At 36.1% G+C, this 137,157-nt stretch overlaps 10 protein-coding genes across 15 annotated transcripts; 5 read left to right on the top strand and 5 right to left on the bottom strand.

Annotated features, from left to right (window-relative positions):
• Positions 1 to 16,136: 16,136 nt before the first annotated feature.
• On the bottom strand, positions 16,137 to 19,814 carry LOC115706063 (auxin response factor 16). Of its 3 annotated transcripts, XM_061108480.1 has the most exons (5): positions 19,740 to 19,814; positions 19,161 to 19,268; positions 17,879 to 18,980; positions 16,579 to 17,450; positions 16,137 to 16,464 (listed from the first exon to the last, which is right to left on the bottom strand). In XM_061108480.1, the coding sequence occupies exons 3-5, from the start codon at positions 18,950 to 18,952 to the stop codon at positions 16,410 to 16,412; spliced, it is 2,001 nt and encodes a 666-aa protein (XP_060964463.1). In that variant the 5' UTR covers positions 18,953 to 18,980; positions 19,161 to 19,268; positions 19,740 to 19,814; the 3' UTR covers positions 16,137 to 16,409. The 3 variants fall into 3 exon arrangements, with proteins under 3 accessions (XP_060964463.1, XP_030489439.2, XP_060964462.1); XM_030633579.2 differs by lacking the exon at positions 19,740 to 19,814 and having other exon boundaries at positions 19,161 to 19,693; XM_061108479.1 differs by lacking the exon at positions 19,740 to 19,814 and having other exon boundaries at positions 16,137 to 17,450; positions 19,161 to 19,687.
• Positions 19,815 to 42,057: 22,243 nt separating this feature from the next.
• On the top strand, positions 42,058 to 48,640 carry LOC115706767 (uncharacterized). The gene is made up of 21 exons (XM_061108469.1): positions 42,058 to 42,252; positions 42,444 to 42,514; positions 42,623 to 42,700; positions 42,828 to 42,959; positions 43,485 to 43,535; positions 43,646 to 43,786; positions 43,882 to 44,004; positions 44,163 to 44,240; positions 44,410 to 44,502; positions 44,583 to 44,702; positions 44,823 to 44,906; positions 45,208 to 45,306; positions 45,410 to 45,607; positions 45,854 to 45,929; positions 46,180 to 46,283; positions 46,390 to 46,649; positions 46,733 to 46,819; positions 46,897 to 47,127; positions 47,542 to 47,620; positions 47,736 to 47,799; positions 48,057 to 48,640. The coding sequence occupies exons 1-21, from the start codon at positions 42,162 to 42,164 to the stop codon at positions 48,173 to 48,175; spliced, it is 2,379 nt and encodes a 792-aa protein (XP_060964452.1). The 5' UTR covers positions 42,058 to 42,161; the 3' UTR covers positions 48,176 to 48,640.
• A 4,076-nt stretch (positions 48,641 to 52,716) lies between these two features.
• On the top strand, positions 52,717 to 59,429 carry LOC115706769 (uncharacterized). 2 transcript variants are annotated; one of them, XM_030634506.2, is made up of 18 exons: positions 52,720 to 52,931; positions 53,675 to 53,899; positions 54,110 to 54,176; positions 54,387 to 54,570; positions 54,735 to 54,787; positions 55,312 to 55,400; positions 55,532 to 55,765; positions 56,776 to 56,840; positions 57,176 to 57,236; positions 57,335 to 57,452; positions 57,523 to 57,604; positions 57,706 to 57,778; positions 57,857 to 57,918; positions 58,219 to 58,314; positions 58,421 to 58,575; positions 58,656 to 58,752; positions 58,969 to 59,046; positions 59,135 to 59,429. In XM_030634506.2, exons 1-18 carry the CDS (start codon positions 52,925 to 52,927, stop codon positions 59,240 to 59,242), a joined length of 1,854 nt encoding a protein of 617 aa, XP_030490366.2. In that variant the 5' UTR covers positions 52,720 to 52,924; the 3' UTR covers positions 59,243 to 59,429. The 2 variants fall into 2 exon arrangements, with proteins under 2 accessions (XP_060964461.1, XP_030490366.2); XM_061108478.1 differs by lacking the exon at positions 53,675 to 53,899 and having other exon boundaries at positions 52,717 to 52,931.
• Positions 59,430 to 60,338: 909 nt separating this feature from the next.
• LOC115706753 (GCN5-related N-acetyltransferase 4, chloroplastic) lies at positions 60,339 to 62,497 on the bottom strand. 2 transcript variants are annotated; one of them, XM_061108476.1, is made up of 3 exons: positions 62,131 to 62,497; positions 61,123 to 61,537; positions 60,339 to 60,842 (listed from the first exon to the last, which is right to left on the bottom strand). In XM_061108476.1, the coding sequence occupies exons 1-3, from the start codon at positions 62,312 to 62,314 to the stop codon at positions 60,554 to 60,556; spliced, it is 888 nt and encodes a 295-aa protein (XP_060964459.1). In that variant the 5' UTR covers positions 62,315 to 62,497; the 3' UTR covers positions 60,339 to 60,553. The 2 variants fall into 2 exon arrangements, with proteins under 2 accessions (XP_060964459.1, XP_060964460.1); XM_061108477.1 differs by having other exon boundaries at positions 61,123 to 61,519.
• Positions 62,498 to 86,288: 23,791 nt separating this feature from the next.
• LOC115706728 (uncharacterized) lies at positions 86,289 to 92,919 on the bottom strand. The gene is made up of 13 exons (XM_030634452.2): positions 92,464 to 92,919; positions 91,891 to 92,129; positions 91,433 to 91,589; positions 90,837 to 90,914; positions 90,680 to 90,754; positions 90,405 to 90,524; positions 89,729 to 89,893; positions 89,093 to 89,615; positions 88,794 to 88,950; positions 88,585 to 88,694; positions 87,816 to 87,928; positions 86,999 to 87,344; positions 86,289 to 86,752 (listed from the first exon to the last, which is right to left on the bottom strand). Exons 1-13 carry the CDS (start codon positions 92,782 to 92,784, stop codon positions 86,427 to 86,429), a joined length of 2,730 nt encoding a protein of 909 aa, XP_030490312.2. The 5' UTR covers positions 92,785 to 92,919; the 3' UTR covers positions 86,289 to 86,426.
• A 3,873-nt stretch (positions 92,920 to 96,792) lies between these two features.
• Positions 96,793 to 100,866, bottom strand: LOC115704451 (uncharacterized). The gene has a single exon (XM_030631658.2). The coding sequence runs from the start codon at positions 100,864 to 100,866 to the stop codon at positions 96,793 to 96,795; it is 4,074 nt and encodes a 1,357-aa protein (XP_030487518.2).
• On the bottom strand, positions 100,863 to 102,212 carry LOC115702118 (uncharacterized). The gene has a single exon (XM_030629576.2). It carries the CDS (start codon positions 102,210 to 102,212, stop codon positions 100,863 to 100,865), a length of 1,350 nt encoding a protein of 449 aa, XP_030485436.2.
• Positions 102,213 to 103,091: 879 nt separating this feature from the next.
• On the top strand, positions 103,092 to 107,196 carry LOC115706748 (mRNA-decapping enzyme subunit 2). Its single transcript, XM_030634483.2, has 8 exons — positions 103,092 to 103,483; positions 103,829 to 103,980; positions 104,540 to 104,667; positions 105,287 to 105,382; positions 105,497 to 105,649; positions 106,140 to 106,243; positions 106,336 to 106,403; positions 106,665 to 107,196. The coding sequence occupies exons 1-8, from the start codon at positions 103,152 to 103,154 to the stop codon at positions 106,847 to 106,849; spliced, it is 1,218 nt and encodes a 405-aa protein (XP_030490343.2). The 5' UTR covers positions 103,092 to 103,151; the 3' UTR covers positions 106,850 to 107,196.
• A 4,769-nt stretch (positions 107,197 to 111,965) lies between these two features.
• On the top strand, positions 111,966 to 123,835 carry LOC115706763 (DNA polymerase II subunit B4). Of its 2 annotated transcripts, XR_009685720.1 has the most exons (4): positions 111,968 to 112,219; positions 112,336 to 112,454; positions 123,425 to 123,648; positions 123,727 to 123,835. XR_009685720.1 is itself a non-coding variant. In XM_030634498.2 (3 exons), exons 1-3 carry the CDS (start codon positions 112,050 to 112,052, stop codon positions 123,580 to 123,582), a joined length of 447 nt encoding a protein of 148 aa, XP_030490358.1. In that variant the 5' UTR covers positions 111,966 to 112,049; the 3' UTR covers positions 123,583 to 123,777. The 2 variants fall into 2 exon arrangements, 1 of the variants encoding a protein (XP_030490358.1); XM_030634498.2 differs by having other exon boundaries at positions 111,966 to 112,219; positions 123,425 to 123,777.
• Positions 123,836 to 126,805: 2,970 nt separating this feature from the next.
• LOC115706743 (small ribosomal subunit protein mS47) lies at positions 126,806 to 131,422 on the top strand. Its single transcript, XM_030634475.2, has 14 exons — positions 126,806 to 127,088; positions 127,264 to 127,344; positions 127,432 to 127,500; positions 127,603 to 127,666; positions 128,479 to 128,558; positions 128,851 to 128,934; positions 129,666 to 129,750; positions 129,835 to 129,920; positions 130,002 to 130,123; positions 130,265 to 130,325; positions 130,511 to 130,609; positions 130,698 to 130,799; positions 130,897 to 130,938; positions 131,034 to 131,422. The coding sequence occupies exons 1-14, from the start codon at positions 126,960 to 126,962 to the stop codon at positions 131,151 to 131,153; spliced, it is 1,224 nt and encodes a 407-aa protein (XP_030490335.1). The 5' UTR covers positions 126,806 to 126,959; the 3' UTR covers positions 131,154 to 131,422.
• Positions 131,423 to 137,157: the final 5,735 nt, after the last annotated feature.

Here is a 137,157-nt window from a genome sequence, read left to right as displayed (position 1 = left end):
ATGCTCAATAGGTTTAGGCAATGATGAAACTTGTCTTTGCAAACACGCTTAGTGAACATGTCTGCAGGGTTGTCATGGGCACATATTTTTCTCACTTAAACCTGTTTTGAGAATACTACATCTCGAATGAAATGTAGTTTTATATCACTATGTTTTGACTTTTCATGAAACATAGGATTTTTCCTGAGATACAAAACACTTTGATTATCACAATAGACAATTATGTCTTCTGAATTAAATCCTGACTCACTGGTCAAACCCTTTATATAGCCATAGTGTTTCCTTGATGGCTTTAGTTGTAGCCATATACTCAGCCTCTGTAGAGGAAAAGGCCACAACTTTTTATAGGTTGGATTTCCAACTGACACACCATCCTAAATTGAAAAAACATACCCTGTACATCTCCTTCTTGTGTCAATGTTGGTAGCAAAAATTAATGAACAAAGCCTGTAACTTCTTCTTTGTATTGACTTCTATTGTTGAATATCAGACCAGTGTTTAAAGTTTCCTTGATATACCTCATGATCCACTTCAGGGCTTCTCAATGTTCAGATCCTGGATCTGAGATACATTTACTAACCACACTCATGGCATGAACTAGATCAGGTCTAGTGCATAGCATTTAGTACATGAAGCTTCCCACACAACTTGCATAAGGTATTTTACTCATCTTGTACCTCTCTGCACTAGTGGTTGGGGACTGGGATGCAATGAGCTTGAAATGTTGTGCAAGAGGGGTGGAGACTTCCTTACATTTGTTCATGCCAAATTCGCACAACAACTCCTATAAGCAACTTTTTTGAGACAATGTTATTGTGTTTGGTCCAGGCCTTTTGATGTTAATGCCAAAAATTCTCTTAGTAGCCCCTAGGTCTTTCATTTCAAACTCATTATTGAGTTTTGCCTTCATCTCATCTATTTTTTATCTTTCCTTTCCAATGATAAAAATATCATCTACATACAACAACAAGTAGATATGATTGTTGAAATAAATACATGAATCATACTTACTTTTGTTGAAGCCAATTTTCATCATATGAGAGTCAAATCTCAAGGTCTATTACCTTGGAGCTTGCTTGAGGCCATACAATGACTTCTTGAGTAGGCACACCTCATATGGATTTTCACTTTCAAACCCTAAAGTAGTTCCATGTACACCTTCTCTTCTATTTTCCCGTGTAAGAAGATAGTTCTTACATTTATTCCAATTTCCAAATCAAACTTTGCAACCTTGGCCATCGTTGCCCTGATTAAAGTTTGCTTGACCACTGGTGAAAATATTTCATTGAAATCTACATTTCTTTCAGTGTGAATCCCTTGAAAACTAGTCTTTCCTTGTACCTAGCTTTCTCAATTCCAAGAATTCATTCCTTTTCTCTGAATATACACTTGCAGGCTATTAGTTTCAGTCCATCTAGTCTCTTGACGATGATCCATGTCTTATTCTCCAATAGGGACAACTTTCATTCTTATATTGCTTACAGCCATGTTGCAGCATCTTTCCCATTGATTGCCTCTTGATAGCTCAAGGGTTCTGAGCTATCAACCTCTTTAGCAGCAGTCAGTGCATAGGCAATGAAATCATTATAACCAAATCTACTAAGTGGCCTTCTTTCTCTCCTTTGTCCGTCTCTTGCTAGTTGGTAACTACTCAGGTCATCTCGATTACCTTCATCTTTAACCAATTCTTCATGCTCTTCTAGAATTTTAGGGTTCCCAAGTCCACGACAATTCTAACTTAAAGAACTTATAATAATTGGCGGGTTTGAGCACCAAAGCCCACCTGCTTCTTGTTTTCTAAATCTCTCTCATTATCATGGTTCGTTAAGTCCATCCTCACCATTGGCCCATCACTTATCACTGAGCCTAATTTTCTTTTATTATTTTCCAAGAATATAGTGCCTCCTTTTGTCACACTATTACTGATTCTAAGGTTTTTCATTGGACAACATCTAATATTCTTAGGTCTATTCAGATTTGATCTAATTATATATTGCATGTTAAATTTTACCATCCAATTTGATCTAATTAATTTCAGTTTTATTCAATGGATGTATTTCATGTGTTGACCTCACTTTTACTCAACGATAGTGAATCAATTAATAAGCGATTAAGAGTGTAATTAAAATAGAGCAAAAACAACAAAGTAATAAAGAACACCAGATTTTAAAGAGGTTCGGCCCCGTGAGTGTGGTAATAGCCTACTCCCGTAGATTGTATTAACTTGAGAGAAAGAATGAAGTGTTTTTCTCTCTAAAAGCTCTTACAATGAATCTCTGAGTAATTCTCTTAGATCTCTCTTTCTGAAGCAATTCTTTCGATCCCTTTCATAGTGAGGCTAAGTCACTATTTATAGGGCCTTAATGCATGAGGGAATGTTTCCCTTTTGCTTACAATATATAAAATAGATAAATACATTTATTGCATAATTATGATTCACGAAATAGGAAACTGGAACAGGTTGCTATATCTCTCTGATTCAATCTCACGATTGTAGGGATTGCCTTCGTGTCTGGACTTCAGAGGATCATTCTGAAATAATTATCTCCTGATAAGTAGTTTGGCAAGCCAAAATTATACCTGCCCGGATAATTTGTCTTTTATCCTGCTCGGGTAATCAAAGGTTCTACATGCTGACATACAATATGGAGTCTATTCAGAACATTCAATTCCGCCCAGATACAAGAAATGCAGGAGACGTGTCACTTGAGTATTAGTTCACCGCAGTTGGCTTCTTAACTTTAGGAATAAGAACCACATTTGTCTTATTAAATGGCCTAATGGACTGGCCCTCATTCAATATTGCAAGACAAATAGTTGTTACCTGAGGACCCATAGTATCCCAATAATGCTGGAAAAATATATATTGCATGAAACCCATCCGAACCCGGAGCCCGAGTAGCTCCAATAGCCTTAACAGTGACGTGGATATTATCTTCAGTAAAGGACGAGAGCAAAAGCTCATTATCAGCTGCGGAAATTCTATGTTCAATGCTCATAATCCCCGCCTGAATCTGACTGAAAGAAGGCCTATTGGATTGAGAAATATTGGTAAAATAATTCTCAATTTCCCTCACAATATTTTCCTCAACCACCACCTTCCTACCATCAACAGTAACAAGCTTTGAAATTTTATTTTTTCTTTCTACCCGAAGCCTTGTTATGAAAATACCTTGTATTACGGTCGCCCAAAGCCAGCCAATCGGCTCGAGAACGCTGCCTCCAATAACATTCTTCTCTAGACAGCAGGTCGGCCAACTTTATTTCAAGTCGCTTAACTTTATCCATTTGCACCATAGGCGCATCCACACTCAATAAATTATCAAGCTCCTTTTGCAACTCACGTACATATTTGGGAATTGATCCAAACTTATTCTTACTCCACCTACCTAATTCCTTGACACACAATTGAAGTTGAAGGCTTTTCACCATACCATCCTGGCACTCCAATGGTGCATCACAAGAGAACCACACCTTGGAAATAATGTCACTACACTTCTCATCCCACAACCAATGTTGTTGAAACCGAAACTCTTTTTTTTTTTTTACTATCTTCTAATCTCCGATCCACCACTTCAAGCAACCACCACCGGACGATGATCAAAACCTGTAAAATCACCGTTAATCATTTTCACAGTAAGAAATAACTCCTTCCATGCAAGATTACTAACAAAGTGGTCCAGTCTCTCTTGGATATGGGCAACACCACGCCGTTTATTAAACCACGTGAACTTATGTCCTTCAAAACCAAGATCGACGAGCGAGCATACATCCAGAGCTTGTTGAAACGCATTTATAGCCAAAATACTATGATCAGTTCCCCCCTTCTTTTCACTCATCTGAAGAATTTCATTAAAATCACCACCACAAATCCAAGGCAAAGTAAACATATCTTCATGACTAATTCTATTACAAGTTAAAGTTTTTTTTAAGCCATCAGTTCAAATTTGCGCAATACAAAATGGAGGTTGTCTGAATGTTGATGTAATTAGATAGTTCTTACATTTTAAAAATTTGCAAGTAAAGGGACACATATAGAGTTTAAATAAATATATGTATATGTATATAGTTCGAGGCATATGGGGGGCAAAACATAGGGTCTTAGTTGGCACAATCTGTACCTAATGTAATGTCCACAAAAATCAAATCTCATCACGTGTTGTATCATCAATTGATTATCTTCATCCCTACTTCTTCCAAATTTATAACACTACTTCAGAGTATCTTAATTGAACCTAACATGGTTCTTTCCAAGTCCCTCCAACACACAAAATAGTCCAATCCAGTATACTAAATACTTAATTACCCATCTTAATTTTGACCCAATATTTAAATACTCTAACATGTTTACCAAGAATTTAAGGATTAATTAGTGTTTTCTTACTATAGTATTATAGGTTTGTTGTTAGAAACATTTTTTTAGTCATTATTCCATCTCAGTGTCTTTCGGAATACAAGATTAGATAAAAACAATGGTTTTATTTGAAAACATGCTTTGACATGTATATATTATACAGAAAAAGAAGAAAAAAAGAGAGAGAATATATTATAATAAACAAATGGATTGGGAGCTTGAGTCATTATTAGTTATGGTTAACAAAAGCTAATCAAGAGAGCTTCACATGCCACCTGACAAAAAATAAAATAAAATAAAATAGAGAAATGCTAAAGGTCACCAATGATGCTGTCATCAATATCGTTATTGGTCCAACTAAGTATCGGGTCTCATATAGTTTAGTATAATAGCTCTTAGATAGTATCGCTAGCTAATCGCAACAGAACATGTCGAGAAGGTATTAAGCACCACTAGGGTCTAATGACAATGCTGATAAGTACTTAGCTTGCTCAATTTTTTATTTATATTTCATTATAATGTGGCATTGTATATTTTTGGGCTAAGCATTTTGTAAAAAGAAGGGTACCCAAATTGGCATAGTTGAACCTGACCCAACTCTAATTGAAGAATTTATTAAAAAGTTGGTGGTGTTAGAATTTTACGTTCATTATTTCATGAAACAGTCCTAATTGTGGCTACGATTGTGCCAAAAAACTTTGGCCACACGTCTCAATCTGTGACCAAACGTAACCAAGTGAAAGAAAAATGGCAACTTTATTATAAAAGAAAACAATTAATGAAAATAAATATGTGAATTAAATGGGCACATAATACCAAATAATCATTCATTCTAGTTGATTTACTTTCATTTTCTTACGTCTCACTTGGACTTCGAATCATATGATATAATACCATCTCAAAGACATGTTTTTAAGTTATGTTTGATTATGATCATTTCCTTGAAAGTGACTTTAAAATCAAAGTTTAATCAAATATAATTAATTTCTACTTTTTTTTTTGTTTAAAAAGAAAAATAAAAATGGAAAGAAAAGGCAATATGATTGGGAATGATGTCTATTCCACCACTGCTTGAAAAGCCTGCTCAACCTAAATTCATAATATGCTTGAATTTAGCAAACATTTTGTGTATCTGTTGGGATTACAATCTAATTTAGCAAGTTTTTATGGCATTTTTTGCCCTTTAGTTTAGCAAAATGAGTTAAACAAATTATGATAGACCCAAGAAAAAAGAAATTAAGGACAAAAAATAATACATATTATGCATGTTTATGCTTTATAATTATACATTTTCAACGACAATTAAATTGGAATGGGTAAGAACTAAGAAGAGTTAAAAATTAGGGGATTTTTCAATTCTATACATAAATTTTGATTTTGTTTACAAAAATACTTTCAAAAATTTTATTCACACAAATACCGATTGTTACGTCAAAATATATACCAAATTTCAATATAATTCCTACTGAAAATAAAAAAAACTAAGAAAATTCTGTTTCTCAAATTTTTTTCGTTTTTCTAAGTTTTAAAACAAATAATTACATTAACTTTATTTTAAAATAATTTTATCTCATACATATTTAGTTACTTAATTGATTACTTAATTTTGAAAATCATGATTTATTTTTTAGATTTTTAAGCTATATTATGTTATTTTTAGGAAATTACACTCTATACCCTTTTTATATTGTCCTCTTTTATTTTTACTCTCTTTTTTAAAGTCTATTATTTTTACCTCTTTTTTTAAACATTATACTAATTTTGCCCCTGTCACTTCAAGATACTCTCCATGTGACTCTCTTATGTCAGGGTATTTTGGGTACAATACATATAAAAAGAGGTATGTTTCAAATAAATATAAAATTAGAGGTAAAGTTGATTAATTGATTAATAAAAGAGGCATTTTTCAACTTACCCATGTTATTTTATTATTTAAAATATTTTGATTTTATTTTTATATTAGCAACTTTTTCGTTAATTGAAAACATATTTTGAAAACTGATAAGTTACAAGAAAGTATAAAATGTTACTATATAGTTTATTATTAAAATTAGTGTAGTTATTATTTGAGAAAATTATATTGTATACCTACTTTATTTTATTTGTTTTAGTTTTTACCTCCATTTTTATATATTTTAAGATACACTTACTTTTATAGCTCATATCCACATTACACTCTTTAGATTAATGTAAATTATATACTAGACTTAAGTAGAGAGTAAGAGTATATTGGACAACCCACTCATAAAAGTAACTATATTTTAATAAAATATAATATGAGAATATTTTTGATTAATGGATATAAAAAAGAGATATTTTTCAATATATTCCTAATTTTTTTGGTAATGTTACTCAAATAATGTTTACAATATTTGTTTTAGTAATTATGATATTATTTAAGATACTATTTAGTTTCATTGTAGAAACTTTTCAAGAGTGTTTTATAAAATAAGATTGTAGAATATAATACAGTAACTTTTAAATATTAAATAAAAAAAATAAAATATTAGTAAATTTTATTTTAGTTTAAAATTTGATATTTAAACTAAAAAAGTTACTTTTAGGTCATCTTGCAACAATGAAAAAATATATGCTTCTCATATATTAAAATAATTAATTTTGATAAAAAAATTTAAAAAAATTATAAGGAAATTAGTGTACATCATAGAATTAGTTATATTACTAAAATTTTATTTTAGGTAACATCATGTTTTTTTGTTTAAAATATTTTTGTGTTATATCTCTTTGTATGGAAACATTTTCATTATCTTCAAAATGCTTATTAATAAATTGGTATATATATAAGTTTTCATGTAACTAATTCAATATGTTTAAGATACTATTTTATTTTATTACTTTATAATGTTTAAAAAATATATCGATATTGTTCGTTAACTATATAGAAAGGTTGTTATCTTTTTTTTAAGTTATTTTTAATTCTGATTCATATTTGCCAAAAAATATATATTTATCATACATTAAAATAATAATTTTACAAAATATTTTGCTATGATGTAATTTTTAAATCCAAAGGATTATTGATATGACTGAAAAAAAATTACGCTTATTAAAAATTATAAAAAAAAATGATAAATACCATTTTGGACCCTGTGTTTTGCAAAAGTTACAGATTGGACCCTGTGTTTTGTTAAATGACAAAATGGACCCTGTATTTTCTAAAATAGTAAAAATAGGACCCTGAGCTTAATTTTTTAACAACTTGTTTTTTAATACAACCAACTTGAAGACAATGTTTAATACGAACAGATACAAAAAATGTAAACAGTTTTGTCATATCACTTTTAGATCGAATTATAATTAAATTTTATTTTGACAAAAAATCAATTCAGGGTCCTATTTGTACTATTTTAGAAAATACAGGGTCCATTTTGTCATTTAACAAAACACAGGGTCCAATTGGTAACTTTTGTAAAACAGAGGGTCTAAAATAGTATTTACCCTAAAAAAAATAACAGTATGTTAATCTTTTACCTTCATTTAATTTATTTTTTTATTCTTTTTTTAATGTGAAGCAGAGAACAAATTAAAAAGAGGGCGAGCATGAGAATTTTGACACACCTAACAATCGGTACAAATACTGAGTCTTTTTTTTCTTTTCTTTTTTTTGAAACTTTCATTGATAAAAGACAAGTTAGGATTTGAGTTACAAGATTTAAACAATATTTGGAACTTAACCATTTCAAGCATATTCATGATTATCTTACCCTAAAGTCTTTTTTGCTAGATTATACTATCTTGGTGCATGATAAACAAATTGAAGTAATTGTTATGGATCAATCAGGTACACATACTTAATTATTATATATTATTATTGTGTTTTATGTTATATACAAATTGATCTTGGGTATATTATTAATTTTTCTAACATGATAAACAAAGGCTTTAGGGGAAAAAGATAACAAATTAATACTATTTGTATCATTTATAAGTAACACATCCTATTTTATGCAAGTGTTTTGATTCTAATTTGAACAAGCTGTAAGGAATCTGTGCCTACTTTAGTGTTTCAAATCTCAACTGCAGCACACTAAGCATTATATGTTCAGCACATAGTTTCCTTTAAAAAGGATTTTTAAATATTTAACATTACATAAATATAATATTTATTTTTCATTATTGTATTATTTTTCTTACTGTCTCTATATGGTATGTGTATATATAGATTGTAATATTTACTGTTAAGTAACTAGTTAACTACTTAATCATTTACCTTTCACATTTTTATAACGTTTTTTTTTTCAAGGGAACATGTTATCATCTAAGGGGAGTTATCCATCTAATAAGTAATCATTTACCATCAAGGGAACTTGCTACCACATTAGGAGTAACCAGTTACTTATATTATATACCATCTATTCTGGATAACTTGTTAGAATCTGAGGAATAATTTACTAGTTACCTGTTACATAACCCTAGTTAAGTGTAGGTTGTTATTATCTTAGGGATGGATGACCATTTACCAATTGTTTGAGTTTAATGCTCAATGTCTATTTTTGTAATATGGGTAACTCGTTACCTATAAATTTAATGGTGGTCACACCATATCATTTTTTTTTTTTTTTAAATTATTGCATGGTAGGAAATTACTTTTATTTGTGAAAACATGGGTAACTAGTCCTATATTTATATTATTATGCCCAACGTGCTACCTCTTAGGGTAACTCGAGTAACTAGTTACTCCTCACAATGTAACTCGTTATCCTCCCAGTGTAGATGGTTACTCGCATTACAACATGTTTTAGGTTAGATTTAGAAAAAATCACATCTAAAAATGTGAATGGTAACTAGTTACCAACTCCAAACCTAAAATGAAAAAAAAAAACAATGTAAATTACATAATGTGGAAATCAATTTACCACCGAGAAGCATTTGTGTAATTTTTCAATCAATATGTATGTGTCTTAAAGAGGTGTACATTTATGCATCATGAATGATATTGATGTTGAGATAATGAAAAATTTCGCCCAACATAACTTTAATGTCATTTTTTTAAAATGACTTTAATGTCATTTTGAGTTAAAAAAAAACATTAGGTTGGACTAATTTGAGAGAAAAAAAAAATAGAAACTAGAGTTTATTTATTAATTAAGACTCTTTAGGGTTTAGTTAATAAATATATTTAAATTATATCTTTATTTGATAATTATTTTTTATAATTATTAAAGTTAAAAATTGGTATTTAAATAGTTTAGATTGGATAAATGGTAAATTTGAAAAAAGATAAATTGTCTCATCTAATTGAAATAAGTTGGAAAAAATCAAATCATGGGCCTAAGCTATAGGTTTCAGCCATGATGTGGATTTATAGTTCATTTATCTTTTATTTTAGTTGTTAACTCATAATTTGGTTAACAATAAATGAGACATTTTTGTAACTTATAAGAAAAACTTTAATAATTATTATTAAGTGTTAATAAATAATAATAAATAGGTTGACACAAGATATTTAGGTGGTTTTGTAGTTAAATCTAAATAATCTACAAGTTATCATTATTTTTGGGGTTTTTTCGTGTTACAGAGTACAGAATTAAAGAAATGTAACTAATACAATCTCAATTTCTTGCAGGGTGATCCTAGATAATTTTGGTCGTGCTTTCTATCATCGGTTTTGTCCCTATATATAGAAATTTTTAAGAATAACAATTATTTTCTTTGCTCTTATTTAAATAACCGCTCATGAAACGTGGACAATCCACATGTTTCATATTTACATCATATGGGATAAATAAATTAACTGTTGGTAACCACTTTTGTCCTTATCTAAAATGGTTGTTTCATCAGGTTGTTCTTCTATTCATCACTTTATGGTTGTTCGCAAATCACATTGTTGAATATGTGTTTATATTCCTCAAATCCTTTCTCCACATTGGATGATTTATTCATTTATTACTCATGATCCAGAATGAGATTTTGGTATTTTTTGTATACAAGCTTGTTGGTTTTATGGTACTAAGGTACGCAGCGGAAGAGTTGTATCTAATTATTATTATACCATATGTCCAAGATCAAGATATGTATATATATATATATTAAACCGAAAGTAAATAGATGAAAAGAATATTTACCTTTTGACCATGTTCTCAGCCATCCACATTATTAGATTCTTAAAATAGAAGTTGTAAGAATCATATTCTTTAAGAACCTTTAACAAGTGAATCGAAGAAACTAATAACATGAATAAGAGTTCATGATTACTCGTGATTTAGATCGATCTACTATTGATCATCATTGTGATATGAATTAAGTCTTCATGGTAAACAGTAAGTGATAAAGATATCTTTATTCATATCGGTCCTTGTTGTATATAATCTCTATTATAATAAATGCAACACCTTCAATAAGATTTCATACTACATCAGTAATCTGAATTGAGATTACTTACACCGAACAACAGGTATCTGTGAATCGTACTAGCAACTGTTGATTAAAGATTCAATAACTTTATATGTTGCTGACTATTTTATTTATGGCTACGAGATCTTAATTCTCCGTACAATACAAGTCACAACCTTATGTATGAGTAAGAAATTTTTTGATATTTATATATAAATTATTCAATATTAAATATTAATCATTTGACATTCAAGCACATACAAAAATGTTCAACTCTTATCTATAATCAAAAATATCTTTACAGATTTTTTAGGACATAAACCCTAACAAATCTTTCAAATAAGATTCTTAAGATTGTATCTTTTGTGCTCCTTAGATTAGGAATCTCTATATTGTCTCACTTAACTCACATATCGTTTGGTCTTGATCATTCTGTACTTGGTATTTCTCGAGACGGACATTTCCCGTTAATGATTTAATTTTGCTGGTTTAGCAGGTTTCACTTTTTACTCGTCCTTAATTAATTAAAGAAATATTTAAACACGTTTGTAACCAATATTCTTCCAGACGAGTTAACCAACATTTTACATTCTTCGAACTGCGAGCGAGCTATTATCCATCCCAATTTATACGTGTCGTGACTATAATTCTGCTTAAAATATATGCATAACAATTGTTCCATATAAAGTGATTTTTTGAAGAAGAATAACTTTTTAATAAGAAAGGATCGAAGTGTATTTCCCCTAATTCACAGTGATTACATTTTATTTTGGTAGTTTTGTTTCTTTTGAGAAATATAATTTCAGTATTTAAAAACTATATTTTCTCCTTCTAGTGTTTTATGTTCGTCTGTTTGATTATTACCAAGATCAAAGGGTGTCAAAGAAGCACCTAAAAGGCCAAGTCTTCTTCTTCCTTCCACATTTTTTCCATTTCAGTTCTCAAAGCTCAAAGAGTAACTCAAACATTTCTAACCTCATTCTTTTAGAACTTGCATGCCCTCTCTTTCTTTCACATATTTCTTTCGAATTTTAGAAAGTATTTTTTTCCAAACCTTGCAATTGTTATATTCTAGATCCTTGGTAGCGGAAGTGTCAATTATATAAGTCTTAAAATAATGTGTATCATGTAATTAACGATACATAACTATTCATCACATCAATAAATTATAAAAAAAATACATATTGGGCTTGTTTGGTACGCCGTATAAGGGTCGTATTGTATTAAATAATAAATAGCATTATGTTTAGATAAAGCAATGTATTGTATTAATTATTACGACTAAATTTTTTAATACAATGTATGTTGTATTATTTAATAAATAATAAATGGTCCGTATTAGCTTGTATTATAATAGTTATAAAGGATTTGGGGTCAACAACAATCTTTGACCCAAACCCGGACCCGGACCTGGACCCAAAACCCGAACCCGGACCTGGACTCGAAATCCAGACCCAGGACCCGGACCCATAGTTGGTGTTGGGATCGAGTGTATTAAAAATATATTATAACTTTACACAATCAATTAATACAAGTCAATATCAAACAGTGTATTATATTAAATAATACTAATACAATACAATACAATACAACACAATCCAATACATTACAATACGGCGTACCAAACGAGCTCATTATGCTTAAAATAATAAGGGCAGAAGAGAGTCCCCCTAATGGGTTCTTATTTATAGGATCAGTTTAGCACAAATTTTGAAAAAAATAATTGTATCTATGTTGTAAGAAAAATCAGTTGCAGCTAAACTATGGAAAAAATACGAGTCGAGTATTTAGTAAATTATAAATTTTAAAGTGTTGTAAATTGTTAAGATTCTATAATAATAATAATGGTGTTATTATCTAGTTCATATAATCATAAATATATAAAAGTTTATATTATACAAAAATTTTATTTTTATATTTTTATTTATTATTTTTTTTTTCAAAATATAAATTTATATGGATTTGATAAAAGTAATTTATAATACTTTTAAATTATATTTTTATTAAATGTTAAAAAAATAAAAACTTAAGTATAAGTATCATATGTTCATATAAAAATAAAAAATAAAAAATATATAATAAATAAATATAAAATATTTTTTTAAAACAAAATAAATGTTTAAAAATTCATTATTTTATTATAATTATGTATTGGAAAAATTGTGGTAAAAGTCTCCAAAAAGTTCACTTTGATGCAGAGAAGTCCCCAACCTCGAAAAATAACGATAATAGTCCCCAAGCTCGACATTCTTGTAGTCCGTTGGTCTTCTTTTTAACAAATCTGTTAATTTTTCCCTAAAATGTCACGTGTTGATATTAAAGTGCAACATAAGTCTCAAAAAAAAAAATATTTTGATACAAATAAGTCCCCAAAAAGCTTACTTTGATGCACATAAGTCCTAATCTCAAAAATTTATGGTTATATTTCCTTACTCGATATTCTCGTTAGTTCGTAGATACTCAATTTAACAGCTCTGATTGTAGTTCTTAAAATTTACACGTATCAAAAGTTTATTAGTTCACAATATAAAAATTATTTAAATAATAAAAATATTATTAAAAAATTGAATTATTTTGTTTTCATTTTCTTTTATTAAAGACTAAAAACATTATATATATAAAAAAAAAACTTCTACGATTTGCCACCCACCATTCTCAGTAGTGGAGGCTTACTGCCGATAAGTGTCATCCCTTCATCTCCACTATATTTCTCATCCCAACCCACAATCCCATGCAAAAAATCCAAAAAAGCAATTAAGCAAAAAAAAAAACCTAAATACTTGTACCTTGCTCCGACCCTCTCCCGAATCTATTCCGCCAGCCCCCGTCTTCGGTGGGTGGTGGGTTTTGGTGGTCTTTTTTTTTATCTTAACTTCTCTGGTTCAAACTTTACTTAGATTTGTTTTAGAGCAATCCCTCTTACTAATATAAATTGGAGAGTTTTAGTAGAGCAGACCAAAGTTGTGGATGTTGGGCTTGGAGTGAATTAGAAGAAGAAGAAGAAGATAAAAAAAATAGAAAAGATAAAAAAAGTTAATTTATTTTTATTTTTTATATTTTTTTAATTAATTTTAATTAAAATTATAATTTGGACCAATAAAAAATTAACACATGATATTTTTTGGAACAACAAATGGAGTAGTTAAATATGGACTAACGAGAATCTTGAGCTTTGGCTATTGTCACAATTTTTTGAGTTTGAGGACTTATTTACATAAAAAAAAAAATATTTTAGGAACTTATGCCACAATTTGATCTCAACACGGATATTTTAGGAAGAAATTAACGGATATGTTAAATAGAGGACCAATGGACTTATAAGAATCTCAAGCTTAAGAATTATTACCGTTATTTTTTGAAATTGAAAACTTATCTACATCAAATAAATTTTTTGAAAACTTTTACCGCAATTTTTTCTTATTTATGTCAAATATTTTTTACTGTTTGTATTATTAATAAATAAGTAAATATATTTTAGTACAAATAAATTTATTATAATCTTTTAGTTCCTTAAATTTTTTAATAAGCTATTTTTAACTATTTACAAAACACCCTTTAATTTTTCCAAATGTTGTGCTAAACAGAGTAATGCAGGGGTAGAAAAAGAATGTCTTATTGGTACACTTGACAAACTTATTTTTTTTTCTTTCTATTTCTCCTTATATTATTATTATTATTACTTGAACACCTTAAAAAGGGTGTCCTTTTCTTCAGTAAACAAATCCCCCTACAACCTCTTCGTTGGGAATCAAATTTCCCCTACTTCATATTATTGGAAAAAATGTTTTAGGAAAATTAATCTCTAGCTTTTTTTAAAAAAAAAATAAAATAAAAAAAAAAAAAAAAAACAAACCAACTTGCACATGATGTTTCTTGGCCTAGCTAGCTCCGGTCTAAGAAAGATTAACAACTAGTAACAAGTTTAAATTAAGGTGAGATTTTGTTGTTTTGACAAACTTGCTTCAATTGACTTTTAAGTTCTCAAGTTCCCACACAACTAAATAATAACAAAATAGCTAGTAATAAAAAAATAACACTCATGCAGTTCGTGCGTATGTCAATAGAAAAATAAAAGAAAAAAACTAAAAGAGATGATGAAAAAATAGGTTGCTGGAGTTGACTAAAGATGGGTTAGTGGACAAGGGCAAAATCTTGGATCTTGGTCACTCGAAATCAACATTAACAATAACATAATAACACATTGTTGATTTAGCAACATAACACAGCACAAGCCCCATTGGTATTCCAATCCCACTTCTCTCAATTTCAACGCCCAATAAACCTTCTCACATGCCAAAACTATTATTCTCTTTATATGACCAATTCTTTCTTGAGTTAATTCATGAGACTAACACCATTTACTTTCATCTTTTTTTGGTTGAGGTGTCAATAACACATGATTTTTGTAACAATAATCAAAGTTTATGATTAGAGTCAAAATGGGAAATTTTAGTGTGTTCATACTCTTTTATTTTTAGCAATGAATTTTTTGTGAAAATAAAAATTAAAAACTAAAATTGGGGTCAATGAGGTGATCCCAATTCCACGCACAAAGAATGTGTTACATGTCTGTTTCTTTGCTGTCCTATTAAATGTAGTTGTCTATTGGTTCAGACTGTGATATTTCATGAATATGAAAACCACATCTTCATTCTTATTTTATGTTATTTTATATTTAGTTTGCTTATAATAATAGTTAACTTTTCAAAGTAGCATAGGGTTAGGATCCCCTTCCTTACCTCACGAATCTTTGTCTGCTATACCCATTTCTATAATCTCTTAGTTTGAAAAAAAATAAATATAAAATAACCAAATATCTTTTTGAGTTGACTAACAAACTCATTAACCATATATTAATTTACACATCCCAAAGCTAAGTTAGTGTTATAATACTTCATTTTTGTTCATGTACCAGTATTTGCGGCAATTTCATAGGCCATCAAGACTGGTTGAAAATTCGGAACCAGAAAATAGTTTAAAAGATAAATTATTATATACATAAACAGATCCTAGAGCGACCAAAAGGTTTGGAATTTAATATGTATTATCCAGATATATTGGGTTCACTTTTAAAACAAGACAAGAGTTTGTGATTAGTTGAGTTGAGTTGAGTAGACCAGAGAAAAAGTCAAGTAACAAATACAAGGGTCTTGATATTGGTGCTATGACCTCATACACTCTATTAACTTCTTCAATATGTATATACTGGTAGGTTATTACATGCCCAAATGAATGCACAATTTCAGTGACTTTAAAAATATAACACTGATTAAGATACCCAAAGATATTTATGTTATATGGTTTAAACTATTTATTCATTTATGTGTGATAAGACTTGATTTGCCATCATAGTTTTATTGACAATATAATAATGTTACTATAAAAAGCGTGTGAATAAAGCAAAGTGAAAAGAATGAGAAACATGAAGTTAAATTACAAGGCTAGTTTGGTTCTTTTTGTGTTAACAGAACATAAAGTATTTACATAACACAAAACATTAGAGACAGGAAGTTGTTTAAAGAAAAAACATATGAACTTTGTTTTCTGGGAAATTAAATCATCAATATCCAAAATGAAACAAGTCAATCTTATCCCACAAATTTTTGTTGTGGAATAAAAAAAAAACATGAAATTATAAAGACTTTTTAAGTCATTTCAGCTGTACAATTCAAAGGAGAGTTTCTCATATGTTCCTAAAGTTTCACTGCCTGGGATCCGTGAGGATGGTTAGCCTTCTTACTGACTTCAAAAACTCACTGCCACAAAAGAAACAACACAAATGCAAAATTATTAGAACCATCACAATGAGGACTCAATAATGTAAATCTGAAAGAAGATCATATACTAATAAGTTATGAATAAGATAATACCTGAAGGGTTCCTCTCCGGTTTGTTTAACAGAACCTGTTGCGTCCAGGTATAGAAGATTTTTAAAAAGCCCTGAAACCTGTTCTATACCAAACATGTCACCTAGCTTTCTGTACAGTTCTTGATATGAACCAAGAAGAGAGAGATCAAGGGTTCTTCCCACATCATCCGATTCAATGAACACCTTGCAGTGACCAGTCTCCTGACCATGAAGTTGATCACTTCTCCCATCATGATGAAACTTGTACCAGGGTGACCTTCCATCAGATGAGTTCACTGTTGAACCAGAGCCATTATCAGAATGATTTGCTGTCTTGTCTAAATTCCCCTCAGATGAACTGTTTTCACCAGAGGAACTCTTTGAGAGTTGTTCTTCAGTCAGTATAACCTGTCCAAACAATAACAACTGAGGTGTCTTTGTTTCCTCATTTGCCTTCAAACTTTGATTGGGATGCCCCATTTTTAGCCAGCAAGAAATATTCTCACTGTTCTCGGTGTTTTTCATGAAACCACCACTTGGATTTTTAAGAGGATCAGAGATATCCAACTTCCGAAGACCAAGTGGAAGCATTCCCGGCTGCAGTTCATTTCGGTGGAGGTCCACTGGATATGGCCCAAATTGAGCATGCCTGGCTCCCTGTATGCCTGCAGGAATGTTGTCTTGAATACAATGGAAGGGGCTGTTGAGGAAGTTGGTGGGAAGTAATGGCATAGGATGGCTAACTAGAGCAAAATCTGGGTTCTGTGGAAGCCGCATCTTCTTTCTTGGTGGTGAGAATGGAGAGACATGCATGGGCATGCTTGAGACCAGTTCGACCAACCACGGATTAACACATTTCACATTCTGTAGTAAATCTGGTTCGTCCCATGTCACCTAAAAAAGATGTATTGAAATGATCTTTCAGTAACTCAAACCAGGAAAATCACCCAATTGAAACCTGTCTACTAGAAGTAATACTACTGCTAGAATATGTCCAAAATGCCAAAACTACAGACCTACTTAATGCCTAATGATTGCTTGAAATGATAAGCTACTAAGATGATATAAAAGCAGATACAAAATTCAACTGTCCTTTGCTAATAACTGTCATTTGTTTTAAATAGAGTTGAAAAAAGTCATCTTCATATTAGTTTCAAAAGTTCACTGATCTAAATTAGGGACAACATCTTTCTAAGACTGAACTTTACACGTGTATCCAAAGGACAACATCCATTGTACCACACAACACTACCAAGCAAAAACATCAAGAAAAGAGGCACAACATAGTCCAGTCCTAACAGAAATGAAATAAAATTACTAACCTGTAAAAGACGCCAAGGAGAATCAGGCCAACGGATTGGATCCTCAATCTGGGCATTAGAAATAGTACCCATGAACCAGCTTATTCGAGAAGAATCCTCAGTCTCAAAGGGCATCTTGAACCGCATCCCTGAGCACCACCTGATTTGCATTGCAGCCGTTACAGCCGGGGCTCTAACACAAAACTCCGGGGTGCTTGCCCGCGGATAGTACACTACTTCAAATGGTTGTCCTCTAGCTGCAAGAGTTGCAGCTTCAACAACAGATTCAACTTTCACTTTTCCCCTTGCATCTCTCATACCTGGTTTTGGCACCACTCTACTATTCTCATATTGAGAACCATAGTTTCCAGCTAAAGGATTCCAAGCATAAGGGTACTCATGTCCACAACCAATCCCCTTCTTAGCCCTCCTTATTCCAACACAGAGATCACCATTATCAGCCCTCAAAAACACAATTGAATCACCAGCAACAAGCTTCTTTTGGTTCACAAAATTACTCCAACCGGTAGTCAAAAGGTGCCGGCGAGGGGTACCTCTATAGATATGTCTAAACCTCCAAGTCTCACCATGAACATCCTTAGCCAGAATGTTCTGAACAGGAGGCACAGCTGAAAAATCCAAAGGTGGAAAGATAGTCTCAGCACAGTAACGAGGGACAGAAAAACCACCCCCATTGTTAGCATCAGATTGTGTTAAAGTCTTGGCAAAAGATTTGGGTTTCTCAGAATTCTCAATTCCATTGTTTCCTAGATACCCTTCATCCTCAACATCAAAATTACTGTTGTCCCTTAAAGGAGTCAACCCCATTTTTGCATAAACCTCATCCGTTTCAGGATCCGCCATGAATTTAATGGCAGATACCCTACAAAGAACGTGTGAAGGAATTCTAGAATTCCCAAAATCCACATTCCCTTGGGCATGTTCAACGTGGCCTTGAGGAAAGTAAATGACCTTAGAGTTAATGGAAGGCATTTGAACCAGAGGACCAGCACATGCGTGCCATAACTGGGGATCCAAACACTTTTCAAAATCCCTCCTCATTGGTTCTCTTCCAGAATCCATTACTCTAATCATCTTTAGCTAAATACAAAAGGCCTCGACACTGTTATCATACCAAAAATCTATGTCAGAAATCATAACAGAAAATAAAGACAAAACCCATATTTAATTCGCAATAAAAGGGCAATCAATAATAACTACTAAAATATTCCAAACTAATATTCAGAAAACCAACCAAAACCCACTAAACAAAATTCGAAAAACAAAATATATGAATGTTTACCTCTAAACTCAAAAAATCGAATACTGAATAACTAGAGTACCCAGAAAGCTTCAACACATACACCAACAAAAGGGTCTTCTCTTCTCTTCTCTTCTCTTCTCTTCTAGTCTAAACAAACAGAAGCATTTTCAGGAAACATGACCGTAAATTCAGAGAAAAGGACACCAAAATTCTACCAGGACAGGAATTTATCAAAATTCCCTGAAAATTAAAATCAAAGCCTGGAGAATCTTTCTGGTAAAGAAACGGGTGTGTGAAGAAGAAGAGTAGGTTCAAAGTGTGAAATGAGAAGTTTGCCTATATATATATATGTGAGAACAAATACATACGTATATATTGATGATATATATAAAAATATTAATTTTTGTATGTATAATCACAGTACCCGACACACTCACACACCCTAAAAACGATATAAATCAGTGAAGCTTCGTTGCCGACCAGACTGTCTGTGTGTGATAGTGAGCAAGAAAGAAAGGGTTCTTTATATTATATGCATTAACAAAATAAACAAATTATAATTACATTTTTAATAATTAATTATAAATTAATTTAAATTTAATTTAAGCACAGACTTGCCTGATTTTTTTTCTTCCTTCCTTGTTTTCGGATCGAGATATTGCATAGACTTGTAACTAAAATTCAAGTGAATTATTTCACTTTCTTGTTTTTTTTTTTCTTTTTTTCTTAACTGCTAATAATTATAATATTATTATTAATTTCTGGTTGTTTTCTTGGTCTCTACTCTCCATTTTAAGGCGCGTGTACTTCGCTCATACTAGACAGACATAACACAACAAGAATATGGCATTTGTCAAAATACTATTGGTGTCAGATTTGGTTCTAATCATCCGGCTGTCCACGTGTCAGATTAAACATAAATATATTTAGAGGAATACTACTCTCAACCTGCTGTTACAATTTCTATGCTCAAAAACATATGTCGGAATATTTTTTTTCAAATTTTTTTTTTCACGGGCATTCGATATATTTATAACATCATTCCTGTAAATTTTTTAAAATTTTTAAATAGTTTATAGTGTCAAAATCAAGAACTTTATTTTCGGTATTGCAAACTATTTAGAATTTTTAAAAAATGTAACTATAAGGAATACTGCTATAAAAAAAAATATTTCGATGTGCGATTTTAAACGTAAAAATTGACTAAAAAATTATAATATAAGATGTTGTGATATGCACTCCTTATATATTTATATTTTGACAAATACAACAAACTATACTATTTACTTAAGTAAATTACTGAATAATCGTTTTTTTTTTTTTTGGAATGGACTGAATAATAGTTGGTTTTACCATTATTGAACTTATTCTATCTCTTTCTAATAGATTTTGAAACATGTTAATGTAAATATGGATATTGCTTTTCTAATGAAAGATTTGTTCTATATTGACTCCAAACCATAACTGTTGTTATTTATTAAGATTTAAAAAATATTGTATAGTGCCTTAGATGCTAGTTTAATGCTATAAAAGTGTGCACACTCTTCTTATAGACCAATTACTTGTTCATTGATAAAATAATACTAATCATCATCATCATTATGTTATTTAATTAAGAAAACTTGATGCTACCTATGCTTGTGTCAATTCCTCATAAATAATTATGTTAATTTATATTGAATGATCCTTATCTATTTATATTCTATTATTATGATATATGTTTAACTAATATTTATGTACATGAATGAGTAGTAGGTTCTGAATCAGCCTTTTTTTTTTTTTTTTGAAAGATGAATCAGCCTTTTTAGTTGCTACATTTTTCTCATAGTAAAATTCCTAATTAAGTAAAACATTAATGTAAGAGAAGGCTATTATTATTCCTTACAAACCAAGCAGTACTGAGTATTTGTTATTATTAAGGATAGAAAAAATATTACATCTATAGAGACCAATACACCTAATTAAGGTACATATTACACAAACGCAATATACACTTTCCATAGTCAACGCTCTAAGCCAACATATAACCCAAAAAAGGACCATTAAAGATAATTAGCGCGTGTGATACACGCGGCTCTTAGGCTGTAACAAAACAAAAAAAAAAACAGAAGCATCTAATTAGTAATTAAGAGGTAATAGCAGTAGTGAAAACATTAGTAGGTGTTATATTGAGAAATGTTAAAGGGTACCATTAGTGTTTAGTATTTTTTTATGTGTCAATATTGTTATTGGTCCAATTAAGTATGATGTCTCATATAATTTAATATAATAGTTTGGGAAATTATCATATATATTATTTTTTTAACTTTTTTTCAAATTTACCGTTTGGGTTTCTAAAGTGGTTGCAACGCTAGTTGCAATAGGAGTTTCTATACGATTTTTTGTTGCAATTTAGATTGCAGCACTAGTTGCAATAGATGTTTCTATGTAGAATTTCATAAAAATGCATAAAAAAATTGTTTTAAAGTGTAAAAATGAAAAAGTACCTATTTTTAGGAAGTATCGCTAGTCAATCACAACGCGATATGTCGAGAAAGTACTAGTCACCACTGGTGTGTGTCTTATAGCAATGTTCTTATTATATTTCATTGACTAATCCTTTGTTTTATATTTTTAAAAAATATTTAGTAATCCTATGTTAAAATAGTAAATTGGAAAAAGAGAGATAATCCCGAAATTGATGAGATTTGAGCGTATGAATCGGCAAAATATATATAGTTAGTTAAAAGGGCAAAAAATATTGTCAGCGAAGTTGGAGGACCGCTTTGCTGAAAAAGAGGAAAATGCTTAACTTAACTGATTACTTAACCATGGTTAGTGAGGTTGATATGTCCGAGGGCATTAACCCAATTATTGAGTTAACTAACCACATTTTTAGACCTAACATTAAACCGTAGTCAAACCCCATTACATGTTTGTTTGTGTGCGTTCCTTGTATTAAGTGAGGACACAATGGTAAAATCATCTTTTTAATTGCTGTCTTGGGTGAGTTTAATGTTGTTGTTGGACCAAGACTATTCAACAACACTAACTTCAAGAGTACTATAATTATTATTGTTAATTACCATTACCTTTCTCATTAATTAGGTAATTAATTTGATGTGTATGTGTTTACTGTGCAGCCACTTTCTTACTTTCTTTCATATCATTAATTACCATAATTATCTTTTTTATTATTTTCCAACAAATATTAGTATAATTAATTATCTTACTTTCTCATTCATTTTACACTTTTTTAAGAGGGTTTGCAATACGAATTGTGTGATTTTTGACCATTTTTTGGACCGCATCCTAAAAATATACAGTAAGGTGAGCTATGAGCGGTTTGAACTAATTTGTCAACTAATTTAATAATCAAACTTTAATTAAAATTGCATCATATAATTCATAAACAAATATTATAATTAAAGATGTTCAAATAAAATAATAACAGAACAAACTGTTAGATTTATTACTTGTTTGGGTATAAATTTCGCTTATTTTTGGTTGGTGTACCATTCTATCCATATATAGGGATATCTCCTACTTATCCAATAAATATATAAAATATGTTGTATTGAGCTGAACCCTAATGTGATATTTTTCATATATCATAAATACAGCTTTTCTCTCTCTCTGTGTAAAACCTATTATGGTATTAAATTTTTCAACACATCCTTAATCATGCTGCTGCCATTGTAGCTGGTTCTCTTGCCGGATTCAATGGCACACACGTGCAGCAGCCACCCTCCTCACGCACGACCACTGGGGCCACCTACTGTTAGCTCTCACGTCGCCTCTGGATCAAGATCCACATCCTTCGTCCACTGCTCATCCAGATCCGGTTGAATTGCCTCCATCTCGTCCTTCGATCCATCAAGATCCACCATCTTTCACAGTTGGTGACTTCTCCGTTGATGATCTTCATGTTGGGATTTTATGCCCTAAATAAAATCCATTTCAATATAATCTGATTTGTTATTGTTGACCGAGATTTTCGGCAACTACTAAAATATGATTATAATATTGAGCTGTAAGAAAGTGAGAGAAGGATTTTTACGTGGTTGGGGCGTTAATGAGCCTTAGTCCACGAGTCTTTGTTATTAATGGATGTATTTAATACAGATTCTACACTTGAGAGAATGTCACCCTTATAAATACAGAGAATGTTCTTGGTGAGTATTTACTCTTCTTGCTCATATGCAGCCCAAGATTCTCGATCCCATTTAATGAGCTTTGAGGGGGTATTTATAGTGTTTTGGCGGGGTAATCCCTAGAATTGTTCTTACAAACGTATCTGTAAGTATCCATAAAGTTGGGTATTCCCAATGAATATACCATGAGTAATGCATGGTCAAATCCCTAGGTGCTGTAGGGTTTTTATGAGGAATGTCCTTTTTGCCTTGTGATTGATGTGACTCTTCGCAGAGTAGCCGTCGCTAGACTTAAATGATCATTACTGTGGCGCTGCTGTTTGGAGGTTGTGCCGTCAGACTTTATTGCGTGTTGCAGTCCCAACACGCTTCCTCCCATGCAGCATTAAATGCGACTTGATTGCTCAGGAGAAGCCTGACACCTCACGGAGAGGCTTTATGTTATGCGAGCTTCCGGGAGCACCTTGCACTCCGGGTGGCTCCTCCGGGACCTATGCCCAGGGTGCTTCCTTGTGGCACGCAAAGACTTAGCAAATATTTACAAGTTATCTGATCCACGTGTCCCTGTTCGATTGGTCCACGTATATTGGGTGAAATCAGGGGCAACATTTACCCCCCAAGCCTTGTTTACTTGGAAAATAAACCAAGGCTTGCTCAGGTGCCTCCGGTTGACTCCTCGGTTCCCTGGCTCAAGCTCAGAGCGCGTGGGGGCGTATTTAATGATGGCATTTAATGCAGCGATTCGCTTTTTGCAGAGGTGTCTCCGGCCGACTCCTCAGTTTCCCGGCACGAGCTTGGGGCGCGTGAGGGTGCGTCTAATGATGGCATTAAATGCAGCGATTCGCTTTTTGCAGAGGTCGATTCGTTTCATGCCCATTGATTGATGCGGCGCATTAATGGTGTCAGGCGGATACTCAAACGTTTCCACCGCCTTTATTGCAACTCCATCTGGCCCGTTGATCTTTGGGTATTTGAATCGTGCGTTTCCCCCACCGTTCGATTGGTAGGTGGTAACGCCTGTTCCTCACGTACTTTTGCCTATAAAAGCCACCACCTTTCCTTCATTTCGGTTACTTTCCATTCCTTGCCATTTTTGCTCGAATTTCTCAGAGAGAAAATTCTTCAAAAACAGCACGAAACTTTTGAGCACTTTGCCATTTTTCCCAGTTCTTCCTTGCTTGCTGTTATCAGTCCTTCTCGTCTTTACTCGACTAAAATCAGGACCCTCAGTTCAACACTTCACTGTAAGTTTTTTGCATCCTTTGGTAATGACATGCTTTTACTTGCTTTGTTTGTTTTTTCTGGGTTCGCATTTTGAGATTTCTGGGTATGCAAGTGTTTGGATTCTTCATGTATTCTGTTTCGTGTTTACTGCTTTAGTTGTAGGATCGCCATTACCATGCCTCTGTTATTATTATGCATTTTCGTTGAAGAAAGCCATACGTTCTTCGTTCAACGGTTGCTTAGGGCATAGAATAGGGTCTTTTTCTTTCTGTTCCCCTTACTGTGTAAAACCACCTTCTGCGATTTTACTGCACCCGACACTTGTTTAGGGAATCTTTCTAGGGTTTCCCATATGACACGTGTCCGGACGGGGCCTCTTTCCAGCAGTTAGGGGACCCCCATTCCCTTTTTCTTGACTTAGGGTTTGGTATGGGACCTAACTGCTGGAATTTTCTCTTTTTTTTTTTGTTTTTCACATAATAGAAAATGTCTGCCTCTGGTTCGAAGTCCTCGAAGAAGAGCGGGAAACGCATGGCCACTTTGGAGGAGGTTTCCCTGGGACCCGTTGCCCAGGAGGGGTATAAGTCCCGAGCAACTGGGTGGGAAGCGGCTGAGCTTCATTCCACCTTAACCGGTCCCCATCAACTGGAGAATATTGTGGACGTTGCTGGGATCAAACCTTCCACTTCGGGGACCTATCACCGGCCACCTCGCGACTCGGAGACGCCTAACCATAATTACGGCGGCTTCGGAGCCTGGAGCCAGACGCACCTGATGGCCGGTGCCATGCTCCCACTTCAGGACTACTTTGTTAATTTTCTTGTTTTTGTCGGCCTTGCGCCATACCAACTCATTCCTCAAGCTTATCGCCTGCTCTCAGGCTTGTTTATTTTTTATGTCGCCCGCGGATGGGGATCTCCTCGCCCGGCGGAAATTTTGTATTTTTATGAACTTGTATCTGTCCCCAAGAAAGGGGACAAACTTAAGGACGGTTTCTATGGGTTCCAGATCCATCCCGCTAACGAAGGGGTGGTTCCGTATAATAGGCAGACTCACGTCAAGGAGTATCGCCATCGCTTTTTCTTTTCCTCCGGTTCGTGCGGTGGATCACCCTGAGCTCCTTACTGAGTGGGTGAGGATCCCACCCTATCAGCGGACGGCCCCTACACAGACCTTCCTCCGGAGGGCCCAAGCCTTTGCCTCCTACGACCGAGCCGATCTCGACGTCGGGGGTTTGGTCACCACGGAAAACTGCAGGAAGGCCAAACTTATCCTTCCGCATCAATCCGTGGAGGACTCTAACCTCTCACGGGTCATCTGTCCCAATGTAAGGGCGCCGATCGCGGAGAAGACTTTCCGGGACAAGATTATCGCCACGGCAGAGAAAAAATATCAAGACTATCTCTACCGGAAGGCCCAGGAGAAGGCATACTCTTAGGCCCAGGCGGCCTCGGGGAGGGGACTTCGCGTGGGGAGTCCGGTGGTACGAAGAAGCCAGACGATTGCCGGGAAGTCCGAGGCTAAATTTTTTGACAAGATTCTTCAAGAAGAGATTGGGGATCGTCCTGCCGGGAGGCCCCTCCGCATTGAGGATTCTTCGGAGAGAAAAACCCCCAGGCCACAGCCTTCGGTTCCAGAGCCAAACTCAGGGGCTCCTGGTGCCCGGCACCTCCGTGCGGCGGTAAGTCTCCTTTGATAATTCGTTATGTTCCTTCCGTTGGCGAATACGCCAGTCGTAGGCCTGTAGGGTTCGACGAGCGTCTTCATAGGTTTAGGATGCCATCGACCCGGTGGGGGGATCGTTTGAAGGAATTTTACTTTTCAAACTTAGGAGATTTTCTAGGTCGGTCCCGGATGGGCTCTGGCCCTCCGGAACCTATTCCCTTAGGTCCTTCAGCTTACATTACGTCCAGTTGGTTCCGGCCTTCAGACGGCTATCTCGGAGATGATGCTGCCAGCATTAAAGTTCAGGACTTTGCTAGGACCGAATTAGGAAGTCCGGGTAGGAGTAGCTTATTTGCTGTATCTTGTGTAAGTGGTTTCCCACGGATGTCTAACACTTGCTTATTTTTGTGAAACAGGTGTCTCCATGGATGCCATCTTGGAACAGCTTGCCGGAGTTCACACTCCCGTGGCTCCTCCGGCCTTTACCTCTTCCCCCATAGCCCCTTCCCTGAAGGTCTCTTCTAGCGCTCCCCCTGACACTATTGATTTAGTGGACGACGAGGAGGTGCTTCCGGGAGAAGGCCAAGGAAAGCAATGGGGCTTTTCTGAGGAAGTCGCCGAGGGTGCGGGAGAGCTCCGAGCCCTTCCGGAGGAAGCTGAAGAAGGCGAAGAGGAGCCTGAGGTGACTCTGATTCGTAAGCGTAAGGACAAGATGATTGCCTAGGACGAGCCCAAGAAGCCTCGGAGAGCCGACACTCCTGCCCATAGTCTCGACGGCGGGGTCTCCCCCATGGACGAAAATCCTGCTCCCCCCAATATCGTGCTAACTCCGGTCCCCGGGGATGAGGTGAGGCAAGAGCTCCGGATAGCCAAGCATAACTATGCCATGGACGAATACTCCCGGGGGTATGCCGAGGTGGAAGCCCCTTAGGAGGGTTTTGCGGGTTGAGGTACAGGAGAGTATCAACAACCCGGAGTACCAGGATCCGTGGGACCTTAACTTGGACCCCCTGTCGGACTGGTTCCGCCGCTTCCTAGGGCCCACCTTGGCTCCCTTTGCCGCGGAGATGACCGGCGAGTTTGCTTCTCAGCTTACCCGGTGCGCGCCTAAGCGGTTCGCTACTTGTGCCTCCCTGAACTCTATCTTCCAGGTCCAGGACCTCAGCCATTCCCTCACCGTGGTACGTACTTCGCAATTTTGCTTTTCCCTTTATTTTTCTTCTTGGGAATTTTTCTCTTACACTTGTGTTATTGTTCAGCTTGCTGCTAAGGCTGGCCGCCTCTCCAAGAACATCATAAATCACGGCTTCGTTCTGTCTGACTTTGGGGACATGAACGACGTCAGGAAGGTCCTTCAGGACCTTACTGCGGAAAGACAGATCTACCAAGAGGCTGCTGAGCGCCAGGAGGCGGCTGCCACGGCCAAAGAGGAGGAGGCCAAACGGAGGGAGGCTCAGGCAGAAGCCATGATCCGGGACGAGGCCCAACGGAGGGACAGGTTGGAGGCCCAACACCAGGAGGAGCTGAGGGCACAAAGCGAGGCTGCTGATAAGGCCGGGGCGGGAACTCCGGAGGCCGTGGAGGCCTTGGACGAGATGGTTGCCAAGGTGAGATCCTTAGAGGAAACTCACCAGGTGAACATAGAGGCCAAGGCCGCTCTAGCTGCGGAGCTGAAGGAGCTCAGGGACTACAAGGAGCAATCCATCAAGAAGGCAAAAAGAGCCGAGCTCCTTTCTCCTGTTTCCTGCACCCGGTGTCCAAAGCGCTTCGATGATGGGGTCTACATGGCTTGGTCTACCAACGACCAAAATATCAAGCTTACCTTCTATCCCAAACCCGAGGAAATGATTGCCAAATTTCGGGAGAAGAAGAAGAAACTTGATGCCATGGTAGAGGCACGTATCGGACCTCGCCTTCCTCCGCGCATTGACTGAGCTGCCTTATGATTGACCCAGTATAACCAAGATTCCACCCGCTTCTTTTATTATTCTCTCTTTTTTTTTTCTTTGTACATATTTGCTGCTGCCTTGGAACTATATATATATAGGTAGTGCTTTTATTCGAAGGGGAGACAATATTTTTTAAGGCCTATCCCCGGGCCATTTATATGTATATGACCTGCCCTTTGGGTCAGGATATTTTATATGTGATCTTTCTTTTGCCACATACTTCTCTTTTTAACCTGTTCTTTGGATCAGGGTTTTTATACTTATGCTTTTTATTTTTGCGCATACTTTTTGACCTGCCCTTTGGGTCAGGATATTTTACTTAGTTTGTTTTTCTGTCTGTCCGTGCGGTATACCCTAGTACCCCCCTGAGTGGCATAGAAACTTTGTTTTTAAGGCACTCAGTTTTATTTAACATGTAGAGGAGGTATACATTTGGACGGTACAAACCCTTTGAACAAAGTCTAAGTTTTATTTCGCTACTGGTAATATCTTCTGAGGTGATCGGCATTCCAGGCTCTTGGCACGATGGTTCCGTCCATTCTTTTTAGTTTGTAAGTGCCGGAACCGATCTCGTCCTCGATCTCATATGGTCCTTCCCAATTTGGCCCAAGTACCCCCACTCCGGGTTCCTGGGTGGCTGGGAAAACCCTTCTTAGGACCATATCCCCAATAGCGAATTTTCTGTTTTTAACCTTAGAGTTAAAATACTTGGTCACCTTCTTTTGATAAGCAGCCATCCGTATCTGAGACTCATCCCGGAGTTCTTCGACTTGATCCAAAGCTTCTTGAAGCAGTGCATGATTCGTGGCAGGATCGTAAGTCGTCCTCCTGTGGGATGGGAATAATGTTTCTACCGGGACCATTGCTTCACAACCGTACGCCATTGAAAAAGGCGAGTGACCGGTCGTGGTTCTGGGGATCGTCCGGTAGGCCCATAATACCCTTGGCAATTCTTCAGGCCAGTTGTTTTTGCAGGCCAGCAGCTTCTTCTTCAAGGTGACCTTCAGGATTTTATTGACCGCTTCCGCCTGGCCGTTTGTTTGAGGCCTGGCTACCGCGGAGAAGCTCTTCACTACTCAGGTGTTGGTTGCGAGAAGTCGATGAAATTCCTCGCAATCAAATTGCTTTCCATTATCGGAGACTATTTTGTGAGGCAAGCCGTATCGACACACTATGTTTTTGATAACAAAGTCCAACGCTTTCTTGGCAGTTATTGTCTTCATAGGCTCAGCCTCTGTCCATTTGGTGAAGTAGTCTACTGCTACTATTGCATACTTTACCCCTCCTTTTCCTGTTGGCAGAGACCCGATGAGATCTATTCCCCAGACCGCGAAGGGCCAGGGACTGGTCATCAGGGTGATCTCATTTAGAGGGGCTCTCGGTATGTTCACGTACCTTTGGCACGAGTCACACTTTTGGACATAGTCTATACAATCTTTTTTCATTATTGGCCAGAAGTACCCTTGCCTCAATATTTTCTTTGAGAGGCTGGGTCCTCCCGTATGATCTCCACAGAACCCTTCGTGGACCTCTAGCATGATTTGTCTAGCTTCAGGGTCCGATACACACCTTAAATAAGGCATGCTGAGTCCTCTCCGGTAGAGAATTTGGTCCATCATCACATAACGATGAGCCTGATACTGAATCTTTCGAGACAGTGCCCTCTCTTGGGGCAACTCACCTGTTGTTATGTATTTTATGATGGGGACCATCCAGCTGGGTTCTTGCCCAACCGTTAGTGTGGTCTCTTTTATTTTGATGCTTGGTTCTGCCAAGCGTTCCACTGGTACTACCCCCAGCTCTTCGATTTCGCTGTCCGAGGCTAACTTAGCCAGACAGTCCGCGTGAGCGTTCTTTTCTCGGGGGATTCTTTCTATTTTGTAGTCTGCGAACTCGTGGAGCAGTTCTTGGACTATTGTTACGTATGCGGCCATCCGCTCGCCGCGGGTTTGGTATTCTCCGGATACCTGGTTTACGACCAGTTGGGAGTCACTGTAGACTTCCACTCTTTTGGCTCCTACAGCTTTTGCCAATTTCAGCCCTGCTATCAGGGCTTCATATTCGGCCTCATTGTTTGAAGCTGTGAAGTCAAATCGGAGGGCCGCTTGGAGTCGCAGTCCAGTTGGTGATATCATAGCCACTCCGGCTCCTGAACCGTTCTCATTAGAAGCTCCGTCTATAAATACCCTCCAGGTGGGGATTGGTGGTACCGACGTATTTGTTGTTGCCTCGGCTTCGTTGCATTCAGTAATGAAGTCTGCCAAGGCTTAGCCTTTTATAGAAATCCGGGGGACGTAGTGCAAGTCGAATTGACTTAGCTCCATTGCCCACTTGAGGAGTCTTCCGGACGCTTCAAGCTTTTGGAGAACTTGCCGGAGCGGGTGGTTGGTCAAGATCTTGATCGGATGGGCTTGGAAGTATGGCCTTAACTTCCTTGCCGCCATCAGGAGGCAAAATACTAGTTTTTCAATGACCAGGTACCTCGTCTCGGCTCCTATCATGCGCTTACTGACATAGTACACGGGATGCTGAGTTTTCTCTTCTTCCCAGACCAGGGCAGCGCTGACCGCGTGCTCGGAGACGGCCAAGTAAAGAAACAAGTCTTCTCCAAGGACGGGTTTCGATAGGATAGGAGGCTTGGCCATGTGATCTTTTAGCCTTTTGAATGCCTCCTCGCACTCGTCCGACCATTCGAACTTTTGGCATTTCTTTAGCACGTTGAAGAAGGGTATGCACTTGTCCGTGGACCGTGAGATAAAACGGCTCAATGCAGCTACCTTTCCGGTCAAGCTCTGCACATCTTTATGCTTCTTGGGGGATGGCATATTCAGGAGAGCCTGGATTTTTTCCGGGTTTGCTTCAATCCCCCTTTGGCTGACTATGAAACCCAGGAACTTTCCTGATTTGACCCCGAAGGTGCACTTCTTTGGGTTGAGTTTCATACCGTATCTCCGGACAACTTCAAAGCATTTTTCTAAGTCGCTTGCATGGCTGTTGCATGCTTTGGATTTGACGAGCATGTCGTCCACGTACACCTCCATGTTTCGTCCCAGGAGGCCTTTAAACATCCGGTTAACCATTCTTTGATAGGTTGCTCCGGCGTTTTTCAGTCCGAAAGGAATGACTAGGTAGTAGTATACCCCCTTATCGGTCCTGAAGCTAGTGCACTCCTGGTCTGCCGTATGCATTTTTATTTGATTGTACCCAGCATAGGCATCCATGAAGGATAACAGCTTGAATCCGGAAGTGGCGTCTACCATTTGGTCGATCCTGGGCAGCGGAAAGCAGTCCTTTGGACAAGCTTTCTTTAGATCAGTGAAGTCTATACAAACTCGCCAAGTTCCGTTCGGCTTGGGCACCAGGACCGGATTGGCCAGCCACTCCGGATAGTACACGTCGCGGATCATGCCGTTAGTCAAAAGCTTGTCCACCTCTTTCTCTAGAGCTTCGGCTTTCACCGAGTCGAGCGGGCGTCTCTTTTGCTGTACAGGAGGCATGTCCGGGTTGACATTGAGTACATGTGTGATGACATGAGGGCTTATGCCGGTCATGTCTTCTTGGCGCCATGCAAAGATGTCGATGGCGCCCTTCAGTGTTTTTATTATTTTGTCCTTTTCCTCCGGGTCCAGGTTCTTCCCTAACCGGAGTACTTTGGTGGAGTCGACGTCGCACACTGGTATTTCTTCGACGTCCTCCATTGGTTCCACGATCCTTTCGGACCCTACACGAGGATCCAACTCATCCTCTTCAGCCACCTCTGGCTCAGCGGACTCCCGGACCATAAGTACGGGTAGGTGGGTGGCAACATTATAACATTGCCTTGCCTCCCCTTGATTCCCCCTCACAGTCCCGACTCCGGCCTCCTGGGTAGGGAATTTTAGGCACAGATGTCGGATCGAAGTGATTGCACCAAAGTCTACTAGGGCCGGTCGGCCGAGGATTGCGTTGTAGGCTGTCGGACAGTCCACCACCACGAAGGTGCAATATTTAAATGTGCTTTGGGGAGTGTCCGGGCATAGGGTGACCGGGAGCCTCACTTTTCCCATTGGGATAAGTGTCGTCCCGTTGAACCCTGTGAGCTGGGATCCACTAGGCGAGAGGTCACGGTCGGTCAAGCCTATCGCGGTGAAGGCTTCTTTGAAGAGTAGGTTCACAGAACTCCCATTGTCAATTAAGACTCTGGCCACCACTTTATTCGCGATGGGGGTCTCTATGACCAACGGGTCGTGATGAGGGAAGTGCACCGTCTTGGCGTCTTCTTCCGTGAACGTGATGGGTTGGTCCATCAGCCGAGGCCTTTGAGCTGGGAGTTGAGTAACTTCCCATATCTCATTGTGTTTTGCGGCCTCGGCGTATCGCTTTCGCTCCTTGCGAGTACTCCCTCCGATATGGGGACCTCCGGAGATCATGGCTACCCGCCCGTTAGGCCGGGGCGGCAGTCCGGGAATATGCTGGGCGTCACCTGCGGGAGCAGCTGGAGCCAATACTCCTGCCGTACCCCCTGGTGTTCCCGGAGGCATACCCCCAGCCACCTGACCCGGATTAAGGTGGGGCAACCTATTCTTGATCCACTCATAGAGGTGGCCCAATCGGATTAAATTTTCGATCTCGTCTTTGAGATTCTTACATTTGTTGGTACTATGACCAATGTCGTTGTGGTACTCGCACCTTTTGCTCGAATCTCTCCGGGAGCTGTCTTTGTACAATGGTTGTGGTCTCCGGTAGTGCGTATTTTACCTAGTGGCGAAGTACACACGTTCCTGGGAGTCTGATAGCCCCGTGTATTGAGTATATTGGGGGTGTACCCCTTTTTCTGGCGCTTCTCTCCCGTTCGGGTGCTACCTTTGGAGGACCTTTTACTCCTCGATCCCCAGGAAGGGCCTGTTAAGCTAGCAGTCGGGGCAGCATGTGAAGGAGCTTGCCCATTTACTCCGGACGGGTTGCCAAAATGAGAAGATGCTGGTGCCAAAGCTTGGCCCTGGCTATACCCGGGGGTAGCAGAGAATTGTATGCCACTCACTTGTGGAGTTGCGGTCGGGGCAGTACCCGAGGGCGATACTCCGGGCATGTACCCTGCTATCCCGGTGGGATAATAGCCTCCATAAGCCACGATTTGGGCTTCTTCGAGGTTGATATATTTTTGGACTCTTTTCTGGAAGTCCTGGAGGCTGACAGCCCCTTCTTGCTGCAATTCATTCCAGAAGGGAGTCCCAGTACGGATTCCTGCTTGGAGAAGTGCAAGCTGTTGTCCGTCATCAACCTTCTTAGTCTTCGAGGCTTCCTCTCGGAACCTCTTGATGTAATTCTTCAAGGTCTCGGTGGGCAGTTGCTTGATATTAGTCAAGGCACTGACCTCCAAGTTGACCTTTCTTGCGGCGACAAACTGTCTCCGGAAGTTGGTCTGAAGCTTGTTCCAACAGCCCACGGATCCTGATTCCAGTTTTTTGAACCATTCCTCCGCGGACCCACTTAGAGTGAGTGGGAAGCACAGACACTTGGCGTCATTGCTGACCCTCATGACCGTCATGACACGGTTGAACCGTGACAGGTGGTCGCTGGGATCGGAGTTCCCGGTATATGCCGCCATTTCGGGCATCTTGAAGTTTTTAGGGAGCTCCGCCTGCAGGATGTGCTTGGCACATGGCTCCCGATCCTCGCTGTCTGAATCGGAGTCGTCTCCCTTCTGCCTCCGGGAGACTCGAGCAATGTCTTTTCGGAGTATGGCGAGTTCCGCCATAATTCCTTCATTTAACGTACCCGAGGAAACCACGGGCCCGTATCTTTTTTGGTCAAGGTGATCCCGGAGGTCACCTTGATTCCCATTGATTTGATTTCTCAGATCAATGGGAGGACATTTCTGTCCTCTTCTCCCTCTACCCCCTGGTTCCTGGTGCACAGAAACGCTTTTTCGGTCCCCTCGATCCTGAGGGCCAAGACTCCCTTTTTGGGGCTTGCCCCTCTGCGGACCTTTCCCTTTAGGGAAATCTGAGCGGACCTTTCGCGGATCCTGCACCTTTTTCTTTCGCCCAGGGGTAGAAGTAGGGTTTTTTGTTTGATTCCCCTCAGCAGGATATCTTATAGGGCTAGGTTCCCTAGATTTCTGCTGCTGGGAATTAGGCGAAGATGTCGCGGGCTCCCTGTTGAGTCCAGCGGTCATCGCCTTGGGGTGCACGTGAATGCCAGCTGCTTCCATGGCTTTTTGCATGGCTAGCATCACTTCCTGCATTTTCTGGTTTTGCGCTTTCTGAGCTTCGATCTCGGCTTCGTGATCGATAGCTTTTTGTCTAAGAAGCACCAGTTCCGAGTAACTTCCTTCGTCATAGGCATACTCGTCGAGGTTTCCCTCGTAGTCCTCATCGGGGACTATTTCTTCTTCCTCGGACTCTTCTGCTGCTCTTGAGGCTACATCTTCCTCGTTTGGGTCTTGAGCATCTTCCAGAGGGCGAGGCTGACGTGTACTTCTTGTCTCCACCATATTTGTGAAGTCAAATGCTTGTTGTGTAGCAGCTCTCTTCAGCTCTCAATGAAAGCACCAAAATGTTGACCGAGATTTTCGACAACTACTAAAATATGATTATAATATTGAGCTGTAAGAAAGTGAGAGAAGGATTTTTACGTGGTTGGGGCGTTAATGAGCCTTAGTCCACGAGTCTTTGTTATTAATGGATGTATTTAATACAGATTCTACACTTGAGAGAATGTCACCCTTATAAATACAGAGAATGTTCTTGGTGAGTATTTACTCTTCTTGCTCATATGCAGCCCAAGATTCTCGATCCCATTTAATGAGCTTTGAGGGGGTATTTATAGTGTTTTGGCGGGGTAATCCCTAGAATTGTTCTTACAAACGTATCTGTAAGTATCCATAAAGTTGGGTATTCCCAATGAATATACCATGAGTAATGCATGGTCAAATCCCTAGGTGCTGTAGGGTTTTTATGAGGAATGTCCTTTTTGCCTTGTGATTGATGTGACTCTTCGCAGAGTAGCCGTCGCTAGACTTAAATGATCATTACTGTGGCGCTGCTGTTTGGAGGTTGTGCCGTCAGACTTTATTGCGTGTTGCAGTCCCAACACGCTTCCTCCCATGCAGCATTAAATGCGACTTGATTGCTCAGGAGAAGCCTGACACCTCACGGAGAGGCTTTATGTTATGCGAGCTTCCGGGAGCACCTTGCACTCCGGGTGGCTCCTCCGGGACCTATGCCCAGGGTGCTTCCTTGTGGCACGCAAAGACTTAGCAAATATTTACAAGTTATCTGATCCACGTGTCCCTGTTCGATTGGTCCACGTATATTGGGTGAAATCAGGGGCAACAGTTATCGATTAAAGATTAAAAATCATTTACGTTTACATGTAGTTTTCATGTTTATGGTTTATTATATACAATTTTTGTTAAATCCAAAATATATAGTTATTCACAATTACAGTGATATCAACATAATAGAAGGTAATTGTGGTTATATGCTTCAAAAGATAATGTCCTATGATTCATCAGTGCACTGGATTTACACTGATGTGATAGTTAGCGACAAAACTTACTTACACCTTGAATAAGTGTTATGTTATTTCCAAAATATTGGCAAAGTATGCTACTATCGGATGTATGGAGTATACATTGGACTGAGACCGATATTGATCTTGGTAAAGATATTATAATCTTACCGTTGTATCTTTCTAAGTCAATATCACCGGTTGATCTTAGATCAAAAGATCTTAATCCTGACATGGTTAGGTTCGATCTCAAGGGTGTTATTTGTGTTCTTAGAGTTGTTAGTTAAAGCCTACCATTTGGTTCGGGTAACACGTACACCTTGGGAACATGATAGTACAATTGAGTGGGAGCGCTAATCATAGATATGGAATCTAGCTTCTATCTGGACATAAAAGTGAAGTGATAATTTTCTTCGAGCTTGGCTTAATATAGATAAATGGAAGAGCTCTTATTTTAGTGATTATATTAATTTACTAAAATATCATTTATAGGAAGCTAAATGTTTTAAGGATAAAATACATGGAGGGGTGAAATGGTAAATTTATTCCTACTCGATGTAAATCATCTATAGAGGATCTTTGATATTTGGATTAGAACGATGGTTAAATTTTTATAGCGTATCTATATCGTGGAACATATAAAGTGTTCTATATATTTAAGAGTGCAATTCCAAATCTATAGTGGTGCAAGGAGGAATTAATAAGTTAGGGAATTTACTTGGTAAATTCTAGATTTGCTTATTGAAATCTCAGTTATTTAGACCCATGGTTCCCATACTAATTGAGACAATACTGCTTGTAAGACTCAGTTAATTGATTTTAATTAATCAATTATAATTCTAAATTAGACTATGTCTTATTTATGAATTTTCTCTAAGTTAGGGCTTAATTGTGAAGAAAAGAGATTATAGGTTTTATTTGTTAATTAAGAGACTTTATTAAGTCTAATTAATAAATATATTAAATGGTAATTTTATTTGATAATTAATTTTAATTATTAAATAATTATTTTTGAAATTTAAGTGGTTGAATTAGAAAATGTGGCATTTGTGAAAGAAAAGGATAAATAGTTAAGAAAAATGACAAAATTGTAATTGGTAGGCCCACATCCTATGGCCGACCACTTTAGCTCCCTTTTACCATTTATTTATCAATTTTTTAACGCCAAATAATTCAAACCTAAACCTAGAAGGATTCCTATAAATAGATAGTGGTAGACTCAAAACTAAAAGTTGATGCAACTAAAAAATTAATTTTGTGAATTTCAGGTTTAGATGTCTAATCGAGAGGAGAGTTTTGAGCAAGCCCTCAATCATGATCCAAAATCAAAAAAACAAAGAAAAACGAGGAACTACCCAAGGAAAATATACATTGAAAATGAAATTCAAAGGGATTCAACAAAAGGTGACATACAATAGAAGATCACAACCTATTGTGAAAGGAGCAACACCCTAGCCAATTCTACCCAAAACACAACCACAACCACAACCACAACAAGAGACTAGTTTAGCTTCTTCAAGCTCTAGTGCAAGGCCACCATGAAATTCACAAAAAATAACTATCATAGATGATGCTCCCACAAATTTAAAAGCAATGTGGAATGATATTATGAAAAAATCTGAATCATTTATGATTAGTGTGCCTGTGAAAGAACACATGTTTCGTATTAAAGAGCATAACATAGCAATGATTAAAGAAGATGTTGAGTTTATGGTATATTTTGACAACATCACAGCTGCTTGCATATCACTATATATGAGGTACGTACTTTACAATATCATAGCTATTTTCTTTCTTATTCAATATTTTTAAAAACCTTGTAGTAATTGTAAATCATGTACATGTAGGTTTTATATACAATACTTGTGGAGAATGAAATGTATTTATTTACATTCTTGGAACCTCAACTTGTAGCTGCAATATTAGGGAGAACACCTGATGATAGAGCTAGAGATCTTGCAAAAAGACTTGGAGAAATTATACCAGGACAACTACTCATGGCAACCTTAAATGATGGTAAGGAAATGTATTCTCGACTTATATATATCAATTAATATCACTATGTAATTTTTTTTTTTTTTTGTAAACTAAATGTTTTATACTTAGGAGACATTGGATGTTCTTGTTGATTGACTTATCTAAAGAGATAGTATACTTTTTTTATCCCCTTCGAGGCTATATTCTTGAAGTTTGTAAAAATGTTGTAGGAATGTAAGTATATGAATTATAAGTTTTGAATTTATCGTCATAATGATTAAATTAATATTCATTCAACTTTTATTATTTGATATAGTGCATTTCAATTACATAATTTAACAAAGGGCAAAAAAATGAAACAAGATTCATTACAATGGTATAATGTTAAGGTAAAATTTACATATTTTATCTTTTTTTTTTATTTAAGTTCATTATTAACTTAATAATATTTAGCCATTTCTTTGATATTCATGTAGTGCCCTCAACAACAAGATTTTAAAACATGTAGCTTTTATGTCTGCGCCATGATGAGAGATCTTGTGTTTGAACCTCAACCAAGTAGTTATATAAAATCAAAAGTATATTTGTTGTTTTATATAGAGATTAAAAATTTTATGATTCTAAGTATGTAAAATTCCTTAGTATTTATGGTATATTAGATCTCTTAGTACTTATAGTTTTTTTTTTTTCTTATAGTGTAATAATCAGCAATTTTACTCAAAGGATCAACTGAATGTGGTTCGACGTGAGTGGGCGACGCATTTAAAGAACTTTAAAATTTAGAGAATTAAGGTGCTAAATCAAGATTTTAAGTTTATATATGCACATTTTGAGCTATATTGTTGTAATTGAGTTTCTTCAAAGAGATTTGTAATTGTTATTTGTACTAATTAGTATTACTCTTGAGTTTGTAAACTTTTAATGCATGCTATATTTTTTTGTTCTTTCTTCTGGTTTTGTGGTTTTTAATTAATTATGATATTTATTGATAAAAAAAAAAAATACTCATATAACAACACTAGTCATATAAGTCTAACTAGAAAAATTAATAAAGCAACACTTAAAATAAAAATGTTGCTATACATGAGTTTTAAAAAGTTAAGTATGATAACATTCTTAATAAAATTGTTGCCAATGATTATATACATAAAAAAGATTTAGCAACACTTTTAAAAGTGGTTTTTACAATATATCATTTTTAAAGCATTAATTATTATCATAAGGCAACACTTATATAAGTGTCATGTTATATACTAACTTTTTAGCAACAGTCTAGGAGACAACACTTTTATAAGTGTTGTCTTTTAATTTTCTTTAGATAAAAAAAAGTGTTGCTAGAAGTTAATTTTGTAGTAGTGATCTATTCAAATGACTTAGGCAAAATACTTAATCCTTATGAAATATTTTATGGTATCTAATATGATTATTTAATTTTAAGCAAGTATTTTACATTAATGTCTATACTAGAATGCTATGTTGATGACTTAGTCTAGAAGGAACTTATAGTTTCAAACTAAGATAATATGTCACAACAATAGGTCCCTAACATTATGTTTGGTAGGACGGAGAGGTGGGTGGATGGAGAGGAGAGGAGGGAGGGAAATGGGAGGAGACAACAAATCCACTTGTTTGGTAAGCGGGATTGGGAGAGGGAAGGGATAGTTGGATGGAGAGTAAATCTTGTCAAATCCTTAATTTAAAATTCTTCCATAAATGGAAGGATTCACACTCTTCCTCTTTAATTATTTAAAATTACAAATATACCCTCAAATATATTATTAAAAAGTTACATCTAAGGATAATATAATAATTTCATAAATAAATACTCTCTATCCTTCTATCATTTCATCCCTTCCAGACTTCCACCAAACAATTTAAAAGGTTTGCTACTCTCCTCTCCCTCCCTCTTATTCTACATCCTCCACCAACTCTCCATCCTCCCTATTCTCCATCCTTCCTAACAAACATAGCCTAAGCACCAATAGTAAGAGGTTAAATGCACACTTGTGTACGAAATTAACCAAACTCCTACTGTTGAGTGGGAGCCATCTAAGATGTAATCAAACAAGGAACATTGAGAGATAATCAAGGAAGAATTATGAAAGTGACATATATGTCAGATGATAGGGGTGTATGTTAGAATCCTTTTATCTACACCAACTCAGAAACTATTGGAGATGGTGGTTATTCTATGGGTGGAAGAATTATTCTAGAGGGATGTAAAAACCCATCTGTAATAATTTAGTTCCACCAGTGAAGCTAAAGTAACTTATTTGTTTTCGAAAAGCACTAGAAAGTTATTCAAACTAAAGAAAGTTCTTAACTGTCTTTAGTTTCTATTCCATTTTGGATAGAATTAGATATGTGTCTTCTGTGTATTCAGTTGCACTTAATGAGCAGTAAAGAATTTAGTATCCCTAGATAAGTAATACATATAAAAAATGATGTTGCATAATATTTTATGAACACAAAGGAAGTAATGGTGATGAAAGCAGTTGCTTACCACAGCCTTATAATTCCTGTAATTTGGGTTTAGTCAAAATCACTACACTTGATCTGGATATAAAGACAATGGATTGATTGAAATGCAGTACTTGTTTTATGTTAGTGCAAGTGGGAGTTTGTTGGGATTTTATGCCCTAAATAAAATCTATTTCAATATAATCTGATTTGTTATCAATTGAAGATTAGGAATTATTTATGTTTATATGTAATTTTCATATTTATGGTTTAATATATACAATTTCTATTAAATCCATAACATATAGTTATTCACAATTACAGTGATGTCAATACAGTGGAAGATAATTATGATTATATGCTTCAAAAGATAATGTCCCTTAATTCATCAGTGCACTGGCTTTACACTGATGTGATAGTTAGCGATAAAGCTTACTTACACCTTGGATAAGTGTTATGTTATTTCCAGAACATTCGCAAAGTATGCTAATATCAGATGTATGGAGTATACATTAGACTGAGACCGATATTGATCTTGGTAAAGATAATATAATCTTACCGTTGTATCTTTCTAAGTCAATATCAATGGTTGATCTCAAGGGTGTTATTTGTGCTCTTAGAGTTGTTAGTTAAAGCCTACCATTTGGTTCAGGTAACACGTACAACTTGGGAACATGATAGTACAATTAAGTGGGAGCGCTAATCATATATATGGAATCTATAACTTCTATCTGGACATAAAAATAAAATGATGATTTCGTTTGAGCTTGGCTTAATAGAGATAAAGGGAAGATCTCTTATTTTAGTGATTATATTAGTTTACTAAAATATCATTTATAGGAAGCTAAGTATTTTAAGGATAAAATTATTAAATGATTTCTTCAATAAGCTGTTTTTTAACTGCTTACCAAACACTTTTTTGTCACAACTTTTTTGAGAAGCAACTTTTAACTTTTCTAAAAATTGTGCCAAAGTGGCCCTAAGTAATGTGGCTAGTTCCGTCATTGCTGGTCCATATTGTTATAAAGTTACTCTCCAACATTTTTAGAATTGTCATGGGGTCATTTATAACTCCCCTAACTTTTTACAAATTAATTTTGTGTATAAATTTTTGCCCTAAAAAATTTATATATATATTTTTCATTTTTACCTTTACATATTTTTATTTTATTTCTGTAAAATTTATATATTTTTTTATTTTCATCCCACATAAATTTATTTTATCCCTACTAAATTTATAAATTTTGTTTTTATACTCATTAAATAATGTAGCTAGTTTTATCACTGCTGGTCGGAATTGTTATAAAGTAAAACAGTTTCATAATATCATGTGATTCGAGATACTTAGGACAATTATATTTTTATTTATTATTGAAAAAGATTGTTTATTTTTATAGGAAACAAGTACATGGTTTCTTGAAGTATTTTTCATGGAGTTTTGTTTAGGGACTATTAAATAAAATTGTTGAAAATTGAGGTCAGGGTCCTATTTTTATAATTTTGAAAAATATAAGGTTAATTTTATCATTTAACAAAACAGAGGGTCTAATTGGTAACTTTTACCAAATTTTTTTAATGGAAATTTTATTTACACCACAAATTTTTTTAAAGGCAACCCATTTTAATAATTTTATTTTATATAAAATTTATATCTTTAATTGTACTAATTTTTTTTAAACTTTTTTCTTTCAATTCATATTTTAAAAAATATATATTAACTAAAATTAAATTATATTTTAAATATTATGATAAAAAAATTATATGAAATTTTCTTAGAAAAAAAATAAAAAATTATATACATGAGTTAAAAAAAATTATGAAAATAAAATTAAAATAAGTATTGAAGTTAATATAAAATAATGTGAGAAAAAATTTTAAAAAAATATATTAAGAATAATTTTTAAAAATTATTTAAGTTTATATTTTTTTAAATAATGAAGTGTATTTATAATTTTATAAGGTGTAAATAAAAAAAATGATAAATTATATAGCTGATTTTTAATATTAAATGGAGGTTGATATATATAGTATCGACTCATAAAGTGAAACACAGACACCCTAACTTATAAAACTTCCCTAGCCGTTCCTCCACTCTGCGTGTCTCTCTCGGCAACCACAGCCCGTACTCCGCCCCAACCATGGGAGGTTCGCGAAATCAAGTCAACAAAGCTCACAAGACTCGTTTTGCTTCTAAAGCTTCCCGTCACGAACACAAAACTTCTCTTAAAGGTATTACAAACCTAGCACTAGCAAAACTATGAATAATAGAACTTGAATTTGAATTTGGTTTATTTGTTTTTTGGATACTATCTTACGTTTCGCAAACTGAAATTTGGTTTATAGTTGTTAATGTGTGTGTTTATTTGTGTACCTATTGGTACGATTGTTTTCTAAGTTTTGAATCTGTGCTGTGATTCTAGCGAAGAGTACAATTACTAAGGATCACAATGGAAAGGGAGCCAGAGCTGCTAGAATGCAGCGTAACAAAATGGTATTAGGTTTTGTGTTTTATATGAAATTTATGGCATTGTTTTTTTTTTTTTTTGAAATTTTAGTTTTTTTAACTGTATTTTGTGCGATGGTATTTGTCACTTTGTAGCTACGAGATCAAAAACGTGCAGCTATTTTGAAAGAGAAAAGGGCCTCCAGTGGATCAACAAGCTCTCCCCGTGTTATTGTGAGTGTTTTCATTGTGTCTTTTGCTGCAACAACAAATTTTCTTTTGGTGTTTGTTTTGATTGAATTGTTGCAAAATGTATTGGAATGTGTTGATTTTTTATGCTTTTGAATCATTAAATTATCAGGTTCTTTTTGGGCTTTCTGCTGCTGTGAACCTAAATTCACTTGCTGAAGAGATTTTGTCATTACTTTCTAAAGATAGCTCTTCGGCTTTGTCCTCAACTGTTGCTTCTTCTGAGTATAAGCTCAGGACAACGGTAAGCTTTTGTTCGTAAACTATCTTAACCGTCCTTTGGAATTTGTTGGATATAAGAGTGTTTCTTTTGCTTTGGTCTATAATCTGTTTCTGGTAACAATTGAGTTGGGACAAACTAGTCATTATAACAACCTCTTTTTTTCATTTTGTTGATATCCACACATGTACAACAAATATTTGGGACATTTCAGATGCCGTTTACATCTTATTTTTCTCTAAATAGCATGTATGTCGAACGAGAGTTAGATTATGATACGTCCTCTCTCTCTCTCTCTCTCTCTCTCTCTCTCTCTCTCTCTCTCTCTCTCTCTCTCTCTCTCTCTCTCTTCGTCATTTTGGAAAAATGGCAGTTGTTGCTTTATTATTGTCAGTGTATACTTGTGTGTTAAACAATTGGCCAACTTCCTTCTCCTTTGAAATTATTATTTTGGTAATGTTTATGGTTTTCTTAGCTGCGAATAGGGCAATTGATATGAAGTGGTGACTGAAAAATATCTTGAAGGATCTAACATATACTTTGCTTTAGGTACTGAAAGCTCCCCATGGAGATTTGCTGTCATGTATTGAAATGGCAAAGGTATGAAATCGTATAAAACATAGTAAATTTTGATTTTCTATTCTGTTTTTCAGGGCCTCTTAGAATGTGGTTGTACTCTTCTTACATTTTAGATGCTTGTTGAATTGTAGGTTGCTGATCTGATTGCTTTTGTAGCATCCTCAAGCTTTTCATGTGAAGAAAGCACATCTGACTACATTGATTCATTTGGAAGTCAATGTCTTTCAGTGTTCAGATCTCTTGGTTTACCAAGCACTGCTGTGCTAATTCGAGTATGTTATTAGAAGTGCCATGAAAAAAAAAGGTTTTTTCTTTATAAAGAAAAGTATGTTTTTGCGGTATTAAAATTATGCCTTAATGTCTTTAGGATCTTCCCGATGAGATGAAAAGAAGACACGATATGAAAAAATTATGTATTTCTAGTCTTGTGTCTGAGTTTCCTGAGGATTGTAAGTTTTATCCAGCTGACACAACGGATGAGTTGCACAAGGTATGTTAATTGAAATAGATTTTGGTTGGCTGTTAAAGTTGAAGTCGATTGGGCAATTAATTAACTGACATTGTTTATAACCTGCCAATGTTTTACTTGTATTGTTTAGAAGGAGGGTACTTCCTTCCATCTCTCACATCTATTTTGTTTTACCGCAGTTCATGTGGCTTTTCAAGGAGCAAAGACTTTCAGTCCCTCACTGGCGAAGTCAGCGGGCTTATCTCATGGCTCAAAAGGTTTTTATTTCATATATATATATGATACAAGATGGGGTTGTTTTATTTGGTTTGTTACATTCCATTATACTTTTTCTTTGTACCCAGAAAAAGGATTTGGAAAATTATACAGTAATTTGATAATTATATGCATTTTTTGACATCCTTCTCTTCAATGTGTCATGCTTAGGTTGATGTCATAGCAGATAGTGGCGACTCGGAAAAATGTACTCTTCTTCTTACAGGATATTTGCGTGGGCGCAACTTGTCGGTGAATCAACTGGTATTTTTTCCATCCACTTGCTTGCTTTTTATTGTATGAATTGGTAGTTATATCTTATCAGACTTATCTTTTTGTTCCAGGTTCATGTTTCTGGTGCTGGGGATTACCAGCTCTGTAAAATTGAAATTCTTAAGGACCCATATCCTTTGAATGCAAGAAAGGAGACAGATATTATGGACTCAGATGACATTAGTGATGAGGTATGTGGTTTTCTCTCTTTGTATAGCCAATGAAAACTATCATTGCGCATATACCAATTTTATTGATTATGGTAGATTTCAGATATTCATTAGTTCACAGCCTGTTTTCTATTTTATTAGGTTGTTCGTTGCTTGGTTCCTGATCCGTTGAAGCAGGAGCCTTTACTTGTTGAAAATGTACCTGATCCTCTTGCTGGTGAACAGGTACGTTAATCAAGCCAAATTATTCTTGTACTATCAATAGTGTAGTTTTTCCAGGTAGTTATTGACTGTTAGAAGAGAAAACTAAAAGCATGAGTTTCTGCATGACCTATTTTCTTGTGCACTTTAGTCTCTTTCAATGTGCTGTTGGCAGATTACAACTATTTTTAGTATCTAGTCTTTGATGATTGGCTGGACAATATTAAACCTATTTCATATTTTGCTACAGCTCATTAAAAAAATAAATGTATTATGATGTTCCTTGTGAGATGTAAGTGTGATAAAACTATAAATTTTGCAACAGACTTGGCCAACAGAAGCAGAAATTGCTGAGGCTGATAAACATCATGAACAAAAAAAATTGAGAACACGGACCCTTCCTCGAGGCACTTCAGAATACCAGGTCTGTAAAGTTTCTTTTCAGTGACTTGTTTGACTTTCTATTTTATCTCTACTGTTTTTTTTTTCCAGTAGTCTTCAATTTTGTTAGCAATTTATATTTGCAGGCTGCTTGGATTGTGGATGATACAGATGAAGAGGATTTTGATAGTGGTGATGATGAAGCTGATGGCATGGTATTAGATGAAAGGGGGAGTGATTTTCCTGGCCAAAAGAACACTAATGATTATGATCTTAGTGATGATAATGCTTCTTTGAACTTGAGGGACTCTGATGAAGAAACTGATGTTGATTCTGTGATGATGGTGAGTTTTGACTTTAAGAAATTTGTATGACGTGAGTTTCTGTTTACTAGTGAGAATGCCTAGCCATACTTTTAATCAAAATATCTTATATGTGAAGATAGACTAGCAATGTAAAAACAAGACTAATTTATCAGACTGGCATGTACACACAATATCTTCTTCATACTTATTCTTTAATATGGATGTGTGGGCGGATAAAAGAGTTGTAAATCTTATATGTTTATGCTTCTCATCTATGTTTTGCAGGATGGTGAAAACTTGACTAGAGAGCAGTTGGTAAATGAAATTCAAAAACTGAAAAAAGAACACGCTGATGATGAGGGTATGTATCTTTTTCGTAACCTTTTGATTGAACAAATTCATGACACAGTTTGAAAATTTGCTTGCTATAAGTAAATTATTTGAAGCTCTCACAATCTTGTTGAGATTCTACAAATTCTTCTGCATTTTATTAAGTTTTCTTTCACATTTTGCAAATGATAATAGCTGCATGCTCCACTATTAGACCAAACTTTTTTTTCTTCAGATGAGCTCCTATTCTGTTCACTCATTTTTATGGTTGCTTGTTTCAGAGTTTCCCGATGAAGTGGATACCCCTATAGATATTCCTGCGAGAAAGCGGTTCGCCAAGTATAGAGGCCTTAAGTCCTTTCGTACCTCTTCATGGGATCCCAAAGTAATCTTTGAAATGCTAAATATATATTATATATGTATATAAATTGTAATTCAGTATTTGGATATTTTAGCCTGGGAATATAACATTGCATTTCTGTGGATTTCAGGAATCTTTACCTCAAGACTATGCCAGAATTTTTGCATTTGATAATTTTGCACGAACACAGAAGCATGTTCTTTCTAAGGCATTAGAAATGGAGCAAGTAGACAGGGATGACTGCGTACCGGCAAATTCATACACAAAGCTATATATTAAAGAAGTACCCAGTGGTGTTGCTTCCAAATTATGTATCTCTTCAAAAACAATGCCTGTCATAGCCTGTGGGCTTTTGCAGCACGAGTCTAAGATGTCTGTCCTTCATTTCAGGTATGTGCATGTTGACATTTTGCTGTTTTTGCTGTTCTGTTCAGTACAAATGGATGCACGACTTAGTTCACCTGTTTTTGCAGCATTAAAAAGCTCGACACATATACTGAACCCATCAAATCGAAAGAAGAACTAGTGTTTCACGTTGGTTTTCGCCAATTTATTGCAAGGTAAGATTCTAACGGTAAGAGCTCTAGCATTATTGAACTTTATTAGAATTTTAATTTAACGTTTTATTATTTTGTAGGCCAATATATTCTACTGATAGCATGAATTCAAACAAGCACAAGATGGAGAGGTTTCTTCATGCCGGACGTTTCTCCATGGCATCAGTTTATGCTCCAATTTCGTTCCCTCCCCTCCCTTTAATAGCCTTCAAATATGCTGAAGGAGATGTTGCCCCTTCAGTTGCCGCTGTTGGTTCTCTAAGAAGTATTGACCCAGACAGGATAATTTTGAAGAAGATTATTTTAACTGGGTATGATTTGTTCTTTTGTTCATATGAAAATGTGGTTGCTAGTACTTGCTTGTTCTTCTGGTCCACAGTATATTTTAGAACGCTCTCTCTTGTTACTTGATCTTTTAGAAGTTTACTTTTGAAAAAAATTTGTGTTATGTAACTTTAATAATCTGTGATATGATGTAATTCCCATTTCCATTTGTTTTACATTTTACCTTAAAATGTTAGGATTGATAGCCTATTAATGTGCATTTTCTTTCTTTGTGCCAATCCAACTAAATAAGAATAAATTTGCACTTTACTTCCTTCTCCACTGCATGAATCTTACATCTTCCATCTTACAACGTAAATGTTCAGATGATTGTATGTTTATAATTATAAATGTTTACTTATGACTGATATATTAACATTGAAGCATATTTTGTGGTGCAGCTACCCTCAAAGAGTATCAAAGTTGAAAGCTTCTGTAAGATATATGTTTCATAACCCTGAGGATGTAAAATGGTTCAAGGTGAGAAACTCTCTGTTATACTTTTTCCATGAATTTTGCACAATCCTTATGTAGCTTAAAAAAGATAAATTGTTATTCATTAAATGACTGTTTCTTTTGTTGGTGGTGGTTTCAGCCTGTGGAAGTGTTCTCCAAGTGTGGTCGCCGTGGTCGCGTTAAGGAACCTGTTGGTACACATGGTAAGATACCTAGCTCAAGAATAACTTTTTAGATCGCTTTTTCACATTATGTATTATCCATTTCAATTACTTCCTCAATATCCTTAGTAATTGGAAATCAGTTTAACACATATTATAGACATTTTTACTAGATTAGCTTATGCTAGTAATGTCAGTTCATAGTGGTTACCAATTGATGACACGCTCTTTCGAATTTTTTGTGGCCTCAACATTGATTTCATCCTTAAACATTTCCACTTTTTTCTTTTTTGATACAGGGGCTATGAAGTGCCTGTTCAATGGGGTCCTTCAGCAGCATGATACCGTATGCATGAGCTTGTATAAGCGTGCATATCCGAGGTGGCCAGACCATTGCTTCCCACTTTCTAATTCTTGAAAAGAAAAGTGGCTCAGTGGCTGGTGCATGCAGAGATTTTCTTCTTGTAAGAGCGCATAGAAAACCCATGCTCGTCTACTCATACAACACATCAGAAACTGACCAAAAAAATCTGTAGATTTTGAAACTTTAGAAAAACATGTATGGAAGACGGTGACAATGGCTGGAGAGAAGATCAGAATCTGGGTGGCTGTGTGGCTTTTTAAAGTGAAAGAATTTTGTTCGGAATAGGCAGTGTATTTTATAGCTTGTTTTTGTTTCACAAAGTTGTCTTTCTCTGAAATAGTGTGGCAGTTTTCTGTTTCATTTGTTTTAGGAAATTTTGTTTTTATTTTTTAGGATAAGATATATTTTTTTGGTAGTATGTTTATGTACTCCAATCCAATATTAATTACAATATATTTTTTGTAAGAGTTTTTAATTAATTGTCAGTAATATAACAGTCTCAAATCTTTGTTACACCAATTCAAAACCCTTGTGTTATATTTTGTGACTGAAAAATTAACTAATAAATAACAGTAAGCCACCATTTTTTCTTGTTGATCAAAAAATTATGAATAGATTTTTGGTTCCAATCCAGCTTATTAATTAGTTTAATTAATTTTTCAAAGCTTTATAACTTGATGCAACTTACAGGCTTTACTGTTCCTAACTGTCTGTAAATTGGTTATGTTAAATAAAAAATTGATTAAAATTAGGCTCAAAGTGCAAACAGCCATCGATTCTTATTTAAAATATTATCTACTCTTTTTTGTTTTTATTTTCTGCCAGTTTTTTAATATATTTATATTTTGTAGAAATTTTGAATGGCTTTCTTTCATACCAATCGGTTATCCCCAAGAGAGAGATAGAGAAAGTGTGCATGTAAAACGACATCGTTCAAACTCTTCAAAGAAAGGTCGTTTGTGTCGTTTCAAGACATCTAATAGGATGTTACAACTACCTGACTTCCGGTAGTTAAATTAGTTACTGACACTTTTTTTTGAGAGAAACTTCAGTAAAAGAAACAGAGAGTTTACTTTCTTCTCTATTTTCGGACTTAAGTTCTTGATTCTTGAACGAAAGATATAAATATATATATTACACAATCATTTTGAGTTTAAGAACCCCTTTCTAAAATCTCTCTGTTTTCATTTTCTTGGTACAACAATGGCCTGCAATATTTCTACATTGGGGGATATTGTGGAGTCATTAGCAAGTGAATTGGCCAAGTCAATTCAAACGAATGACACCATGATTGAAGAGCTCAAGTCCTTGAGTGATGATGATCAATACCATAAAGATCGAGAAAATGTGAGAAGAAAGTTTAATGAGTTGCTAACTCAGTGCTTTTCTTCATATCCTGAAAATGGCAACAATGAATCCAAGTTCAAGATTTCAGCCAAACTCAACCCACCACATAAGTATTACAACAAGTTTACTCTTTTTCTTTTGGAGAAAAAATTCAAAGACATGAAAGAACAAGAAGATGACTTGAAATTGGAGCTAGACGATTTGTTATTCAATGATTTGGAAATCAATGATCCATATCTCATCTCCTTGAACAGGAAGCATAAACTGATCAAGAACTATTACCTTCCCAATTCTTCGAAACATGTACTTTCAATGGAGGCTGGTGCTGTTGATTCAGTAGATTTGATAGTGAAGACTAAGTTTGGATTGAAGAACAGGATTCGGGAAATGATGATTGAGAGGCGAAACGAAACGGTGAAGGCTCAAGCACAAGGACTATTCTCTTTCATTGACTTGCTTTTTCTTGATCAAGAAGATGAATTTATCACAATTTCTTGTACTCATTCTGCTATGATTGAGATTGGAAAACATCTTTGTTTCAATCTTTGTAATCTTATGTTTATAATCTCAGAAAATTCATTATTGTATGGAAAATGGAATCTGTTAAAAGAAGTGCTGAAATTGCTAATGCAGTACCAGCAAAAGCATACAAGTGTCATGAGGAGGTTTCATTTTGTGATTGAAAAAGCTGAGAAAGAACTTAAAAAACTCTTCGAGCCTTTCGATGATGATGATGATGAAGATGATTTTAGTGTTGATGATGAGAACAAGATTGATCAAACTTTTGACATGATATTTAAGGAAGCTCTGTATTTGGACTCCATTTTAAGTTATCCTTATTTGTCTCTTTCGAAACTCAACATAAAGAAGGAGCTAAGAGGTGTTATGATTGGTGTTCAGGAGTGTAGTAAGCAAATGGATAAGATTAGAACAGAAGTTGGTGATTTGAAGACAAATTTACTATCTGAAAATGCAAATATTACAAAGATGAAATTGAGATTTGACACAGTAATTAGAGTTTGGATTAATATACAGTGGTCTATTTTAAATGATGAGCCATAATTAATTAGTGCAAGAACTATGTAATATGAACTCTGTTGATATGTTTTTCCTTTCATTTGCTTCAATTTAGACTACTTAATTACTTAATCTCTCTTTTCAGTTGTGCCTTGTAGTATTCAAATGCTAAATTTCCCAAATGATGTTGTTATAAGCCAAATCAATTTCAAACTGCTCCAAAAAGATAAAATGGTTTATTTTGATATTCCTACCAAATATTATTTTGTTCTTTTTTGAAAATTTCACTTTGTTAAGAGCATCTCTCTGGGTGGGGTGGATATATTATGTGGCAAAATATTGAGATGTTATATATTGGAGAGAAAATAATGTTATTTTAAAAATTTGCATGGATGCTATGTTGTAACATTAATGCTATTTATTTATTTTAATAAAAAATTAAAGCTAAAAAGTTATTGTAACTAAAAATTAAGATATATATTAAATAATAATGAGTGATATTATAATTATAACATTTCTAAAAAATATTATACATTGAAGTATTTTTTTTTTGAAAAGGAGACAGAGGCCATTGTCTTAGACTGGCCCCTACCCGATAAATAATGAAAACCCTCACTTGTGGCGGAGGAAAACCGTGGTTACATGAGTTTAAGTATGATTCAAATAATTTTTGTTTGAAGAAAACCAAAAAGCTGTTGAAAAGTTTGTGACAGCAGTCACAAAAACCCAAGGTTATTACAACAGCACACTCCAATCCCTGCTTAAGTCTAAAAAGGAGAGATCCTCAAAATGTTTCGTTCTGAAGATCCAAGTGACAGTCCAGAATTTGATTCTTTCCCAAACATCCTCCACAGGTCTTTCCAGTCCATCAAAGAGTCTGTTATTTCTCTCTGTCCACACCGCCCATAACAGTGCCAAAATGGCAGTCCTCCACAATTTAACTTTCCTTTTATTCCCCATTGGTTTGCTTATTAGGACAGCAGAGACTAAGCCAGGTAAGACCCAATCCAAGCAAAATTCTTTAAACAATAACGACCAAATTTTCCGCGTATATGTGCATTCTAGGAATAAGTGTTCAATTGATTCGTAACTAGACTTGCAACACACACACCAGCCTGGAGAGATTGCCAAGTATGGTCTTCTTTTTTGCAATACTTCATGCACGCTTGCTTTCCTCAAGAATACTAACCATCCAAACACTTTAACTTTTGCTGGTACACAACTCTTCCACAAGATTTTAGTCCATTCTAGGTTCCTTGAGCTATTATCTGAAGTGAAGCAAGAGAAAGCGGACTTACAAGAGAAAGAGCCACCATATTCTGGATTCCATCCCCTACTGTCAATTGATAAGTCAGCCAAGTTCACATGTTCCACTTGTTGTAACAGATCCATCAGACTCGGAACTTCCCTGTCCAATAGGTTTCTTCTGAATTTGAAGTCCCAATTTACCACCCTGAATCCACCTTCCTCCACAATTGCCATATCTTTGATGCACATATTCGTTGTTCTAACCAGGTTGGCTAACTCCGGGTAGGAATTAAGTAATGTATTCTGTCCAATCCACACATCTTCCCAAAAACGAATTTGTTTCCCATTTCCCAACTTGAAGGTCACCAAGTTTAAATATTCACCGTAAAATGATGCAATTCCTTTCCAAGGTCCTCGAGAAGTCATTCTCTCACCCGTTCTAGTATCCCAAAGATTCTCCGACATTCCATAACGGCTTTTAACAACTCTATGCCAGAGCGATTCTGTTTCCAACGGGAATCTCCACAACCATTTCATCAATAGGCTCTTATTCCTCATATCTAAGTGGCCAATTCCCAAACCCCCGTCCTTTCTTGGTCTACAAACTTCCTTCCAATCAACCAAATGTTCCCCTCCCGAGAGGTCACCTCCTTCCCAGAAAAAATCCCTCATCATCTTCTCAATCGATTGCACCACCATTTTTAGAAATAAGAGTGTTAAAAATAATGTGGAAGAGAGATAAAATAACATATTATATTTTTAAATCATGTATAAAATATTGCAATTAGGCACTATTGGTGACTGTTAATTTCTCGATATGTCGCGTTCTAATTGGCTAGCAATACTCTCTAAAAACTATTATATTAAATTATATGAGACCCGATACTTAGTTAGACTAATAGCTATATTCACACATAACAGGGTGTACCATTTTAGCATTTCTCTTCTTAACATATGCTCCCATTGAAGATGCTATATGACACGTGTCAAGGAGTTATATACAATGGAGTTTGAGTTTGAGGCTGCCAAACACATCTGAGCTGGGGTAGAAAAACGAGAGATTCTTTCACCTAACCACTCTCCACTACTACTCTTTTCTCTTTTTCAAATTGCTTTCTATCGATATCTCCGTCTTTCTCTCTCGTTACTATATTCATTGGGATTCGGCCAAAAATTCTGAATTTAGTTCAGATGGCAGGTGAAGTTTTTCAATCTCTTCTTAGTTATCTATTTTTGTGGTTTATTTCTCAGCTATGGAGGAAATCAAGTGATTTATTGGTAATTGGAACAATTGAAAGTGTTTTTTTTTTAAAATAAAATCATTTCAGACATTGAATCTGGATTGAAAATGAATTCAATCGACTCTGATATCTATCCACTGACGTTTTCATGTTTTCAAGATGCTTGATTATTATTAGCCACGGCCTTACTTTTCGTTTCGGTTGCTATAAGAAGGATTTTGATTATTAATCAATAGATTTGTTTTAAGCTCCTCTTAATGGAGTTTGGTGCTAAAATGATGCACTTAGCTATGCGTGCGTGATTTTTCACCTCTTTAGTCTTTTGACGTTTTATCTGTTATGGATGGTGCCTACCTTCTCAGTCCTTTTCTGCGTCTGTTGTTGGAAATACTTAATATTTGAATGAGACTTCTCCCACTTGAATTCAACTTATATGGGCTTCTGAGTTTTCTTTGTTAAATATATGACTCAGAAAACTCCAGCTAATAGTCACTCATTGCTTCTGTATTTCTTTACGTTACTTTTTCTTTCATAAAAAAAGAAGGTAACACAGCAATTTATGTAGTTGAACTAGTGAATCGTTTCTTTGAACTTATGAACGATGAATTGTCAATCTTAGAGCGTCTGTTTGACAATCTAAGGCCACCAAAATGTGTGTTACACAAGAATGAATCTGATTAAGTGGCAAATTTTTATGCAGCAATGTCAGGGAAGATTGTCCAAAATGTTTTTGTGTCACAATGGTACCCACAAAACAGACAGTCCAGCACCCAATTTCAAGGGGACCATTTTGTCCCTTATATGCGCAAGTTCCTTCCCTTTCAAGGAGGGAAGGTAACATTGACTGACATCTCTTCCATGCATTTGCGCAACTTATCAAATTACCAGAGTGGTTTTGCTAACCGGAGAACTGTTCATTGCAATGGTCTGTTCTAGATTCTCGCTACAGGTTGATATCAAGTGCATAATTGATGATTGAAACAACTGATAAAAAAAATTTCAAGTTGTCATGATTATATGCCCCATTCCATTTTGCATTATGTTGTCACTCAATTGCTTTTTATGGTTAGAGTTCTATAAAGAAAAAAAAAACACTCATTTGAAACTTATGTGTATTTATTTCACTTATGTGCAGCGGCTCCATCTACCACTGCATTATCGCCTCTAGACAAAGTTGATTTTCTAAAGCTTCAAAATGGAAGGTAACACATGAGTTTTCCATAAACTTTATGTGCTATATGATTTATCACTGTTTTTAATTTTCTGCTTAGAAGACAACTTGTACCCAATTCATATATGTTTTTCTGTTATTGCTTTACTTCATCTCCCTCCTGCCTCTTCTACCTTCATAAAATATTTTTTTCCTGTAATCAGAACTTAATAAATACTCTTATTTGCTGATGTTTACATAGTGATATTCGAGGTGTTGCCATTCCTGGGGTTGAGGGAGAACCAGTCAATCTCACTGAACCAGTTGCAGAAGCAATAGCAGCTGCCTTTGCTGCTTGGTTAGTGGAAAAGAAGAAAATTGATGGCTCTCGGCGATTAAGTGTTTCTATTGGTCATGACTCTCGTATATCTGCACAAACATTACAGGTACGTATGTTTCCTTGAATGCTGAATGGGTATATCATTCCTTGACCAAGGGGTGTGTAAAGGTAGAGATTCAAGATCTGAGATGGTCTTGTGTATTTCTTATATCTATTTAATAAAATAAAAAGATATATTTAATAATTATAGTTTGATTATCCAACTTGCAGGATGCAATCTCTCGAGGAATTTCTGGTGCTGGACTGGATGTTATTCAATATGGGTTAGTGATCGAATTGGTGTAAATTTCTTGTTGATACTTGAAGAGCTCCTTATGTCAACAATTACTTGGAGTAGGCCATTTGCAAATTTGATAGACTCATGCATAATTTACTTTTGATTCAACTAGCTTTGGACTTTAAGTGCTTATATTTTCTAGCTAGGTCATTGATATCACATCTGGTTATAAAGATCATACCCAAATCTTTCTTCTGTTTTTTTTTAATACTTTCTCAATACTTTGGATAAGGTACACCAAATAGATACTCACCAGTCACCATGCTCAATTGGTATCTACAAATTTTATATTTACATTTGACTCAATAGATAACGCCACGGTTTGGCTGATAATTGCTTTGCTGCTTTGTGATGTTTTGATTGGTTATATTCTATGTTATGCTCTAGTTGTCTACAGTTTTGTATTGATTGAGGTCTATTTTTGTCGTTAAGAACATTTAAGCTACTGTCTTTCTGTCACTCATGACGGTAACAGGTCATGCATGACATGTATTGTTTTCCTTTATGCAGATTAGCATCTACACCAGCAATGTTTAATAGCACACTGACAGATTCTGCTGCTTACTTATGTCCAGTTGACGGTTCCATAATGATAACAGGTGCTTTGTCTCTTTTGTTAGATTTATAACATAGATATGTTTTACACTGCATAGGAAATGGGCATACACCCTTTAGTGTCTTTTTTGTTACTGTATTTTTTTAAGGCTAACTAGTCAAATGATTCTGACAGCAAGTCATCTTCCATACAACCGGAATGGATTCAAATTTTTCACAAGTGCTGGAGGGCTTGGAAAACCTGATATAAAGGACATCCTGGAACGCGCTGCAGATATATACAGTAAATTTAAAGATGGAATGGCTTCTTCCGAGGAGAAAGTTTCTGCATTAGTAAAGAGAGTAGATTACATGTCTGTATATACATCTGGACTTGTGAATGCAGTTCGAAAGGCTGCGGGGAATTTAGGTATATTTGAAATGCTTGATCAAATCCTTTTCTCACTCCTGACTATGTGCTATATCTGAGGAACTTAATATTGTGATAGGCAGCTTGTGTATATGGGATAGTTGCGACATTTTGGACTTGCTGTTCTTTTAGTCAGTTAATATTAGTAACACTCAGTTGATATCCGTTACACTGATTGTACTGATTGATTATATAAAAAGAAAGAGGGAGGCCAGTAGAGAATTATGCAGAATTATTTAATACATCTCTCTTGTCTGTGGGAGTGGCAACTTTTCGAAGTAACCCAAAGTTTATGTAGGGCTTGGTCAATAGACCAAATTCGTCACTTAATAAATAGCTATTTCTATAACTTTCTCCTAAGTTAGCGTGATCTATATTAGAACTGGTCTTCAAGTATCTAGGTATGGTTTTTGCCATATTCAGCCTATGTGTTCCACTGAAATGGTACTATAAATCTTTTTGTTCCGGGCCTACTAACCTAATAAGATAATGTTTTTTTTATATAGTAAGTGGCATTACAGTCACTATTCTGGGTAAATAATTACAAGAAGGTGGAGAGGAGTATTGAAGTCTTAGAAAAAGAGATTGAGTTAATATAGTTGGAGTTGCAAAGGATGTCTGATAATGAGCTATTTCAGTTTAGTTTTCTTGAAATATGTGTACTTTATTAAATTCTCATCACATTGTTATTCTAGGTTCACTTCCAATATGTTCTTTCTAATTGAGGACAGTAGAGAGGAAAGAGAATTTGGTATTGGAAAATTCTCGTCTTTGGGAGAGGGAGGCCTTTAAAGTAACCCAAAGTGTACGTAGGGATTGGTTAGTAGATCAGCTCCATTTGTTGAGTTAAGAGATATTTCAATATAGTTCTCCCGAGTTACGTGCACTGTACTATACTGCATTCTTATTCTATGTCCAGTGCAAATTTGTTCTCTCTAATTCACTAGTAGCAGCAGCTCCTTTGAGGTGAGACCATATTAGTTACTTACTCTGCATTTTTCTAATCTCAGAGAAGCCATTGGAAGGGTTCCACATTGTTGTTGATGCAGGGAATGGAGCAGGGGGATTTTTTGCCGTAAGTTTCCATCTGAAGTTTTACTTAAAGTTTGTTTTATCTTCATGGTTGTGCTATTCTATCTTTGAAGAATTATATGAAAGTATTTGTTGATTATGGGATTCTATTATATAAATGATGAGATGGTGATAACGCCTTTTACATGGAAAAAGCACTATTGCTATATTTTTCCCCACCCCATAAAAAAATTAATGAAAGTTGGATTTGAAGATTTGACTGTGTTTAGAACTGCTTTAAATTGGACAGTTCTTGCTTTTGCACTTGTTTTCTGGTCTTAAATGTATGGAATGTGATGTGTGCATTTTATTGATACAATAAAAATGTTGTTTTGTCAGGCTAAGGTGCTTGAGCCTCTTGGGGCAGTCACATTTGGTAGTCAGTTTCTGGAGCCAGATGGTAATATCTTGAATGCTTAAGAGTTCTTTTCTTTCACTTTTTTTTTTCCAATTAATAATAGATCGATGTTCTGAAATAAAAGTCCGTTCTGAAATCAGGTATGTTCCCAAATCATATTCCAAACCCAGAGGACAAGACAGCAATGAAAGCTATCACTAAGGCAGTCCTTGATAACAAGGCTGATTTGGGGATCATCTTCGATACAGATGTGGACAGGTAACTCATTTTTTGCAAGTCCCATTTTCCACTTGTTATACTTATTATTTTAATCAAGTATTTGCTTTAGATCTGCTGCTGTGGATTCTACTGGTCGTGAATTCAATCGGAATCGACTGATTGCCTTAATGTCTGCCATTGTTCTTGAGGAAGTAATTTTTTTTTTTTCATGGTCAATCTTCTTTTAGGCTATTGTTTCATCATTTTAAACCATCTTGCTCTTTTCTTTTTCATTTTTTTACCCCTACCCTAGCATCCAGGAACAACTATTGTTACAGACAGTGTGACATCAGATGGTCTGACCACATTTATTGAGAAAAAACTTGGTAAGGCAGAATCTGCAATGGGAAATACACTATCTTTTTAACATATATCACTCGATTATAATTTCAAATTCCTTGCAGGGGGGAAGCATCACCGCTTTAAAAGAGGCTACAAGAATGTCATCGATGAAGCTATTCGTTTGGTAGTTTATATCTCTTAGCTGCCTATGTTTTCTTGAGAATTAAACTGGTTGGAAAGCAATCAAAAATTCTGCAATTGAATACGGATTTTTAAGCACGACATGTCTTATTTCTTTTAGAAATTTCCAACTACTGGAATTCAGAATGGTGATTAAAAATGACACTATTCTATGCTAATGATGTGTGTACTCACTGTTAACGTTCATTTCAGTACAAATTGTTCATTTGTTGGCATTAGTTTATAAAGTACTATTTTAGTGTCGTTAAACCTTTCAAATTGAAGCTTGTTTCGTTTGTTACAGAACTCAATTGGCGAGGAATCACATTTGGCAATTGAAACTAGTGGTCATGGAGCTCTTAAGGAAAACCACTGGCTTGATGATGGAGCATACCTCATGGTAGATTATTGACACAACTTATACACAAATTTCATTTTCCTTCAATGTTGTTTGTTCCATCCTTTTTTTTCCTTTCTAATTATTATTATTATATTCACTTTTTCAGGTCAAAATCTTGAATAAACTTGCTTCAGCCAGGGCTGCAGGACAGGGTATTGGCAGCAAAGTACTGACTGATCTTGTAGAAGGATTGGAGGAACCAGCTGTTGCTGTGGAACTGAGACTAAAGATCAATCAAAATCATCCTGATCTTAAAGGAGGGTATGCTATCTTATTATTTTTTGTTTACAAATATGGGCTGTGAGTTTATTGTGACCCACCTAATAGATTAGTGATTCCAGATCGTTCCGCAACTATGGAGAAGCAGTTTTGAAGCATTTGGAGAACTCTATTGAAGCAGATGAAAAGCTTAGAAAAGCTCCTGTAAATTATGAAGGCGTAAGTCTGACATGGGTTAAACCTGTAACTTTCTTAAAACCAATTTGCATATAATTTAATAAATTTATCTTGGAAGCAATCGAGATGCCAGTCATTGGTTAAATTATTAGAATTTAAGAAAGTTATATATCATTACCACCATTGGTGACTTTGACATTTTCAGTTTGTTGTCGACATGTGCTCTTGATTCAATTTCCCAATTTGTTTTGCTAACAGGTTCGAGTTTCTGGCTTCGGAGGTTGGTTTCTTCTCAGACTTTCACTTCATGACCCCGTGCTTCCTTTGAACATTGAGGTATTGAAGCCTTATCTTATATATGGTTTTCTGCTTAGGCTAGGCTGTAATATTTAATCTCTGGCTAATGCAATTTGAACCCCTGTAGGCATCGAGCCACGATGATGCTGTGAAGCTTGGCCATTTTGTGCTTGCGGCTACGAAGGAATTCTCGGCTTTGGACACATCTGCCTTGGACAAATTCGTCCAAGTATAATTTAGCATTTGTCAAATGCTGCGATTCCTTGTCTTTAAGTTGCAACTTCTTGTGTGTTCTTTTTTGGCTGCAGTAACTAAGAGGGTTTTGAAAACACTTGCAAAGTTTAAGGTTGACCAACATTTGGCTATAGAATAATTCTAAAGTGAAGACTTTAGAAATTTTTATGTCATTTTATGTTTCAGCAGTTGTGAGTTTTGTCTATTAACTCTTCCTTTATTGATTTGCCCACTTACAATCAAAAATGCATCTTGGTCAAATATTATTGCCCCGAATTGTGTTGTATAGCTAAAATGTTTTACATTTAAAATCTTCAATTTGTGTTCCCTTGTTAAAATTTAAAGGCAATTACATCGTACTTGTTGTTATTAGAAGTAAAAGTTGGGTTATATTTTACAATGTGATGTAAAATTCAATATGTTATTTAATGCTCACTAAATAATTTATTAAAAAATATAAAATAATAATAATGCAAAATTAAATGTAAAATTTAATAATAAAATAATAATAATGCAAGTTATTTAATGCCAAAGAGTATGTTAGTTAAAATTTAATAGTAAAATATTAAAAATAGCATAATTATAAAAGTATAGCATTATTGTGATGTAAATTTAGATTACTTTTGATTATATGAGATTTTTGCATCATAATTTAACATACCATTGGTGTAGACTTTTAACAAAATAAGCTATATTTTATATTTGCATCACTTATTTACCTCTCAATTGAAAATGCTCTAAAGAAATGGAGAAAAGTTTGAGAGAATTGAGAATAATGCTCCAATCATTAGACTTTTAACAAAATAAACTACATTTTATATTTGCATCACTTATTTAAACATTTTATATTTGCATCACTTATTTACATCTCGATTGAAAATACTCTAAAGAAATAGGAGAATAATGCTCCAATCATTATTAAGATACTAGAAGCTGTGGTATTTACTATTTATAGCTAAGTTACAAAACAACGATTATTATTGAGATAGAAGCTTTAAATTTGTCCATTCTCTCAAAATCTACATGAAATGTTTGATGAGCTAGCCAACGACATTTCCTCATTCTCCTATCTCAACATAACATATGTACCAATATTACAACTATAACGCTAAATCAAATAAATTATGACTATACAACTTTGGCGTTTGACAAAATGTTCATGTCACATAAAACACATCAGTATCGAAATTATGCAGACAAAGCAAGTTGAAGCCGATTATAATATATACAAGCTAATATCAAATATCCTACATATTGTTTTTTGGTTTCACATTATCTTTTCAATTTTTTTCTTCTATGTTCTTCAAAGAATCTAAGCAGTGGTAGAATTGTTCAAAAGCTTCATCATGAAATTAAACTTGACATCGGGAGAGGTCTTTGGCTGAGGCCAAGCTGCTCCATCTGGCACCTTGATACTTCTGAAACCCTGACTCTTGTACAGTTTTGTGGCTCCAGGATTGTTCAGATCACAGTGCAAGGCAATCGCTCGGCAACCCCATCTCTGTGCATGAGATTCTGCCTTTGCTACGAGCTGTTTAGCTATTCCTTTCCGTCGAAATTTTTCCCTGACTGCAACATTTGATATGTATGCAATGCCAGTCCTGTAGTTAAGAGGATGACATTTTAGAAAACAAGCCCCTGTAGTTATCCACAACTCTAGACAAATTTAACAATGGATGCAAAACCTGAGCAGAACTATTTATTAAGTGATTGTTAGAATTAAATTATGTCCTAGTGTTATTTCTACTTAGTTGCTGTCATAGTAAGGATTCTACTTAGTTGTTAGTCTTCACAAATTATTTCTATAATCCAAAGTAAATTTACTCAATGCAACAAAAGTTCACTTATAGCTAGAAGCAAATTTAATAAAAACTCACTCACCTTCTCTGCCTGAGAGGTCCTTTCCTAGGGAGAAAATCAGCCACAGTATCCACTGTTAAGATTCCAGTCACGTACCCTTTATTAAGACTAATTTTCCCATCAAAACCTCCAATCTTTAAGTCTTGAGTTCCTAAGAGGAATGTTTCATCAAGTGAGCTACTGGTTACAGCAACCAAACAAGTTCTCTTACAACCATTTGGAATCGAAAATCCAGCCAGCATTCCCACAATTCTGTCAATCCTTAGGACAAAGTCTAATGGGAATGCATACTCAGGGAAGAAGGAGCTGCAGTGAGTCTCAGCCACTTCCCAACAGTCCTCTAATCTTGCCTCCCGAACAACAATCTCAGGGGACACTGTTGGAAACAAGTCAACCACTTGACTAGCTCTGCACACTCCTACATCCACAAAGCAGACTACTTACTTATATAAACCAACCAAAAGTAATCTTTGAAGTGGGAAACTACAAATGCCCAACACTCTATTACTTTATTTCCCTCCCTTATTCCTCAGACATTTACCTGGAATTTGGATTTAAAAAAATAAAAATAAATAAATTTTTATTGAAAAACAAAATAACACTGACTCAACAAAAAATTTCATACTGAAAAATTGAATCTTTTTTTATTCTCCCTACCTTTTTCTTTCCTCACCAAACACTAAACATAGCCTTATTTTTCTCTTCTTTCCTTTACTTAGAAAATGTTAAGAAAGAAGCTGTGGTCAATTGCAAACCGTACATGGCTGTTTCTTAAGAGAAACTAAGTAGTAAAGCAAAGCTTATTGAAACTGCTATGAACCACAATCTAATCCTAAAGGCTAGAAATTTTGTTAAACAGAAGAATTATACGCAGATATTTTAGTATTAGTTTCAGGGAAACTTTTTTCTTGGTTAACAACTCCAAATCTGAAATTGAAACAGAAAAAGAAAAAAACCATCTTTGAATCAGCCAAAAAAAAAAAAATCTTCTTTTTGTTTTCCAAAATAACGGAGAATTGGGTAAGGTACCTGATTTGGAAAGAGAAAGGAAAGAGATTTGATGAGTGGAGTTAAAAACCCTAGGAAGAGGAGAAGGGTAAGGATTTGGCTTGTTGGGATTGAAAGAGTTGAGAAGAGAAGGCGTTGCAGTTGCAGTAGCAGAGCAGTTAATGGCAGTTGAAGATGCCGATAATCCCAATGAAACAGTCCGCATGTCTTGGAGTTGGAGGGTTCGTCTTCCTCTGCTTCTCTCTCTCTCTCTCTCTCTCTCTCTCTCTCTCTCTACAGAGAATGAGAACAGTAGATTCTCACTTTCTCTCACCCCTCTTCCAAAAAATTATTAAAAATTGTGAATTTCAGATGAGAAGACGACACCAAAGATTGATTTTTTAATATTATTATTGCTTATTTTTTTTTTTATGAAAATTGTTAGAAGATACTATTACTACCTAACATTTTTTTTTTGGTATTAGCGTACATTAATTGTTATAATTAACTATTTGATATCATATAATTTAAGAAAATAATTTTTAAAAAATTTCGTTAAGTTAGTATCGGGTCCCATACAGTGACGGACCCAGGATTTTTACTTTGTTGGGGCTTATTTATTATAAAAAAATATTTATAGCTGCATTATAATCACTCTTACTAAATTTATCTAATTTAGTGGGGGTTTTTCTACTATTTTAGCTTATAATTATTAAATTAAAAAATTTACATTTAATTTTTTAAAAGGCAATATTTTTGTTCGTGGGACTATAGCCCCCACATCACTCTTAATGGGTCCGTCTCTGGTCCCATATATTATATTATTGCCAATGATATAAAATAACTCAATTTTTTTCAAAGAAAAAAAAAACCTATCTCACAAGCTAAATATATATTGAAATATATTTCTAATGTTATTTAAATTCATTTATTAATTTAAAAATAGTAAATATTATTTTGGACTCTGTTTTGTAAAAGTTACAGATTGGACCCTCTATTTTGTTAAATGACAAAATGGATCCTGTATTTTTCAAAATAGTAAAAATAAGACCCTGAGCTTAATTTTTAAAAACTTTTTTTTTTAATATAACCAACTTAAAGACAATTCCTAACACGAACAGATACAAAAAATATAAAGTCATAACACATTTAGATCTGATAATAATTAAATTTTATTTTGATAAAAAATCAGTTCATGGTCCTATTTGTACAACTTTGGAAAATACATTGTCTATTTTATCATTTAACAAAATAGATGGTCAAATTGGTAACTTTTGCAAAACACAGGGTCCAAAATGGTATTTACTATTCAAATTAATATAAAAGTTTGTTTGGAATGAGTTAATGTTATCAAGAGAATAGTAATATAAAATATTACATTGTTTAGTTTGAGGGTTTACCTTCTTTCAACCTTGTAGGTTAATCCTAGTAAGAGAATGGTAATATAAAACATTACCTTGTTTGTTTGGAGGGTTTAGTCTTGGAATGTTATTCCCCTAGTAATATAACTACCCTTGAGGAGGGTAATGTTCATACCTTAAAAAAGGGTATGATTGAATTATTACCTTCCATCATATTAATTTGAATAACATTTTTAAATTAATAAATAAATTTAAATATTAATAATATTATCATTTATTATAAATAAAATATTATGATATATAAATTTAGTCTGTGAGATCAATTTTTTTTAACTGAGTTATTTTAAATTATTAGCAATCACATATATATTTATTATACAAAAATTTTATGCAGATGATGTACATAAATAATATATCGAACAAAAATAAATAACATAGTGATAAAATATATAGAAATGATCATTTTAATTAATAAAAAATACAATAAAATTTAATGTTTACTAATTAATAAATATATTTCTTTAATAAATAACTATTTTATTTTTATATGTAATTAACATTAAATAGATATAATAAAAAAAATATTTTTATTTTAATTTTTCAAAATAATATATATAAGATTCCTGTACTCAACCAAACAGTGTAATTTAATTAACAGTAATATGATTACATATTACCCTACACAGCCAAACACAGTTTACACATTTCCCTATAATCATATTCTCCTTCATAATATTCCCTATAATCAGATTATTTTAAGCACCTCATACCAAACGCCCCCTTAGTAATATAGCTATCATTGAGGAGGGTAATGTTGATTTCTTGAAAAAATATGGGCTTGAATTATACCTTCATTTATTTATTTATTTATTTTTTTTTTAAAAAATGAAAACGTTCATTGATAAGAAATTAGATCTCATAGTCATTACAAAATAAGTTAGTTGGAATGGACGATACAGACAAGCTACCATACTATTTTTGAGTAAATGTCCACGTTGTTACATTATGGGCTACAAAATTACAAATTCTAAGAGTGCAAGAAAATAAACAACCGACAAAATAAGTAGACAGCCTATTACAAAAAGAAGAATAGTTCTCAATCTCCCAACAAGAAACCTTGTGATTGAGAGAATTGATCACTACCCTAGAGTCGCTCTCCACTATGATGCACTTGCAACCTTTGAGCTTTGCCATTTCTAGAGCTAAGCAACAAGCAGCCGTCTCACCACAAAAAGCATCCTAAAAAACCAAACTAGTCGTGCTAACCCAAACTACCTCTCCAAAATAGTTTCTAGCAACTACCGCAATACACATGCTTTCCAACCTCACTTTGACATTACAGTTCAGTTTGAGCCAATCTTGAGGAGGAAGACGCCAATCTTTCACCAGGATTGGACTAGAAGCAAGGATAAGAGAAGCTCTCAAATCTTTCATAAGAGTAATGAATTGAGTCAATACAATGTTTCACATTATTAATATTATGATTGTAGTGTCAAACAACTACAGAAGCATAAAGAAAGATCTCATCTACATTGATGCCCTTAGTTTTTAGACTCCATGCGAATTTGACCTAGTCCCACATACAAATGTCGAAATCAATAACAAAAAAAATACATCACAGAGAAGATCTCCACAAATGGAAGGCTAGATTGCACTTGAGGAACAAGTGCTCCATTGATTCCTCCTCCACCCACAAATAGGACACTTCACTGTTAGGGTTTATAAAACTCTTAAGAAATATATAAATCACAGATCCAAACATATTCCTAAAAGTGCTTTAATATATAAAACCCTAAATCATAAATCTATAAAGCCTTTGCTAAATTAAAGAAGAAGAAGATGATAAAAGATGAGCGGAAGCACTAACCTGAAGCCATTGTTGGAGATTGCAAAGAAGGTTTTGATCTTCCAAGAATACACTATTTTCTAGAGTATTTTCTCTGATGGGGAAGGAGAGAATACAGAAACCCTAGTGTTTCTTGGGGACCACTACCTATTTATAGAGTCATCTTAGAATAACTCTTGGGTATTTATAATTTGGCCCCTCAACAAATTATAAATTAACTTATGGTATCTACACATTAATTCCATGACACTTTAATACCCTTTTGATACCCATAACATAATTGGTCACTTAATTTTGTATCACACTTTATAATAGCATATACATTATACATATGTGCCCACAAAGGATTTTTAATCCAACAATCTCCCACTTGGGCAACATATGTTACCTGATAAATGTATAACCTTATGAGCTCAAAATTTGCTATTATGTAAAGGTATTCACAACAATCTCGTCCATCAACTATACCCATATAGGATCAAAGCGATTTTCGTCATATCAATCATGACTAAACCCATCAATGGTCACATATACAAATATAGCCAAATGACATAGATCAATCATGGATGTGTAGCATGGAAATTACATGCAATGTGAACCGAACATGCCTATTTCCAACTGGTCCTCCTTAAACCAAAGTGAGGTCAAACTTAAACATAACAAAACAGAGTGAATAAACTGAAAACTTTATTTCTGATCAGAAAATAACCAAATACATAAATGTCTTAAACAAACATAAAGCAAAGAGAATACAAACTCCCACTAAATCATGATATCCTCAAGTAATACTACACCCATATGAGCAGTGTGCTCATGAAAGACCTTGGGTGGTAATCCTTTTGTGAGCGGATCCGCTATCATGGAGTTTGTCCCAATATGCTCTATGGAAATCTGTCCACTCTGCACTCTTTCTTTCACAACTAGGAACTTTATGTCAATATGATTTGACTTGGATGAGCTCCTATTGTTATTGGAATACAGCACTGCTGATTTATTGTCACAGAATATCTTAAGTGGTCTTTCAACATTCTCCAAAATACGCAGCCTAGTGACAAAGTTTCTCAGCCATATTCCCTGATTTGATGCCTCATAACACGCTACGAATTCAGCTGCCATAGTGGAAGAAGTTATAAGTGTCTGTTTGACACTTTTCCAGGATATAGCTCCTCCAGCTAACAGGAAAATGTAGCCTGATGTAGACCTTCTGCTATCTTGGCATCCAGCGAAATCAGAATCAGAATACCCTATGACCTCCAAATGATCTGACTTCCTGTATGTGAGCATGTAATCTTTTGTTCTCTAAAGATACCTCATAACCCTCTTGGCTGCTATCCAATGGTCCATACCAGGGTTGCTTAAATATCTGCCTAACATCCCAACAATGTACGCAATATCTAGACGCGTACATACCTAAAGATACATTAGACTCCCTACAACTGATGCATAGGGAATCTTTTTCATTTCCTGAATTTCAAGGCTGCTTTTAGGGCATTGTCTAAGACTGAATTTGTATCCTTTAGCAACAGGGGTATCACCTGGTCTACAATCTTGCATGCCAAACCTTTTGAGTACTTTATTAATATAGCTCTTTTGTGATAATCCAAGAATACCCCGAGAAAGATCTCGACGTATTTGAATTCCTAATACAAAAGAGGCGTCACCAAGATCTTTCATCTCAAATTGCTTAGATAAAAATCTCTTGGTTTCGTGCAATAAGCCTATATCATTAGTAGCAAGCAATATGTCATCGACATATAGAACCAGAAATATGTATTTACTCCCACTGAACTTGTGATATACACAATCATCAATAATATTCATCTCAAAACCAAATGAGATAATTACTTGATGAAACTTGTGATACCACTGACGAGAAGCTTGCTTGAGTCCATAGATGGATTTGTTTAATTTGCAAACCATATTCTTTGGGTCACCAACCACAAAGTTTTTCTGGTTGCTCCATATAAATTGTCTCATCAATGTTGCCATTGAGAAACGCTGTTTTAACATCCATCTGATGTAACTCAAGGTCAAAATGAGCAACAAGTGCCAATATTATCCTAAAAGAGTCTTTCGATGAAACCGGAGAGAAAGTCTCTGTATAATCAATGCCTTGTTTCTGAGTATAGCCTTTTGCTACAAGACGTGCCTTAAATCTCACCACATTACCATATTCATCCTTCTTGGTTTTAAGTATCCACTTACAACCAATTGGTTTTACACCTTCTGGTAATGGGACAACTTCCCAAACTTTATTGTCTTGCATAGACTTATTCTCTTCATCCATGGCATCAATCCACTTTTGAGAGTTAGAACTTTTCATGGCCTGATGCAAGTTGATTGGATCATCTTCCATCATTCCAATTTCATCCTCATGTTCTTGAAGAAATACAAAATAGTCATCTGAAATAGCATTTCTTCTCTCTCTTGTGGACCTCCTTAATGGCTCTTGTTCTTGAGGGTGTTGAATTTGTTCTTCTGGAACAATAGCCTCATCTTGATTTGGGAGTTGTTTAACATTGTCTTGTTGAGGTTCCAAATTCATTTCTTGATCAATGACAGGTGTGGAAGCCTCAACATTGTCTAAAATGATAGTAGGAACTGAGTTTGAATTCAATTCCTCCTCAAAAGCAATGTCTCTAACCTTATTTCTCCCCCCAAATTCAACATCCTCAAAAAATGTTACAGTTCCCGTCTCAAAAATATTTCTGACAATGGGATCATAAAACTTATAGCCCCTAGATCGCTCAGAATGACCAATAAAATAGCTGCTAACTGTTTTGGAGTCCAATTTATTTTCATGTGGCCTATAAGTCCTTGCCTCAGCTGGACATCCTCAAATGTGGAAATGCTTTAGACTAGGCTTTCGACCTGTCCAAAGCTCATAAGGTGTTTTTGCAACTGCTTTACTTGGTCCTCTATTCAAAATGTAAGCTGCTGTCTTTAATGCTTCTCCCCAGAGGGACCTAATCTTTATTGGCACCTAATCTCTTAGTTTTGGTCTGTTTTCCCTTGATACAATCTACACAGACATTGAAATCTGTGAAGTCAAGAGACTCTAAAATGTCATCAGACACAAGACGCTCAATTCTACCTCTTGAGATATGACCTAAGCGTTTATGCCATAATGACGCTGAATTTTCTTTATTTAATTTGCGTTTAGTACCTCGTGATTCCACATACAAGGTTTCATTATAGGATGCAATTGTTTCTAGCAAATAAAGATTGTCTTAAGTATTCAAATAACCAGTTCCAATAATATTTGAATTTAAAGACAAAGTAAACTGATTGTTTCGAAATGAACAAGAATATCCAAATTTGTCCAACAAAGAAACGAAAACTAATTTCCGTCTAAAAGACGCCACAACAAAAGTGTCTTTCAAATCCAAATAAAAACCAGTTCCTAATAACAATCTGAAATGCCCAATTACTTCCACTTCTACCGATTGTCCATCGCCCACAAAGATGTATCTTTCACCATCACTTGGCTTTCGGTAGCTCAAGCAACCCTGCATAGAAACACTTATGTGAGTAGTAGCACCAGAATCTATCCACCAAGTGTTTCTAGGTACTGAAACTAAATTAACCTCAGAATAGACCAAAGTAAGATTAATACCTTTCTTTACACGCCATGCGTGATATTTGGCACAATCTTTCTTCACATGTCCAGGTTGGGTACAAAAGAAACAACCCTGAGAATCTTGTTGTTGTTTCATTTGAACTGGACCCTTAGCAGCTTCATTCTCAAATTTTCTTTTCTTGCCCTTATCCTTAGGGGTAGTTGCCAAATGAGCACTTTCGGTTTTGTCCTTTTTCAACCTTTCTTCCTCTTGCACACAATGAGAAATGAGCTCGTTGAGAGTCCATTTCTCCTTTTGACAGTTGTAACTAATTTTAAATTGGTTAAACTGTGGAGGAAGCGTTAACAAAACTATGAGTACAAGTACATCATCCGAAAGCTCAATCTTAAGTGTCCTTAATCTTGAGACAATATGATGCATTTCCATAATGTACTCCCTTACATTTCCTTGACCCTTATACTTCATGTTCATTAAAGAACCAAGAAGTGTTGTCATTTCAACCTTATCGTTTTTAGCAAAACGTTCCTCAATTTGTTCAAGGAAATTCTTAGCCATAGTAACCCCTTTGGATTCTGTGCCCCAAAAGGCTTCTGGAATGCTGTGTTTCATAATCATTAGACTCATGCGATTTGAACGATCCCACTTCTCAAATTCCCTTTTATCATCATGGGAACTTTCCTTAGTGAGAGATGTAGGTTGTTCATTCCTTAGTGCATGGTCTAAATCCATACATCCCAGAACTATAAGTAGGTTCCTTTTCCAATCCTTGAAATTGGTCCCATTAAGTATAGGAATAGAATTAATATTAGCAGATATTGAGGCAGCAGAAGATGAACTAGCTGAATATAGAACAAATAGAACAAGCTCACATTAATATGCATAATTAAACAATAAATTCAAAAATTGGTTAAACCCATCTCAAGGTACCAAACACACATTAATATCAAGTCTTTGGACAATAATATTAACTGTAAGCGGTACTCTTGGTGTAGCAATCAAATATTGACAATAAAACTGTGTCAAACAATAGGTCAATCTTTGGACTAACGTATTGCTCACACAAAATACCTTATAATTGTCACACATTTATTGCCACAGGTATGTTTGAAATCTAGCAAAATATTCACTTACCTTTGGGCTAGTCAATATAAGCATTAATTACAAACATACAACCATCCTAATATATAAATAAATTAATCTACACAAAAGAGGTCACTTTGGCGACATATTATTTCAATTAATTTACTTAAAATATTAGTCATAAACCAACACCAAAATTTGAATTAAATTGTTTGAACTAAAATATATATTGTTTATGAGCCATATAAATTGTCGGGGCAGCCCCAAGTAATTATTCCCATACATATATATTTTATAATCTTGAGAGCAATAAAAGAAAAAAAAATGTAATTGCCTTACCAAATTGTAGTCAATATATATGTATGTAAACGTGACAGACAGTAAAGAGGAAACCAAAACATCACATTCAATTATTTATATATGTAAAACATATATACAGTAATCAATAAAAGAAATCGGCAGAAGCCTTGAAGCCTTTATCAATGGCGACAAAAGGATACGTAATCATATGCATAATACTATTCATCAATTCCAAATATATATATATTTAAGCTGAAGCAATAACTCAAATTCAACTGAAGTCAAAAACGAATCCATTGCATAAAATAGAAACATACAGTTGGCAGAAGTCACTGAAGCCACAATCATTACAATTCAATATTGAATTTCCAAATTCCCAAATCACACATCATGATCTATATATAATATACTGAAGCCGAAATCGAACAAACGCATATGTGTATGCATAATCATATATAATCGGTATATATGTCAATACACGCATATATCAATATATTTTTACCGAAATTAAAATCCAAATTTCATAAATAAAATCATCAGATCTTCAACTAATTCAACAAAGGTGGCTCTGATACCACTTGTTAGGGTTTATAAAACTCTTAAGAAATATATAAATCACAGATCCAAACATATTCCTAAAAGTGCTTTAATATATAAAACCCTAAATCATAAATCTATAAAGCCTTTGCTAAATTAAAGAAGAAGAAGATGATAAAAGATGAGCGGAAGCACTAACCTGAAGCCATTGTTGGAGATTGCAAAGAAGGTTTTGATCTTCCAAGAATACACTATTTTCTAGAGTATTTTCTCTGATGGGGAAGGAGAGAATACAGAAACCCTAGTGTTTCTTGGGGACCACTACCTATTTATAGAGTCATCTTAGAATAACTCTTGGGTATTTATAATTTGGCCCCTCAACAAATTATAAATTAACTTATGGTATCTACACATTAATTCCATGACACTTTAATACCCTTTTGATACCCATAACATAATTGGTCACTTAATTTTGTATCACACTTTATAATAGCATATACATTATACATATGTGCCCACAAAGGATTTTTAATCCAACATTCACTTCATCAACATGAAATCTCTTCTTTAGAATAGCCTTAATTGGTAAAGCGTTTGACAAGATGCTCCACTAAAGAACCTTATGCCTCTCCATGATTTTACTATTCCAAAGGGAAGGGACAACCTCACAAGGAGCCCTTTGTAAAGCTTGGATAAGATAAGCCGATTTGTAAGAAAATCGCTCATTACGCTCTTTTGTCCAGACCCAATTATCTTTTTCTTGACCAAAAAGTCTACCCCTTTCAGTTATATTAATTTCAATAACATTATGAAATTAATCAATAAATGTAAATAGCATTAATATTATGGTTTATTCTAAAAAAAAAATTATTAGGATATATATTTAGTTTGCAATTTTTTTTTAATTGAGTTATTTTTATGTTATTGACAATAGTATGTATATGTGTTATATATCAATTTTATACAGATGGAGTACATAAATGACATACCGAACAAAGATAAATGACATAGTGATAAAATATACGTAGATGTTTATTTTAATTAATAAAAAATAGAATGAGATTTATATTTACTAATTAATAAATATATTTTTTTTACAATAATTATTATGCTTTTATGCATAATTAACATTAAACACATATAATAATAATAAAAAAAAATTATTTATTTTAATTTTTTAAAATAATATATAAGATTTTTGTGCTTAACTAAATAATGTAATTCAACTAACGGAAATATGATTATATGTTACTGTACACAACCAAACACAATTTAAATATTTTTCTATAATCATATTTTTCTTCATAATATTCTTATTTTGAGCACTTTATACCTATTGATGCCTAAGTGTGATTCAAGCCCACTTTTTTAAGGAGCCAACGTTACCTATGTAACACATTAGCCAATTTAAAAAATATTTTACAACCCGCTATATTATATAATAAACACTTTAATATTAAAAAAGAAAATTAAATATATGCATTTTAATTTTATTTTTCATATTTTTTAAAAATGTATTTTATACTTTTTTATTTTATTTATGCATTTTCTTTTAGTATATTAGTAACTTTTTTTACAAATTTTAATTTTTATATTAAATAATAATTACTATAATGAATAATATGTAATATTTTAAATTTTTATGGAATTTATTTTCTTTATATACTTAAATATTTAATATTAAACTTTATTTTATACATGGATCTATGTAGAGATTTCGTGCCTCGTCCCTGAGAGGGAATATGTAGAGATGGAGATTAAAATTCTTAATGGAAATGGGAATGAGAATAGAGAAAGCACTTTCCGCCAATCACTTGCACCGTGTGCATTCCTACACAAGGTTGACCCTAACTCAACCGAAATAATTATCGCATTATTTGCATTTAACCTAATTTTAAATTGCATATATTTTTTATAACCTTAACCTGCAATAATTTGTAACTGAACTGTCAACCCTTAAAGAATGGACAAATGGAAAATTTGATTTTCTATACTTAGATATACCTAATATTTTTTTTCTAAACACATAACATTTAATATTTGTGGGATATGACACATTTTAGAATATCCCTAAAATACCCCCATTTACATTACTGCCTCCCCACTCTCTTCTTCTCTCTTTGTTATAAAAAAAAAAATTAAAGTGGGCATCGGCCCTACATCGGGCCCATCGGGCCAGTCATTTGACCACCGGGCCCTACATCGGGTCTATCGGGCCAGTCCTATAAAATGAAAAAAATTAAAAAAAAATAAAGTGGGCATCTGACCATCGGGCCGACCATCGGGCCCTACATCGGGTCCATCGGGCCAGTCCTATTGTTGCCCCTGAATTCGCCCAAAATACGTGGACCAGTCGAATTGGGACACGTGGATCAGATAACTTGTAAATATTTGATAAGTCTTTGTACGCCACAAGAAAGCACCCTGGGCATAGGTCCCGGAGGAGGCACCCGGAGTACAAGGTACTCCCGGAAGCTCGCATAGCATGAAGCCTCTCCGGGATGTGTCAGGCCTCTCCTGAGCAATCAAGTCGCATTTAATGCCGCATGGGAGGAAGCGTGTTGGGACTGTAACACGCAATAAAGTCTGACGGCACAACCCCCAAACAGCAGCGCCACAGTAATGATCATTTAAGTCTAGCGACGGCTACTCTGCGAAGAGTCACGTCAATCACAAGGCAAAAAGGACATTCCTCATAAAAACCCTACAGCACCTAGGGATTTGACCATGCATCACCCATGGTATATTCATTGGGAATACCCAACTTTATGGATACTTACAGATACGTTTGTAAGAACAATTCTAGGGATTACCCCACCAAAACACTATAAATACCCCCTCAAAGCTCATTTAATGGGGTCGAGAATCTTGGATTGCATATGAGCAAGAAGAGAAAATACTCACCAAGAACATTCTCTGTATTAATGAGGACAACATTCCCTCAAGTGTGGAATCTGTATTAAATACATCCATTAATAACAAAGACTCGTGGACTAAGGCTCATTAACGCCCCAACCACGTAAAAAATCCTCATCTCGCTTTCTTACAGCTCACTACTATAATCATATTTTAATAGTTGCCGAAAATCTCGGTCAACATTTTGGTGCTTTCATTGAGAGCTGAGGAAAGCTGCTACATAACAAGCATTTGACTTCACAAGAATGGTGGAGACGAGAAGTACACGTCAACCTCGCCCTCTGGAAGATGCTCAAGATTCAAATGAGGAAGATGTGGCCTCAAGAGCGGCAGAGGAGTCCGAGGAAGAAGAAGAAATAGTCCCCGACGAGGACTACGAGGGGAACCTCGACGAGTATGCCTATGACGAAGGAAGTTACTCAGAGCTGGTGCTTCTCAGACAAAAAGCTATCGATCATGAAGCCGAGATCGAAGCTCAGAAAGCGCAAAACCAAAAAATGCAGGAAGTGATGCTAGCCATGCAGAAAGCCATGGAGGCAGCTGGTATTCACGTGCACCCCAAGGCAATGACCGCTGGGCTCAACAGAGAGCCAGCAACGTCTTCGCCTAATTCCCAGCAGCAAAAATCTAGGGAACCTAGCCCTATAAGGTACCTTGCTGAGGAAAATCAAACAAAAAACCCTACTTCTACCCCTGGGCGAAAGAAAAAGGTGCAGGATCCGCGAAGGGTCCGCTCGGATTTCCCTAAAGGGAAAGGTCCGCAGAGGGGCAAGCCCCAAGAAGGGAGTCTTGGCCCTCAGGATCGAGGGGACCGAAAAAGCGTTTCTGTGCACCAGGAACCAGGGGGTAGAGGGAGAAGAGGACAGAGATGTCCTCCCATTGATCTGAGAAATCAAATCAATGGGAATCAAGGTGATCTCCGGGACCACCTTGACCAAAGAAGATATGGGCCCGTGGTTTCCACGGGTACGTTAAACGAAGGGATTATGGCGGAACTCGCCATACTTCGAAAAGACATCGCTCGAGTCTCCCGGAGGCAAAAGGGAGACGACTCCAACTCGGACAGCGAGGATCGGGAGCCATGTGCCAAGCACATCCTGGAGGCGGAGCTCCCTAAAAACTTCAAGATGCTTGAAATGGCGGCATATACCGGGAACTCCGATCCTAGTGACCACCTGTCACGGTTCAACCGTGTCATGACAGTCATGCGGGTCAGCAATGACGCTAAATGCCTGTGCTTCCCACTCACTCTGAGTGGGTCAGCGGAGGAATGGTTCAAAAAGCTGGAACCAGGATCCGTGGGCTGTTGGAACAAACTCCAAACCAACTTCTGGAGACAGTTTGTCGCCGCCAGAAAGGTTAACTTGGAGATTAGTGCCTTGACCAATATCAAGCAACTGCCCACCGAGACCTTGAAGAATTACATCAAGAGGTTCCGAGAGGAAGCCTCGAAGACCAAGAAGGTCGATGACGGACAACAGCTTGCGCTTCTCCAAGCAGGAATCCGCACTGGGACTCCCTTCTGGAATGAGTTGCGACGAAGGTCTTCTAGCCTCCAGGACTTCCAGAAAAGAGTCCAAAAGTATATTAACCTCGAAGAAGCCCAGATCGTGGCTTATGGAGGCTATTATCCCACCGGGATAGCAGGGTACATGCCAGGAGTGTCGCCCTCGGGTGCGCCGGCCGCAACTCCACGAGTGAGTGGCATACGGTTCTCGCTGCCCCACGGGTACGCCGGGGCCAAGCTTTGGCGCCAGCATCTTCCCATTATGGCAACCCGTCCGGAGTGAATGGACAAGCTCCTTCACAGGCTACCCCGACTGCTAGCTTAACAGGCCCTACCCAGGGGTCGAGGAGCAAAAGGTCCTCCAAAGGCAGCACCCGAACGGGAGAGAAGCGCCAGAAGAAGGGGAACACACCCCAATATACTCAGTACACGGAGCTGTCGGACTCCCAGGAACGTGTGTACTTTGCCACTAGGCAAGATACGCACTACCGGAGACCACAGCCATTGTACAAAGACAGCTCCCGGAGAGATCCGAGTAAAAGATGCGAGTACCACAACGACATTGGTCATAGCACCAATGAGTGTAAGAATCTCAAAGACGAGATTGAAAATCTAATCCGTTTGGGCCACCTCTATGAGTGGATCAAAAATAGGTTGCTCCACCTTAATCCGGGGCAGGTGGCCGGGGGTATGCCTCCGAGAACACCAAGGGGTACAGCAGGAGTATTGGCTCCAGCTGCTCCCGCAGGTGACGCCCAGCATATTCCCGGGCTACCGCCCCGGCCTAATGGGCGGGTAGCCATGATCTCCGGAGGTCCCCATATCGGAGGGAACACTCGCAAGGAGCGAAAACGATACGCCGAGGCCGCGAAGCACAATGAGGTATGGGAAGTTACTCAACTCCCAGCTCAACGGACTCGGCTAATGGACCAACCCATCACGTTCACGGAAGAAGACGCCAAGACGGTGCGTTTTCCTCACCATGACCCGTTGGTCATAGAGACCCCCATCGCAAATAAAGTGGTGGCTAGGGTCTTAATTGACAATGGGAGTTCCGTGAACCTGCTCTTCAAAGAAGCCTTCACTGCGATAGGGTTAACCGACCGGGACCTCTCGCCTAGTGGGTCGCAGCTCACGGGGTTTAACGGGACGACGCTTATTCCGATGGGAAAAGTAAGGCTCCCGGTGACTCTGTGCCCGGATACCCCCCAGAGCACATTTAAATATTGCACCTTCGTGGTGGTAGACTGTCCGACAGCCTACAACGCAATCCTTGGTCGGCCGGCCCTAGTGGACTTTGGTGCAATTACGTCAATCCGACACTTGTGCCTAAAATTCCCTACCCAGGAAGCCGGAGTCGGAACTGTGAGGGGAAATCAAGGAGAAGCCAGGCAATGTTACAATGTTGCCACCCACCTACCCGTACTCATGGTCCGGGAGTCCCCTGAGATAGAGAAGGCTGAAGAGGATGAGTTGGATCCTCGCATAGGATCCGAAAGGGTCGTGGAACCAATGGAGGACGTCGAAGAAATACCAGTGTGCGACAACGACTCCACCAAAGTACTCCGGATAGGGAAGAGCCTGGATCCGGAGGAAAAGGACAAAATAGTAAAAACACTGAAGGGCGCCATCGACATCTTTGCATGGCGCCAAGAAGACATGACCGACATAAGCCCTCATGTCATCACACATGTACTCAATGTCAACCCGGACATGCCCCCTGTACAGCAAAAGAGACGCCCGCTCGACTCGGTGAAAGTCGAGGCCTTAGAGAAAGAGGTAGACAAACTTTTGTCCAGCGGCATGATCCGCGACGTATACTATCCGGAATGGCTGGCCAATCCGGTCCTGGTGCCCAAGCCGAACGGGACTTGGCGAGTTTGTATAGACTTCACAGATCTAAACAAAGCTTGTCCAAAGGACTGCTTCCCGCTACCCAGGATCGACCAGATGGTAGACGCCACGTTCGGATTTAAACTGCTGTCTTTCATGGATGCCTATGCTGGGTACAACCAAATAAAAATGCACACGGCAGACCAGGAGTGCACTAGCTTCAGGACCGATAAGGGGGTATACTGCTACCTAGTCATGCCTTTCGGACTGAAAAACGCCGGAGCAACCTATCAAAGAATGGTTAACCGGATGTTTAAAAGCCTCCTGGGACGAAACATGGAGGTATATGTGGACGACATGCTCGTCAAATCCAAAGCATGCAACAGTCATGCAAGCGACTTAGAAGAATGTTTCGAAGTCGTCCGGAGATACGGGATGAAGCTCAACCCAAAAAAGTGCACCTTTGGAGTCAAGTCAGGAAAATTCCTGGGCTTCATAGTCAGCCAAAGGGGGATTGAAGCAAACCCGGAGAAAATCCAAGCTCTTCTGGACATGCCATCCCCCAAGAAGGATAAAGACGTACAGAGTTTGACCGGAAAGGTAGCCGCACTAAGCCGCTTTATCTCACGATCCACGGACAAGTGCATACCCTTCTTCAACGTGCTAAAGAAATGCCAAAAGTTTGAATGGTCGGATGAATGCGAGGAGGCATTCAAGAGGTTAAAAGACCACATGGCCAAACCCCCTATCCTATCGAAACCCGTCCTTGGAGAAGACTTGTTCCTTTACTTGGCCGTCTCCGAGCACGCGGTCGGCCGCCACAGTCGGGAGGAAGAGAAAATTCAGCATCCCGTGTACTATGTCAGTAAGCGCATGATAGGGGCTGAGACAAGGTACCCGGTCATTGAAAAGTTAGTATTTTGCCTCCTGATGGCGTCAAGGAAGCTGAGGCCATACTTCCAAGCCCATCCGATCAAAATCCTAACCAATCATCCGCTCCGGCAAGTTCTCCAGAAGCCTGAAGCATCCGGAAGACTCCTCAAGTGGGCGATGGAGCTAAGTCAATTCGACTTACACTACGTCCCCCGGATTTCCATAAAAGGTCAAGCCTTGGCAGACTTCATTACCGAATGCAATGAAGCCGAGGCAACAGCTAATACGCCGGTACCACCAATCCCCACCTGGAGGGTATTTGTAGACGGAGCTTCTAATGAGAACGGTTCGAGAGCCGGAGTGGCTATGATATCACCAACTGGACTGCGGCTCCAGGCAGCACTCCGATTTGACTTTACAGCTTCAAACAATGAGGTTGAATATGAAGCCTTGATAGCAGGACTGAAATTGGCAAAAGCTGTAGGAGCCAAAAGAGTAGAAGTCTACAGTGACTCTCAACTGGTCGTAAACCAGGTTTCCGGAGAATATCAAACTCGCGGCGAGCGGATGGCCGCGTACGTAACAATAGTCCGAGAACTGCTCCACGAGTTCGCGGACTATAAAATAGAAAGGATCCCCCGAGAAAAGAACGCTCACGCGGACTGTCTGGCTAAGTTAGCCTCGGATAGCGAAATCGAAGAGCTGGGGGTAGTACCAGTGGAACGCTTGGCAGAGCCAAGCATCAAAATAAAAGAGACCACACTAACGGTTGGGCAAGAACCCAGCTGGATGGTCCCCATCATAAAATACATAACCACGGAGTGAGTTGCCCCAAGAGAGGAGCCTTTGTCTCGAAAGATTCAGTATCAGGCTCATCGTTATGTAATGATGGACCAGATTCTCTACCGAAGAGGACTCAGCATGCCTTATTTAAGGTGTGTATCGGACCCTGAAGCTAGACAAATCATGCTAGAGGTCCATGAAGGGTTCTGTGGAGATCATACGGGAGGGCCCAGCCTCTCAAAGAAAATATTGAGGCAAGGGTACTTCTGGCCAACAATGAAAAAAGATTGTATAGACTATGTCCAAAAGTGTGACTCGTGCCAAAGGTACGCGAACATACCGAGAGCTCCTCCAAACGAGATCACCCTGATGACCGGTCCACAGCCCTTCGCGGTACGGGGAATAGATCTCATCGGGTCTCTACCTACAGGGAAAGGAGGGGTAAAGTATGCAATAGTAGCGGTAGACTACTTCACCAAATGGACGGTGAGCCTATGAAGACAATAACTGCCAAGAAGGCATTGGACTTTGTTATCAAAAACATAGTGTGTCGATACGGCTTGCCTCACAAAATAGTCTCAGACAATGGAAAGCAATTTGATTGCGAGGAATTCTTGACACGCAACCGACACGGAGTAGTGAAAAGCTTCTCCGCGGTAGCCAGGCCTCAAACAAACGGCCAGGCAGAAGCGGTCAATAAAATCCTAAAGGTCACCTTGAAAAAGAAGCTGCTGGCCTGCAAAAATAACTGGCCTAAAGAATTGCCAAGGGTATTATGGGCCTACCGGACGACCCCCATAACCATAACCGGCCACTCGCCCTTCTCAATGGCGTACGGTTGTGAAGCAATGGTCCCGGTAGAAACATTATTCCCATCCCACAGGAGGACGACTTACGATCCTGCCACTAATCAGGCACTGCTCCAAGAAGCTTTGGATCAAGTCGAAGAACTCCGGGATGAGTCTCAAATACGGATGGCTGCTTATCAAAAGAAGGTGACCAAGTATTTTAACTCTAAGGTTAAAAACAGAAAATTCGCTATTGGGGATATGGTCCTAAGAAGGGTTTTTCCAGCCACCCAAGAACCCGGAGTGGGGGTACTTGGACCAAATTGGGAAGGACCATACGAAATCGAGGACGAGATCGGCTCCGGCACTTACAAACTGAAAAGAATGGACGGAATTATCGTCCCAAGAGCTTGGAACGCCGATCACCTCAGAAAATATTACCAGTAGCGAAATAAAACTTAGACTTTGTTCAAAGGGTTTGTACCGTCCAAATGTATACCTCCCCTATATTAAATAAAACTGAGTACCTTAAAAACAAAGTTTCTATGCCATCAGGGGGGTACTAGGGTATACCGCACGGACAAACAGAAAAATAAACTAAGTAAAATATCCTGACCCAAAGGGCAGGTCAGAAAGTATGCACAAAAATAAAAGGCATAAGCATAAAAATCCTGATCCAAAGGACATGTTAAAAAACATAAGTGTGACAAAAGAAAGATCACATAAAAAATATCCTGGCCCAAAGGGCAGGTCATATACATATAAATGGCCCGGGGACAGGCCTTAAAATATAATTGTCTCCCCTTCAAATAAAAGCTGCTACCTATATATATATTGTTCTAAGGCAGCAGCAAATATGTACAAAAAAAAAGAAGAATAATAAAAGAACCGGGTGGAATCTTGGTCATACTGGGTCAGTTGTACAGCAGCTCAGTCAGCCCGCGGAGGAAGGCGAGGTCCGATACGTGCCTCTAACACGGCATCAAGCTTCTTCTTCTTTTCCCGAAATTTGGCAATCATTTCCTCGGGTTTGGGATAAAAAGTAAGCTTGATATTTTGGTCGTTGGTAGACCAAGCCATGTAGACTCCATCGTCAAAGCGCTTCGGACACCGGGCGCAGGAAACAGGAGAAAGGAGCTCGGCTCTTTTGGCCTTCTTGATGGATTGTTCTTTGAAGTCCCTAAGCTCCTTCAGCTCCGCAGCTAGAGCGGCCTTGGACTCTATGTTCGCCTGGTGAGTTTCCTCTAAAGATCTCACCTTGGCGACCATTTCATCCAAAGCCTCCCTGGCCTCCCGGAGGTCTCGCCTGGCCTTATTAGCAGCCTCGCTTTGAGCCCTCAGTTCCTCCTGGTGTTGGGCCTCCATCCTGTCCCTCCGCTGGGCCTCGTCCCGGATCATGGCTTCCGCCTGAGCCTCCCTCCGTTTGGCCTCCTCTTCCTTGGCCTTGGCAGCCGCCTCCTGGCGCTCGGCAGCCTCCTGGTAGATCTGCCTCTCTGCTGTGAGGTCCTGAAGGACCTTCCTGACATCATTCATGTCCCCAAAGTCGGACAGAACGAAGCCATGATTTATGATGTTCTTGGAGAGGCGGCCAGCCTCAGCAGCAAGCTGAACCATAATGCAAGGGTAAGAAGAAGTTTCTCAAGGAGAAAAAATGAAAGGAAAAGTAAAAATTGCGAAGTACTTACCACCGTGAGAGAATGACTGAGGTCCTAGACCTGGAAGATGGAGTTCAGGGAAGCACAAGTGGCGAACCGCTTAGGCGCGCATCGAGTGAGCTGAGAAGCGAACTCGCCGGTCATCTCCGCAGCAAAAGGAGCAAAGGTGGGTCCTAGGAAGCGACGGAACCAGTCCGATAAGGGGTCCAGATTAAGGTCCTACGGATCCTGGTACTCCGGGTGGTTGATGCTCGCCTCAACCTCCGCCCGCAGAATCCTCCTAAGGGCTTCCACTTCGGCGTACCCCCGGGAGTACTCGTCCATAGCATAGTTATGCTTGGCTATCCGAAGCTCTTGCCTCACCTCATCCCCCGGAACCGGGGTAAGCACGATGTTGGGAGGAGCAGGATTTTCGTCCATGGGGGAGACCCCGCCGTCAAGACCATGAGCGGGAGTGTCGGCTCTCCGAGGCTTCTTGGGCTCATCCTGGGCAATCATTTTGCCCTTGCGCTTACGAATCAGAGCCACCTCAGGCTCCTCTTCGCCTTCCTTAGCTTCCTCCGGAAGGGCTCGGGGCTCTCCCGTACCATCAGCAACTTCCTCCGAGAAGTCCCACTGCTTCCCTTGGCCTTCTCCCGGGAGCACCTCCTCGTCATCCACTAAGTCAATAGTGTCGGGAGGAGCGCTGGAAGAAACCTTCAGGGAAGGAGCCGGGGGGGAAGAGGTAAAGGTCGGAGGAGCCACGGGAGTATGAACTCCGGCAAGCTGTTCCAAAATGGCATCCATGGAGACACCTGTTTCACAAAATAAGCAAGTGTTAGATGTCCGTGAGGAATCACTTATACAAGATACAACAAATAAGCTACTCCTACCCGAACTTCCTAATCCAGCCCTAGCAAAGTCCTGAACTTTAATGCTGGCAGCGTCATCTCCGAGATAACTGTCCAAGGGCCGAAACCAGCTGGACGTTATGTAAGCTGAAGGACCTAAGGGAATAGGTTCCGGAGGGCCGGAGCCCATCCGGGATCGACCTAGGAAATCTCCTAAGTTCGAAAAATAAAATTCCTTCAAACGATCCCCCCACCGGGTCGATGGCATCCTAAACCTATGAAGACGCTCGTCGAACCCTACAGGCCAATGACTGGCGTATTCACCAACGGAAGGAACATAACAAATTATCAAGGGAGACTTACCGCCGGCACCGGAGGTGCTAGCACCAGGAGCCCCCGAGTTTGGCTCTGGGACCGAAGGCTGTGGCCGGGGAGTTTGCTTCGCCGAAGAATCCTCAATACGAAGGGGCCTCCTGGCAGGACGATCCCCAATCTCTTCTTGAAGAATCTTGTCAAAAAATTTAGCCTCGGACTTCCCGGCAATTGCTTGGCTCCTTCGCACCACCGGACTCCCCACGCGAAGTCCCCTCCCAGAGGCAGCCTGGGCCTGAGAGTACGCTTTCTCCTGGGCCTTCCGGTAGAGATAATCTTGGTATTTTTTCTCTGCCGTGGCAATGAGCTCATCCCGGAAGGCCTTCTCCGCAACCGGCGACCTTGCGTTGGGACAGATGACCCGGGAGAGGTTGGAGTCCTCCACGGATTGATGAGGAAGGATAAGTTTGGCCTTCCTGCAGTTCTCCGTGGTGACCAAACCCCCGACATCGAGATCGGCGCGGTCGTAGGAGGCGAAGGCTTGGGCCCTCCGGAGGAAGGTCTGAGTAGGGGGCGTCCGCTGGTAAGGTGGGATCCGCACCCACTCAGTAAGGAGCTCTGGGTGGTCCACGGCCCTGAACCCGGAGGAAAAGAAAAAGCGATGGCGATACTCCTTAACGTGAGTCTGCCTATTATACGGAACCACCCCCTCGTTAGCGGGATGGATCCGGAACCCATAGAAACCATCCTTAAGTTTGTCCCCTTTCTTGGGGACGGATACAAGTTCATAAAAATATAAAATTTCCACTGGGCTGGGAGATCCCCATCCGCGGGCGGTATAAAAAATAAATAAGCCTGAAAGCAGGCGATAAGCTTGAGGAATGAGTTGGTATGGCGCAAGGCCGACAAATACAAGGAAATTAACAAAATAATCTTGAAGCGGGAGCATGGCACCGGCCATCAGGTGAGTCTGACTCCAAGCCCCGAAGCCGTCATAATTGTGATTAGGCGTCTCCGAGTCGCGAGGTGGCCGGTGATAGGTCCCTGAAGTGGAAGGTTTGATCCCAGCAACGTCTATAATATTCTCCAGCTGGTGAGGGCAAGTTAGGGTGGAACGAAGCTCAGCCGCTTCCCACCCGGTCGCTCGGGATTTGTAACCCTCCTGGGCAACAGGTCCCAGGGAAACCTCCTCCAGAGTGGCCATGCTTTTCCCGCTCTTCTTCGAAGATTTCGAACCAGAAGCAGACATTTTGTATTCTGTGAAAAACAAAAAAAAAAGAAAGAGAAAATTCCAGCAGTTAGGTCCCATACCAAACCCTAAGTCAAGAAAAAGGGAGTGGGGGTCCCCTAACCGCTGGAAAGAGGCCCCCTCCGGACACGTGTCACATGGGAAACCCTAGAAAGATTCCCTGAACAAGTGTCGGGTGCAGTAAGATCGCAGAAAGTGGTTTTACAGAGTAAAAGAAACAGAAGGGAAAAGACCCCATTCTATGCCCTAAGCAACCGTTGAACGAAGAACATATGGCTCTCTTCAACAAAAATGCACGATTATAACAGAGGCATGATAATGGCGGTCCTACAACTAAAGCAGTAGACACAAAACAGAACACCTGAAGAACCTAAACACTTGCATGCCCAGAAATCTCAAAGTACGAACCCAGAAAAACAAACAAAGCAAGTAAAAGCATGTCACTATCAAAGGATGCAAGAAACTTACAGTAAATTGTTGAACTGGGGGTCCTGAGTATGGCCGAGTAAAGTTGAGAAGAACTGATGATAGCAAGCACGGAAAAACTGGAAGAAATGGCGAAGTGTTAAGACGGTTCGGGCAGTTTTGAAGAATTTTCTCTCTGGGAAATTCGAGCAAAAGTGGCAAGGAATGGAAAGTAACCAAAATGAAGGAAAGATGATGGCTTTTATAGGCAAAAGTGCATGAGGAACAGGCGTCACCACCTACCAATCGTACGGTGGGGGAGATGCACGATTCGAATACCCAAAGATCAACGGATCAGATCAAGCTGCCATAAAGGCGGTGGAAACGTTTGAGTATCCGTCTGACACCATTAATGCGCCGCATCAATCAAAGGGCGTGAAACGAATCGACCTCTGCAGAAAAGCGAATCGCTGCATTTAATGCCATCATTAGACACACCCTCACGCGCCCCAAGCTCGTGCCAAGAAACCGAGGAGGCGGCCGGAGACACCCCTGCAAAAAGCGAATCGCTGCATTAAATGTCATCATTAAATGTGCCCTCACGCGCTCTGGGCTTGAGCCAGGGAACCGAGGAGTCAACCGGAGGCGCCTAAGCAAGCCTTGGTTTATTTTTCCAAGTAAACAAGGCTTGGGGGGTAAATGTTGCCCCTGAATTCGCCCAAAATACGTGGACCAGTCGAATTGGGACACGTGGATCAGATAACTTGTAAATATTTGATAAGTCTTTGTACGCCACAAGAAAGCACCCTGGGCATAGGTCCCGGAGGAGGCACCCGGAGTACAAGGTACTCCCGGAAGCTCGCATAGCATGAAGCCTCTCCGGGATGTGTCAGGCCTCTCCTGAGCAATCAAGTCGCATTTAATGCCGCATGGGAGGAAGCGTGTTGGGACTGTAACACGCAATAAAGTCTGACGGCACAACCCCCAAACAGCAGCGCCACAGTAATGATCATTTAAGTCTAGCGACAGCTACTCTGCGAAGAGTCACGTCAATCACAAGGCAAAAAGGACATTCCTCATAAAAACCCTACAACACCTAGGGATTTGACCATGCATCATCCATGGTATATTCATTGGGAATACCCAACTTTATGGATACTTACAGATACGTTTGTAAGAACAATTCTAGGGATTACCCCACCAAAACACTATAAATACCCCCTCAAAGCTCATTTAATGGGGTCGAGAATCTTGGATTGCATATGAGCAAGAAGAGAAAATACTCACCAAGAACATTCTCTGTATTAATGAGGACAACATTCCCTCAAGTGTGGAATCTGTATTAAATACATCCATTAATAACAAAGACTCGTGGACTAAGGCTCATTAACGCCCCAACCACGTAAAAAATCCTCATCTCGCTTTCTTACAGCTCACTACTATAATCATATTTTAATAGTTTCCGAAAATCTCGGTCAACACCTATAAAATGAAAAAAATTAAAAAAAATAAAGTGGGCATCTGACCATCGGGCCGACCATCGGGCCCTACATCGGGCCCATCGGGCCAGTCCTATAAATAGAAAATTTTTAAAAAAAATCCAAAATGGGCATCAGACCATCGGGCCCTACATCGGGCCATGCATCGGACCATCGGGCCATGCATCGGGCCTTCATCTTCAAGCTCATATCAAACCAGAAAATCGGATTTTCTTGCCCAGAAAGATCACAAACCCTAGATCTACTCCATCTAACCCTAGATCTAATCAAGAATGCACATATCCAACCTAAATCTATCAACAAACAACATTTTCACCATAATCAATAAGAAAAAAAAATTAAAAAACCGAAAGGGGACAGGCTCGTCGCGTGCTCTGTGGATGGGTTCCCTCCGTGGGGTGGTGGGTTCCCTCCGTGGGGTGGTGGGTTCGGTGGGTTCTTCATTCGAGTGGGGAATCGTGGATGGTGCGATTTCAAACGCTAGAGAGAGAGAGAGAGAGAGAGAGAGAGAGAGAGAGAGAGAGAGAGAGAGAGAGAGAGAGAGAGAGAGAGAGAGAGAGAGTTTAGAAATGAGGGGGGTAAAATTGGGTTTAAGTAAAAGTTATCCCATTTTACAAATTATGTATAGTTTTAGATTAGGATACCAATTTTAGTCTCTAATATGCATATAATTTCAAATTTCTCTTTGACAATTTTGTTAGTATGCTATATTTATTAACTTATTATTCGACAATCGAAATCAAGATATAAAAAACCAACTAAATAGATTGTTGATTTACCACAACCAAATACTATAACGAAATATGTGTAAACTAAACACATATTCACTGAAAAAGAAGGCAAAATAAGGTAATTCTTTTTCTTCCTTTTCTTCTTTGAAAAATATATATGATAAATTTATTAAATGCAACTCATTCATAATATACATCTAATTCTATTCCCAAATAAATAAATAAAAATAAAAAATCCTAGAAATTGAAGAGCTAAAAGTCAACAGGAAGGCTACTTAAGAATGCTAAGGTGTGAGGAGATGTGGACTTTCCGAACGGTGAACACCATCGAGGAAGCTTCGAAAGAACTCTATCAACTTTTGGTGTAAGTCTGTTGATATCAGTTCTGAGCTTCAGAAGCTGGAGATCATGTTTCTTCCCGTCCACGACCTCAGTTGACCGAGAAGAACTTTCCTGCCAGAAAAGTGTTAGAACAAACTTTGTTGGTGCTTTCTGCCCCCCCGAAAACTGAATGGTGTGCCATCCGTCAACACTGCTCTTGCCACCAACTGGCACTAATTCATCTGAGCTGCCTGCATCTGAGATTGAGAGGTAGAGAAGAATCAGAGAGAGCATAAAATGACACTAAAGAATGTAGTAATGAGGCTTTTGTCAAACATCAGAAGATGATTCGAAAATGGTGAACACAAAAACATTTCTGTCAATTAATTTTCAAAATCCAAAAGATGGGAAAAATGTGAATTTGTGTATGAAAAATCAAACTTTTAGCTATAGGACAAGGTCAGGAGCTGACTGTGTTTATCATAATCAAATTTTAGTTATACCTTTTAACGCAAAATCTTCGATTTCCTTAAAGTTGATTGCTAGAGTCCAGCGTGTTGAAAATCTTGTATCAATCACAACTTGAGTGATCCTTTTCTTCCCTTGAGTATCACTGTCGATATTCAGCAAAGGCAATTCTGATTTGCTCCATCCGCCTTCAGTATCATTTTGGGTCCAGCAACCATATTTGACTGAGAAAGTAACAAAATCGACGACATTGTTCCTTCCGCATACAAAGCCTTCATTAATCTGTTCAACTTCTTTTGTCAACTTTCCAGGAGTTGCAGAAAACATAGAAACAAAAGAGATAGGATCTTGCTTTCCTGTTGTATCCACAACATGCACAACCTGAGCAACACACGAAATTGTAATTCACAGTTAAGAAAAAGATTGAAGACGCATACACACCAAAAAAAAAAAGGATTGGCATAGGCAAAATGAGATTATCCATGTTATGCAGGTAACAAGATGATCAAAAACACCCACTCAGTCAAATGCACCTCTTCTGTCCTCGCCTTTATTATGAACCTAGGAATGGTTTCGACGGCCAGGCCAGGTGGAGATTGGGTGGAGGGAGGCCTACCGTTCCTATGGGCTAAAGCTTTTAACTTGAAAAATCTAAAAACTGAATGTGAGAGTGCCTCACTAGTACAACTATACATACATTAAACTTTGCTCAATAACAATAGGTTTAGGGCTCTCAATATACTCGGGAGGAGGTCACTAATGGCCATGTGACCATCTCTCTTTAATATGAAGCAAAGAAATCGGAACATCAAAATCTAACATAACACAATAAGAGTGAACACAAAAACTTACATTAACAGTTCTGGAAATGTGTTCGGTAAATGGTGGAACTATTTCCAATTTTACGACAGCAAGTGAGAGAGCAAGCAACAAGCAGGATGAGAGGATAGTCACTCTCTTTACACCTACACATCAGTTGTGACTTTGAGTTTTGGTCATGAAGCAAAGAAGAGAGAACAATCAATTTGAAGAATAAATTAATGCTCAACCCATCAAATGAAAAATGTAGACAGAAAATATCATTTGGCAACTCCAAAAAAATAAAGGAATCAATTAGTGTAGCAACAAATGTGTGTGCATTATTTTACATTAAGATGAAGCTCTATAACAGCTAGTTTTTTGAATTAAGAAGATGTCTAAGCCTATTTCCATCTCAGTGCCAAATGGTGTAAATGAAACAATAAAGCTACCATCCAGTAATGAAGAAGAGACAGGAGTTCGGTAGCATTCCATGCTGGCTTCATTTTCTTATCAGGATAATTAATAAAATGGTTAAGAAATTCATAATAATTATGCAGGCAAATTTGTTTTTAAACAGCTGCAAGATACTTTAAACCAAAATTCATTTCATTTATCACAGATTGATGATCTGTTTTATTTTGGGTAGGAGTTACTTGACATGAACCCAACAACTTCAATATTATAAATCATACTTGAATGTCTTGAAGGTGGATCCATTGACAACACCTACTTCACAAACTTATTATATGAAACTTAACGCACATGCATAAGCAAGACAATGTCAGCAATGATTGAATAAAATTTATCTAAGGAAGAAAACCTGAAAGATGAACGTATGATAGGAGGTACACCAGAGTAAGACACATGACAACTGCAATGAAAGTGGCAACTATCACATTTCCCAGCCACTCAGGAGTGCTACCAGGATTCCTGCAAACACAGAGATGTACAACAAAGTTTCGCTATCAAAAAATTGATTTTGAGTGTTTATTGTTTATCGTGTTTCAACAAAAGTACAGCTATAATTACCTATCAAATCGAACCCAAGTTGCAATCAATGTGTCGACCAACCGAATAAAATTACCAGCAGATAATAATATTGGTACAACCAAGCCCATCACGAGAGTAGCCAGTTTGAGTGGCCTAGGTAATCGAGCTGGGCTTAGAGTGGCTTCAAGCAGCCCATCTGAAGATTACAGTAGAACAAATTGATTAAGATGTGTTTAGATCAAAACATAGAGTTCGATGTACTATATTTTCTTTAAATAATAACATAACAAATATTATTGATCAAAACCAAAGTAAGATACTTGTAAATCTAAACATACATGTAAATGCGGGTGGAACCAGCCAAACAAGAGCCAGATAAGTGGAACCAATTTTATAGTAGTTTCCCAGAATGAGAAGAACAAGCCACTGAACAGATCCAGCTTTGTAGAGCCACCTTTCAGCATCAAACTTGACTACATCAGCTTGAATTATTGGAGAGAGCTGCCTTCTCTTGGAATATACTTTTGACAAATATTTTTGGAGAATAAGATAACCAATATATTGACCAATCAATGCTCCAACAAGAGCCGGTGCTGCAAATAGCCCAAACACCAACCATGGGCTCGCAATATAGGGTGTTGGGGATGAGGATAAAAAGGGTAGAGTGAAAGCAACAAGAACAGCTAAACCAACTGCAAAAATCCACGTAAGGATGATACTCAAACTTGACAAGGCAAGTGAAATTGCAGCCGGATAACCACCAACAATCAAAGATGTAACCCAAATCAGAAGTGATTGCATTATCACTGAAATATTAAGTAAATTTGAAAAGTGTTGTCTGAATACGATCATATATGTCCCCTGAGAAAGCAACAAGTATTAGAACTACACTGACTTTTGAAAAAGGTGTTAGAAACACGTTGTAAAATTTCTGAAGGTATAGCAGTTTGTGTATTGTAAGTTTGTAACTATACCAAAATGTCAAAATATATGGCTCTGTTTTGCCCAGCATTTTCCTCAGCTTCTACTGCACTGGATTTTGAAAGGTCAGAAGATCTAGCAATCTGAAGCAGAAAAGCAAGCATATTTTCTCCAAGATGTTGAAGAGATCCTGGTTTCAGGAGTTCAACTTTGTCATTCTGCATTGATTTGGAGGATTAGAAAAAAAAATCCGCCTCAAAGTTTTCATCAAAGTATATATATGCTGATGCTTTATAGATATAGGTATCATTAGTATGAACACTAACTATCATGACTAGCAAACAAAAATTAAATTTCACAGAACCAATTTAACTTGCAAATCTAGCTCACAAGAGTCAACTCTTGCACCTATCTCATTACGGTTCTGGGTTCTACAAAGATTTATCTGGCACTCTGTCCTATTGTATATTCATACTCTATGGAAAAAGTCAAGGGCAATGAAAATTCAATTTAGCTTCGATTTTTTGTACAAAACAAATATTCAGCTTTGATTTTAATGACATCATTCTAAATCAAGACAAATAATAGTAGCAAGAGATTGGATTTCTTCGTACAAACTCCCATTAAATTGTTGTTGCAAACTTCACTTCATCAAGCCAGAATATAATTAGAATGCTGAAAAACAATGAGATAAAAAATGACATATATTTTGTAGCAGTGAAAGAAGACCTTAGTGTGATATACTGCAGAGTTATCCGTGTAAGCAAAGTCAAGTCCTGAAAGGCCAGCAAGCTCTTTGTATACTTGGAAATCTGTAGCAGATTTAATGACTCCAGAAGAAAATAGATCCTGTTGTAACAAAGTCACTCTGGTCTAAGCCTTATAAAAAAAAAAGTCGTTCTGGTCTAAGAATGTTTCGCAGAGCAAACAGCATATACTTTTTTTTGGTGGGAGAAGGAGCAGGGAGTGGGGGACTAATTCATGATTCGAGAAATAGCACAAACCTGTGAAATAATCTGGCCAGAAGGATATTTTGCCACTAATGCAAAGTTCTCAATAGCCCATGGATTAGGACCCGCCTATTAACCAAAAGATACAGATGTTAATGAATGAAATTATGCTTGCACATAATACAGAACAGTAAGTAAAATTCTACCAGACCTGAAATATGGTAGATTTCCCTCCAATACCCATGGCCTCCAAATCAATAGCCATACGAACAGTTTTACTCCAGGGATGCTGTAGATGGGTATTTCAAATTAATAAGTAAGCATTTTCATGCAGAGCAACACAGATACAAGGCACTAAACCAAACAAATCTGAAACATTTGCGTAAACTAATTGGCTGCATCTTCAGCCTGAATGTTAGCAATCACATATTCTAAATGCTTGGAAATCACTAGGATGCCCATAAAGAGCTTCAGGCTGTATGTTAACAATCACATATTCTAAATGCTTGGAAATCACTCGGATGCCCATAAAGAGCTTCAGCCTGTATTTCACCATAATTTGCAGTAAATATAAGTTCTGGTTGCTGATTCAATACAATTCTGTACTCTGCTTTGAAGTCAATATAAGATCTTCTTTGTCTCCTATCGTGTATTGACGATCAAATATTCTGATTTTGAACCATTATGGTAGCACAAGGTTTTGAAAAACAGTGCAACCTCATTATATGATATATTCATTTATAGCATGAAAGAATGTACTTTAGCTTTGCACCACATTTAGATGATTATATGAAAGATGCTTCCTACCTGAGTTATAAAGCTATGAGCACCATTCAAGCCTTCTTCCTCACCAGTATTAAACAATATGATTACAGAGTGCTTAAATCCATGAGCCCACTGAGAAACCCCTCGAGCAAGTTCCAACATAACTGCTACACATGAGCTGCAATCTCCAGCACCTCCCCTGAAACATATGTGACAATTTTTCACCAACATAGAATGACTTCTTGATAAGCAATAATGTATTAACAAGAACAATGTAAAACATATGTTTTTGTGAGTAGGAGGGGACAAGAATTTTCAACAAACATTCATGTGAAACAATATTAATGCCAGAGGAAAGAAGAACAGAATATTAGTATTCATAAACTTCCATGTGTACTGCAACAATATAGAACTAAGATTTTGATGCTCTAATAAAAGTCAAACAGCTATACATGCCCTTCATCACTAGAAATAAAGAGAACAAGGATGAAGGAGCATACGTTGAGAAAACAGTATCGATGTGAGAAGAGACCAGAATTGCATTTTCTCTCGCTTGAGACACATATTTTGGCGAGATTCTTACAATGACGTGATCTAAATCAGAATAAACAAGAGTTTTTCCATTAAACAGGCCACCAGTCATTATATTTGCTCCACTTTTTGCATTGAAAAGTTCTACTTCAACATCAACCTCCCAGTGGGCTGTTTTCTTGATCTCTTCTGATGCTGACAAAACATACTGCATAGCGAATTGGGAAAAAGGTCAAACCAATCACAAATACTAATCTTTAACTAAAAATATTCCTATTATGAATAATTCATTGATTATAGATAACCCCACGAACATCATGTCTTCCTCTATAATCACATCATAATTTGAAAACACATTTTGGTCGTTCACCTAAAAAGATATGGCATACTTATGTAATAGAGTAACAAAGCAACAAAACATGGATAAGTTCAGTCTACTCATAACAAAGTTACATCTTTTTCAACCATATACTAGAGAAAATTCACAGCTATATACACAAACGCATATATCTATGTTATAATATGTATGGAAAGGCGCCAACCTGAACAGCATGATTCAAAGCATCAGAGCCAACAGAATGAGGGCCCAACTCAGTCAAAGCCCTGACATGGTTAAGAGCTTGAACCTCTGAGAAACCCCTTTTGCCAGCTTGGTCGGCAGTGAGAGGCAAAGGCAAGCTCAGATATTGGTAATGGTAAACGGTCCACGAAGAATAGACAATTGCGACGAACAAAGTCAACCATACGAAAGGCGACCTGTGTGGGGGTGGGGCTTTTGTTGGAGGTTGTGAGGGATTATCATGAGAAATGGGCTGGTTCGAGTCGGCCGAGGAAGATCCTTCAGATTGAAACCTCTTCCTCATAATTCCAATTCCAATTCCAATTCCAATTCCAACGACAGAAGAAGGAGCTTTAGTTTGATGTTGCGGAGCTTTCCATAGCTTTAGTTAAAAGAGTTGCCAAATAAATAATCTATTCAAAATTTTCTCAAGTCAATACGACTAAGGAGGTTCGGATTCAGTATTACTAAATTAAGAAATTTTAAAGACTACTATAAAAGTGAGAATTCGCTACGGTCATAAAAATATATTTTTTTTTTTACCGTAGCTAAAAAAAATTAAACAACGGTTTAAAATCGTCGAAAAAAATTAGTATTTTTGATGGTTTTTTTTTATTTAAGCGTTTACATATTACAATCATGTATAACTTGGGACTCGAACCAGGACCTTCAACACACACGCACCCTCCTATGGCCACTTGAGCTAGCCTCAAATGGTTTAGTATTCCCGATGGTTTATAATAATGATTACAAGAATAGGCGACGGTTTAAATAGAATTCGTAAATTTATTAGGCCCTTGTAAGAGTCCAATAAAAAATCGTTACCTACTTCTCGCCACATTTCCCACGTGTCCACCTACTTCTTTTCTATTTCTCACATGCCCACCTAGTTCTTCTCACATATTTCTTCTCCATTTCCCACACCCTAAAACGAAAATCTTAATTCTCCAAAACCCCACCCATGCCTCCGGACTATCCCCCTCCTCTCTCGCCGTCTTCCTCCCTTTCTCGATCTCCCTTTCTTCTCGTCTCTCTTGTCCATCGATCTCCACCCACCCCTCCTCCCGTTGGTCTCCCTCTCCTCTCCGTCGCATACGTCGGACCACCACCGCCTCCTGTCGGTGTCCCTCTCATCTCCGTCTCATACGTTGGACCACCACCACCTCCCGTTCGTCTCCCTCTCTCTCTCTCTCCGAGCTCGGTATACATTTATTTATTTATATATATACTTTTTATTTATTATATATATCTATTTTGTTATTGTATAAATTTAATGTGTTTTAAAGTTAGTTGTTATTGTAATAAAATCAATTAGTTGTTTTATTTTAATTTAGGTAAAATTATAAAACTAATGCAGAAAAAAATAAGGAAAAATTTATATTTTTTCTCTCTTTTTTTTTACATTCTCAACGGTTTAAAATCGTCGCCTATAATAGGGTATATGCAACGGTCCACATTAGCCTATTTTGCCCATTTTGCGACAGTCGTATAGGCAACAGTTATAAAAACCGACAGAAATACTTTAAACGACTATTTAAAAACGTAAAAAAAAAAAACATTTTTGTAGTAGTGAAATGGTGTATTTAATGATAATTAATTAATAAAATTATAATTAAAATTATTATACTAAATTAGGAAACATGCCGTGCTTCGCGTGCGGTATATCATTTCATTTAATGACTAGAGCTGGCCAATATTACGTTATAGTCTGATTTGTTAGAAAGAATCAAGACAACCCAACAGAGTGATCTAGAATTACAAGAGTATAAAAAAAAATGCTTGAAGTTGGGTCAGCATAAAGCTTCTCAATTTCATTAGATGAATTAGTATGATTTAGAAACAAGATTTTTGTACTAGTTGATGATGGTATATATTAGACAGAAAATTCTGGATGAGCTTCATAGCACGCCATATTCACTACATCCGAGGACAGCTAAGATGTATCATAATGTGAAAGCCTGTACTGGTGGTCAGGTATAAGAGGTGACATTGTGGAGTATGTGTCAATTATTTAATTTACTAGTAGCTCAAGGTAGAGCATTAGAGACCAGCGAGAATAATTCAATCTCTAAAAATTCCTTAGTGGAAATGGAAAGAAATAACCTTGGACTTCGTGGTTGAATTATCAAGAGCAATAGAGTTCTACAATCCTATCTAGGTAATTATGGACGGATATACAAAGATAAAGCACTTTTTGTTGGGCTTTGTGCCCTAAATAAAACTCTATTTTAATGTAATCTTTTCTATTTATTTACCAATAAAGAAACATATTTATTTTCGTTACTTGTTTAGAGTGTTATTTGGTTCATGTGATTATTTATATGTTTATTTGATTTATAAATTCATCCAAATCCTTATCACATTGATATTCTTGTTTATTGTGTCGTCAGCACAGTGGAAAGTAATCAAGATTATGTGATTAAATGTATTCCTATGATTTATCAGTACACATAATTTAACTGATAGGATAATCTACAATGTAGTTTACTTGCATATTGGATAATTGTTATGTCCTTTTTCAGGGCATTGGTTAAAGTAAGCTTGAGTTGGATGCATGGAGTATGCATTGGAAGGAACCGATATTGAACTTGAACTAGATATGATAAATTTACCGTAATATTTATTCAATTCAATATCACCTAGTTTATTCTAGATCAAAGGATCTCAATCCTGAGATGGTTAGGTTCTAGTTCAGTTGCATTATTTGTGTTCTTAAATCTGTTCGTTAAAGTCGACCAAATGGTTCTTCTCGTGACATATAGGTTAAGGACATGGTAGTTCAATTAAGTGGGAGCGCTAATCATAAATATAGAATCTATAGCTTCTATCCGGATATAGAAGTCAAACGATGATTTCCTTCGAGCTTGGCTTAACAGAGATAAATAGTTGAGTACTCATTTCAGTGATTATATTAGTTCACTAGAATATCATTTATAGGTACAAAATCCAACACTTCAATCTATCACCGGAGAGATCACAAAATCCACAACAAAACACAACAATGAAAAATAATAATTGTTTTTCTTTTTTTTTTTTAAAAAAATGGTACCTTTTTGAATTGGGTGAAATAGTTATCTCAGTAAATAATGGAGTTTGGTGGAGTTCTTGGGTTTCGTGTCACTGCGAAATGGTCGAAGTTTGGTGGTAGCTTTCGTGGTCGTCGAAGATGAAGAAAAAACGTGGGTTTTGTTGGTTTCATGCGACTATGGTGAAGACGGGGAGTTTGGTGGTGAATTTCGTGGGTTTCGTGGTCGTCAGAGATGAAGACTCTTCATGGTTGGTTAGAGTTAGTGGAGACGGTGGGGAGACAGTGGGTTGCTTTTGTTGGGGGAGATGGTGTGCGTGAAGAGAGAAAGACACATACAGAGAGAGGTAAAGTTTAATTTAGGGGTATTTTAAAAATCTTTCAAAATTAAAAAAATCAATTAGTATAAATTATGTTATACACTTATAGGGCTCGTTTGGAACGCCGTATTAGGTCGTATTGTATTGTATTGTATTATATTGAATTGTATTTTATGCAATATTTTTATGTAAAACTATATATGGTATTAACTTTTATGGACACCTAAATGTATAATATTTTAGTATAAATTAAAGTTTAACATAATATTATATAAAAATATGATATGTAATCCAATTCAATATAATACAATACAATACAATACAATACAACTTAATACGGCGTTCCAAACGAGCCCATAGTGTAAATTTTAATATAAAATGTATTTTTAAACATTAATAGTGAAATTTTCCAAATAAAAATTCCATTTACCTTTCATTAAAAAAAAGTACAAGAAGCTTATTGTTCAAAGTAGGGGTGTACATCAAACCGCTCAAACCGCCCGTACCGCACCGCAAAAAAAATGCGGTTTGAAATTCTTCGCAGTGCGGTTGCGGTTTGAATTTTTCCCAAACCGCGCGGTGCGGTGCGGTTTGCGGTTTTGAATTATTAAACCGCGATTCAAACCGCACCGCACCACATGTTTTAAAATTTCAATTTTTATATTTATTTAATTATAAATCTTAGGGCAAAATCTATCTCTTCACAAACCCTCTCTTCTTAGCAACAAACCCAAGCCCATATATGTGTATTGAAATTTAGAGTTAGAAGTTTGTGTTTATTTTATTTTTAATCTATTGTTGAAAGTATGTTAGTTGTACATTTATATTATTTTTGGAATTTAATTAGTTTCAAGTTTGTTATTTTGATTTAGGTGTGTTGTTGAAACTTTAAAAAGATTATTGAATTATTGTTGTTGTTATAACTTTTATTTTTTTTATTTTTTGAAATAAAATCATCCAACTTTATTTAAATGCAATCATTCATGATTACAAGAAGCAAATCGGTAGACACCTCATTGCTCAAAAGAGTACGATCAGCGATAAAATAGGAAGCTCGAGCTAACGCATGAGCAACTCTATTTGCAGACCGTCTAATAAAAATAACAGAAACACCCCTCAATTGTTCTAAAAACATTTTACAATCAGAAACAATACTCCCAAAATATGACAATAAAGGAAGATCACTCCTAATTGCTTGAACCACAGATAAACAATCCGTTTCAACAACCGCCTCTTGCCAATCTCGTTGTTTTATCCAACTTAAGGCCTCCCGAACCCCCATTGCCTCCGCCAATTCAGGAGTTACAATCCCTGCCCGACACCTTGTAATAGCCTCAACAAAGTGACCATTTGCATCTCTAGCCACACAAACAAAGCTATAAGTGCCATTGCTGTCAAAAATTGCAGCATCAATATTGACTTTAATAGTGTTTGCACCAGGCCTGGACCAAGCCGAATGCCCATCTTTTTCTGTGAGAAAAGCTGCTGTAGGCACCAGCATTCGGTCTTGAGCATTGCACCAGTTGGAGAGAGCATTCTTGGCCAGAAATACAACAGCAGCTGCTGTCGTTACCGTGTCTGACCACACCAGATCATTCCTGGTCTTCCAAACAGCCCAACACAACACTGCAACATCCGCTAGTTGATCTTTATCTAGCTGCAGGAACATGGCTTCCAACCAACCTGCAAATGAGGTCACGGCTGGGGTAGTTTTCCTCAAACCAGCAAGCTCCCAACAACTATTAGCGAACGGACAATCCACCAAACAGTGGTACGGAGTTTCAGCATGAAGCACACATCTTGGACAGCTATGATCAACTTGAACATGTTTAGACCGCAACCGTGTTTTAGTAGGAAGACAATCCGAAGCCGCACGCCACACTAGATCTTTGACTTTAGGAGGAACATGCAACTTCCAAATACCCTTCCAAATTGCAGAATTACTCTGTTGAGACACCCCATCCTTAGACAATTGTAACTGCTTATATGTTGATTTAACTGAAAAATGCCCAGTTTTTTCCCAACACCAAAACCATTCATCAGCTCTTCGACTTAAAGATAAGGGAATACTAAGGATTAAATTAGCGTCCCTGTCATTAAACAAATCACGAACCAAGTCGACATCCCAGGCAACATCTTCAGTAGACATTAACACATTTACAGTTTGATTTACTAACGCCGGATGAGAGGAGGAGACTCTCGGATCACCTTGGTCAGGCAGCCACGGGTCCAATAGAATGTTAACAGTTGAACCATCCCCAATACGACACCTGACCCCACTTCGAACCATCTCCTGAGCTTCCATAATGCTACGCCACACAAAGCTCGGATTACACCCCAAATCAGCAGATAGAAAGCTACCACTTCTGTAATAACGGGCTTTAAAGATGCGGCTCACCAAGGAATCAGGCTGACTTAACAAACGCCAACCTTGTTTGCTTAAAAGGCTCAAGTTAAAATCTCGCAGGTTCCTAAAACCCATTCCGCCCTTAGACTTATGAACTGTTAACTTCTCCCAACTCTTCCAATGTATCCCTTTATTATTCCTTGTTGAAGCTTGCCACCAGAATTTGCACATTAGTTGCTCCATTTCCTGACAAGTTTCCACAGGTAAAAGGAAAACATTCATGGCATAGCTTGGTAAGGATTGAGCCACACTTTTAATTAGTAACTCTTTTCCAGCTTTAGACAAAAATTTTCCTTCCCAACTTTGAATTCTTTTTCTCATTTTATCCTTCAAGAAACCAAGCAATGAAGTCTTGTTGCGGCCCAAAGTGTTTGGAAGGCCCAAATAAAAACTATTCTCCCCAGCTTCAGCGATTCCCATCAAAGAACAAATTGTATTCTTGACATTCGGGGTTGTATTTGGACTGAAGAAAATAGTGGACTTCTGATGATTGACTTGCTGACCCGAGGCTTCTTGAAAACATTGTAAGAGTTCCATCACATTTCTAGCACCCTCCTCTGTCGCTTGACAATAGATATAACTATCGTCTGCAAATAACATATGAGACACCAAAGGAGCCCCCCTTGCAACTCTACAGCCTCGGATTCTGCCTCTTCTCTCATAATCATTCAACAATGCCGAGAAACCTTCAGCACACAAGATGAAGAGATAAGGTGACAAAGGATCACCTTGTCTCAGCCCTCTAGTAGGTACAATCGGCCCTACCTCTTGTCCCCCAGCGACAAACTTATAAGAAACTGAGCGGACACAAGTCAATAGAAGCTGAATACAATGTTCCTGAAATCCCAACTTTCTCAACATAGCTTCCAAAAAACCCCACTCAATCCTATCATACGCCTTGCTCATGTCCAATTTCAAAGCCATGAAACCTTGCTTACCTTTTTGCTTTCGCTTAAGATAATGCATAATCTCATACGAAACCAAAATATTGTCAGTAATAAGGCGTCCTGGTAAGAAAGCGCTCTGAGTCTCAGAAATAACACTTGGGAGACATCCCTTCAATCTATTTGCCAAAACTTTTGACGCAATCTTATAGAGAACATTACATAAAGCAATAGGACGCAAATCACTCATGCTTTCAGGGTGAGTCTTTTTCGGGATTAAAACAATATTAGTATGGATTAAGTGATCAGGAAACTCACCGACACTGAAGAAGTGTTGGACCATACTTGTGACATCCTTTCCCACAATATCCCAATGCTTCTGGTAAAACCCGGGGTTGAAACCATCCGGACCTGGAGATTTATCTGGATGCATTTGAAAAAGGGCTTTCCTCACTTCATGCTCCTCAACAGGAAGTAACATATCCCTGTTCTGGTCTTCCGAAACAATACCACGAACACAATCAATGACACGCTGCCAATTCGGATTTGAAGTAGAAAATAGCTCCATGTAGTACTTTGCCATCACATCTCGAAGACCACTATCCCAATCGACCCAAGTGCCATCATCATTCTTTAAGCACACAATTTGATTGGTACGCTTCCTACTACTTGCACATGAGTGAAAATATTTGGTGTTTTGATCTCCAGCTTGTAGCCACAACTGTTTCGACCTTTGCCTCCAATAAACTTCCTTCTTAGAGAGGACTTCAAAGAGTTGAGATTGTGTCTCTTTGTATTTTGAAATGGACTCTGAATCTCTTCTGCCCTTTAGTCTCTTGAGAATTTTATTACACCGGTTGATCTTGTAATTGAAATTTCCCGTGATATCTTTTCCCCAAGCACCAAGAGCCGTGCTGCAGGAGTTCAACTTCGTATCCAAAGACTCAAGCGGCTCCATATCCCAATTAGTTTGAACAATCATACGACACATAGGCTCTCGAGACCATGCATTTTCGAACCGGAACTTCTTTTGAGTTGGGACATGTTTACTTACAGCAAGGTCAATCCAAATAGGACAATGATCCGAAACCGAGACCTCCAAATTATGTAGTGAAGCCGAAGGAAACAACCCTTGCCATTCTTGAGAAATTAAAGCCCGATCCAGTCGAACTTCAACCCAATTTTCAGTGCCCTTCCCTTTCTCCCAAGTGAACGGATAGCCCCTCAAATCCATGTCAATAAGATGACACTCAGTAACCACATCTTGAAAGCCCGTGAGGAGCCAGTTCGGATATGGTCTCCCTCCCCTTTTATCACCATGGTTTAGCGTGTTATTTAAATCACCAAACAAGCACCAAGGAAGAGTTGACTCACCTAAAAGATCTCTGATTAATCTCCACGAGTTACCTCGCAAGCTTCTTTGAGGCTCACCATAAAAACCTGTAGCTCGAAATGTAGGAAAACCATCCATTTTCACCTCCAAATCAATATGGTTATTGCTAAAACTTAGCAACTTTCCTTCATCTTCTTTCTTCCATAACATAGCAAGCCCACCACTATGACCACGGGCCTCCACCACATAACAACCCTCAAAGCCCAACAATCTTTTAACATAATTAACTCTGTCACTTTTACAAATAGTCTCACAAAGAAAAATAATTGTGGGTCTCTTTTGGAAAACAATTTCCTTAAGGAATTGAACCACCCTCGGGTTCCCAAGCCCTCGGCAATTCCAACTTAGTAAACTCATAACGATTGGCGGGCCCCAAACTGAGTACCCGCCAAATAATCGTTTTTTGGAAAAATACCAACATAAGTGTCAGCTTTTTTGCTTAAAGAACCATCTCCCCCACTGGGCTTTTCCATTTGTAATGACCCATTATCATTTCCATTAACCCCATTTGCAAAAATGCCACTTTCCATATTAGTACCTTCCTGAAATAGCTCCACGTCCCCTTCCCTCCCATTCAACTTCAGCCCCACATTTTCCTCACTTGATTGACCAATCACCTCTCCCTCATTCACACGTCTCCTCTTGAGATCTATAATGACAATATCCCCATTTTCAATTCCTTTATTTATTCCTTCTTCCCCATGCAACTCCCTCCCATCATTATTGTCCACGTTAATTGTGCTATTAACAGAATTGGTATTAACACCAAAAGATCTTCCACCATTTACTCCACCAATCACTCCCTCCATCAACATCGAATCCCCCGAATCATGATCAACATTCAATGCCCTTTCATCCTTTCCCACCGTCGAGCTATGTCCGGCAACCCCCTCTAATGGCTGTCCCATATTATCTCGCAGCCATCGAGCCCCGATTTGTTTAGATTGTCTCCGGTCAGGCGCTTTCATGAACATACCGTAAGGTTTGGCAATGGTGTTTGCTGATTCCTCAAACAACCGATGACAGAAACGTTCGGAATGTCCGATAATACCGCAAATAAAACAAAACGTTGGGACTCTTTCATATTTGAAGTTAGCCCAGAACCACTCCACCTTGTTCTTGTATATCCGCATTCTTCGTTTGAGAGGCTTCTCCACGTTAATCAACACCCGAACACGGAAGTAATCTCGCCAAATACCGGCAAAATTCTTTGGACAGGAGGAAACATATTGCCCAATATAAGCACCCACCCCTTGCAAGACTCTATCCGATCGGAATCCCACTTCCAGATTATAAACTTGAACCCACATCTCCATCGTATTCAACGCCTTGTTCCTCGGGTTCTCACCTTCCTTCAATCGTTCAACAATCAAAGGATTCTTATTAAACGTCCATGGGGTACCCTCAAGAACTCTACCAATATCCACTTCATGGAAGAATTGGAATAGATATTTATTAGTTTCCAATTCCTTGACATACATACCTTTCCCTGGCCTCCACAGCGATGCCATAACATTTCTTAAAGAATCAAAATCTGCCGGTCTATCCGCCAATAACTTGCCCACCAAACACCATCTTCCATCAAAATCATCCACCAAACTCTCTTCTTGATCAAACAGTAAGCCTCCTCCCTCTTCATCTTCGACCTGTAGATCGGCCCACTGCACTCCCAAATCATCAACAGCATGACTGCTAGACGCCATTGTCACAATCACAAGGACCTGAACAACCAGATAAAACCACTAACACCACGTAGACTCACAAACTCACAAACTCACAAACATGTCAAAAGACAAGACTTTATCTTTCCATTTTTGAATTTCTTAAGTTTTAGTTGGGTATGATGATGATTGTTATAACTTTTATTAGTCTCAAGTTTGTTGTATTTTCTTAAGTGTTTTGGAATAATTATATTAATGATAGTTTAATTATTTTATGATGATTTCAAAAAAAAAAAAAAATTGTGATAGTTCAAACCGCATAAACCGCACCGCACCACATCATTTTTTGTGGTGCGGTTTTTGCGGTTTTTTAGTATCGCGGTGTGGGTGCGATTTGGAAAATTAGAAAAATCGTATGTGCGGGTTGGTTTGAAAAAATGGTTAAAAACCGCATCACCCGCACCGCGAACACCCTTAGTTCAAAGAAAAGAAAAAGAAAGGGGAGTGATATTTGCACCCCTTAAACTTATAAATACACCCAATTATTAAAAAAAATATAAACTTAAATAATTTTTTCAAATTAATCTTAATATTTTTTTAAAATTTTTTCTTCACATTATTTTATGTTAATTTCAATACTTATTTTGATTTCATTTTTATAATTTTTTCTAACTCATGTGTATTTTTTTTTTATTTTTTTCTAAAAAAATTTCACATAATTTTTTATTTTAATTTTTTTGTCATAATATTTAAAATACACTTTATTTTTGTTGGATAGGTATATTTTTTAAGAATATGAATTGAAAGAAAAAAATTAAAAGAAATTAGTACAATTAAAAATATAAATTTTATATAAAATAAAAAATATCAAAATGGGGTGCCTTTAAAACTTTTTGGGTGTAAATAAAATTTCCCAAAAGAAAAGAAAAGGTATATTGTGAATTGACCATTCTATCCTATCCAACATCCACTATCACCCTAATGAAAGTGGTCTGGAAAGCCAATTTCCCGGTCTACTATAAATACCCTAACCAGACCGGTGGAAATAAAATAAAAGCACGCAGGCATTTTTGGGTGGGTCTTCCGGTTGGGTCACCAGCTCAACTTGAAATTGGAACCCTAGCGAGGGAGCCACTTCTCTCCGTCAGGGATCAACATAACCGACATACCTCCGGTGAACAAAGCTTCCAGATTGCCCGTCGATTTTCATTCCGTACACCGTATTTGGACGCCATGTCCGGCCTCCGCCGCTCTTCCAGTGTTCCACTTAAGAACGGCTTACCGCCAAAGGAACTCCTTGATGATCTCTGCAGGTCCTTTCTGTATATTATATATAATTTTCTTATTTCTGTGTGTTTGGTTCCCAAGAAAGTGGAAGAAAACTGATTGTTAAGAATTTGGGTGTTTTTATTTTCACTTCGTGCAAGTTGAAATTGAGATTGGCAGCATCTTTGCGGTGTAAATGGGGTTTAGTAGAGTATGTAGATTTTGCTACATTTCGTTGTAATTCGAAGTTATGGCTGAATCGTTAACCCGTGGTTTTTTGATTTGTATATGTTTGTCTTAGTTTTGACGCTGAAGTTGAAATAAGTGATTGTTCTTTTTTTTTTTTTTTCAATATGATCTCTGAAGCGTCTTCGTGCATTAATTATGTGCAGTCGATTTGTTTTGAATGTGCCACAAGAAGATCTACAATCGTTTGAGAGAATCTTATTTCTTGTGGAGAATGCACATTGGTTTTATGAGGACAATTCAGTGGAGAGCAATCCGTCTCTAAAGTCACTGAACTTGAAGGAGTTCACTTCTTTAAGTATCCTTTTCAGACTTTTCTTAAGACAATTATTATTATTATTATTATTATTATTATTATTTTCTATTCTTGAAACTGGAAATGATAGTTTATATTTGATCTTTATTATGCATCGAAACTGGAAAGAATTTGGCTTTTGTAATTGTTGTTTGCAACCCATAAATTGAATCATATTGTGCTCTCTTCACTGTTTGGATTTTCTTTCGTGCATATACATACTATATTCTGGATTATTTTTGAAGTTTATTTTCATGATAGCCAGATTATTTTGTGCACGAAGTGCATTGTCCTATAACATGTGTATATCTTTTGTCACTAAATAATACCGCTTTCTATTTTTGACAGAGCAACAACAAGATCTGCCATGGCCTTTTGCGTTGTTGTGATTATCGTACAAAGTTTTTATGTCAGAGATATAGTTGATAGATGTTAATGTGCAATTTAAATGTTGGCTTTGGTTTTCTTAGATCATGATTACTTGTTGCTTTTCACTCTCATATATAGTTCAATATATGCTGTATTTTCTTTTGTATGTCCTTTTTCCTTAACATATATGCAGTGTTTAATAGTTGTGATGTTCTGAAGCCGTATGTAGCTCACCTGGATGATATATTTAAAGACTTCACTTCCTACAAAGTTCGCGTTCCAGTGACTGGGGCAATTATTTTAGATGAAACCTATGAACGGGTGAGGATCATTGCGGAGAAAGTTAGAATATTAGATTTTACCCTTCTTGGCAAAATTATCCATTCCCCCGTAATTATGATTTGCTAGAATTTGGCAATCCTAAACTACTTGTGTGTCATATCCTGTATTTGGTTATCCTAAACCAGTGTCAAGATTCCATGAGTTATCTTTTTCATATGTTTTGCGTGTCACTTTGTATTTGGCAGAGTATAGAATAAATTATATTTGACCTACTGAAGCATTTTGATAATAAAATTGTACCATTGTATTTTTCACTTTTGATACTTCGTTTTTCATCATGCTCTGCTTAAGTGAGAAATAAAGAAAGAAGCAATTTAAATATAAGTTGTATCTATTTGGGGATATGATAGGATGATAGGAAGATCAAGATCAAACTGTGATAGACGTGTATTGGTTTATATTAAATTGTAATGCATATGATATGTGTAGAACTACCTAATTATAGAAACATCTGGAAATAGTAGAAAAAATATTATTTTGGACACACATTGATCATGAAACTATTGGTCACAGTTCAACGATCTACTTTGTTTTTCAAAGAACCATGTTTTCTTCTCTAAAAATCTTAATATGTTCTGACTTATTTATTTTGTTGTAGTGCGTACTGGTGAAGGGATGGAAAGGATCGAGTTGGAGTTTTCCACGTGGTAAAAAGAACAAAGACGAAGAGGACCATGCATGCGCCATCAGAGAAGTAAGATTAATTCTTATGAAATTGTTGACAGGATGCAAGCTGTCGATAGTAACTTTATTTGTGTCTCAATCTCTTCTGTATTGCTCTTAATCTGTTTGTTCTTGCTTACTGCAGGTCCTGGAAGAAACAGGGTTTGATATTACAGCACTTATTAACAAAGATCAATACATTGAACTTATTTTTGGACAGCAGAGAGTGCGACTTTATATAGTTGCTGGTGTGAAGGATGATACTGCTTTTGCACCACTCACGAAAAAAGAGATCAGCGTATGTAATATTTGTTTCTTATCTTTGATAAATTCATTGGTCTAATTCTTGTCTAAAGTTGTTACTGTATAAAATAATAGAGATCATTATTATTTGTCGAACAGTCTTTTTAAAAGGATGCCCAGAAACTTTATACTATGACAAGGGAAAAAGGAAAATTAGCTTTTCACTCTTCATAAGCAACTGAAACATTCATATTCTTCTTTCAACATAAAGATAACATATGTATCGTGTTCTCACTTTTTAGTAATCATGAGAAGCGCTATTTTTATTGGTTTCCCAAAATATTGTATGCATCAACCAAGCTATGGTTTTCAATTTGCATCACATAACGAGTCAAAAGAATGTTAATGGAATACCCTGCATTACATGCCTAATCAATTTTCTTTTTTCTTTATTATCTCTACATTAGAATTTTCTTGGCTGATTTAGCCATATCATGCAGCATTGGTTCCAGTGTTGAGAGCAAGTTTTTATTATGGTTTTGCAGGAAATTGCATGGCAGCGGCTTGATGATCTCTTGCCAGCAAGTGGTGATGTTATTTCTCGTGGCAACTCTGGCCTAAAACTATATATGGTGGCCCCTTTTCTTGCGTAAGTACTTTCCCTATGTAATTTTGATTAATATTTTTGAATGGTTCCTTGTGGATGGTCAATATCTGAAATAATTATGGATCATTATGCAGATCGCTTAAATCTTGGATTTTAGTACACCAGCCACCAATAGCTCCAAAGTTTGACATGCCTCTTAAAGGTATGCTGAATGATTACCAATCATAAGAAGAATATAGAGGATTAGTAGTAGCTTTAACTAGCTTCATATATTACAAAACAAATTTTTTGCATCTCTACCTAACTTATGTTGCATATTACCTATATGATTTATAATTTTAACATTAATCAATGTTTATAAGAGAGTTAACCTTTTGATTGTTGAGTAATATTCCAAATGTAGTATTTCGATCTCAGAATAGCCCAATTCTGACAAGTTTTGTTCTGATTCTCATTCTCTTAGCAATCTCTGTGTGGAAAGCAAAACACAACTCAATAGGGAGTAGCACAATAGTTACAGAGACTCGATCAACAAAAACTGAACCTGATAAACCCCCTCCCGACTTAGGACCAGGCAAGAGCTTCAGAAACTTCAGGTTTGATACTTCGTCAATCTTACAAGCAATGGAAACTGGTTTCTCTGCATGAATTCTAACACTGCTGCTCTGTAAAGTTGTTTCACTTGTTTTACTACTCACCAATTAGTTCTTCCCGCAATGTTTGACGGTGGCCCCCCTGTATAGCGGTTCAAGAATTCCAGTTTCGGGTTTTAAGTAAATTCTGTACAGAAACCCTTGCTTACTTACTATATAGGCGCATGCTTCTCCTTGTTCATTCTTTGTTATCGGGTGAGATGGATCGGAGAAAGAACTAGTGTATGTTTTAAGTTTCAGTGTAGGAGCGTTTAGATAGCTCTAGTGTATTTGATGAACTAGTGCTCAAACCTTTTTATATTCTACAAGTTATTTATTTATGTATTTTTTTCTTCTCAAGCATATTTGTGGTCATGTTTCCTAGGACCCAACTCTAAACGTGGAATTTCTTTCTCCAATTCTTCCTTCAGTGAAGGTTAAAAAAAATGGTTGTACAGGAAGGAAAACCGAAACCTGATTGGCTGATTTTGTCTATGGGGAAAATAATTTAAAGAATTATTACTAATTTTGTCCAAAAAACTAGAGTGTGTTTAGTTTCATAATTGAAAATTTGTTTTTAATTTTTAAAAATGGAAAGCAATTTTAAAAATTAATAGGGGGTGTTTGGTTAAATTTTTAAAAATATGTTCTGAAAATTGAGCTTAAAAAAAAATTAAAAAAATCAGAAAATATCAAAATATTTTTTTTTTTTTTAAAAAATAATATTTTATTTTTTTGTCTAACATATTTTTTTTTTATATATTTTCTCTCACGTAAACGTGTTTGGATTTAGGGTCAGGGTATGAGTTGGGGTTTGGAGTTGGGGTTTGGAGTTGGGGTCGGGTATGGTTTGGGTTTTTATATGGGTCGGGGTTTGGAGTTGGAGTTGGAGTTGGGTATGGTTTGGGTTTAGGTCTTGAGATTAGGGTTCGGGTCATGGGGTCAAGGTCTAGGTTTTGAGGTTAGGCTCCAAGTCCTGAGGCCAGGGTTGATGTCCAGAGTTTGTATTGAGGTAGGGGCCGGATTGGGTTAATGTTGTAATGTGGTGTAGAATATTGGAGTGTTTTTCTTAGTGAAAAAAATTAAAAAAAATAGTATTTTAGAAAATATTAGTTATACTATTAAATTTTTAAAATAATAAAAACATGTAAGTTAATATCGCTATTGGTTCAACTAAGTATCAGGTCCCATATAATTTAATATAATAGTTTTTAGGGAGTATTGCTAGCTAATCACAACGCGACATGTCGAGAAGGTGCTAGCCTAATAGCAATGCTCTTAAATAAAATATCTTAATGTAAAAAAAAAAAAAACTTTACAAATATAAAAAGTTACGAAACCCAATAAAGTCACAATAATTTATGTCTCTAAAATTTTAATTAAGAGCATTGCTATTAGGCTATATATATAGAGACAAAAGAGACATCCTTACTATAGAAGTGTCCTATATATATATATATACACACTCCTCTTTAACAAATAACCATTTTTTTCACTCTTTTTCCTTAAGTTCTCTCTATCTTTTTTCATTAACATATAAACTTTTTATTTTATTTTTTGTTAAGTTCGTCTTCTTTATCTTCTTTTTATTTTTTTTTTAATTTAGTTTCTGAAGTTTTCATTCACGTTTTTGGAACAAATAAGAGTATAGTTTTTTTATTATAATTTTTCAGAACTTGCTTGTAAATATAGTCTTCATTGCATCCAGTATTAAGGTTGTACAAAAGATTATTAGTTTTTTTTCAAGTATTTTTTCTTTTGTTTTTTATTTGTTTTAGTGTTGTTTTACAGTTGTTTGCCATGATTTATTTATTTGACGTTGATTTCACTTTTCTTGCTCCATCTCGCTGGAATTAATGATTATTTTCTGAGTGTTCTCGTATTGCTGTTGTGGTTCTGTCCGTAGGTATGGAAGATAGATGCTATAAATACATTTATTTTTCGTTCTCTTTGGCTATTTTGTGGGTTTTTTTTTTTTTTTTTTTTTTTTTTTTTTTTATTTTGATTCTCCTATAAATACATTTGATGAGCTCACTGACAAAATGATTTTGTGGTGTGTGGTTCGTTTATGTTTTTCTAAGTGGTTACATCTGCTTAATTGTTTTACATTTATTTTTGTGTTGTTTTAGTTTTGTTTTTTTATTCTGATTTTCAAGACTTGACTTGCAAATATAGCTGTTCAGGCTGTGCAGAAGATTGTTAGAATTTTTAATCCTTTTTTCCTTTTATTTTATTTTTTGATTTGTTTTAGTGTTATATTACAATTGTTTTGCCATGATTATTTATTTGATGTTAATTTTACTGTTTTTGCTTAATCTCTCCGAAATTAATAGTTGTTTTTCGACTATCCTAGTATTGCTGTGTTGGTTCTATCTATGGCTGTGGAAGATGGAGATCTCTTTTTTTTTTTTGGGTTCTTACAGTATAAAAGAAAAGAAAAAAGAAAGACAGTATAAATGTAATTTTTGGCGTGTGACGGTAAAATTGAAAAGTTTAACCCAAAATCCTTGTAAAAACTATAAAGATAGAGCCGAGGTGTGAGGCCCACTGGACCTTTAAAGGCCCAAGCCGCAGAAATGGCGGGAAGCTAAACCAAAGAAGAGAGTCCCTTGAGAATTTTGTTAGAATCTAGAGAGAGAAAGAAGAGAGAGAGAGAGAGATGGAGAAAGCAGTGGCGGAGACGGAGGAGCTGCCGAAAGCTATCGTGCGCCGAGTGGTGAAGGATAAGTTGTCTCACTGCGCCGATGATACCGACTTTAATGTCCACAAAGATGCTCTCCTTGCTTTCTCCGAAAGCGCTCGCATCTTCATCCACTACCTTTCCGCAACGTACTCTTCTTCTTCACCTAATTTCAGTTTATTTTAAGGAAAAGAAAGATTTAAAATAACAAAAACCTGTAAGTTAATATCGCTATTGGTTCAACTAAGTATCGGGTCCCATATAATTTAATATAATAGCTTTTAGGGAGTATTGCTAGCTAATCGCAACGCGACATGTCGAGAAGGTGCTAGCCTAATAGCAATGCTCTTAAATAAAATATCTTAATGTAAAAAAAAAAAAAAAACTTTACAAATATAAAAAGTTACCAAACCCAATAAAGTCACAATAATTTATGTCTCTAAAATTTTAATTATTGATAACAAGGTAAGAAATATAAAATTAAATATTCTTGTATTTTTTTATTCTTATTTTATTTAATGTTATTGAAAGACTTATATATGGAAATTTCACTAAAAAGTCATTACTTATGTTTTTAGTATTATTACGAAATAATTTAATTTATTTATCATTAGATAAGAAATATTTTTTTTAACATCCATAAACAATATTCTTCCAATGGAATATGATTTTTTTTCTCCAATTTTTCTTTTCATAATTAATTTGTTGTAACTAAAATGTAAATTTTTTACTTAAAAAAGAAAATTTCCAAAAAGAATCATTTGGTTAATTATTTAAATAAATTATTTTTCCTAATTATGTCTTTTTTTTTTTACATAATTATGTATTTTTTTCTTGTAAAAAAAAAAACTACAAAAAAAAAAAAAAAAGCAAAAAACGGTGATATACATAATTTTTTCAAATTAAACATAAATATTGTAAAAGATAATTATTTGAAAAAAAAATGTAGTATCTACATATTTTTATTTTATTTTTTAGTTTTTAATAAATCAAAACAAGCATATAATAAGTATCATCAAATTTTATATCAAATATAACATATAAATTAAATAACTAATTTTAAGTCTCAACTAACTATATAAAATATTTTTTAATTAAAAAGAAAAAAGAAAAAAAAAACTAAATTAGGAGAAAAAATTGCCTAAAGTAAAAAAAAATTAAAGAAAATAATAAGTATTAAAATATTATTAAAATTTTAAGAGATTATGTAACCATGTAGTAAAGTCTATATTCACTATCATACTCTTTATATTCTTCCCACCATTGGATTAATCAATGTGTAATAAAGTGTCTCTATATAGAGATAAAAGAGACATCCTTACTATAGAAGTGTCCTATATATATATATATACACACTCCTCTTTAACAAATAACCATTTTTTTCACTCTTTTTCCTTAAGTTCTCTCTATCTTTTTTCATTAACATATAAACTTTTTATTTTATTTTTTGTTAAGTTCTTCTTCTTTATCTTCTTTTTATTTTTTTTAATTTAGTTTCTGAAGTTTTCATTCACGTTTTTGGAACAAATAAAAGTATAGTTTTTTTATTATAATTTTTCAGAACTTGCTTGTAAATATAGTCTTCATTGCATCCAGTATTAAGGTTGTACAAAAGATTATTAGTTTTTTTTCAAGTATTTTTTCTTTTGTTTTTTATTTGTTTTAGTGTTGTTTTACAATTGTTTGCCATGATTTATTTATTTGACGTTGATTTCACTTTTCTTGCTCCATCTCGCTAGAATTAATGATTATTTTCTGAGTGTTCTCGTATTGCTGTTGTGGTTCTGTCCGTAGGTATGGAAGATAGAGGCTATAAATACATTTATTTTTCGTTCTCTTTGGCTATTTTGTGGTTTTTTTTTTATTTTTTTTTATTTTGATTCTCCTATAAATACATTTGATGAGCTCACTGACAAAATGATTTTGTGGTGTGTGGTTCGTTTATGTTTTTCTAAGTGGTTACATCTGCTTAATTGTTTTACATTTATTTTTGTGTTGTTTTAGTTTTGTTTTTTTATTCTGATTTTTCAAGACTTGACTTGCAAATATAGTTGTTCAGGCTGTGCAGAAGATTGTTAGAATTTTTAATCCTTTTTTCCTTTTATTTTATTTTTTGATTTGTTTTAGTGTTATATTACAATTGTTTTGCCATGATTATTTATTTGATGTTAATTTTACTGTTTTTGCTTAATCTCTCCGAAATTAATAGTTGTTTTCCGACTATCCTAGTATTGCTGTGTTGGTTCTATCTATGGCTGTGGAAGATGGAGATCTCATTTTTTTTTTTTGGGTTCTTACAGTATAAAAGAAAAGAAAAAAGAAAGACAGTATAAGTGTAATTTCTGGCGTGTGACGGTAAAATTGAAAAGTTTAACCCAAAATCCTTGTAAAAACTATAAAGATAGAGCCGAGGTGTGAGGCCCACTGGACCTTTAAAGGCCCAAGCCGTAGAAATGGCGGGAAGCTAAACCAAAGAAGAGAGTCCCTTGAGAATTTTGTTAGAATCTAGAGAGAGAAAGAAGAGAGAGAGAGAGAGATGGAGAAAGCAGTGGCGGAGACGGAGGAGCTGCCGAAAGCTATCGTGCGCCGAGTGGTGAAGGATAAGTTGTCTCACTGCGCCGATGATACCGACTTTAATGTCCACAAAGATGCTCTCCTTGCTTTCTCCGAAAGCGCTCGCATCTTCATCCACTACCTTTCCGCAACGTACTCTTCTTCTTCACCTAATTTCAGTTTATTTTAAGGAAAAGAAAGATTTAATCGTTTTTTGACTTAAATTATTCCATTTTCTAAATATGATTTTTTTTTTGGTTCTGATTTAGGGCAAATGATATATGCAAGGAGTCAAAGAGGCAGACTATAAGTGGGGATGATGTATTGAAAGCATTGGAAGAGATTGAATTCTCTGAGTTTCTCGACCCTCTCAATTCTTCTCTTATTGGTTAGTCCTTTTCAATATATGTCAATATTATATATTTTTTTATTATATTAATGGGTTTGCTGGTCTGTTAGATAATGAAGTTGAAATCATTATGACAATCTATATTTGTATCGTGGAAGGAGTGTGAATAATTTTTCTAGAACATTATCTCTTCTATCTTTTTTTGCTTGTGATTTTGTTCATAATAAATTGGTAAAGTTATTTTTTTTTTCTTTTTTTTTGGGGTTCAATTCCTGGTATAGCAGAGATGAGAGTTATGATTCTATGAAGTAGGAATAAGATAATGAATGGTACATTTGTTGTATTATAGCATAATCATTAATTAGAGGGTAAGATGATGATTTTGTTATAGTAAAATATTCCCCACCAGGGTTATGTGAGAAAACCTACATAGCAATTTGCTAGAGTTACTTGCTTCTCAGAAAGTAAAAATGAATTGATGCAAAATAATTAAGGGTAAAAAAAAAATTGGGAGAATTCAAGAGAACATATTGATGGAGCCAAGATTGATCTTGAGGTGATTTGATTAATATATTTGTAGTTTTGTAGTGGTAAAGCAGAATTTGTGAGTTTATTGTTATGAGTTTCAGATTGCATATAGACGACTCCATGTAGTTACGAATTTAAATTATATGGCCAAGTTACTCGAGTTGAGTATGCATTTAGGTATGTCTGTATGTGCATTAACCTATTCCCGAGTCCCTTCATTATGGTCTTTTTTTCTCCTTCTGTTTGTTCGGAGGTTGTGGGTTGTTTTAACCACTCTTCCTTTTTTTTTTGGTTCTGTTCTCTATATTAAGAATGCTTATTCGATTAAAACCAATTTCTATGTTTTAGTCTCCTTCATTGTTCATAGGCTTTGATTATGCAAACCATTTCTTTTTCTTCTGCATCATGATGTGCAGTAAAAATTACTAAATGTCTACCCTTTGTTTTTTTGTTGGAGAAAGAAGATTTTATTAAAGGGAAACTTACAAAAATACTGTTTTTTTACCAAATGTTTTCAAAAATACTGGGACACGGCAAACTTTACATTTTTACTGTCCAAGTCCATTTTTATTTCTTTTATACTGTCCATGCCCAATATATTTACTTTTATACTGTAAATAGTATCAAAACACAAACGGCACCTCTCCTTCGTGGTTAGAGACGGATAAATCAACACCGGAATCATAGAAACACCAGAAAAAAAAATTATAAATCTGGGAAAGAGAAAAAATTACTAAATTAACAATAAATTACTGCTTTGTAGTGTTATTTTACTGTTGTTTTAATATGAAAAAAAGGCCACATAAATGAAATATTGTAAAAAATGACAGGACATGGTATCTATACCAGTTCTCATAAAGAGCAATGGACAATAGGAAAAATAACATAATTATTTCAAGAGAATGTGACAATCCTATAAAAAAAACATATGAAAACACTACTAAAACAACACAAAAAAAAATAAATAAATAAAATAAAGAACATAAAAAACAAGCATAAAAAAACTCTGGAATGGTAGTATTCCGATCGGGTGTACTTGAATTCCCAATCCTATAAAAAAACATAAGAAAACACTACTAAAACAAAACTAAAACAACAAAAAAAATAAAAATAAATAAAGAACATAAAAAACAAGCATAAAAAACATTAAAACTAAAATAATGAAATGACACACCTCAACAACCCTTTTCTTAATTATGTCTTCAAACAGATCAGTTGATTGAACAATCTTCACTTGGTAATTACCCTTTCCCTAAGAGTTAACAAAATAAAACCAAAACAACAACAAGACACAGAGTCAAACAAACAGAAAACTATAAAATAGGACTAACAAAAAAAAAACATGAAAAAAAATAGGAAATATAATTAGCTTGAAAAAAACCCTAAAACTATACAAGATCAATAAAAAAAAACCTTATCAGATTTGGGAGACTTTGGAACTCTCAAACTCAAAATCAAAGTCGGAGTTCTCCAACACAGATTGAGGATATTTTTAATTTAGTGTTCTTTGAAGTACCAAAACCTATATTTGCAAGAACAGATCTAGAAAATCAAAATAAAAAAAAAAACCACTCTTTTATTTCCTCCCAAAAGTGTGACTAAAAATTAGAAAAACTAAAAAAAATGAGAAGAAGATGAAGAAGAAGAATTGAACTATTAAAAATAGAGCAGTACAATAATATTTAAAAAAATGTGATAAAAAAATGAAAGAAAACAACAATAAAACAACATCAGAACAATAATAAAACAATAACAAAATAGGTCATAAGAGCCATCAAACGATACAATATCACCACTCACAAAATCAGAGCTAACTATAAACCCAAAAAAAGAAAAAAAAAACATAATTAGTAATAACAACAAAAACCCATTAAAATTTATGTCGTTCTAGAAAAAATAAATAAAAAAAAAAAGAAATTTTTTTACTTAGAAAATTTGAGTTGTCTGTTGCTGTTCTTCTTCCTCTATATAGTTCTTCTTCAAGATATTCTCACTCTCTTCACCAAGAGAGCCTCCACACTCCTTCATCAACATGTTTCAAGTTCTCTCTCTCTCTCTCTCTCTCTCTCTCTCTCTCTCTCTCTCTCTCTCTCTCTCTCTCTCTCTCTCTCTCTCTCTCTCTCTCTCTCTCTCTCTCTCTCTCTCTCTCTCTCTCTGAGCACGCCCACAAAACTTTCTCTATATATATATCTTGTTTTTCTCTCTTAAAACTCAAGTAAAAAATGAATGAAAGGAGCAAGCTTTGTAAGTTTTTGAAACAATGAAGAATGGAGATGAGTTTTATGTAAAGTCCTTGGTTGATGGACTTTATTTTAGACACCAATCTCAAAAAAAAATTTACAGACACAACTCACAAAAAGAGATAGAAAGAGAGAGAAACAAAATATATATAAACTTGGGAAAAGGGATCACATGGGTGGGTTGTTCCTAATTTTAAATTTAAGTAAAAAATAATTTATCACATCAATCAACTAAATACATGTAAAAAGTCATATATATATATAAACACATATTACAATTCTTAAGAATGTGATCACTCACGTTAGACTTAAATTATAAATTTAAGTTTAAAAAATAAATAAAAAGTCTGACATGAAAATGACATAAAATCATCAATCAACTTTTGAAAACTTTTTTTTTACATATATACACACATATATTATTAAGCTAAATTAAATAGACTTGCTTAAAATTTTTTAAAAAATATATATATATACACACAGTAAAATTGTTATAATTGCCGTGGGACAGTAAAAAAGAAATAAAATGGGAAAAATCAGTATAGGGTGTAAATTTTCCTTTATTAAATTTGTATATTAGCATCTTTTACCACAGAACTAGTTTAGTTTTTTAAGGAAGTGAGATACTGTGCAAACACAGATGAACAAAGTGTTAAGGAAACATCCTTTGATATTTTTATGCACATAAATTTATGTATAGGATATAGATTTATTTCTTTCAGAAGTGATGGAAAAAGGACATTGAGGATGAACTTTTTTTCTTTTTTCAAATTTTCTAGAGGAGACTAGCAAGTTGATAACTTCTCTACTGGAATATTCTCTTCAGTTTCCCTGTGTTGGTTTTTAAATTTGGTTCTCGTCTTAGTTTTAGAATCTTTTTCTCTGTTGCTCTTTAAGTTTTGTTGCAATCTCTGGTTTACATTCTCTTGTTTGATTTTGGGTATGATAAAGGGAAGTTAAAAATCATTCTAGATCATATCCTACAAAGAGGCAAGAGTAGAATGGAACAAGTACTAATAATTAAGATTGATGAAGCACCATTGCAGATATCATACTACCTCCCATAACCTCAAAAACCTGTCACCATTCCAAATTAAACTAAGTAACTTAAACCACAACTGTACAGAAAACTTTAAGTTACGGTGTATAGCGAGGTGATCTATGATCTCCTGGCCTTTAGATTTTGTTTGCACAATACACACCAACCTGAATATAAGTTGAAGTGTCCAAAAGCTACCAGCCAACTGAAAACTAGCTTTTGACGGAGCTGGGCAATTCCATAAGATGTTTGTAAAGAGAGGACAGCTGAATATAGTCTCGAAAACATTTTAGTATTATCACCCATTCATACCCTTCTATCTTTTATTAGGCTGCAAAATCATCTTTTCTCCGCTCTAGACAATAAAGTCTATCAAAATTGGAAATTATCATTTAAATGTCTAATGAAATGAATATCCTTATTTTGAATATCACCTTTCTCCCATATCTTCGTCATCTTTCAAAAGAAAAAAATTGGACTCACCTGTTTGACTTAGGAAAAAGCCTTTGCTATCCATATACGGATATACCCTTCCAAAATCTTACTCATTCTCTTTCCAATGTCATCTAGCTGAAATGGCTTCCCCCTCTTTGAAGCTCACTGGTTTTTTTGTCAAACCTTATTTTCTCTTTACAACTTTGCGCCCTAGTGAATTGTATTCATTAGGAAATCACCATAACAATTTGTTGGAACTTTGTATGAAATATGTAAAAATAGAAAAGTGAAGTGTGTGAGTAGGAGTCCCACATGGGATAGAAACACTACATTTTAAGTGTATATCTAGTGCAAGTTTGAGATATGGGTTTGGGCCCCAAGGGGTACCCAGTTTTGCGCGCATGGGTGAGGACTCACACACTGGACCACCACACACGCGCGCGCGCGCCGCCGCCGCCGTCCGTCCGTCCGACCGTCCGACCGATCCGAGCCGGGTTGGCGGGTGAGGTGTCACTTTATTTTTTGAAGAAAAATTATTTAATTAAATAAAGATTTATTTTTATTTATTTATTTATTTATTAATTAATTTTTAACACGTGATCAGAAGAGGTAAAACGCGATCAGTCAATGATCCGCCTTTTCCTCCCACGATCCAACTCCTCCCACGATAATATTACCGTTTTCTTACCGTTTTTTTCCTTCGATCGACTTCTATATAAGTCGTATCAGAACAACGTAAGAACAGATCTTTTCTACATTAAAAAAAAATTCTTTTCTTTCTTTACGATTTTTCTGAGAGCAAACAGTAGGGTGTTACAGAGCGATACAGTTCGGTGCAGAACGTATCGTATTATGGGCGCAGGTCGTTTTATCCTGGGGACGCCGTGGTTGCTAGACTGCCGTGCACACTTCGGGCAGAGCCGCGAAACGTCTTAAAGAGAGCGACATTGTCCGCGACTCAGCCAGATTATTCTATCGGTAATTCGTTCCAATTTTACTGTATTTAATTTCGGTATAACAATTTTAAGACGTCCAGTTCTGCTATGGCTGCTACCGATGAATTTTCTGGTTCTGCTTCTAACGATATTAACAAGCCTTTCCGTTTTGAGGGATTACATTTTAAGCGATGGAAACAGAAGATGTTGTTCTACCTGACAATGAAGAAAGTTGCTTTCGTTCTCACTGCTCTGAAGCCAGTCGTCTCTGAAGCTTCTACCGACAAGGACAAAGAGGCTGAACGCGAGAAGCAACAAAAGGATTTGGACTCCTGGGTCGAAAATGACTTCCTCTGTAAGAATTTTATTCTTAACGGTTTATCTGACGATCTGTATGACTATTATAATTCAGATAAATCAGCAAACGAAATATGGGATGCTCTGCAAAAGAAATACGATACTGAAGAAGCTGGAACTAAAAAGTATGCTGTCAGTCGCTACCTCAAGTATCAAATGGTGGACGACAAACCTGTGGAAGCCCAATCTCACGAGCTTCAGAAAATTGCACATGAGATCATCTCAGAAGGTATGACTTTAGATGAACAATTTCAAGTTGCTGTATTAATTGATAAGTTACCCCCTTCCTGGAAGGATTTCAAAAGTACTCTCAGGCATAAGACTAAGGAATTTTCCTTAGAAAGTTTGATCACCCGCCTTCGTATAGAGGAGGAAGCAAGAAAACAAGACCAGAAAGATGAAGTGCTTGTTGTTTCAAACAACAACACTAAGAAATCCACACCAGCGGTTCTGAAGCCTAATGGCAAAAATTTTAAGAATCAGAACCGCAACTCGAATTCTAATTCTAACCGCAACAACCCTCCTCGTAACAATAATCAGAGTTGGAACCATAATAGGAACCAACATGGAAGGCAGCCACCTCCACATAAACAGAATGACCCCGCACAGTTTTTGTGTTACAACTGTAACAAGCCGGGTCATATGGCACGAAAGTGTCGGAACAAGCCTAGCTCTGCTCCGCAAGCTTACTTGACTGAAGAAGCTTTTATAGCTATGATCTCTGAGATCAATATGATTGGTGGATCAGAAGGATGGTGGGTAGACACTGGCGCCTCTCGCCATGTTTGCTATGATCGTGCTATGTTTAAGACATACACTGTCCGTCGATGACAAGAAAGTGTTGTTGGGAGATTCCCACACCACTATTGTTGCCGGAACCGGAAACATGGAGCTCAAGTTTAACTCAGGAAGGACCTTATTGCTGAAAGTTGTAATGCACACTCCCGAGATGAGAAAGAATCTGGTTTCTGGTTTTCTGCTTAATAAGGTTGGGTTTACTCAAACAAATGGGGTTGATTTGTACACCATCACTAAAAATGGTACTTTTGTGGGGAAGGGTTATGCTACTGATGGAATGTTTAAATTAAATGTTGAATTTAATAAAGTATCTTCTTCTGCTTACATGCTGTGTGATTTTAATGTTTGGCATTCTAGACTTTGTCATGTTAATAAACGTATCATTAAGAATATGAGTAATATTGGCTTAATCCCGAAAATGTCAGAAAAGGATTTTGAAAAATGTATCTTTTGTAGTCAAGCAAAAATAACTAAGACACCACATAAATCGGCTTACTAAAGAAACCGAACCTTTAGATTTGATACATTCTGATATATGTGAACTTGATGGAACGCTAACCAGAAATGGTAAACGTTATTTTATTACTTTCATAGATGACTGTTCTGACTTTACTTATGTGTACTTGATGAAAAATAAAAATGATGCACTTGACATGTTTAAATTATTCGTAGCCGAAATTGAGAATCAATATAATAAGAAAATAAAAATGCTTCGTAGTGATAGAGAACCGAATATGAATCAAACTCGTTTATTGAATTTTATAATTCACATGGTATGATACACGAAAGGACTGCACCATATTCACCTGAAATGAACGGTAAAGCTGAAAGAAAAAATAGAACATTTACTGAATTAGTTGTGGCTATTTTGTTGAATTCTGGTGCTGCATCTCACTGGTGGGGTGAAATTTTATTGACTGTTTGTTATGTTCTGAATAGAGTTCCTAAAACTAAGAGTAAATTTTCACCTTATGAGATCTTGAAAAATAGGCAACCAAATGTGTCTTATTTTAGAACCTGGGGTTGTTTAGCTTATGTTAGGATTCCTGATCCTAAGAGAATAAAACTCGCTAGTAGAGCCTATGAATGTGTATTTATTGGATATGCGGTGAATAGCAAAGCATATAGATTCTATGATCTGAATGCACATGTTATAGTGGAATCTAATGATGCTGAATTTTATGAACATAGATTTCCTTTTAAATTAAGAAATAGTGGGGGTACATCTACTAGCAATGTTCCTACCATTAGGGATAATGAGCACACTGAGAGTAATGAAATAGAACCTAGAAGAAGCAAGAGAGCTAGAGTAGAAAAAACTTTTGGTTCAGATTTTTGTGCTTACACCTTAGAGGAGGATCCTGCCAACCTCCAAGAAGCTTTGTCTTCCATAGATGCTGACCTGTGGCAAGAGGCCGTTGATGATGAAATGGACTCACTTATTAAGAATAAAACCTGGCATTATACAAACTTACCACCTGGGTGCAAAACTATAGGTTGTAAGTGGATTCTGAAAAAGAAATTGAAACCTGATGGAACTGTTGACAAATACAAAGCTCGCTTAGTAGCAAAGGGTTTTAGACAAAGAGAGAATGTAGATTTCTTTGACACCTTTTCACCTGTCACTAGAATAACATCCATTAGAGTTTTAATTTCTCCGGCTGCTATACACAATTTAGTTGTGCACCAAATGGATGTTAGAACAGCGTTCCTTAATGGTGAATTAGAAGAAGAAATTTACATGGATCAACCTGAAGGGTTCGTGATCCCAGGCCAGGAACATAAGGTTTGCAAGTTAGATAAATCCCTGTATGGTCTTAAGCAGGCACCTAAGCAATGGCATGAGAAGTTTGACAATTTAGTTATCTCAGATGGTTTCAAAGTGAATGAAAGTGACAAATGTATTTACTATAAATCTCATAATGACATTTGCACAATTATTTGCCTATATGTGGATGATTTGCTTATATTTGGTTCAAATATCCATGCTGTTAATGCTGTGAAATCATTATTGTGTGCTAACTTTGATATGAAGGACCTCGGAGAAGCTGATGTAATCCTTGGTATTAAGATTACTAGGTCTGAAAAGGGAATTTCTTTGGATCAATCTCATTACATTGAGAAGATTCTTAAGAAATATAATTACTTTGACTGTAAACTGTTTCGCACACCATATGATCCAAGTGTAAAGCTATTCAATAACACTGGTGACGGTGTGAGACAATCTGATTATGCGAGCATCATTGGCAGTCTTCGATATGCCACTGATTGTACGAGACCCGACATTGCCTATGTCGTGGGATTATTATGCAGGTTTACCAGTAGGCCTAGTATAGAGCATTGGCATGCTATTGAGAGGGTAATGAGATACCTTAAGAGAACCATGAACCTTGGATTACACTATCAAAGGTTTCCAGCTGTCCTTGAAGGATACAGTGATGCAGACTGGAACACTTTGTCAGATGACTCCAAAGCTACAAGTGGCTATATTTTTAGCATAGCTGGTGGCGCTGTTTCTTGGAAGTCAAAGAAACAGACTATTTTAGCACAGTCCACCATGGAGTCTGAAATGATAGCACTAGCCTCTGCTAGTGAAGAAGCAGGTTGGCTTAGAAGCCTGCTAGCTGAGATCCCTTTATGGGAAAAACCGATACCAGCTGTGTTGATCCATTGCGATAGTACCGCGGCTATTGCAAAAGTCCAGAACCGTTATTATAACGGTAAGAAACGACAAATCCGTCGTAAGCACAAAGATCGTTAGAGAGTTCCTCTCAACAGGAGCTGTTAGAGTGGATCATGTACGCACTGATGACAATTTAGCAGATCCTTTGACGAAAGGACTAGCTAGAGAGAAAGTCTATAAAACTTCGAAAGGAATGGGACTATTGCCCTTAGAAGAATGAGTCACTCATAATGGTAACCCAACCTAATGACTGGAGATCCCAAGAATTAGGTTCAACGGGTAATAACAAATTATGAATTGATATGTGTTGATCATGCTATAGTTATACGAGAAGCATGAAGTCCTGAAGCGATAAGAGGATGAGTTAATAGAAACTCTTAATGAGATCTATACTCTATGTGGAGTGGAGTACCGAGCTACAGGAGTACTCTTGATAGACTCACCTATGTGAATGTGGGAGTGGGGCCGCTTCCTATGAAATTTGGGGCAAAATTTCTAGAGCGTTCACTATACTGGGATAGACGTGCATGGCCATTAACGCACGGGCTTATTTGAATACACCCTTGAAAGATTGGTGCGTGGTACGACGTTAGAGATAGAGTTCAAGACTTCGAGTCACTCTAGTAAAATCTAAATCGTATTCACTATGCAAGATTCAAATCGAAAGATATCTTTGCTGAAGCACTGTCTTATAGTTGTTGAGGTTGCTCGAGAAAATATTTTTAAAAATTTCAAGTGGGGGATTGTTGGAACTTTGTATGAAATATGTAAAAATAGAAAAGTGAAGTGTGTGAGTAGGAGTCCCACATGGGATAGAAACACTACATTTTAAGTGTATATCTAGTGCAAGTTTGAGATATGGGTTTGGGCCCCAAGGGGTACCCAGTTTTGCGCGCATGGGTGAGGACTCACACACTGGACCACCACACACGCGCGCGCGCGCCGCCGCCGCCGTCCGTCCGTCCGACCGACCGATCCGAGCCGGGCCGGGTTGGCGGGTGAGGTGTCACTTTATTTTTTGAAGAAAAATTATTTAATTAAATAAAGATTTATTTTTATTTATTTATTTATTTATTAATTAATTTTTAACACGTGATCAGAAGAGGTAAAACGCGATCAGTCAATGATCCGCCTTTTCCTCCCACGATCCAACTCCTCCCACGATAATATTACCGTTTTCTTACCGTTTTTTTCCTTCGATCGACTTCTATATAAGTCGTATCAGAACAACGTAAGAACAGATCTTTTCTACATTAAAAAAAAATTCTTTTCTTTCTTTACGATTTTTCTGAGAGCAAACAGTAGGGTGTTACAGAGCGATACAGTTCGGTGCAGAACGTATCGTATTATACAGAGGCTGTTTTATCCTGGGGACGCCGTGGTTGCTAGACTGCCGTGCACACTTCGGGCAGAGCCGCGAAACGTCTTAAAGAGAGCGACATTGTCCGCGACTCAGCCAGATTATTCTATCGGTAATTCGTTCCAATTTTACTGTATTTAATTTCGGTATAACACAATTTCATTAGGAGTGCTGTGTATTTCTTTTGCCAATTCCAAGTCCACATTTCACATTTGTTGCTTTTGGCCTACACACCGCTCCCGAGCGAACTAAGTGAACTCCACCTAATAAATATCCTCTGTCCCACCAAAGGTTTTTGTTAATTCGTTCTAAACATCACAGTAACCGACTTTGGGGGCTATAGAGGATAAATATTAATTGGTGAAAAGTAAAGTGCCCATTAAGTAAGAGTCGGGTATCCTCATTGAAAAAGAAAAAGCCGTTTCAACCTGGTCTAGTTCCTTGACCACTTTTGCAACTACCAGTTCCCAAAATCTGATTTTCCAAGGAATATCACTCAACCTATTGCTAAGGCTTTATCCCTTAGCCAATGATCTTCCACAATAGTGCACACCAATTGACTGGTTTTTGAATGTTTTTGTCTTGTTTAATTACTTGGAGATCTACTAATCTTGTTTGTCTGGCCCTTTTCCAGAGTTTAGAAAGAAGAACGCTGAGAAAAAGAAAGGAACATCACAAACTAAGGATGTGAAAAAGAAAAGAAAGTTGGAAGAACCGTTATCGGATAAAAATGAAGGTAGTGAAAGCAAACAAGATGAAAATGATGAAGAGAATGGAACTGGTGGTGACTGAACTCAACCTATTTGTAATACAGAATGTTGTTAACATTAGGTAGAAATAATTAGTGAACGATCTGCTGACATATATTTAATCAGTTATATATTTGAACACAATATCTGTGTTTTAATCATTTTTTTTTTTTACACAATATCTGCTTTTATCTGCTGACATGTATTTAATCAGTTATATATTTCTTACTGTCCCTAAGCCCTGATTATACCGTAAAATTTGTTATGAAAAAAAAAAAAGAACATTTTTCTTTCAAGATGCATGCAGGATTGTGATAAACAAGTTTATCAAATATTATTGAGTGATTGTACAATGGACCCCCTTAAAAGATATGTATTGATGCATCTTCTATTTGTTTTGGTATTAAGAAGAATTTTTTAGTCTAATTTTTACGTTATAGCTATTTAAGATATTTTATAAAATTTTAAGAAATTCGGAATAATTTACAATATAAAAATAGAGACATGATTTTGTCCTGTGATTGTACTTTTATGGAATAATTTTTTTTCAGTTTTGTCAGTACAGACTCTTTTTTAAATTTATTAAAAGAGCATTTAGAAGTAAATGATAATATATATTTTTATCTAAACCCGATGATCAAAAATTTAGGTCTTATATGTGCCCTGTTTAAGACAATATCAAAGTCTGTATTGATAAAATTAGAGAAAAATTACAGTTTTGCAAACATTGGGTATTTATGCCGCTAAAAATAAACATTGAGTTTATGCCGCTTACAAACATAAAACTTTGGGTATTTATACTACTATTTACTTTTTTTTTTTTTTAATATTAGTAGAACTTGTAACTAAGTAGCTTATGACAAATGAGCCTTTACCTACAAGCCATATGGTTATTTTTCTGGCTACTGCTAACCTTTTTTTATAATGATGGAAGGTTTAAGCTTTTTTTATAATGATGGAAGGTTTAAGCTTTTTCTATAAGGTAATCCATGGTGGTCATGTTGTTGGCCCTATCACTCCATCCCGTGGTATTCGGCAAGGTGATCCTCTATCCACTTATCTATTCATCATGTGTGCTGAAGGTCTTACGGCGCTTATTAATAAGTTTGAGGCAAGACGGGCTATTCAAGGTTGCAAGGTGGCTCGCGGTGCCCCATCTATCACTCACATGCTTTTTGCAGATGACAGCTATCTCTTTTGCCAGACCACTACAGAAGCTGCTATGAGTGTAAATACCCTCCTTCATACTTTCCAAATGGCTTCTGGTCAGCAAGTAAATTTCTCTAAGTCATCGATCTTTTTTAGTCCTAACACCACTGCGCAACATCGTTCTGGTATTTGTTCTGTGCTTAGGATGGTTGAAGCGTCGGATGGTAGTCTGTACCTTGGCTTACCTAATATTATTGGTCGAAACAAGAACTCTATTCTCGGTTTCTTAAAGAATAAGGTCATGTCTCGCATCAATAGTTGGGATGGTAAATTCTTATCTCGAGCTGGCAAGGAAATTCTTCTCAAGACTGTGATTCAATCATTACCAACATATGCTATGAGTGTCTTTTTAATTCTGCTTGGCATTTGTGAGGATATTGAGAAGCTTATGGCTAGCTTTTGGTGGAAAAGCAGTTCAAGCAAGGGTCGTGGTATCATATGGATGTCCTGGGAAAGAATGGCAACTCCAAAACTGATCTTCATGATTTTAATATTGCTATGCTTGCTAAACAAGGCTGGAGACTCTTGTGTCAACCAAACTCTTTGGTGGGGCAAATTTTCAGAGCCAAATATTTTCCTACCAGTGATTATCTCTCAGCTGAATTGGGAAATAATCCCAGCTTTGTCTGGCGTAGTATCTGGGCTGCTCAAAAGGTGGTTCGTCAGGGGGCTGTTCGTATCATTGGAGATGGTGAAACTACCAGAATACTTTCAACTCCATGGCTTCCTGATCCTGACAATAGACTTGTTACTTCAACTCATCCAGCTCTCTTGCATAATAATGTGAGTTCCCTCTTCTCTGTGGATACTCGTAGCTGGGATTCAGATGTCATCAATGATTTGTTCAATAATCGGGATGCTAGCTTAATACTTGGTCTTCCTTTGTTTCCAAATGTTGACTCTGATTTTTGGTCGTGGTCAGGAGACCATACTGGGCTCTTCTCTGTCAAAATTGCCTATCTCCTGCTCCAGAAAAATAAACCTCGGCATTCAAGACCTGATAATTCTGGATTCTGGCGTAAACTATGGCAATTGAAGATCCCGCCTAAGGTTAAGAATCTGTTATGGCGTGCTACACTGATTGTCTTCCCACTTGTCTTTAATTGGTGACAAAACATGTAAGTATCTCTGCAATCTGCCCTGTTTGTACTGATCAAGCTGAGTATATTGTCCATGCTCTTCTCACTTGCCCCTTTGCTATGTCATGTTGGCGTACTCTTGGTATCACTTATGACCCGGTACATCCATTATCTTTTGGTGGCTGGTTTGAGAAAGCACTTTTAAACCTTGATGAGGAGATTGCTTCACGAGCTGCTATGCTGTGTTGGGCAATTTGGAAGGCCCGAAATCTTGTTGTATGGAACAATAAAGTATCCTCAAGAACTGAAGTGATTGCATCAGCACGAGTAACTCTTGATCATTGGCGTAACGCTCAAGATAACACTTCCTTATCTTCTCTATTTTTGGATAATAGAGGAGATGGAGCTGAGCGCTGGACTACACCTGAAGCAAATAAAATCAAGATAAATGTTGATGCTGCACTCTTTCCACGGGATAACTCTTATGGTTTCGGGATAGTTGCTTGAGATAGCCTCGGTAAGCTTGTTGAGGCCAAATCATGCTATTTAAGAGGTACATATGATGCGGAAGTTGTTGAAGCAATGGGAGTCAAAGAAGCTCTCAGCTGGATTAAAAGTAAGAATTGGTCTGATGTTGAGGTTGAGACTGATAGCATGCTCACTGTGCAAGGCATTCGTAGTAATCAATCCTTAAATTCTATTTTTGGTTTGATTATTCATGACTGTCAAGTTTTATTCTCTTCTCTAAATAATGTTAAGCTTTGCTTTATTAGACGATCAGCAAAACGAGTTGCCCATGTTGTTGCTAGGCACTCTTGTTTTCTCTCTGGTCGTAACATTTTTGAGTATAATGCTTGGGACGAGTTAATTTCCTTTTTGTATTCTGAATGCTAATTATTCAATGAAGTTACTATTTCATTTTCAAAAAAAAAAAAAAGGTTTTCTTTCTATTTTATTAAATGTTTTAATTTTTTTAAAATAATTTTATAAAAATCTTTTCTTTTTCTCTGTTCGTGAAAGACAAGACGATCCTTCATTTTTCCTTTCCTTCTAGACGGCGGCACTGCTCGAACTCAGCCGAGGACCGAGTCGACTCACCATTTTCAAAGGGTTTTTTGATTCGATAGCTAAAATGCAGAAGCTGAAAGCTTTGGGACATGTCCGGACTTGCTTCTCTCAGAGTCTGCGCTCTCTTTCCCATCAGAGACCCTTTTCTGCTCAACCGAACTATGCCCAAGAAGACGACACTCTTCAAAACCAGGTCTCTCTCTCTCTCTCTCTCTCTCTCTCTCTCTCTCTCTCTCTCTCTCTCTACATGGTAGTTGAATTTGCTTGCTTTATAGTCCTGCATTTTCGATTTTTAGTTCATTGAGATGGAATGAGTAATAGCACCGGTTAAAGATCTTTCTTTTTGTTTGGTGTGTAATGTAATTTAGGTTTTGGTTGAAGGAAGAGCTACTTCAAGAACAGCTATACTCAATAAGCCATCTTCACTCAATGCCCTTGATACAGCTATGGTATGTACTTTGTATTTCTCACATTTGATTATTCTGTTTCCATTTTTCTTTTCCATTGATTGAATGTAAGTTTCTGTTTAAATGTAGGCAGCTAGGCTAAAGAGACTGTATGAATCATGGGAAGAAAACCCAGATATTGGTTTTGTCTTGATGAAGGTATTTACATAACAAAAGGAAATGAAATTCGTTTTTTGTTAAAAGTTGTATATCTCTTTGGCATTGATAATGGTGACCTAATAGGGTATTTATTCCTAATAGGGTAGTGGCAAGGCTTTTTGCTCTGGAGGAGATGTTGTTTCACTGTATCATTCACTCAATGAAGGTGAGCTTTGCTTATTTCATACTTGTTTTTACCCTATCTTTAGCTCTGTTATTACGTTTAACATTTTACTCTCTTGGTGGTTGGTGTACCAACCATCAATGGCAATAGAAGAAATGTGGTGTGACAACATATGACTCTCCTTTGGAACAATACTTGATTTTCGGGACTGAACTTAATGTAGATCCTTCTGTTTGTTTTTCTTCTTGACTGTTACTAGATTCAACATTTTACTCTCTTAGTTGGTGCACCAGTCATCAATGGAGGAATGTGTAGCTTTAAAAGTATTAGATTCAACATTTTACTCTCTTAGTTGGTGCACCAGTCATCAATGGAGGAATGTGTAGCTTTAAAAGTATTCCTTTAGAACTATACTTTATTTTGGGGACTGAAATTAACCCAGATCCTTTAATTTGTTACTGTCAGTGAGCTACTTCCCTCACTTTTCTCCTTTTCGGGGAAACCTTTATCATGCAATTCAGTTTTTTTTTTTTTTTTTTTTTTCATGTAGCAGATACATTTTACCCATTTTCTTCAAATTGATCTTAGATGGAAAAGATCTCGGAAATATAATAATGTGTGTTATACTACATTTACTTAGTTTATGTATCATTTATGCAACAAATACGCACCTAGGCACCTGCAAGTCTATGACCAAGTATAAGGGCTATGTCTTGGTGGTACTAGTTTATACTGACTCCACGCTCACACTTCTTTATGCTTTTTAATCCTTTTGGTGTATCTGTCTTATTCGTTCTTCCCACAATTCTGAACTCATTATTGATGCTCTATTAATGTGTTCAAATAATTTGCAGGGAATGTTGACGAGTGTAAAATGTTTTTCGAGTCACTATACAAATTTGTTTATCTTCAGGGGACATATTTAAAGCCACATGTGAGTATCTACCTTTTATCTATGGCTAACTATGATAGTGATATAAGCTAGATATAGTATATTTCATTATGGTATTTATCCTTACGTTTTGTCAATTTCTTAGTTAAAACACATCTAAAATGCAGATAAAAGACATCAAGTTTAGAAATCTAATATGTAATTATTTCACATATCTTCTCAGCCATGTAAAAGTTTAGGTTATAACTAGTAATAATTTATATATTGATTTTTTTATTAGCTAGAAAGTCTCAATTGGCTCTTTTAATGGTTATTTGAATATTACGTACTGCAGGTTGCTATCTTGAATGGTATTACTATGGGAGCTGGAGCTGGAATTTCATTCCCAGGAATGTTCCGTTTGGTGACTAATAAAACTGTATGTGACTTGTGTCATTTCTTAACTTATTTGAGGTCATCATATTCTTCTTTTCATTCTCAATTTAAACATTAATAACATGCTATTGGAATCAAATAACTCGACCTATCATGTGGGTTGGCATACTTCGACATGACAGTTATTTTGCATTATCTTTAGATATAATCAATATGATAGACCCCAGGTAAGGATCCTCAAACCAAAAGCAATGATAACAGGCAAAAAAGAAGGAAACTGAAGGAAGAAGACAATGGAAATACAGAACTAGGTAGATTTTAGAATTGTTATTGAATGATCAATGCGATAAGAGCACACTAGAACAATGGGGTATGTGATAGGCCTTGACTCTCCTTAGAGCAAAGCTCTATATATACTATCCAATACCTCTCACCACAATGATCCATGTATACCCTTTTACGTATATTCTACTAATTGTGAAGTCTATTACAATATTTGATTGCAAAGAGTTTTCATGAAATACCTCTACTAACTAGGCTTATTGTCACATGTCTTTTTTTTTTGTTGAAAAAGAAACAGATGCCATATGTCTTAGACTGACCTCCTCCCAAATATATTAGGGAGCCTCACTTATTGCGGAGAAAAGCCGTGGCAACACAAAACCAAAACAATAGTTTTTTTTTTCCTGGCATATCTTGTTGGGAGCGTGGCTTTCTTTTGTGTTAAATTATGCTTACTTAAGTATATTCTTTTATCTGTGAAAAATTATGTAGGTCTTTTCTCATCCTGAAGCTCAAATGGGCTTTCATCCTGATGCCGGGGCTTCATTTTATCTCTCTCGCCTGCCTGGCTACTTAGGTACATAATATTCATCTTCTATGGCTGTACTTCCATGGCAACATTTATTCCACTTATCTTATCGTGTTTCTTTTCTTTCTTCAGGAGAATACTTGGCTCTTACAGGAGACAAACTTAATGGCGAAGAGATGATTGCCTGTCGCCTTGCTACACACTACACGTTAGATGAGGTTTGATTTTTTGCACCTTGGTTTCTTTGCTATTATTTCTTTGTTTCTAAAATAAAGTAATAGTGACAACTCTTCTTACAGAGGCTAAGTTGGATCGAAGAACGCCTGAGTAAATTGATTACAGATGATCCCTCTGCTATAGAAACATCTCTGGCACAATATGGTGACATTGTATATCCAAACAAGAGGAGCATTCTCTTTAAGTACGTTCCCCTGAAAACTGTGTTTGATGGTGCCGCCCCCCTTTCTTTCAATTATCATTGTGTAAATATTTGGAGATAAAAAAATCAATAACTAAATCTATATCTGAGACTTGCTTATTTTTCTTGCTCATGTTGATCTAGAATTGACACCATCGATAGATGTTTTGGCCATGACTCAGTAGAGGAAATTATCGACGCTTTGGTAAGTTTATAAGAAATATTTTATAGAGTTTATTTACGGATATAAAAGTTGTGCAACAAGCTGTTAGATATTTGAGTAAGCACTTTAAAATCCAGTCTCTCATTTTTGGTATTTGTTTCTTCCAAATAATTATTTGTTATCTTTGTACTTATTGTTAAAAACAAATAAACAATTCAAACGGTCAGGAGAACGAAGCTTCTGTTGCCAACGATGAATGGTGCAAAATGGTTCTCAAGAAAATGAGAGTAGCTTCTCCTCTTTCCTTGAAAGTTACGCTTAAATCCGTGAGTTACCCCTCTCGTGCCAGTAAGAAATTTTATTTTTTTGCTTTTGCTCTCATATTGCCTTTGACCTTTCTCTATTGCATATTAGATTCGCGAAGGTCGGTTTCAAAGTCTTGCTCAATGTTTGGTTCGCGAGTACCGAATATCTCTTGCTAAGATTTCCAAAGAGGTCTCCAATGATTTCTGTGAGGTATGAGTTTCTTCCAAGTGAAGTTTGTACTTGAGAGAATTCTTGGAACTGCACTCTCTTTGAATTTTCAGCTTATTTATTTGGAATGTTTCTACAGGGTGTTCGGGCAAGGTTAGTGGATAAGGACTTTGCTCCAAAGGTATGGCCACCTAACATAAATTGTTTTAACTGAATGAGAATTGTTTTCTTGAGCTCAGAACAATCATCTGACTGATCGATTTCGAAAAAATCCAGTGGGAGCATCCAAGTTTAAAAGATGTGTCAGAAGACATGGTGGACCGTCATTTCTCACCACTTCCTGAAGTTGAGTCTGAACTTGAGCTACCCACTGCATTGCGAGAACCATACATGTGAGACCGACGAGAACCAAAGATTATTGAACTTGGAAACGCAAAGCAGAAGCGCGGTTACTAAGCCGGACCCAGGTAAGATCAAAAGGATTGAGTGCATTTTTGCTATGCAAAGGCCAACTGTTGGCGAAATTAGAAGTCATTAGTTTCTCTTTCAAGTGATTTTTAACAACTTTTTTCAATATACAAGTTCAATTTCTTGACAATTTATAACTTTTATATGTAACAATTTACATTTAATATAAAGATGTAATAAAATTTTGCTGGGGAAAAGACATCTTTTATGTTGGTTTTAGTTTTATTTGACACTAACTTAGAAGCAAGAACTTGTTTATAAGATGAAAATCTTACACATGTAGGCTTACATAATTAAACTACACTTAGGTATATTTAGCGGTTACTGTTTATATATTTTTTATAATTTTTTTTTCTTTTTTTTTTCTTGTGCCCTTTTATACATTCACAAAACTTCGTCATGCTCCCTATTTTGTCTTTCCTATTTTATTTCATATGTAAATATCCAAAATATTTACCATTTGTTATTTTTGTTGGATTACATAATTTAAGTTTAGCAAATATTTAATATAAATCACAGTGATTTTGATAGAAGTGTGATCTATATTATACTATTAACACTTTTTTTACTTGCTCTTTTTCTCAAATAACAATCTTTACTTGAGGCTTTGTCAAAAGGCAACCTTGGTTATGTTATTTTTTTTAACAACTTTTTTTTGCTTAACATGTTAGTGAAAAAGAATTTTAAGTTCATCTTGTATTTTTGATGGGGAGTATCAGATAATTCCTGACCATCTTTGAATTGAACTTTAGATTTTTTTTTTTTTTTTTTGTAGGTGTACCCTCCCTCCTTTTCTGGTCATTGATTTTGTTTATTTGAGAATATTTAGTAATTGCTTGGCTTAGACCAAAAAATCGCATTTAAGGTAGACAAAACATAGGATTTGAATTTTGAATTGAAAATGGAGAATTCATAGTACTTTTCACTTTTTTTTTTTTTGAAAGAACATCAAGTTAGTACTTTTTACTTGGTAATCATCTAATCATTACTAATACCATCAACTTAATTATTTTATGGCTGCATCATAAGATCCCTAAATCACTTGAAAAAAGCTTCACTAGAGGGGTACAACTAACTACTTTAGTACATACCAAATTTGTCATTTGGAAAATTTGTGCTGATTCTCTCCCAATCATCAATTTATATTTTTATTGGTGCATAGATCAAACTTGTCCCTTATGCAATTCTCCAAGTGTGATTTTGTCATGAGCCTTTGATTTAGCTTATGAATTGGGCTCAGCTACACTCTTCTAATGTAGTAAAATAGGAAAATGAGTAGAAAAGACAAACGAATGGATTAGATGATGTGCTATGAAATTGGAAATGTGTGCACAAAGAAAATACATTGGAGTTGTAGTTGTTGGACCACGTATTGGCATGGCAGCTAATGCTGAGAGTGATGTCAAATGTGGCCCAAGATGCCTAATGTATGGAGTACCTATTTCATTCGAAAGTGCATGTTCAAATAGGTTCAAATTTGAATATTGACATAAGAATGAGACCTTTCGATTTAAAAAAAAAATGAAAGCCCAATAGTTGCAGAAAGGGGTTAGAAAAATAATAAGGGGAAATTACACTCTATACCCTTTTTATATTGTCCTCTTTTATTTTTACCCTCTTTTTTAAAGTCTATCATTTTTACCTCTTTTTTTAAATATTGTACCAATTTTGCCCCTGTCACTTCAAGATACTCTCCATGTGACTCTCTTATGTCAGGGTATTTTAGGTACAATACATATAAAAAGAGGTATGTTTCAAATAAATATAAAATTAAAGGCAAAATTGATTAATTGATTAATAAAAGGAGTATTTTTCAACTTACCCCTAAAAATAATATAAGAAAATTTACACAAAATACTTTTTTTTTATATAAATTTTTATACATTTTTTATATATATATTTATTATATTTTTACGGTATTCTATAAAAATAACAAAAATAAAAAATTACATAAAAATTAAAAGTAACAAGAAAATAACATTCAAATAATATGAAAATAACAAAAAATTAACAATAAAATAACTTAAGTACAACATAAAAATATTATGGAATTATAAAAAGACTAAATAAAGTTTTAAAAATTGTAAAAATACTTGTAATTTGGTATAATTATATTTTTGTAATTTGTTTTTATTGTTTTTGTATATTTATGAAATGATCTAATAACATAATACCTATTACAAAATTATTTATATTAGACACAATTTAAACGTAGAAATAAGCATTTAATTTAAGATTATCTTTAACCAAGTTTTTGTTTTAATTATAGATATTTTTAGGTGGAAATTAAATTAATTTAATTGTATGATTGAAATTAAACACAATTTTTATTTTGGTTGTGTGTGTAAATTAAGAGTATTCTAATCATTACTCTAAAAAAAATATTGTCCCTATCAGCCTTATTTATCAAAATTTTCGTTATGGGCAGTCACTCTCTGATTTTGTTATGGAGCACCAACATGAAGCACATGCCTAATGTCCACCTAAGATTCCAGGCCCACCAGATTGGCTCAACACAATTCACAATTTTCTTTTCTTCCACTTCAGCTAATTATTGTAATATATATTTGTAGAAATTATACAATATTTATGGTATAAATAAATAATATCATGAGGTTATGATTTTTTTTTTTAACATTTATATGAGATTTTTTATACTATATTTTTATAAAAAAAGATGGAAATCCTATATTTTTAAAACAATAATAAATTTCATTAGAAAAGTCATCAATATCGGAAAAATTACTGAAAAAATTAGTATCGTTGGAAAAGTTACCGGAAAAATCACCAGAAAAGAATCCACCACAAAACTTAGTTTACTTTTTGCAAGAAGTGCCATTTTGACTGTGCGACTCTATGATCCATAATTATCCCTTGTTAAAAGAAGTGTAACAAAGACTGTTGCAGAACTATCAGAATGGAGGTTTGATTATTATCCGACATGAAGAAACAAGTGAAATTATTCTACTGATACCATGTGAATAAAGAATATACAGTGAAACTTTATTTTTTTTATTATTTATGATGATATATATATATATTGGTTACTAATATATTTGAAATTTAAATATACATAATAAAAGAAAACTAAATTAGTCTTACATTTGACTAGTAAATAATATAACAAAAGTTTGTTTAATAAACCAAAAGAGAAAATAAATTTTAAAAATTAGTGGAATCAGTTCTGATAAAACACAAATCCAACATATATATAATAAACATTACTCCAACTTAATTTTTATGATCACATAACTAAAATATGATAGTATATTACAAATCCATTCCAATCTAATAATAGTACTATCATAATCTATATACTTGTTACTTGTTAGTATATATACATATGTAATTGAAGATGTATGTTTATCAATAAACACATAAACAATTAAGAATAAAACTAATAAATATATTTTAAAAATATATATAATTATAATTAAATTACAATTGGATAATAATTGAATCGGTTCGGTCGATTTTCTATTAGATCAGAGATCCCATCTAACAATCAATTCGATCCAATTCAATTTTTTAAATTTATATCCAATTTGATTCAATTATAATTAAATATCCAACTTTATTAGATTAGGTCTGATTGGATTAGATGACTTTCTAAATATCTTTAGCAACAATTTTAATTATAGCAGCTCTCAACTCATTTTTTTTTTTAATTTTTTTTAAATTTTCATTTTTATAGTTTTTATTGGAAAAAATTTCAAAAATATAACTCTTTTATTTATGGGAAAAATTTAAAGTTTTTTCTTAAAAAAAAACACGTGAATAATAATTTAGAAGCCTAAGGATAGCTAGAGAGATAACCAATTAACTCTTTTTAGTAACCAATTAGTTTATACTATTTTTTTTCTATATTTTTTATTTTGAATTATTCTCATAAAATATTTTTTTTAAAAAAAAGTCATATTTTTACACAAATTATAAAAAATATGACTTTCAATTTTAACTTTTTCTTTAACAATAATAAGAGGGTCATAATGTGTAATAAAATGATATAATAAATAATAATTACTAATTCAATTCTATGATCTGGCAAATCTATCCCAACTCTTTGTGGACTATTTTTTTTTTTTTGGGCTTATTGAGTTTTACATTTAAAAATAGTATTTTTTTTATATTTTTACGAAATTCTACATAGAAATTCCTTCCGTAACTAGCGCTGCAACTTAAATTGTAATAAAAAATCGTACAAAAACCCCTATTGCAACTAGCGCTGCAACCACTTTAGAAATCCAAACCGTAAATTTGAAAAAGAAGTTAAAAAAAATAGTATATGAGATAATTTTTTTTTTTTTTTTAAGTTAATTCGTGATAAACTATTGCAAATTGAAATTTATTCTTTTATGCATGGGTGAGACATTATACCCCCATCTCATTGTGGCTTTCATGTTTTTTTTTTTTTTTGCCTCTTTAGCCAAATCTTTGGATGGAACAATGTTGAACCTTGTCTGAATTTCTGTGATTGGTTCATGTGGCTGAGGTTGTTCCCAATCCCATGCATCATTAGTGAGATGAGCTTTTATTGTCTACCTCAAATTTTTCTTTTGGGGTTTGAGAATCAAATATTGGTCACTTCTACAACCTTTTACAGTTCATTCATCAAGTATTCTTTTTTGGCTGCACTTCATTTTTTGTGCAAACTCGTATTTCAATTGTGTGGTGTTATTAAAAAGAAACAAGGATTGTCTACTCTTAACTTGTGGGTACTATTTTTTTTCCCCCTCTTTCTCATGGCAATGAATATAGTCTTTGGGTAAGACTTACCAGATTGTTAATTAAAGGTAAATACTATTTTGGATCTTGTGTTTTGCAAAAGTTATTGATTGGACTCTGTATTTTGTTAAATAACAAAATAGATCTTGTATTTTCTAAAATGGTAAAAATAGAACTCTGAGCTTAATTTTTGACATTTTTTTAATATAACTAACTTGAAGACAATTCCTAATACGAACAGATACAGAAAATGTACACAGTACTCATAGCAATTTTAGATCAGATTATAATTAAATTTTATTTTGACAAATAATCAATTCAGGGTCCTATTTGTACCATTTTAGAAAATACATGGTTCATTTTGTCATTTAACAAAACAGAAGGTCCAATTGATAAAGTATTTACCCTTAATTAAATAATGGAGAAAATTTTAACCCCACAAAGTTTTTATTGTTAGACATTTATATGTATAATATAAAATATATGTATGTGTATATAACATGCGGAATAAATAAACATATACACAATATAAGGATCGAAATACCTCCAGCCATTGATTCTTTGAGCATTAATCCCACATAAGCTTGATCTGCAAAAGAAACCGATTGATGTGGGTAATCGGGCTTCCTCGCTCTCTCAACTCTCTTTAGATGGATTTTGCTGTTATGAACAGAATGAGTGAGGAGCTCGGGGACCGAGACCCTATATTTATAGGTGAGATACTCCATCAGTATCTGTGCCACATTAATTGTCAGAATATTTTGACAATTAATTCAGGAAATCAAATCAGGTAATGAATATAGAAATCTGACCATATATAGAATATTACGTAATTGATTTTGTCCAGATTCAATGAATATAAAATATTCATTTATCAGAAAATCAATTATTTATTTATTTCCTTAAATAGAAAATCATTTCCTTAATTAGAAAATAATTTCCATAATAAAAATATTCTAATATTCTCCCACTTGGTCAGCATTTAAACTAAAATATTCAAACCCAACGTTCCTCATTATATAATAAACATACGAATCATAGCGACATGTCCTCATTATAAGTCGAGTATTATCTTCCATGTATTACGATATATTTATTATATAACAATGTACTTTATGTGGCAATGTACTTAAGTGAATAAACCCTAACCCTTATGTTTATTCAGGTCCTACTACGATAATTTTCTCAGATGAAATTAAGGTGCACA

This window comes from Cannabis sativa, chromosome 1, assembly GCF_029168945.1.
Source record: "Cannabis sativa cultivar Pink pepper isolate KNU-18-1 chromosome 1, ASM2916894v1, whole genome shotgun sequence".
NCBI lineage: Eukaryota > Viridiplantae > Streptophyta > Magnoliopsida > Rosales > Cannabaceae > Cannabis > Cannabis sativa.
This window is presented reverse-complemented; position numbering and strand designations above follow the sequence as displayed.

Bases quoted from the DNA above. Each gene is read 5' to 3' on its own strand.
- LOC115706767 (XM_061108469.1), top strand. From the start codon at position 42,162: ATGGGAGGTTCGCGAAATCAAGTCAACAAAGCTCACAAGACTCGTTTT. The intron at 42,515-42,622 runs GTATTAGGTTTT...GTCACTTTGTAG, and splicing joins GAATGCAGCGTAACAAAATG to CTACGAGATCAAAAACGTGC. The intron at 44,005-44,162 runs GTATGTTAATTG...GTTTTACCGCAG, and splicing joins CAACGGATGAGTTGCACAAG to TTCATGTGGCTTTTCAAGGA.
- LOC115706763 (XM_030634498.2), top strand. From the start codon at position 112,050: ATGGAGAAAGCAGTGGCGGAGACGGAGGAGCTGCCGAAAGCTATCGTG. The intron at 112,220-112,335 runs GTACTCTTCTTC...GTTCTGATTTAG, and splicing joins ATCCACTACCTTTCCGCAAC to GGCAAATGATATATGCAAGG. The intron at 112,455-123,424 runs GTTAGTCCTTTT...GCCCTTTTCCAG, and splicing joins TCTCAATTCTTCTCTTATTG to AGTTTAGAAAGAAGAACGCT.
- LOC115706063 (XM_061108479.1), bottom strand. From the start codon at position 18,952: ATGATTAGAGTAATGGATTCTGGAAGAGAACCAATGAGGAGGGATTTT. The intron at 17,451-17,878 runs GTTAGTAATTTT...CATCTTTTTTAG, and splicing joins CTCCTTGGCGTCTTTTACAG to GTGACATGGGACGAACCAGA.
- LOC115706769 (XM_030634506.2), top strand. The intron at 57,605-57,705 runs GTAATTTTTTTT...CCCCTACCCTAG, and splicing joins CTGCCATTGTTCTTGAGGAA to CATCCAGGAACAACTATTGT. The intron at 58,315-58,420 runs GTAGATTATTGA...TCACTTTTTCAG, and splicing joins ATGATGGAGCATACCTCATG to GTCAAAATCTTGAATAAACT.
- LOC115706728 (XM_030634452.2), bottom strand. From the start codon at position 92,784: ATGAGGAAGAGGTTTCAATCTGAAGGATCTTCCTCGGCCGACTCGAAC. The intron at 90,525-90,679 runs GTTTGTGCTATT...TTGTTACAACAG, and splicing joins CTGGCCAGATTATTTCACAG to GATCTATTTTCTTCTGGAGT. The intron at 87,929-88,584 runs GTTTTCTTCCTT...ACTGATGTGTAG, and splicing joins ATCATACGTTCATCTTTCAG to GTGTAAAGAGAGTGACTATC.
- LOC115706753 (XM_061108476.1), bottom strand. From the start codon at position 62,314: ATGCGGACTGTTTCATTGGGATTATCGGCATCTTCAACTGCCATTAAC. The intron at 61,538-62,130 runs GTACCTTACCCA...ATAAGTAAGTAG, and splicing joins CCTTTCTCTTTCCAAATCAG to TCTGCTTTGTGGATGTAGGA. The intron at 60,843-61,122 runs GTGAGTGAGTTT...TCTTAACTACAG, and splicing joins GGACCTCTCAGGCAGAGAAG to GACTGGCATTGCATACATAT.
- LOC115706743 (XM_030634475.2), top strand. From the start codon at position 126,960: ATGCAGAAGCTGAAAGCTTTGGGACATGTCCGGACTTGCTTCTCTCAG. The intron at 127,501-127,602 runs GTATTTACATAA...TATTCCTAATAG, and splicing joins TTGGTTTTGTCTTGATGAAG to GGTAGTGGCAAGGCTTTTTG. The intron at 130,800-130,896 runs GTATGAGTTTCT...ATGTTTCTACAG, and splicing joins TCTCCAATGATTTCTGTGAG to GGTGTTCGGGCAAGGTTAGT.
- LOC115706748 (XM_030634483.2), top strand. From the start codon at position 103,152: ATGAAAGTGGTCTGGAAAGCCAATTTCCCGGTCTACTATAAATACCCT. The intron at 103,981-104,539 runs GTATCCTTTTCA...ACATATATGCAG, and splicing joins GAAGGAGTTCACTTCTTTAA to TGTTTAATAGTTGTGATGTT. The intron at 106,244-106,335 runs GTAAGTACTTTC...ATCATTATGCAG, and splicing joins ATGGTGGCCCCTTTTCTTGC to ATCGCTTAAATCTTGGATTT.
- LOC115702118 (XM_030629576.2), bottom strand. From the start codon at position 102,212: ATGGCGTCTAGCAGTCATGCTGTTGATGATTTGGGAGTGCAGTGGGCC.
- LOC115704451 (XM_030631658.2), bottom strand. From the start codon at position 100,866: ATGAGTTTACTAAGTTGGAATTGCCGAGGGCTTGGGAACCCGAGGGTG.